This window comes from Notechis scutatus, chromosome 1 (assembly GCF_049901735.1).
Source record: "Notechis scutatus isolate UNSWTSFEM ecotype Mainland chromosome 1, rNotScu1.2, whole genome shotgun sequence".
NCBI classification, from domain to species: Eukaryota; Metazoa; Chordata; class Lepidosauria; order Squamata; family Elapidae; genus Notechis; species Notechis scutatus.
Window position 1 is genome coordinate 307,853,410 of NC_142009.1, and position 143,784 is coordinate 307,997,193.

Here is a 143,784-nt window from a genome sequence, read left to right on the forward strand (position 1 = left end):
TTGTTCAAGAGCTTTTGTTCAGCTGTGCTGCTTTTAAATGATTCAGCAGTCTGAAATTGTAAATTTTACACATTATATAATGTGATGGTTTAATGGATGCTTACTATAAGCTTCTTTGAGTAAAAGAAATAGCAAGGAACAAAAGGGAATAATTCAGAGGTGCACAAATTGAGGCCACATCTGGCTCCTGAAATGTTTTGGTGTTGCTAAGGATAAGGAAAGTATTAGAGTAGAAAGTATTCATTACAATCCAGATGTTGGAGAAGACTCCTTGGACAGGCAAGAAAACATACAAATCAACCCAGAGCTCTGAGTCAAGGCACAAATGTCCAGATTCAAATTATTCTACTTCAGACAATTGTGCGAATACGCAGCTCTCTGAAGAAAGCTCTGATGCTAGGAAGAGTAGTAAAAAGAGAGGACGAGAATGACTAGCAGCAAGGTGGATAGATTCAGGCCCGGTCTTCACCACTGGAAGACCTGAAAGACTTGCTTATTTTTTATTTATTTATTTGATTTGTCAATCGCTTACAAGGTAATAGGTATAAGTATAAACATAGTTATGAATACATGAAATGGATACATATAAGAAAAATAAAACAAAACAATAGGATAGGACGGTTAGGTACATTGGTGCGCTTATGCACACCCCCTACAGACCTCTTAGGAAAGGGGTGAGGTCAATAGTAGACAGTCTAAGGTTAAAGTTTTTGGGGTTTGGGGAAGAAACCATAGAGTCAGGTAGAGTATTCCAGACATTGACCACTCTGTTGCTGAAGTCGTATTTTCTACAGTCAAGTTTGGTGCGGTTTACCTTGAGTTTGTCTCTATTGTGTGCTCTTGTATTGTTATGGTTGAAACTGAAGTATTAATTGACAGGTAGGACATTGCAATGTATAATTTTATATACTATACTTAGATCGGACTGAAGACGGCATTGTTCTAGGTTAGAAATAGATCATCATGGGGAAAATATTTCTATGTGTTTACTAGAAGTCAAAAATGATTTGATGGTACTTAATCACTCATTTAATCATTACAAGAACTAATTCAATTCTGCCCAGTTTTTGCTTCAATCTATGTATTTAAAACAAATACCATGCTTACATTTATTAGTGAATGTACAATAGTTCATAATTTGCCATATTTATATGCCATTTTAACCAAGAACTATCATAAAGTTGAATAAGAAGACAAAGGATAACTTTGATTGGATCTGCTTGATTTCAGTGTGTGTGTGCTTGTATATGTGCATTATTATATATGGTAGATAGTACAAATAAAAAAGCAAAAAATAATTAAAGAAACAACTTCCAATCTTCTTTACCCCAGCTACAGACCAATTCATTATTCCTTCACTTTCTTTAAGATTCCATCACACAGTTCCTCTGTATCCCATTTTCAAGCTTTTTAATCAGCAAATCCAAAAATTACCATTTCATTTCCCCCCCATTTTCAGTAAAAAGTCCATAAAAGATTTCTAGTCTTTGAGAAAAGTACTTGTGGTTCTGATATAATAAAGTTAAATTACTTTGCCTAAAGTGTGGGTTCTGTTGAATTCTGCTCCATTTGTGTTATGAGATATCATATTATATTTTATGTACTGTAGATGGATATCAACATCTCTTTGGTAAGATAACAGCAGCCCTGTGGCAATTTAACCCATTTATTAGTGGAAGTAGTATTTTTTATTTTAAACAGTACTGGAGAGGGAGCACAGGTGAAAACTATATGAAAAGACTATGTTAAAGAAGAAACACAATATTTAATGTAAAACAGGAAATGTGTCACCCCAAAAAGAAGTAAAAGGAAGATAGGGAAATAATTTGTATATTTTAACCAGAAAACAATAAAGCAGAGGTTTTGACCTGCTGACATATGTGCCCTAAGATTTATTTTTCAGTCAAGGTGTTAATTATTCATGTGCTAATTTAAAGCCCCTGCTTTCCCCCCAATGGTCTTTTTAATCATTACGTTTGATTTGGATTGGGACCTCTTCCAAATCGGAATATTTTAAACAGAGAACTACCCTATGGTAAATACAGCATGTGACCAGCCTATGGCAAACACGGTCTTTTCAAATATTTTTGCATCATATTTTGCATCACACTTGCAAGAGACATGTTCAATCTCTGGATGGATATAAGGACATACAAACACAAAAAATATTTTCCCTCCCTTTTTGTGAATAAATGTAATAGGCATGGAGAAATAGGCACAGTGAGCCCAAGACAAGATAACTCTAAAATTGCTGCATTGAATAAGACTCGTGGCTGATTCCAGATAGTTGGAATGGAGAGAGCATTTGGCAGAGGTACAACTTCCAAAACTTATCCCCATAAGATTGAGCTTGTGAGTCTCACTCTTCCTATTGCATCCCAGTCTTCCATTCTTTTAGTCCTCTGCCCATTAGTGGGTTTACTTCTGCATTGGGAGCCTTCTCTTCTAATATAGTCTTGTGGCATGATTTTCTGTGGATTCTGGAGTCCAACAATACCCCTGAGGCTGAAAAGCTTGTCGTATTGGTGAAGAGAAATGTAGTTTCCAAGGCAACAACAGAACTATAGACCTCTAAGATGACTGAATTACAGTATTACCAGGCTTGTCATTACTGAGCCTGAATCCAAATGGAGACCAGTGTCTGCAGTTCCAGGCCTGAGCTCAATAATAACCACCAAGGGCTATAGAGCTGGTACCCCAACACAGACAGCCTGCCCAGGATAAGCTCAAGAAGCAATCATTATTACATACCAAGCCCTTGATTAATTGACAAATTTTATATATTCTCCACATTTCCATTAACAATTGTATGTCTGACAGTTTTCATTTCTCAGGAAACAGGTGGAGGCTGGGAAGGATGATCAAACTCAAGGAGCATAGAAGAGCTCAGTTCCAAAAGAGGCTGGGATTGGAATTGCTGTTGCCTTGGCTCTGTCCAGGGTCCTGAAAAAATTGCAAATGCCCAGTTGTCTACTGTTACCATCTTCATTTGTGCCTAGCTATATACTGGATTTGTACCATTCTGCCATTTGGTTCTTCATTGCAGATTGGGAAATGATCGATTGAAGAGCTGAGCCTTGACTGAGCAAATTCAAATTCAAGTCAGCCTCTAAAAATGAAAGCTCATTTGGTGATTTTGAGCCAATCAGTTTCTCTCAGCAGGACCTGTAACATAAGTTTATTACTCTGGGGAAAATGAGAAACTATAGATCTAATAAATAATTAAATGCACAGTATCTAACTATGAGTGGAATATGTGGAAGACACTGATTTGGGGTGATAAAGAGACCATAGAGTGAAAAATTTCAATTGAGAATCTTTTTACATGTATGCTCAACTATGCATGCATATATTAATGTTCAGGTTTGTGTGTGTGTGTGGGGGGGGTATATTATGCAGTATCACTGGATATTATTCTTGAGCTGAAAAGTTTGCCCATTCCTGAACTAGATTTTTAAAAAAATGTCAGGTCAGTATCAGTGGTGGTGTGTAGATCCACTTCAAAAGAAGTGAGCCCTAGATCATGTCTCCCTATTTATACACAACAACCAGAGAATTGCTGAATAGCTATGAAGACTCAGCAAATATCTATATACTTATTTACATGCAATATTAGCTTTCTTCAACATGGCTTACCACAATAAGATCACAATCTAGCCACAATATAATACAATTTATCATAAAATAAAGCATTAATGAAATCCATAAATAGCACAGTGAAATCATTTGCTTCATTCTTAAAATCAAACCTATAACGGTTTAAAAACTTAGAACAGAGTAATAAATCTATTCAGGAAAGTGTCAATATTTCCCCAGGATCAACCAATTCATACACCCAAACCTATCAGGAGGGCTGCCTAGACATAAAACATATGTTCACAGTAGTGGTGGTATTCAAATCTTTTTACGACCGGTTCTGTGGGCATGGTTTGGTGGGCATGGCAGGAGAAGGATACTGTAAAATCCCCATTCCCTCCCCACCCCACTAACCTTTTCCAGCTCCTTTCTCCTGTGCAGGGCAACAAAAGAAGATCCAGCCAATCAGCTGGGACTCCAATCAGCCGGGACTCAGGAGGCAGTGAATAGATGGAGGCGGGACCAACCTGAGATGATATTTACCGGTTCTCCGAACTACTCAAAATTTCCGCTACGGGTTCTCCAGAACCTGTCAGAACTGGCTTAATATCACCTCGGGTTCACAGGTTGATTCATCAGACAAACAGTAGCTGTGAGTTAGACCAGGGCTGTCAAAATCCTGGCCCATGAGTCGGAAACGTCAAATGTTGGCCACGCCCATGCCCAGTTTAGTGAAAAAGGAAAAGTCCCATTACATATGATGCTGTTGTAACAACACAACTTTGACACCTCTGAGTTAGACCTTCTTGGAAGAAGCAGCCCAACTATAGATCTCCCACCTCAGGGGAAAAGCTATGTTCTCTTAGATAACATTTGTGTCCATTCAGACATTTGTAGAATAACCATTTATTCCAAGATCAAACTATCTTTTAGATGAAGAAGAAGAAGAAGAAGAAGAAGAAGAAGAAGAAGAAGAAGAAGAAGAAGAAGAAGAAGAAGAAGAAGAAGAAGAAGAAGAAGAAGAAGAAGATGATGACGATAATGAAAATGATGATTCCTGTCTTTTTGCACTTATTGATAATTTTGCTTTTTATTTTATTCAACAAATTTATTTTAGTTAAATTATGTTGTTGTTTTATAAATTCATTTGGACTTCACCAGAAGGTATAGGAGTGATGTAGAAAATAATTGAACAAACAAACAGATAGATAGATGATAGGTAGGTAGATGATATACAGACAGATAGATGGATGGATGGATTTAAGTAATTTTAATAAAAAACAGAGAAAATGAGGCATTATGAAATTAAGTATAACTTTTTTTAGAAAATGAAACAAAGAAGGAAAATTTTAAAATGATAGAAACATGATGCTCTTGTAAAATTGTAGTTATCTGAACCATGTGCAGAATTAATGTGCAGTGCGAATACCTAAATCTGACTAGTTGTTAGGCTAAGGAGAAGCAGCTTTGACTAAAAGCAGACTTCATTTTCTATGCATTAAAGTGTTTTCTCTCTGTCAGTTGTGTGCAGACATAACCATAACTCAGTTGTCCAGTCCCACCTACTAAATACTTCAGGAAAAAAAGAAGGGATATAGATGGACTATATGAAGTTTAACTTTCAGAAAACAGCACTGAGATATGGCTGAACTATTTATGGAGTCCACACAAGAACACCATGACCTTTTCTCTATTACCCACAATGCAGGATTTGAAATAATGAATTTAAATTACAGGAAGGGATGATAGTGGAAAACTGCTCACATCAAGGTCAAGACATGGAGGGCGGAGCTGGCATCGCGACGATACGGCATGCGATATTGGAGGTCTGAGATCGCTGCCGATATCTTTGTTCCTGGACGATCCAATTGGACCTAAACCATCCCGAAGAGATGGTGAAAGTGAAGAGTGCATCCTGCCGATCCCAGGGATACCACAAAGTCCCTGGTAGATCCAGGAGAAGCTCTTCTTGCCAGCGGCAAAGAGGCAACCATTAAAGCTGCTGAAGTTGGGACAGCTCCGAAATGGAAGAGAGCAGAAAGAGAAAGTGTGCCGGTTTGGTGAGAACGTTTTTTTTACTCTAAGATTTGAAAGGACACCCTAAGGGAAACAAAGAATCTGTAAAAGTTTTGACAGAGGTGATTAAGCGGCGATTTTAAACAGGACTGTCAAAGTAATGTTTTGGGTTTTTTTCTCATTGTGGATTTTTTATATACGATCTTGTATTTTGAAAATGGACTGGCTTTTCCGTTCATATCTATTTATTTTTTCTTCTCCTTTTTGACTTTGTAATATTTTAGGATAGAGGCTCCCTTTAGTTAATTCATTTTTAAAAAAATATCTTTTTTTTTTCTTTCTATCAACTTTCACTATATCCTGCTTGGAAAAGGAGGGGGAAAGTGAGAGCAAAGAAACTTTGTAACATTGCCAACTAGAGGCTTGAAAATATATTTTTCCCTGTGACCAGACAAAGCTGAGAAAGAAAGAACTGTGACTCTCTTTCAAGGACATTGCTATTTGATAAGATAGAGGGAAGAGCATGAGAGAATATTATTGCAGGTGCTCTACTGGGTTTCTATCAACAGCTGGAGTCTGGTGTTGAAATGTAGGGGGGAAAAGGTGATAAGTCTTTGAAGAAGAGAGCTATAATAAGAGCCTTGGATAATTAAATAAAGTGCAGTGTGCCTTTTTTATTTTTCCTAAGTTGTGCTATCCCTCCTCACAAGCTTTATTACATTTTTTTAAAAAATCTCCCTCTTTGTAATAATTGTTTGGGTTTCTGGCTTTGTTGGAGCTTGCCTTTGTTTTTCTCTTTTGTTTTGGAAGTCCAACCTCTACGTTTGCTTTTTATTTTAAAGGGAAAGCCTTAAAAGCCTTTTTTTCCCCTTTCCTGGTATTTTTGTTTTTTCATCTACTTTCTGGTTTATTTCTATGCATTTTTTTTCTATTTGAGACCTTTCAATTGGATTAAGGTGTTGAAGAACCTGAAGAATTTTTCCTTTTTCTTTTCTCTCTCTCTCTCTCTCTTTTTTTTTTTTTTTTGAGCTCTTTTACTTTATCTTATTTTTGATTGGATTAAGGTATACAAGAACTTGAAGAAATTTTGCCCTCCCTTTTTTTCTCTTCTTTTTCCTTTTTTATTATTATTACTGGCCTTCTTTTTTTTACTATTTTTACTTTGAACTACAATTGATTATTTCACAATTGGATTAATGTTTAGAAGAACCTGAAGATTTTGAATTGCTTAAAATGAGTAGGAAATTTACAGCTCCTAGCTCTTCAACCTCTACTTCTTCCTCTCCACCATCTGGAGGACAACGTTCAATACAGACAATGGCAAAGCAAGAAAAAGAACAAAAAAAATGACTCTGCAGATGATTATGCAAGGAATTCAAAATATTCAAGCAAGGTCAGAGAATATTGAAAAGAGAATTGAAAACATCGAACAAAGAACAGAGAACATTGAACAAAGAACTGAGAGCATTGAACAAAGAATAGGGAAAACTGATGAAAAAGTGGAGAACATCCAACGAATGATGTTGAAGCATGATGAGAGATTCCAAAAAATCGAAGAAGAAGATAAACAAAGAGACAAGAAGATTGGAGATATTGATAATAGGTTAATGGTGGTCGAACAAGACAAAAATGGCATGTTGAGATGGGAGATGGATAGATCAGAATTCTATCTTAGATTTCAAAATGTAGAGGAAGAAAAAGGACAAAAGTTAGCTGAGATAATGATAGAAATACTGGCTGAAGCCTTGGAAATAACTCAAGAGAAGATGATGTATGGAATAGATGAGTTTTATCGAGTCTTCACAAGATATGTGATGAGAAATAGCTTACCAAGAGAAGTTCACATTAGATTTACAAAGAAAGCCATTAAGATGCAAATATTGCAAGTGGCAAAAGAGAAAACATTGAAATACAAAGACAAGGAGATTGTGGTCTTGAAACAAATACCCAGAAGAGTGAGAGAGATGAGAAGAGAATATTGATTCCTGACTAAAATGCTACTCAAAAAAGAGGTGAATTATAGATGGCTGATTCCAGAAGGTTTAATGTTCACATAGCAAGAACAGAGACACAGAATTGACTCAATTGAGAAAGCAGAATTATTTTATGCAGAATTTTTTGGAAGGAAAGAGGAAGAGGCAGAAAAAGAGATCTCATTAATTGAATTCCAAGAGGACTGTCAAATGGCGACTGAAAAAGAAGAAGGCGCAGTAGGTGGAAAGGTGGAAGCCAAAGAACAACGTGAATTAAGATCTACGAGAGCTGCCAAACCTAATTATAAAATATAACCATGGAAGAGAAAAAAATGATTACAATTAATATAAATGGACTCAATTCAGCTATTAAAAGAAGGAAAACCTTTCATAAATTGGAGAAATTAAAATTTGATATAATTTGTCTACAAGAAGTACATATTAAAAAACAATATGAACAATTGTTGGTACAGCCAAAATTAGGGAAAATATTTACTTCCTTGACTCAATGTAAGAAAAGAGGAGTGGTTTTATATATCAAAGAGACTACCCCAGCAAAATTGATTTATACTGATGATGATGGAAGAATACTAATGGTGGAAATAATGGACAATAATATGAAAACACTCCTGATTGCAATATATGCTCCGAATGATAAACAAGAAGAATTCTACAAAAAACTACATATGAAAATAATTGAATTGGACTATGCTAATATAGTTATGATGGGAGATTTTAATGGAATTGTAGACAACAAATTGGATCATACAGCACAGAAAACAACAAAGCAAAACAGAAAGACTCTCCCTAAATCTTTCTTCAAAATGGTAGATGAAATAAACCTAAAAGATACATGGAGAGAAAGAAATGCTAAAACTAAACAATATACTTTCTATTCAAACAGACACTTATCATGGTCCAGAATAGATATGATATGGATGTCAACAGAATTAATACCTAATATCCAAGAAATAAATATTGAAACAAGTACTTGGGCAGATCACAATCCAATGACAATTAAATGGAAAGGACAAAAAAGAAGATCTAGATGGATGTTAAATAATACTATTTTAAAGGAAAAAGACTTCACACAGCGGATGGAGAAAGAATTGGCCTTTTTCTTTAGAGAAAATAAAAAAGAAGATACATCAATTCAGAATGTATGGGACACAATGAAGGCATATGCTAGACGCTTGATAATAGACTATACAAGGAAAAGGAATACTATGAAAAGACTAGCCTCTAAGGCCCTAGAGGATGAGCATAAAAGACTTGAAAAAAAAGGTCAAGACACAAGGAAAACCAAACAACCTCCAGCCCTGCAACAGGCCTTTTACTGAAAAAAAGCAGGCAAAACATTCATAGGGAAAGGCCTGAAGGCCTGAAATTTTAAAAGTGCATCTCTTCCATGTCTTGCAAACTGCAGGAGGAAACTACCAGCCAATTGCTGGAAACAACTAACAGAGCTTCAAAGGACAAACCAAGGGAGACATATAACAGTGACTTTGGAAAACATTGCAAGAGACCTGTAACATTTATTGTGTTTCCCCCCAAATAAGACCCGGTCTTATATATATATATTTTTGCCACCAAAAAAGACACCAGGTCTTATTTTGGGAGGGGGAGGTCTTCCACTGATTCACCTTGTGGAGGCAACACTGACAGCCCTGCCCAGCAGAAGCCCACTGCTGGCCCACTTCTTCTGCAGTCGCTTGTTGTTGCTTATGCAGGTTGCCCCAGGCCTCCGTTTCACTGTCAGAAGCCTTCAGGAAAGGCCTCTGAAGCTGAAAAGGGGCTCTGGATTGATGCATGTGGCACCCCCTGGCCTTGTTTTGCCATCAGAGGTCTTCTGGAAAGGGCTCTGCAGCCGAGAAACAAGGTCCGGATTGACGCACATGTCGCCTCTTGGCTCTGTTTTGCTATCAGAGGCCCTTCAGGAAAGGACTCTGCAGCTGATAACAGAGTTCTGGATCGAGACGGGTGTGTGTCAATCTGGAGCCTGTTTCTTGGCTGCAGAGGCCTTTCCTGAAGGCCTGTGACAACAAAACGGACACTGGAGGTGTCGTGCACAAGCAGTGACAAGCGGCCGCAGAAGAAGTGGGCCAACAAGGCAAGGCAGGTGTTGGAGTGTGTGAAGCTTGGTAAGTAGGGCAGCTCCACCCCTCATCCCCAGCCTAGCTTAATTTTTACCTGTGTGCTTTGCCCAACCCCGTGCACCTCAGAAAGGGCAGGGTCTTAACTTGGCCTTCTTTTGAGGGTAGGGCTTATATTGGGTGCACATGTAAAAATCAAGCTAGGGCTTACTTTCAGGGTAGGTCATATTTTTGGGGAAACACGGTTATTAGTAACAGCACTTTGAGTGGTGAACCTACCTAAATAGATATGAAAATCAAAATAATTTAAATAAGAAGGCACATTCTGACTTTCAAAAAATTAAAAAAGTATTTTTTTAAATCTCAACAGTAAGCATAATACAAACATTGAACAATTGTCTCAGAATTAATGCCTTTTTCTTACAGAAGGTGCTCAAGCTGTCTGGGTTGTTGCATTGAGATAGGAACTACACCAGTGATAAGGCCACAACTGTGAGTGGCAAAATTTGAAAGACCACTAGAGGGCAGCACTTAAGAGTTGCCTGTATTTCTGCAGTTATCTATTGCAGTCTGTGTCTGTCAGCCCTATTCCATGGCCTAATTCTCTTACCACTAACTTTAGATTCTATTACTATTGTTAGAATGTAGGTGATTAAATAATCTTTCACATTTTTCTTTTGGGAAGGCTATCTATGATGCATCTGCTCAAGATATTTCTGGTTTATTGTTTTTCTTGTTTGATATCTCTCCAGATACAGTCCTATTTTGGAGGCTAAATCTTATTTTTTGTTATCCTTATTACAGGGTGGTGTTCTAAGCTTGTTAAAATTCAACCATTACATATCTTGTTGACATACATACTAAAAAGCAAATACCAAATTAAAGTGACTTATTATGCCTGCTGTGAATACCAGTCCAAACGCAACAGTTTACAACTCTCATGTGAAGTGGATAGTCTCAAATTCTGTTAGTAGATTTATTTGGGAAGGTGCTTTGATGACTGCAGGGGCAGCTGCTGAGCACCTTCAGGCAGTTTTCATTATTGATCTCTTGTAAGAGATTCTTTAAAATAGTGTTAAGAGAGCAGGGAAAGTAGAGATAGGAGTAAAATAGGAGAACTTCTGGACATATTGATAGTGTTTTTCATGGTTGGGCTTCTATTGTTTTATGATGCAAAACCCTGATCATTATAGAATAGAACAGAACAGAACAGAATAGAATTCTTTATTAGCCAAGTGTGATTGGACACACAAGGAATTTGTCTCGGTGCATATGCTCTCAATGTACATAAAGGAAAAGATACATTTGTCAAGAGTCAAGAATCATAGGTACTTTGTAAATAATTGGACAGTGTAGAGGGAATTATTTGTTTAGCAGAGTGATGGCGTTCAGGAAAAAACTATCCTTGTGTCTAGTTGTTCTGGTGTGCAGTGCTCTATAGCATCGTTTTGAGGGTAGGAGTTGAAACAGTTTATGTCTGGGATGTGAGGGGTTTGTAAATATTTTCACAGCCCTTTTTTTGACTCATGCAGTGTACAGGTCCTTAATGGAAGGCAGGTTGGTAGTAATTGTTTGTTCTGCAGTCCTAATTACTCTCTGAAGTCTGTGTCTGTCTTGTTGGGTTGCAGAACCTAACCAGACAATTATAGAGGTGCAGATGATAGTCTCACATCAACTAAGTATTCAAAATGTAAGTAAACAGAGTGTAAACATTTATACTTTAGTTCATTTTCAGTGTGATTGGATTGGCACTGAGACAAAAACAGGGTTGGTTCAGGTTTCCCTCACCTGTACATTTCAAATATTTTTTTTGTTTACATTGTTTAGTGCCATTCATGTTTACAATAAGATCAATTTACAGAATCTTTCCCCTCCTTGTAATTTACTCTTGCAGTCTATAGCTTGTCTTTATTAAGTGAGCATTATAGCCCAGAATGTGGCGTCATTGACTCCCATGATTGCCATGAATGGCTTGAACTTTTTTTAAAAAGCCAATGTGATGGATGATCCAGGATAGGATACAAAATAAACACAGTCACAAAAACAGGTGAAGCCCCTTTTATTCCTTCTCTTTGCTTCAAAGCTCCAAATATCCTCCACAAGCAGTTACGAAAATGAGGAAATGCTGTTTAAACTAAAAATGCCTATAAATTATAAAGAGTAAAACAACACAAACCACACTGAAGCAATTAGGTGAACCAGGCAAGATAAGGGCTTGAAGACATCCACAGATATCAAACACACACTGGGAAGGAAGCCAAACTCAGAGAGGAATGACAGACTAGAGATATTTTCACGCTTTGTTTCCAGCACTGGCCCATACGCATGTCCGTCCTTTTAACCAGTTCTCACAGCTGCAGCCCATGAAGAGGATCAAGGCCCTTTCCTCCCCCATAGACCACACCATTCACATCTCTCCCTTATCCTCTCCTCCCTGTGTACCCTAGGATGGAGAGGGGATGGGCCTGGGTCTTCCTCTGACTGCCCAGTTGGCCTCTGCCCTTCCCCAGCCTCTTCCACAACTTCCGGAGCCATACTTCCACTCCCTGTCAGCTGTTCCTCCTCTCCCTCAGAGTCAGTCTACAACAGGGGCATGACAGCCAACTTGATAGCTAACACCTCATCTTGAGGCAGCAAAATGGATACTTTTGGGGGGGGTTAAAGAAAGGACCTGGATCTCTATATATTAATGCTGTATTAGCCTTTTTCCAGCTGTCAGAAATCCGAATATTCATTATTGGTTTTTTAAATACAAGTTGTAAAGGTTCATTCTCAAACATTTACAGTAAGAGGTCAACAGATCATCTGGACCAGGGATCTTCCTGTTTTACTCTTTTTTAAAGCCTCTCTTAATGTTATAGGTACTTTCAAAATTTGTCTCTGATTCTCTGTAATATTCAGTAAATTCTGCTTATGTAAATCTTGACCACTTTGGAAAATTTCCGGACCCTTATGTAAAGTAGGATAACATTGGTAAAACATTTTTTGCTTATTTACATTTTTTGTTATTACAATTATTACAGTTATTACTGTTCTTTCTTAACTTTAGCATCACTTTCTTTCCTTTTCACAATTTATACGCCAACCATTTCCCTGGTTTATTTGCCAATTCAAAACTTCTTGGTTTTGCATAATTCATCTTTATTTCCATCTCTCTCACTGTTAACATAGATAATTGGTTTTATAGAAGCTTAATTTGGTGGGTAATGGTTGTCCTCTATTTAAACTCTTCTTCCTTTTCAAATCTCATCAAAATAACTTGTGTTTTTTCTTGCCTTTTCTTTTAAAATTCACTGTGATGTGTTGTATAAGATATCCTCTTATAAAAGCTTTGCTTGTATCCAAACCATTCTTACTTCTGTGACTTTATTAAGATTATTCTCAAAAAATTATTCTGACTTCTTTTTGCAGTCCTCCACTAATGTTTCCTTTTGCAACAACATTTTCATTCAATTCCATTTGAAAAAAGCAATTTTTCCTTTTAGAAGTTAAAGTAGTGTAAGAAAATATTTAATAATAACCTGTTTTCCTGAAAATAAGCTCTATCCTGAAAATAAGCCCTAGCATGTTTTTATGTGTGTGCATAATATAAGCCCTATCCCTCAAAATAAGCCCAACTTAAGAGTCTGCACAGCTGGCCGGCTGGCCACTCTATAGTATATCTATGTATTATTAGTAGCCAAATTCTTAGAGATCAAAATCATATCTATTCTTAAAAAGGATACATATCTTTTAGAAAAATCACTATATTATTTTGAATTACCATTTGTTTATATCTATACATTAATAAGCTCCAAATTCTCCATTAAATCAAAGAAAACCTTTGGTAATTTACCTTGGGTATTTTTAACATTATTCTCAGAAGTTCTATCTGTTTGTGGGAAATCCCACCATTACAATCTTCCAGGAGACACCAATTTTCACACAGAAAGCCCAATTGTTTATCCATACATTTTAATAAAATGCTGTTTTAACTTTGTTCGGGGCATACATTCCCAATACATTCCCACCTGTAGATTAACTTGCATCCTAATATATCTGCCATAATGATCAGCCAATATAGGCTTAGTGTGTAGTTGAAAATGTATATACAAAACAGTTTCATTTTTTTCATTCAATTTCATTCCTAAAGTCTTTACCTTTCAGCCAAATTTTTGTGACTCAAATATTTTATATCCTTTTTCCTAATATGTTTTCATGTAAGTAAATCACATTTTAACTTTTTCAAATATCATTTTTTCCTATTTTGAAGAACATTTGCACCATTTACATTCCATGTTAATTTTTTATAATCCATAGTTTTGCCAAGATTAGAGAAAATTCAATATCTATAGCACCCATAGTGGTAGCTTCTTCAGTGACCTGCTATATCTATTGTGGCATTTGTTTAGTTACATCTTTGTTGTGACTTCTCTTTGCATTTCCTCTAATTTGTTTAAAAAAATTCCCAACAAATATCTTACTTTCTTTAGTTTGAATCTCTACTGTTGAAAAGTAAAAATTACCAATAGGTCCTCAACTGAAAAGTCCTGAATGGAAGAAACTTAAGATGCCTGTGCAACTACATTGGGCAACACTTGCTTGATAAGAGGAATGTGTGCTCCAAGGTGAGGAAGACTGGAACTCCACCCCAATATACACTACATATAAGTACATACCTGCTGTCTTGGGGTCCCACTAATTTCTCATCTATGCATTATACTATTATGTTATGCAAAGACTAGCAGTTTGGTTTTTTTTTCTACAAGTTGTTATTTTATGCAATAGGAAGCCAATGCCCTCGGTGCCTTTCTCTGACAAAATTTACTACATCAACTACATACAGCAAAGCTGGAATTGCATAATCTTGTAACATTGGAGAGTGATAATTAGAAGATGAAAGAGACTGAATCATTGAATTAATCGACAAATGAAAAAGGGGCTAGAATCCACCCTTGCCTCACCCTACTTGAAAAAAATGCCCTCAGCGAAGCATCTGACTCTCAATGAAGTGTTAGAATAAACAGTCTGGATAGGTACAAAGGAGCAAATTTGTCCATTGAGGATTCCTGCAGTTTCTCCCATGGTTCTTTTTTGGAATTGGACCAAAAGATGATTTGAAATCCAAAAATGTTGCAAAAAGGTGCCTTTGGTCAGTAAGGTGTATTTTTCAGCTAAATGCTACAGGACTGGGCAATGGTCTAGAGCAGGGGTCTCCAACCTTGGCTACTTTAAGACCTGTGGCTTCAACTCCCAGAATTCCTCAGGCAGCTTTGCTTTGCTGGCTGAGGAATTCTGGAAATTGAAGTCCACAAGTCTTAACGTAGCCAAGGTTGGAGACTCCTGGTCTAGAGTTCCTGCTTGTTTTTTTAACAAGACTATTTTCATTTTAGACTCAATTCTATAGTTTTAAGTAAAGATATTTTACATATAGCTTATTGTACCAAGCAAGATAATAGGTCTGTAATCAGCAAGGTGAAGTCTATTTCCTGGATTCTTACAGAGAGGGATAACTAAGGCCTCCTTCCTTCAAATGGAAAATATGTTGTGCTGTTAATATAGGTAAAGGGAGCAGCCAGCATGAAGGCCCACCAATCTTTATTTTTGAAATGATAAAATAAAATAATTTCCAGAAGCTTTCCCAGATTTCAGTTGTCAGCTATAGAAGCAAGAGGGCATGTAGGAGGAGTCATCACTGAGTAGATGACCACTTGATTATTTGACCATTCTATGTTGAAAGTAATTCTCCCAAATATCTGCAGGTATATGGCAGATGGAACCTAAGCAACTACCCATAGGAGACCAGTTAAGTGGGTGCCAGAACCCAGAAGGGTCCTTAAAATTAGGCTGCTGCAAATAATTGACACTTAGAAAGTAAGGCAGAGAAAAACAGGGATGAGGTGTAGAGAAACAACAGCTGAGGTTTTTTTTAGTAGTGAACACTAGAGAGAAATAGCAATAGCAATAGCACTTAGACTTATTGTTAGATCGGGTACAAAAAGAGCGAGACCAGTGTACTTCAAGCTCTTTATTTTATGTTAAGATCTGTACAAGATCTTGGAGCCGCGGCAGCCCTTCATATAGGGATTGCTCACGGCTCGCCGCCAATGACAGGTCTTTGAATCTCCTGCGATCGGCTCGGCCAATCGCGGTTGATTCTTAATGGACCAATCACGGCCGTCTAGTAGACCAATCGAAATGCAGTTTGTGTGGACCAATCAGAAGTTAGCTTTTGGAGTATGTTAATACAGAACACTTATGGTATATAAGTGCTTTACAGCTCTCTCTAAGTCAGGGGTGTCAAACTCATGTCGACACGGTGGCATCACGTGATGTATCAGGACTTTCCCCCCTTCACTAAACCGGGTGGGTACGGGGCCAGCACGTGATGCATCCGGCCCATGGGCTGCAAGTTTGACACCCCTGCTCTAAGCAGTTTACAGAATCAGCATATTGCGCCTGACAATCTGGGTCCTCATTTTACCGACCCCGGAAGGATGGGAGGCTGAGCTGCCGAATTGCTGGCAGCTGGAAATCAGAAGTAGTTTGCAGTACTGCACTCTAATCACTGCGCCACCATGGATCATGAAATAACATTAATATTCTAGCTTCTCACATTAATATTATTTGATATCATTTGTTAATGTCTGGTGATGTCGCAGATTTGCTATTAACTCAAATATGTGTTAAAATAATAGCTTCAATCAGCCATTGAGTTAAAACAGTATCTGTGCAGGAAAAGGGGAAAAAAAATCTGAACAACTTTTATGACTGATGAATGTAACTTTACTCTGTGCTGATATGAAATATATATATACTATATACATCTGTTTTTAATACACACACACACACAGATATATATATATATATATATGGATCTTTGGTTATTCGGGTTTTCTCCGCGTAAGATTCAAAGTATCTAGGCAACGCGTTTGGCGAGGTCCCACTCGCCATCTTCAGGCTGGTGCTTTGGCTTAGTGCCAGTGCAAGCAGTGTGTGACCGGAGCTGCCATCTCTCTATATATACAAGTGGTGGGGATGGTGTGCTGGGCTGGTTGGCTGTGCTGCAGCCTCTTGATTGGTTGATGGAGTTGATGTTGGTATAATGGGCTGTGTAATGGCCTTTTGTTGTAGAGATATCCTGGATCTTGTGCTGTCATCTCCTGGGTCGTTAGCCTCTTGTGTTTTAACGGCTTGGGTAATGGGTTGTGTGATGGGCTTGTGAGTTCTTTTGTTGTGGTATCCTGGGTCTTGCGTTGTAATCTCCTGGGTCGTTTGTGTTTTGATCTCTTTTCGATTAGCCTCCTGTGTAGTAACAGCTTGGGTAATGGGTTGTGTGATGACCTTGTGAGATTTATTGCTGTGGTATCCTTGGTCTTGTGCTGTGATATCCTGGGTCATTTGCTGTGTTGTGACTTCTTGAGTTCTTGAGGTGTAATTTCTTGAGTTTTCTGATGTGATGTCCTGAGCGGGTGGCTGTGATGTAGCATTTTGGGTTTTTAATATGGCTTTGAGTTTGGGGTCTGGGTCTGTGTTCGTTTGGCTTTGAGTTCGTGGTCGTGCCACATCTTCATGGTGGGGGTCAGTTCGCTTCATGTATGGTTCAGAGGAGTTTGAAGTGGGTAGTGATGCAGCTGCAGTGCGGCTTCTGGTCTGTGGTCGTGTCTCATCTTCTGTGTGGGTGTGAGTCTGATTTGTACGTGGAAGTGTGGTGGTGGCATCTTGTGTGGCCCTCATGGGTGTGGGTCTGGTGTCATTTGTCATGTTGGGTACTGTCTGTTCATGAGGGCGGGTTTCCAAATGGCTGGTAAGCGGGAGGTGTCATCTCTTTTATTCATGCTGTGTGGGCGTTTTTCTATCTCTATGGCTTCTCTGATTATTCTGCTGCTGTGGTGTTCAGTTTTGCTGATAGTTCTGGTATTTTTAAAGTCAATCTCATGTCCTGTGGCTTTGAGGTGTTGGACCAGGGAAGAGGTTGGTTCTTCTTTTTGATTGAGTTCTTATGTTCTTCAACACGTGCACTTATTCTTCTGTTAGTTTGTCCAATGTATGTGGTGAGGCAGGCAGTGCAGGGATTTCATATACTCCTTGGTTTTCTAACTCGATTTTGTCTTTAGGGTTTCTTAGGATGGTGGATATTTTTCTGTTTGTGCAGAATGCTGTTTTAATGTTGTGTTTTTGGAGGATCTTGCTGATTTTGTCTGTAGTGCCTTTTATATATGGGAGGAGGGCTTTGCCGTTCTCTTGTTCTCTGTCTTGGATTTTGGTTGGGGTTTCTTTTTGGATTAGGTGGGTGATCTTCTTTCTTTGAAATCCATTGGCTGTTAGTACGTTGGTGAGAGTGTTTAGTTCGGTTTTTAGGTGTTGTTCATCAGCTAAGCATTTTGTTCTGGAGATGAGTGTCTCAGCTACGGAATTGATCTGTGCTGGGTGGTGGTGTGAGAAGTGCGTGTAGATAGCGGTTTGTATGTGTTTTCTTTTGGTAGATGGTGTGTCCTAGGGAGCCATTGGGTTTTTGTATACCAAGACATCTAGGAAGGGAAGTTGATTGTTAGCTTCTGTTTCCATGGTGAATTGTATTTTGGGGTGTAGGCTGTTGAGGTGAGTGAGGAAGTTGTTCAGTTTTTCTTTCCCGTGTGGCCAGATTATGAAGGTGTCATCTACGTATCTGAGCCAGAGTTTGGGTTTGTGATCATATTTTCTAGAGCTTGTGTTTCAAAGTGTTCCATGTAGAGGTTTGCGATGACAGGTGAGAGGGGGTGATCCCATGGGTGCTCCTTCTATTTGTTTGTATTTTTGTCCATTGTAGGTGAAGTATGTATTGGATAGACAGTGGTTGGTCAGATCTAGGATGTGCTTGGGGGTTGTATTTGTTTTGGATGGCTGTCAAGGCTTCTTTTATTGGCACTTGGGTGAAGAGGGATATGACATCGAAGCTAACTAGTAGGTCGCTGGGTTGTAAGTTTGTTTCTTTATGATCTCGATGAACTGGAATGAGTTTTTTACATGTGAGTTGATGGATTCTGCATAGGGCTGTAGTTGTTTGGCGAGAAATTTGGCTAGGTTTTGTAGAGGTGAGCCTATGGAGCTGACTATTGGTCTAAGTGGAGTTCCTTCTTTGTGTATCTTGGGGAGACCATAAAGCTTAGGGCATCTGGATGATTTCTCTCTGGGTATGATTCTTTTGCTGGATTTCTTCACTGATAGGGGAGGCTTTTATTTTGGATCTGGTGGTTTTTTTTCTAGGTAGGTGGTGGGGTCTGTCTTTAGGGGTTTGTATGTGGGGTCTAGGAGTAGGTTGGTTAACTTGGTTTGGTAGTCAGATGTGTTCATAACCACTGTCGCGTTGCCCTTGTCTGCTGGTAGGATTATTATGCTGGTGTCTTCTTTCAGGTTACGTAGTGCAGTTTGTTCTTCTTTGGATAAGTTGCTTTTGGGTGGTTTGCTAGTGCAGAGGATGTTGGTGATTTCGAGTCTGATTCTATTAGCCTCATCAGGGTTGGTTTTGGTCAGGCTGGTTTCAACTCCGCATATGATGGTTTCTGTGGGGATGTGTTTGGGAGCAACAGCAAAGTTGAATCCTTTTGAAAGGACCTTGGTTTCAGCTTCGGTGAGGATCTTGTCTGAGATGTTGTGCACTGTTTGTTTCATGTGTGGCTGTGAGGGGGGGGGAGTTGGTTTCACACAAGATGCCACCACCACACTTCCACGTAAAAATCAGACTCACACCCACACAGAAGATGAGACACGACCACAGACCAGAAGCCGCACTGCAGCTGCATCACTACCCACTTCAAACTCCTCTGAACCATACATGAAGCGAACTGACCCCACCATGAAGATGTGGCACACCACGAACTCAAGCCAAACGAACACAGACCCAGACCCCAAACTCAAAGCCATATTAAAACCCAAAATGCTACATCACAGCCACCCGCTCAGGACATCACATCAGAAAACTCAAGAAATTACACCTCAAGAACTCAAGAAGTCACAACACAGCAAATGACCCAGGATATCACAGCACAAGACCAAGGATACCACAGCAATAAATCTCACAAGGTCATCACACAACCCATTACCCAAGCTGTTACTACACAGGAGGCTAATCGAAAAGAGATCAAAACACAAACGACCCAGGAGATTACAACGCAAGACCCAGGATACCACAACAAAAGAACTCACAAGCCCATCACACAACCCATTACCCAAGCCGTTAAAACACAAGAGGCTAACGACCCAGGAGATGACAGCACAAGATCCAGGATATCTCTACAACAAAAGGCCATTACACAGCCCATTATACCAACATCAACTCCATCAACCAATCAAGAGGCTGCAGCACAGCCAACCAGCCCAGCACACCATCCCCACCACTTGTATATATAGAGAGATGGCAGCTCCGGTCACACACTGCTTGCACTGGCACTAAGCCGAAAGCACCAGCCTGAAGATGGCGAGTGGGACCTCGAAACGTTGCCTAGATACTTTGAATCTTACGCGCGAGAGAAACCCGAATAACCAAAGATCCACATACAAATACCCTGAGAACCTCAGAAAACAAATATATATATATATATATATATATATATATATATATATATATATATATATATATATATATATATATATATATATATATAATCTATATCTATATCTATATCTATATCTATATCTATATCTATCTATATCTATCTGAAAGCATGAATAGAAGAGATGATTCCACCAGACTGTCAATTATTTGGAAGCCTGCACTCACAAACAAAAAAAATCTCCACACCACTAGCCAGGCAAACACCTGGCCACAAACAGATCCCCTCTGATACCTTCAGCTCAAACACACCTCCAGGCACCCAGATGAAACCTAGCTTCCTAATAAATGATAGCCGTCCATTTACTCGGAGCCAAGCCGCACTAAAAGACTCCAATACAGGAAACACAATGTTGCCAGCCAATCAAGACAAAAAAAGCGACAAAACAGACAGAAGATATTAGAAACACCAACCAAGCAGAACCCAGCAAACTCCAAGACCAATAAACACAGACCAAGACTCCCAACCAATCAGGATGAAGAAAAAACCATTCTGGCACAGCAGTAGGCTAGCCCCAAATTTAAAACAGAAACGGCTGTGAAAGCCTGACTCACAGACGAACACAATACAGAAGCCTGATGATGGCAGATGAGATTCTGTCGAAACGTTGCTACAACTTTAAAAGCACAACTATAATGATGTGGGAAAATACCCGAACAAAGCTTCATTTTTTTCCCTTCCTGGGCCCCAGGGAAGCCTTCTGAGAGCAAAAACACCCCCCAGGAGGCTTCCCTAAGGCCCAGAAGGCCCAAAAATGGAGCTTGGGAGGGTGCTGTGTGCGCCCCTTCCAGGCTCCATTTTTTTCCTTCCTTGGCCCCAGGGAAGCTTCCTGGGAGCAAAAACGCAATCCCAGGAGGCTTCCCTGAGGCCCAGAAGACCCCCCAAATGGGGAGGGGTGGCTGCAAAAAAGCCACGCCCATCCAGTCACATGGCCATGCCCACCAAGCCACGCCCACCTTGCCACACCCATGGAACTGGTAGTAAAAAAATTTGAATCCCACCACCGCCTGAGGCTTCAGGTGGGGAAAGCATGCATATGCAGCTGGTTAGGGATGATGATGAGGAACCTCCTTCTGAACCTAATCCAAAAACAAGCAGAGCAGAGAAAAGGTAGGAACAGTGAAGGTTATCCTGATTACTAGAAAGGAAGCAGCCTCGCCCCTCTTGATGGGCTGCACCAGAAGCTGGCTATTTAGCACAGCAGACAGATGAAGACAATGCTAAGAACAATGCAAACAATGCAAACAAACAGGATGTCACATTTTACTGAATAATTAGTTTCAGGTGAATCAAAAACAAGAGCCAATCTCTGGGCTGCTAAAAGTCACCTCCCTGCAATTTCACTTGTTGGATATATATCTTATTGGCCATAAATCAAGTGATCAGGCAGAATTTCTAAGAAACCCAAGCTTGCTTATTTGGTAATCTCAAAATAAACAAATAAATTAACCAGGCAAAATTTCCTAAAAGGAATGCCTCTTAACACAGAAAAGTAGAACTAATGACCCTTTTGGGTATTGCACAATAAAATCCTGTAGTTTTTAGATAAACTGTGCACTGGGCCCATTTAAACAGAAATTAACTTCCAAAAAATCTTCCACTTTCTTCCCTTGGTCTCTACCTTCCCTTGTATTAAGGACATTGCCCAAGATAGTTGCCCAAGATTACTGTCAGATCTCTTCTTTATTTCTGGGCAGCCTGAGCTGTCCATCCCTTCTTTCTATCCTTTATTACAAGGGTTACGTTCAATTTGTTTATGCTTTTATTTGTCAAATTTATTTGGTCATCCATTTCACATGAAGTGACTCTGGGTGGTGTATAATAAAACCAACAATTAAATTCTCCAAAACCAATTAAAAATGATAAACATGGATACAACAAGACCATGAGAGGGAAAGTATTATATATAATGCAGCCAATGTGCATGCAGGCTCTCTATTACAAAGGGATCTCTAGGCTTGTTAACCCCCTCCCCCCTTTTTTTGGTGAGTCTTCCAGAAAGTTAAAAGAATTTGGGCTAACCTCACCTCAGGAGGGATAATGTTTCAGAATGTGGATGTCACAGCAGAAAATCTTACCCCCTAATTCTCATCAGATGAAACTCCTTAGCAGACAGGACCTACGACATACAGTACCTTTCTTGCTGGACCTGATGGGATGGGTATGTATTAATCAGAAAGGGACAGTTCCTCAAATAACCTGGCCACTGTAAGGCTTTAAAAGTCAAAAACAGCACCTTGAATTGCACTCAGAAGGAAACTGGCAATCAGCACAACTTATGTAGCAGGGCTGTAATGTATGTCCTTATGTAGCAGGGCTGTAATGTGTGTCCGTCACATTAAGTGACCAGAACATGAATAACTGTGAGCAGAGGTTCTCAATAGAGGAACAGGGGGAACTAGTGCACAACATGTTATGCAAAGGTTCCTAACTGGCCACAACTGCCACCTGCTTTTTAGACAGAAGTTGTGAGTCCAGAAAGACTCCGAGATTATGGATCAGGTCTATTTGGGACAGTGCCATCTCATCTAGTACCAAATAAGGTAAAAACCCTAGATCTGGAAGACCCTAAAACTCAAAGCTACTCAATCTGGTTAAGGTACAATTGAAGCCTATTATTCCCCATCAGGGCCCCTACAGTTTCCAGGCATCCATAGCACCGCTTAATTTGCCATGGTCAAAGTTTATATAATTGAGTATCATTAGTATACTGGTAATACCTCACTCCGTAGCAACAGATCATCTCCCCAAGCAGTCTCATGTAGAGGTTAAACCGGAGTGCGGAGAGCACTGAAGCATACATATGTACAAAATACACATCTCACTAAAGCATCTGAGGGTGGATTCTCACTCTTGACCAACACTGACTAGTTTCAATCTCTTAGGAAGGAAGCATACTGTGTTATCCCCTCTAATTCCTGGAGTCAGTTCAGAAGACTACCATGATTGATGGTTGTGAAAGTCACTGAGAGGTCAAGGAGAGCCAGGATTTATGTTACTGATTACGTTGTGAATTGTAATTGTTGCTTTCTTTGGTCTTTGACTTTTCTCTGCTTCAATGTGTGATTTGAGGCAACTCTGCATTGAACAGTTCCTTACTTTTCCTCTTAGCTGGAAAAATTATTTAACCCAGCACACTAATTTATATTTCCCAGGCATTCTCTGAATTCGTTCTTTTTATTTAAAATCACTTTAACAGCTGAGATCATCAATATAATGTTTTATTATTCTGGGTAGAATACACTGTAGGTTTTAGCTTTGAATTCATTGTACACTACCATCTGAAATAGAAGAGGGAGGAACCTTGATATAGACTGTACATATAATTTTTGATATACAAGTTACTCTGAGCTGAAATCAGATTGTCTCAGATGGAATGAAGCTTTCATTTAGATAATATCTTAGATTATTCTAAGCCAATTTAAAACAATTCAGCCATTGTGATATTTCATGGCAGTTTTTAATACATCTGGAACCTAGAGTGGTGATTAAATTCCCAGAATAATTATAACTTTCAAAATTCTGAACTAGCCTCCAAGATCTGGTGTCTTTCAAACATGCATACTTTTAGCTAAATGTCTGTGGAGATTGTCAGTCTTCCAGGTCATGGTTGTCCCAAAGGTGCTTTTTCAAAAGGCAACTGGATTTTCTGGTTTTTCTTTGAAGACATTTCGCTTCTCATCCAAGAAGTTTCTTCATTTCTGACAGTCCAATTACCTTTTGAAAAAGCAACTTTTCATTTCTATGCAAACTTTTAGTTTCTATCATACTCTTAACAGTGCAGATTATGACAATTTGGTTGGGATTATGGCAATATTTTTTTAAATTGGTGGACAGTATTGCTGACATTGCACAAAAAAATAATAATACAAAGTAGAATGAAAATTTTTTCAGAATCCTGTAAGGTATTACACATGAGCAATAAAGCAGATAACAGATAATCAGAGTTGGAAGGGACCTTGTAGGTCATCTAATCCAACCCTCTGCCCAAGCGGGAGACCCTACACCATTTCTGACAAATGGCAGTCCAATCTCTTATTGAAGATCTCAAGGGATGGCGCTCCCACAACTTCCAAGGGCAAGCTGTTCCATTGGTTGATTGTTCTCACTGTCAGAAAGTTTCTCCTTATTTCCAGGTTAAATCTCTCCTTGTTCAGTTTCCATCCATTATTCCTTGCAGGCGCTTTAGAAAATAGCTTGACCCCTTCCTCTCTAGAGCAGTCCCTCAAATATTGGAAGACTGCTATCATGTCTCCCCTGGTCCTTCTCTTCACTAGACTAGCCAAGCCCAGATCCTGTAACCGTTCTTCATATGCCTTAGTCTACAGTTTCCTACTTAGTTTTCAGCCACATAAGATTTCAGGGTTCCCATCCTAACTTTAAATTATGGGAATTACAAATTTGGGGATATTTTGTTTAATAACTGTTGTTTAATCTGAGGGTTTCATGAACTTTATAAGCCGACTAAATGTGTCACATTGCTCACTTCTTGATTATAGAAATCTTACACCTTAGAAACATGGCATATTGTAGGAAAGAGTGATCTAACTATAAACTCAACAGTCACTTCTATTAGCTATTATTCATTTCACAAGACTCCCTGAATTCAATTAATACCTCTTTCTTGACCTCCTGAATTGGGAAGTCCCTTCTTGATCATGCTGTAATTATCTTTTTCTTGTCTCAAGTCCTTGAATCATAGATTCCTAGTTGTAGGATCACATTTTTCCTAATTTCTAACTAATATGATTACCAGTTCTGCAATTGTCCTACTCCTCTACCAATAAAAGCTAAATTGCAAAACAGTGACTAATCGTTCCATTTTACAATACCAATTCAGTCAATCTTCATTGGGAGCCATGAGCACAACACTATCTGATTTTTCTCTTCCATAGATTATCAATTTAAAATAAGCAATTTCAACTGACAATATCCATAGTTTACTTACCTAGAACTTGTTTATATTTGATGGCACTTTCCATTGGGAAAATCAATAGATTTAGTAAACAAGGTTTAGAGTTACATTTTACAAGAAATATTAGCATAGTTCAGTAATATACAATATTATTAATATAATTTAGTATTATTAGTATTAGCAATTCACTTGGCTAACATAGGCTAGTATTGTATTTTCTAGCTTTTTGCTGACCTAGTCTGCCCTTTATCTGAACCAAGTTCAGCACAGCTCTGTTATATTTCTCTCAAATAATTTTAAAATAACCCAGCAGTCCATTTTCCCCTCTAGGAAATTATTTTTCCCCCATAAAAATTGTAATGTAGCTTTGCCCTTCCCATCCCCACACCACTTCTTTCCTTCAATTTTCATCAAAGGGATGAATTCTATATTTTGTAATCTTGCCATAACTGTGTTTTATACCACTTGAACAAATACGGTCTTCAGCATGATCTATATTGTATATTAAATGATAAGTTAATAATTTACAGAATCAAATTTATAATAATGCATAATAGGCATATTATATCCTTTTCCTGCTGAATTCTTTAGTCTGGGCTATTGCTATGTAAAGATTCTAGAAACTTTTGTGAATTGTGAAATTTACAATGACAATAACAAATTTAGGCAAAATAGTTGTGACTGGTTCTTTTTTAGTAATGAGAAGGACAATGGATAGATTCAGATTGTTTCTTGGCCATTCAATGCCACTGACAATAAGAGATAAGAAGCTGAAATGGCACATGGGTATCAAGCTTAATTTTCATTCATTGTAGGAAACAACTGGACTTCACATATCAGAAAAACAGCACCCGGTAGCATCACTTAAACCATATTAAAGGTGCTTCATAAAGATAGCTTGTCATGCTACGGCAATTGCAAGAAGCAGAATTTAGGCATTTAAAATAAAATATAGGCTTTGGCAGCTCTCCAAGGAATGGGAATTTGTAACCTGAAATCCTGACAACCAATTTGGTGTAGTTAAAAGTTGCCAGGCTAAAAATTGTGAAACTGTGAGTTCTAGTACTGCCTTAGATATGAAATCAGCTGGGTGGATTTGGGCCAGTCAGTTCCTAAAATGTTGTCAGAAAACTCCTGAGAATTGTACAGGCAATGACTAGGATTTAAGATTGACTAGAAGGCACCATAAATAAATAACCTATCACCCTCCCCCCAAGAAAACCTCTGAAAACACTCACTCCACGTTTGAGCCCTAAAGCATTTTCAAATAAGCATTTGCAATCATTTTAGGATCAGCAGCATCAGCTCCAAACCAGATTGATTTCATGCTATCATTTATTTTCAGATGCAAAATTGTTCTGTTCTGAGTCTAATCCAATTTTTTTGGAATCATTACAAAACTAATATTTTACTTAGAATTGCTTAACACTGTAAATCTTGTGAGTGGTTAATTTTCTCGTTGGCTGGAATCCTTACCTTACCCGCTTCCTAGCACTTAAGTTAAACTGAGTTATGTTAAACTAGACCTCCAAGGTCCCTTCTAGCCCTATGATTCTATGATTCCCCCCCTCCCCTGCACATACACTTTTAAGCTCAGCATCCTGTTCTCTGAACTTGACTTTTCCTGTATGTATCATTCAAAATTTCTGCTTTTCCCCAGTCCAGCAAAGGTAACCATGGTCACAGTTGTAAGGAAAAATATCCACTTGAACAATTGCCAAGACAATGAGTTTTTTTCAGTGCTCTGAGGCTGGTAGAAGTAATAACATTTATTGGCTGGACTTGGAATCACACTGCTTTATGAGTGATTAAAGGGGTGGAAACACTGGTGATGTGGAAGTGGCTCTAATTCGCATGAGAGGTTCAATCTTCCTGACAGGCTTTGCCATGGCTGCCAGTCTCTAAAAACATGCTCAATTGTATGATAACATGGATTGTTTTGGATAAGCATCTCACTTGCTTCAGATTATCCAGATGTGGTGAAGATCTGGTAAGAGACAACTTCTCAAAGGGATAAACTAGGATCCAGTTATTTGCTTGCTTTTTCAGCTGGAGAAGGCGTTTATCATAGCCTAAATATGAGCACTTCTTCAAAATGATTTAAGTGTTATTCTTTTTTATAGACATTTCAGAATAAAGAGCTACAACCATAAAGCAGCTTTAATGTGGGTCCGATAACTTTCAAATTTACCAGTTTAATGCTATTTCTCTGATCTCTAATATCGCCCAAAATATGCAAATGACATTTTCTAAATATGTGCTGCTAGAATAACCTTAAGATAAAAATAGTTTTTCTATGAATTAGGTTATGATGGCAAATAGATAATATTTTCTGAGAGTGAATATGAAAACATGTATGTTGCCTCTGTTGGCTAGGTTTTGCTAGCTCCCATAAATCTTGGGCTCTGAATGTTTTCTTGCCATCTGAAGTTGCGTTTACATGTTGTTTATTCTTATTCTTCGCATTGTTTTGACCCTTGACTTTGGAGTGAAATGAGCTTACTTTCTTGAATTGGTTATTTGGCCTTGTGATGACTCTTGATTTCCCTTCATTTTCACTTGTCATGTTGTTTCTTTTCCTTCTTCATTCTCTGCTTCTCTAGTGATTTCACACAAGGCTGACTGAAAACCTCTTTACACCAGAAGTGTGTTTTTTGGTAGCAGAGATGATTGCTGGGCTATGTCCAAACCAGCTTCCCCCAATTTGATGCCCTCACTGAATTCTAGGCCAGTGTGCCAGTGCCTTCCCAACACATCTGGAAGGCACCATATTAAGAAAATATTTATAGGGAGCCAGGTTTTTATCCTCCCCATTTCATTTTAGAAATACTACACCTCATAATTACAAACGCCAAATGAGGTGAGGTGGCCATCTTGTTTCACACTTTTATTCCAACTTTACATATACATTTTTAATACTGTGAACTGCCCTGTACATAAAAAGATCTGAGTTGTGCAAGCCATGATGTTCCCTGTGTCATGAAACTGAAAGTTGGACTTTGAAGAAGCAAAATAGGGATAGCATTGATGCTTTTGAAGTTTGGTGTTGGGGAATGCCTTTAATAAAAAAAAATATTTGTGGAAACTCTTAATTTGTAACTTGCATTAAAATGCTTTTAGTGAATTGTTGTTTTAGCAGAAGTGAAATGTAATCTTCTCCATAAATGTTTTAAAACTTACTTTTACGAAATAATTAGGAATGCTGTCATGCCCTAATGGGAAAATCATAAAGGTCCTTTATACAAAGGAAAAGAGCGTGGAAAAAAACGATTAAAGCAAACGCCTGCTCAAGGATTGCTCTTTCCCTCCACTCCAACTGTGGAAAACCTAAGTTTTAATTCCCTATGAACTTCATGATGGAAGTCAGCGCTCGCAACAGATACGGGACTTAGATGTGGACGGCTGGGACAGCGCTCAGCCCATGCTGAGAAAGAGACTTCATGTAATCATTTCACCACACAAACAAGCGCTAGAATTCCAGCGGGACTCCCCATATGAACGAAAGCCCAATTACGCACGAACGAAAGAGCGCCAGGTCTGTCACTGCTTCCTCGGAACTACGGCTAGAGGTCGATCATTCCTTTTTCCTCCTGAATGAAAAGTGTGCGGAAATAGCGCCCCCCCCCCCCACCCACCCGCTTTTTCCTCTTTTCCGTTTGGCCAGGCAGGAGAGCCAACCAGCCCGCGGCTGGCGAATGAGCGGGGCGGGGACTGAGCTCCGGCGGAGGCCCGTCCCTCGTTCAACCCGCCTCGCCAGAGCCGAGGAGCCAGTCTGGAGACGCGCTTGGTGCTGGTGGTGGTGGAGGCGGCGGTGTGCTGGTTGTAGAAAGAGCCCGGCAGCGCGCGAGCGAGGGAGCGAGCGCGAGCAAAGAAAGGAACGCGGCGGGGATTTCCAGACTGGGCTCGAGGGCGGGAGAGGAAGTGCCGGGCGGGCGGGGGGAGAAAAGAACCAGCCGGGGCAGCGCACCAGGGACTTTCCAGCCGGGGCAAAGCAAAGACTACGTTTGGCTGAACTGCTGCAAAGAACAGCAGTGGTCGGTAGTGCTGGCGGCCGCGGTTCTTTTGCCCCCCTCCCCTTCTTTTCCTCAGGCGCAGAGTAAGTAGTAGGGGAAGAACCGGAGAAGGTTGGCCGGCCGTTGCTCGCCTCCAGGCAGAGGCTGAATCGGGAGCTGGTGGGGAGCAGGGAGCGTTTCCCAAAGCCGAGGCAGAGCGGGTCGGCCTCCCCAGTTCCTGCTGCCTTGCTAAGTCAGGGGCGGTGTAGCTGGCTGGAAGGGAAAGCCGTCGTGTGCGTGAGGAAGTGGGGGACGCAACGGCCGGAGGTCCCCCCCTTTGGAAGTGCCCACTTCCAAAGGGGGGCAGCTGCCCGAACACCGTGGACCTGCTGTGGGGAAGGGGCTGGCGCCGCGGCCGAGAAGGTCCCCGCTGCTTGTCGGAGGGAAAGGCGGGAGAGGTCCGCCGCTGCTCAGTTAAAGCGCGTGTCTCGAGTGGTGGGGAGCTCGCTTAGAACTGGGTAGGGGCTGCATCTTCCCGCTTCCTCGAGCTGTTGCTTCTCTCTCATGCCTCTTTTCCCCCTCTCAATTAAAGCAGCCGCCCGGAAAGAAGGCTGCTGTTTGGGGACTATGCGGGGATTCTGTTGGTGCTGCTGCTGCCGCCCGGAGGCATTCGCATTCAGCCTCCATGCGCCTCAAAACTGCCTCTCCGAGGTAGATTCGTTCTGCTGCTCTTGCTGCTGCCGCTGCCAAGAATCACTACTGGCTGCTTTGCTCGTACATTCATCACCCTTCAAGCTGTTGCTGCTATTGTTGCTCCTCTCCCTCCTCCCTCCTGCACCTCCTCCCTCCACTATATCGCTTTGGAAGAAGAGAGAGGTGGTATGTCTGGCTGCTTTAAGAGACGCGGTGTGCCTTTTTTTTCACCCCCCTTTCTTGAAGCTTGTTGCGAGGCCGAAACCTCTTGTAACGTTTCAGGATCGGATCGGCAGGACGCGGGGTCTGAGAGTTGCCGGCGAGGAAGAAAAGCATGCCGGTTTTTTTCCCCTTCGCCCGCTGCTGCTGCACTATAAAGGTGTCTGCCTGCATGCATTTGATGTGTGTGAATGCAGAACGCTCTCTTAATTCCTGGCTCCCTCCATATGCAGTCGATGTGGGCGGACCGAAGGGTTTTTCAAAGGGGGGAAGCGTCTGCCTTGATAAAAAACGGGTAGGGGGGAATGCTGCTTTTAATTCACTTGTGGCAAACTCACGTTGTACCTACCAACTTTGTATCTTCCCCGAACACTTGTTTTGCTTGATCACTTTGCAGTCACGAAGGATGCTCAGGCAGCTGCATTTTGAATTTGTATCTAGTAGTCATGCAGGATTAAGGACTGTTGCAGGTGCAGCTGAAGAAGAGGGAAGACACTTGTAAAAGATGTGGGATGAATGAAATGCAATGGAGATTTCTTTATTGTGTGCTTTTTTGTTTTTGTTTTATAGGGATAGCTTTATAGCAAGTGCAGAAGAAGGAGCAGTTAAAGGATATGCAACATGAAGGTATTATGGGCGTTGGGTTACAAATTGTTTTGCTGTTGTCACCACAGTAGTACTTTAAACGTGCCTCTATTTTAAGAAGTAGAAAAGCTTGAATTATACACGATTACGTCATTTTATAGTGTGAAGAATTTTCTTAAAAGTTTATACTGAGTCATGCCTCTGCAGAATAAACCTTACTGATTCTTAAATATGATTGCAATGCTTTTTATTGGTTTGTCTGTTTTAAATGAGGAAGGGAAGTTGGCAACAGATCAGTTTGTAAAAATGTATATTAGAAAAAGGTAGCATTTAATTTAAGAAAATCATAGTTGCATTTGTCAGTCTAGTCATGTCTACATAGTGTTTTACTAAGATGTTGCTGAAATATTCAGATGTTATTGTCAATAGCCTGGGTTTCTGTCCTTTCAGTCATCTAAATGTATTTTGGAAAGCTTTGTTCTTTATATTATGTTGTGCAAGAAAATTTAAAACAGATACTGATTGTAGGACCTTGTGGGTTTATGTGATGACAATGGGAGGAGTAACCCTCAATCTAGTAAGGATGAATGTTTTGCATTTTGATCAAAGATTGTAATAAAGGATGTATGTTACAGATTTTATGGGTAAATGTAATATTTTTAGAGCTCAATTTTCCCAGTTATTGAACTCAATGACTAATCATGTCTCTGAGATCAGGACTGCACCAGTAGTACTGTGTGCTTCAGGCATGTCTGTGGAGAGAAGCAGTCTCTGCTCTAGCCTGTGCTATTGAATACTATAATATGAATGACTTTGACTTTTTAATTGATCTCTATACAGGCTATTTAGAAAAATGCATTATTACAATCGTCACCAGCTGCGTGTACGGTAGTAGATAAATTATAACATTCTGACATTTTTAGTCCATATACCACCTTGTTTTTCTTTCTTAATCTTTTCATTCTAATTTGCTGAAGGCTTAAGGGTTGATTTTGAAACTGCATGTATTTGGCTATCTAAAATAATAGAAGATAGATTTATGAAACCATATTCAGGCTTCAATATATGGGAAGCAAAAGCTGGATTTTAGAGTTTATAGCAAAGATGTTCCATGTACGAAAGAATTGTTTTTAGTAAGATGGTACTGAGATTGTCAGGTCATTTTGGAAAACTGCTTTTATCAGAGAGGAATGGGAAGAGTGTCAGGTTAAACAAATGAAATAATATTTGCATGTGTCCTTAAAAGTAAGTTGTGCTGATGTTATATATATTCCTTATGTGCAGTTACAAGGATCTAATCCCAAGTCAATGAAGGTGTTAAAGAAAATTGAAAACCATGCTTTTTCTAGAATCTATAAGTAAGAAATAAATATTTATGACTGTTTGTCACTTAGATTTAGAGGTGAAAAGCAGACAATTTTGACATTCTAAAGAAAACATTAGACTAACTTATTGCATATGTACATTATTTTTGTCTGCAGTGGACATATGCAGCATGCCATGAAGCTAAAATCAGGAATTATGACATTTCTCGAAATGTAAAGTGTATACTTAAGAACATGACTGACCTGCTGGATCATACCAAAGTCCTCCCTAATGTGGCATCCTGTTTCCTGTAGTAGCCAAGCAGCTGTCCCTGGGAAGCCTGCAAGTAGGATGTAAGAATCATAACCCGATATTGCTGCTCTCCGGCAACTGGAATTCAGGTTCATGCTGCTTTTCATATTAGAGATGATACATAGTTATCACAATTGCTGCCCATTGATGGCTATATTCTGCCTATGGTCATTAATAAGGAATAGCTTCAGTGAATTTCCAGTGTTTCAGAGGGTTCAGAGAATAAGGGTTCCACGCTGACAAGAATTCTTAATTCTTGGATTCATATCACTCTGCACAAAGATCTCTGCTTTTAAATAACATTTACACCAGTATATTTCAAGATGGAAAGAAACTACATATAATTTGGAAACGATAAAATAATTGAAGTATGTATATGATACTGGCTAGCATAATATGCTGTTCGGTTGCTTTTTTTCCTTCCTATTCTGAACTTGGATTCCATCTATAAATCAATGGAAGTCTACGTAAGAAATGAACAGTTCATTTTATAACTCTCTTTTGAAACTTTTGATACAGTCTTTTCTTAAAATCACTCAGTGGGGCAATACAGCAGGATAGCCATCTAGTTCTCTTTTGACAAATTTGCTCAGTTTTTCAGAAAATGAAAAATCAATTTATATTGTAAATATTCATTTCAAATGAATGGATCAGAAATATATATATAGGATATAAGCAAGATGACGCTTTTCCTCCAGTGGCCATTGAGATCTGGGCACACTGTTTGCATAGGCGTATATAAAGAACAATGCATGCAGTTCTGTTTTGTGCAGCCATGAGGAATTTCACAAACATCACATTGTCAATATTTAGTGGACACAAAAATATGACTGAACCTCCCCAACTTTAGATTTAGTTTTGTATGCTGAAATAAATTTGGAGATCCTAGAACAACGTACAGCAAAACTTACTTTTGTAGTGGTGGAGGCTACATTTTTTGATGTTTGTATTTGCTGCCAGCTTTTAATGGCATGGGATTGTGTGTTTGTGTGTGTACATTCAGAAAGTATTCAGATCCTCTTTTGTCACCTTTGTTATGCTGCAGCCTCGTTCTACAATCGTTGAATTTATATACCCCATAATGACAAAGTGAAAAATATCTGTAAATTTATTAAAAAGAAAAGAAAAAACTGAAATATCACATTGGCATAATAAGTATTCAGACCCTTGCAACAACACTTGAAAGTTAGCTCAGATGCCTCCCATTTCTATTGATTGTTTCTAACCCTTGATTGGAGTCTACATTTGGTAAATTAAATTGATGGGACATTGATGGGACATGATGGCACACACCTTTCTATAGAAGTGATAATGCATACTGTAGCAGAGCAAAACCCATGAGGTCAAAGGAACTGCCTGCAGAGCTCACAGATAGGATTATTACAAGGCACAGATCCGGGGATGGCTACAATAAAATTTCTGCTGCACTGAAGTTTCCTAAGAGCACAATGGCCTCCATAATTCTCAAATGGAAGAAGTTTGGCATAACCCGGACTCTTCCGAGAACTGGTTGCCCGGTCAAACTAAGCAATTGCAGAACAGCCTTAGGAAGAGAAGTGACCAAGAACCCAATGGTCACTTTGACTGAGTTCTAGAGATCCTGTGTGGAGATGGGACAGAATTCCAAGAGGACAACTATCACAGCAGTTCTCCACAGATCTGGGCTTTATGGCTAGACATGTGCAAAACACATGAAAGCCTACTTGGAGTTTGCAAAACAGCACCTAAAAGAACTCTCAAGACTGTGAGGAACAAGATTCTCTGACCTGATGAAACCAAGATTGAACTGTTTGGCTTCAATTCTAAATGTTAGGTATGGAGGAAACCAGATACCACTCATCACCTTCCCAATATCATCCCAACAGTGAAGCATGGTGATGGCAGCATCATGCGGTGGGTGTGTTTTTCAGCAGCAGGAACTGGGAGACTGGTCAGGTTGTGGGAAAGCTGAATGGAGTTAACTACAGGGATATCCTCAATGAAAACCTGTTCCACAGCACCCAGAACCTTGGACTGGGTTGAAGGTTCATTTTCCAACATGACTAATGACCTGAAGCACAGCCAAGACAATACAGGATTGGCTTAGGGACAACACTCTGAATGTCCTAGAGTGGCCCAGCCAGAGCCCTGACTTGAACCCTATTGAATATCTCTGGAGGGATCTGAAAATGGCTGCCCACCAATGGTCGCCATCCAACCTGACTGAGCTTCAAAGGATTTGCAAGGAAGAATGGCAGAAAATCTCCCAATCCAGTCATACCCAAAGAGACTCGAGGCTGTAAATGCTGCCAAAAGTGTTTCAACAAAGTAGTGAATGAAGGGTATGAACAGTTATGCCTATTTGATATTTCAGTTTTTTTTCTTTTTAATAAATTTACAGATATTTCTAAACTTCTGTTTTCATTTTGTCATTATGGGGTAATGGGTGTAGATTAGTGAAGGAAAAAAAGAATTTCAACAACTGTAGAATCGGACTGCTGCATAACAAAATCGACAAAAGTGAAGGTCTTTCTGAGTGCTATACACACATGCACATTGTTCAATCAAAAAAGTAACAAGCGGGGGGGGGGGCTGCTGCAGGTTCGCACGGGTTCAGGCGATCCTGTTAAGATGTTGCGTGGTTCGGCAAACCCGTAAATGGAGACCCCTCGCTGGCCCCTCCCAGGGGTCTCCATGCAGCATGTTTTGGATGCCAGGTAAGTGTGTGGAGGCTCAGGGAGGGTGAAAAATGGGCCTCCCAGGAGTTCCAGAGGGCCTCCGGAGCCCAGGGGAGGCTGTTTTCGCCCTCCTGGAGGCTTGAGGAAAGCCTCCGGAGCCCGGGGAGGGCAAACCCCCCCCCCATGGTGCAGGAGGCCGACTAGGCCACCCAGCAACTGGGCAGAGAACCGATTGCTCACATTTTTGAAGCCCACCTCTGGTAATAAGCCCATAATCTCTTTCAATGGGTAATATTACATACCAGCAGAAACATCTGTTATCACTGTAGATCCAGTTAACACTTTGAATGAATGAGATGGATTTTTATCATTTGAACTAAATTTAATTTTCTGTGGCCCAAAATCTTTATTAAGATATAAAGAAGCAACTTTTAGAAGAATTTGTATAATAACTTACTAAATATTTAGTGAAGCAAAAATAATCACACTAAATTTCTTTCCCTCATCTTCGTATCCTTCTCTAGCTACCAAACCAGATCAAATAAAATGCTTTATCATACTTAAAAGTTGTAGGGTCTTCAAATAAGAAATATCCCAGAATTCTGGATATGTCTGGACTACAGTAATGTGTTCTACATGGGGTTGCCCTTGAAGATATCTAGAAGCTTTAGTTGGTTCAGAACGCAGCAGCCTGAACAATTTTGTGCAAGCCTAGATTTGTACACCTCTTTTGCTGGAGCTATACTGGCTGCCCATCTATTTCCAGGTACAGTTCAAGGTGCATGGTTATCACCTTCAAAGCCCACATGGCCTTCCCCTGTTTCATCCTCCTGGTCCAACACGACAGGAAGCCAGGGTATGTTGTGGATGCCATCTATTAAAGAATGTACATCTGGTTAAACTACAAAGAGTCTTCTCAATGGTTGCCTCTTTGGAACATTTCCCTTGAAGTATGATTGGCTCTCCTACCTTATTGCCTTTCCAAAGGGCCTGACAACAGGGTTTTCTCAGAGGGTCTGAGGACCACAAATGGAGATGGAGATGATCAACTGGTTGATTTGTTGCTGCTGCCATGGGGGAGGGTAGGGTGGTAGTGACTGTGGTTATGGATTTTTAATATAATCTGCCCAGAGTCGTCATAAATTGGATGGCCATATAAATTTGCTGAATAAATAAACAAATAAAAAAAATTGAAAGAAGTGAAATGAAATGTATTGTTGCTGGTGCAAATATCCTCTCCTGCAGCCCGCAAGTAGAGATAGTAATCCAGAATTGGTATGGGCAGAAAATTGCAATATGAGCAATAGCAATGTTGCTAAATAGATTTTTACAAAAGCTAAATACTGTATAAAGCAGATGAAAAAGCTTCTTCTCTGTCTAGAACTGATTCAGAAACATACTAGCTATTCCTCAATATGAAAATGGAATCTGGAAGTGCATTGTTGTCCTCCTACTCAGAGAATCTGACAGAAAAGATGTGCAATAGCAGTATGGAATACATAATAATTAGCCTCTTAAGAGTTGCATAGGCTTTAAGGTGAGCCATCCCTGCAACAGAATGGAAAATGCATTTGGGTGCTTTCTGCATACCAATGGCGCTCTTTCATTTATATAAGCAATATTCATATCTTCCTTCCAAGCATACCTATAACTTTTCCAAAAGTATTTGCAAAGCATTAAGCTTTAAATTGTTTCTTAAATCCATAACTGGGTGGCTGTTTCTTACAAAGGAAGAGCCTAAGAACCAAAATTGAAAAGGGTCTTCTTTTATTAATAATTTTATAGTTCTGCTACACTCTCTGTTTACATTTCTGACTCAGTGCCTTTTCATACATTTCAAATCGCAAAGGAAGGAGAAGGTGAAAATCTGCAGAATCCATGCGTTCAAAGGAATATCTTCCAAAGATGGCTATTGCTCTCTATAGATAATTGTTTAGAATTAATAGAAGTCTTAGAAGTCTTAATAAAGATAGTCCTTTGACTGAAGACCAGTAACTTAGCAACCAGTTGATGTTCCAGTGGATCTACTTATGGCCAGCTTTGAAATTCCAACAGTGAGGCCCCCCATGGTCATGGGTGACTGTACTTGGGCGCTCGGTAACTGGCCCATGATTGTAGTGTCCTGCAATCACGTGATCATGTTTTATGACAGCTTTGCCAAAAATTGGCATTTACTTCTGAATTTTGACAAAACTACACCCATAGCCATTGGTTTGCTTAATGAGTTTGGCATTTGCTTAGTGATAGTGGTGATTCACTTAATGATTGCCACAATAAAGAGTCATAATAAATTGCCACAATAAAGAGTCATAAATAAATTTTATGACTGTCATGAGTTACAACCGTGATGGGCAGGCTCCATTATGTTTGGAACACAAGAGCGATCTGTAAATGTGCTCAGTAAAGGGGAATTGCAACAAATGAACTATTGTCCAACTTACATTTTTAATGTAAGAATTTTTAACGAGGTTACCAGATACAAAGATAAAAAACAATTACAAACTAAGAAAATACAAAAAGTAAATGTGAAAAAACATGAGTAAAGGAAAATATGTATGTATGTATGTATGTATGGTATTCAGCTTTGTTCGGGTATTTTCCCACGTCATTATAGTTGTGCTTTTAAAGTTGTAGGAACGTTTTGGCAGAATCTCATCTGCCATCATCAGGCTTATGTATTGTGTTCGTCTGTGAGTCAGACTTTTACAGTTGTTTCAGTTTTAAATTTGGGGCTAGCCTACTGCTGTGCCAGAAAGGTTTTTTCTTCATCCTGATTGGTTGGGAGTCTTGGTCTGTGTTTATTGGAGTTTGCTGTGTTCTGCTTGATTGGTGTTTCTAATATCTTCTGTCTTGTTTTGTGGCTTTTTTTTGTCTTGATTGGCTGGCAACATTGTGTTCCTGTATTGGAGGCTTTTAGTGCAGCTTGGCTCCGAGTAAATGGACAGCTATCATTTATTAGGAAGCTAGGTTTCATCAGAACACAGCAAACTCCAAGACAAATAACACAGACCAAGACTCCCAACCAATCAGGATGAAGAAAAAACCATTCTGGCACAGCAGTAGGCTAGCCCCAAATTTAAAACTGAAACGGCTGTTGTATTTATACACAAAATTATTTTGATTTTTTTTTACCAGTCCACCAAACATGATAGAAGTCGTTTCATGTTGCTCATATCCAGCAAAGATTTGAAATACCTTTATACATTCTAGACAATTTCTCTGATGATAAGCACTAACAATAAATTTTATAAAAATTCTCTTTATAACATAATGTAAATTTCAGTCTTTTCAACCACATATTTTCCCATTAGTCCATATGTATGTTATAACCAAAAGTTTAGCTCATTTTATCATACACTTTCATTTATTCTCTTGTCTCATATTTCAACGAATGTTTATACATTTTAGCAATAACATACTTATCATTAGTGTATCATTCTATTTCACATTCTTACTTTGTTCAAAATCATAACTTTTATCCACTTTTGAACTTTTCTGTTAACGTTTCATAAGGAAACTATTGACAGGAATAATCCTTCTGTTACAGAATGTCTTGTTTTTATTTTACAGTACCCATGAAAAAATTCTAGTATATCTTGGTAGGCTAGCCATTTATTTTTACTCATAATTTCTTGTCCATAAAATGCTTTTGTTGGTGAAAGTCATAAAGGTGTTTTCAGCATCTGTTGCTAATGAATCTCAGTTCTCCTTGTTTTCCTTAAGCCTGAAGGGTTCAGACATCCTTTTGTATTTCTGGACATTGCAGTTCCTGGAATGAAATATGTTGTCAAGTACATTTGATGGGAAAGTTATGAATACGTCCTTCAAATCAGTTGTGACCTAACTCGTCATGACTTTCGAGTAGATGATTTAAAAGTTATTTTGGGACAAAATCCTCCCTCTGGAGATTAGAATGGCTCCAACTCTGTTAGCCTTTCCGTAGTGCCTTAAACACTAATTATGCACCCCGCCCACCAGGGCCTGGGGTGCTAAATGTGTTAAATACCCTGCTTCCTGGATGTGTTGCCAACTGGCCAAGTATCTTCCTATAGGATGTATGTTTAATTAATCTGGGTGTTTTTAGGTTTTTTTTTTATTGTTTTTAAATGTTTTTAACATTTTTAATTGTAATACAATACACACATCATGTGATGGCAACGTGACACCCATGCTTTTAAGGCATGAAATTAAATTGATATCCACAACTTTTCTCAGTATGTCAGGTGTTCATACTTAAAAGCCATCCTGAAAAAATTGAGCCCAAACTTGAGTACCAAGATGGAAATACATTAAATCAGAAAGAAAAAACTGAATGAGAAAAAAAGTGAATTAAGCAAAAAACTTTTTTTAGGAGTAGCCAACTGCCTAAATGTATTTATCCTACTGGTTAAATAAAATGGAGAGATAATATCTGGATTCTGGAGCCAATAACTGGAGAATAGTATTGCATGCCATTTTGCAAAAAGAGATTTTCACACTAATGGCTCTTCTTTAATAAACATTACTGTCATCATACTTGAGATGTGGCTCTTCGTTGTTTTGTAGCTGGTAAGTATCCTTAAAAATAACAACTTTATTTTGCAATGGGAAAGTAATTGGTGTTTTCAGCCTGAAGGTGGTTTAAAAACCACAGCAAATAAGTGGGAGAAATGGAAGCCAAGACATTAGTTAAAAATAACAGAATGGCAATTTGGTCTCGGCCTTTCCAAAAATGGGTTTTAATCAATACTGTAGTATACATATAGAAGGCTGCTCAGTTTTTTTAAAATTGTAAATCTAGCATGTGGTGATTTTTTATGTTTTTATGTTACTTTTTACTAAACTAATAACTCAAGACTAAAAATTAATTTACAATAACGGAACCTTCTGATTCTTCCCCATCCCATCAGGCCAAGTGAGAAAAATAAAGCCATTTGTTTATAGATTTTGTGTATTACTAGAAGTTCAAAATCAGGGTCAACTTTCTGCAGATTATCCATGTAGAAAAGAGGGACTGTAGATACCTTGAAATCTAATGGTAGGCCCCCAACTTATTTCTTCACAAATAGATCTACTGCTGTTTTATTGTACACTTCATAATTATAAAGCTTGTACAGTAGCCCTCAATTTAGGACTGTAATTAAGGCCATAAATTGTAACAGTCATTAAGAAGGTCAACCACATGACCGTACCTGATTTTAGCTTTTTGTGATGGATAAGTGAATTACTGGCCGTTAAATAAACCCATTTTCCTCAGTGGATGGTTTTTTTGTCATAAAGTGGAAGTAAACACCAGGTTGCAGCACAAAACATAAACCACAGTTGCCTGACCACAGGACAGTGTAAACGGCCATTAATGCAGGCACGTTGCCAAGCACTGAAATGAGATCACTTGATCTCAACAAGAGGTATTTGGACCATCGGAACTTTGAATCTGGGTCATAAGTAGCCCTTGGGAGATCTCGGATAAATTTGACTAGTTGTTAAGTAGTAACTGGTTGCAAGTTGAGAACTACCTGTATGCTTAGATCTATTTTTTATAATGGTGCTCTGCAGTTTATAATGGTGCTCTGCTCCAACTAGAATTATTAGTGGAAGAAACCCAGGTTGGGGAGACTGACTTATTTGTCAAAGTACCAGTACCATTGTTTCCATTATCATGAAAGCTTAATGTTATGAACCTGTTTTATTAGAGTCTAATTTTTAACAACTTAGTAATTGCATGTGTTTAATCCATTTGGACTGTAAGTGATTAGTCTTCTATTATTTTTCAACCAAACGGTATCCTCATAGGATAAATTGGCAAAGGATAAGAATGGCCTGGAAAGATCTGATTGAATATAATTCAGATAGAATTGATAGAACTCAAGCAGTTTTATGAAAATAGGTCTAAAAATGCATTCAGTTAAGTACAGGTTTTTCTGAAATCAGTTTTGGTAAAAAGTTGGTAGAAAATATGTTAAAGGCTCAAATCTAATAGGAGCCAGGGCAAAGTTCTAACAGCCTTTTTCAAAGTCATAGCTGAATAGTTGTTATTTGCTGAGTCATAGGTTTTGCAGATTAGGATGGCAGCTTAGGTATAAAACAGCAAGAATTTCTAAAATGTATAGGATGAGGCAAAATTATCACATCTAACCTATATAATGCCAGAATGTGAGCAGTTTAGTTTTCTCTGTTTTATAATGTGTCAAACAAAGCAGCATTTTAGTACTTTGCATCCCTTCTTATATTAAAAATCTAGTTCTGTCTTCCTCAGCCTGATGCCCTCCAATCCAATTCCCAGAATTTTCAGCAATGGCTATTCTGACTGGGAAATTATAGGAATTGAAGGCTATATATACCAACTGGATGCCCTCGTTGGGTAAGGCTGATCTAGTTCTTCGTGAAAATTTTAAGATGGTGAGGCTACAGATACCGTTTTTATAGCACAGAAAGCAGAAACCTGCATCCTTGTATGAAGATACGTTAAGAGATGAGAAGGATATCATTGCTAAGACACACAAGTGCCAAATTATGACTTTATCTCCAGTATAAATTTGACCATGAAAAAAATATAAAGATCTAACAATAAAAGTAAATGCATAAGGTCGAAAACAGTATTAACTAGCGTAGCCTATTGGGGTAGAAAATATATTATTTGATGATTTTATAAAATCTTAGTTCATCATTCCATTTTTCAAAAGCAAAATTAACTCTGGACTGGTTATTACAAAATATTTTATGTTCCAATACAGAGACCTTTGTATCAGTGTTTTGACCTGGAATTCTTGTGCTCAGTATTAAAGCCAGATTCTTGATACACACAATGCAAATAATACATAACTGGCCAATATTTTTCAGGAGAGTTGCTAGTGAGTATGGCTCAGGGTCACCCTTTCTTAAATTATTAGAATAACGAGTTGGAAGGGACCTTGCAGGTCATCTAGTCCAACCCTCTGATCAAGCAGGAGATCCTATACCATTTCTGACAAGTGGCTCTCCAGTCTCTTCTTGAAAACCTTCGGTGATGAAGCACCCACAACTTCTGAAGGCAAGCTATTCCATTGATTATTCTCACTGTCAGAAAAGTTCTTTTTATTTCTAGGTTACATGTGTCCTTGATCAGTTTCCATCCATTGTTCCTTGTCTGGCCTTTGGATGCTTTGGAAAATAGATTGTCCCCTTCTCTCTGTGGCAGCCCCTCAAATATTGGAAGACTGCTATCATGTCTCCCCTGGTCCTTCTCTTCACTAGACTAGCCATGCCCAGTTCCTGCAACCATTCATTGTATGTTTTAGCCTGCAGTCCCCTAATCATCTTGGCTGCTCTTCTCTGCACTCAAAAGTCTCAACATCTTTTTTATAGTGTGGTGAGCAAACTGGATGCAGTATTCTAGGTGTAACCATATTGTAGAATAGTATAGTAAATAATATAGTAAGTAATATAGAATAGAAATTAAGTTACAAAATATAGTGTTTTTGTTATTTTTCAGCTACCTTGAATTTTTGGTGACAATTTAAAATATAAATTTAAAGAAAAAACGTGAAAAAGTCATGTTATTAAAAATTAAATTAAATTAAATTAAAAATTAGGGAAGCACATTAACAAGGGAGAAGAACCAAAAATATTAAAAATATTTAAGAGCTAATGAGGCTGTATATATATGAGAACAAGATAATTTGGAACAAACCTGAAAGGAAGTGACATAGTTTGTAGAGGTAAGATTCCTGTTTGAGAAATTATCTGCTATGTTTCAGATGACAGAAGCTTTCATAAGACACTGAATGTTCCATGAAATATTGGATATTTATATTGTATTAGTAATCTGAATAGATATGTGAATTCACACTCATGGCAACTCATTAGGATAAGGGTCCATTCTTATACTTTGAACATCCTGACTCCATGGCGTAGGATAAGTTCATAAATGTAGAACATTAGAAACTTACTCCAAGCCAAAGCTTTTGTTCAACTAACACAGTTCTGTTCACTCCAGAGGTCTCTAAACTTGGCAACTTTAAGACTTGTGGACTTGAACTCCAACATAGCTGGCTGAGGAATTCTGGAAGTTGAAGTCCACAAGTCTTAAAGTTGCCAAGTTTGGGGACCCCCTGGTTTACTCTGATGAAAAGCAGCTGTTTTAAGATTCCTGTCAAAGAAATTCTTTCTCATTAGCTGTTGCTTGGCCTTTTTTATTGGAAATGCCAGAGATTAATTCTAAGGCCTTTTGCAAGCATAGCAAATGTTCTACCTTCATTTGACCTGAATTTTGTGTTTGAAGATGATAATTGTTTCATTGAAAGCTAAACGGTATTCTGAGAAGACAGATTTTAGAGGCATTGCCTGGAAACAATTTATTTCTTTTGTTCTTTCAGTATAATATTTGTCTCATCTTTCAAAACAAAAGTTTACACTGTATCAAAAAGTATTTTCAATTAATATCATTCAGTTCAATGGATTCAACTAATACTCAGACTGGAATCCCAGTGGATGGAAAAGAATAGAGTAGATTGCAATAAAATAAAATCCTACTTAAAATAAGTGGGAGTTAAATACTACTTCTATAAATGGTGCCACCACTGAAAATGCATGTTCCAACTTCCGGTGGCATTTCCGTCAGGGACGGATCAAAATCCACGCTCGTGTGCGGACTTGATTTATGCTCTCCCCGTCGGAGGGCTCCGAACAGAGCTGGAACCACCCTGTAGGAGTGGTGAAGAAGGGGGAGACCGTCAGTCAGGTTGAGGGGAGCTGCATCTCTCTTCCTTGGCTAGGTATATTCCCCCTGAAGTAGGGCTGCAGCGGTGGTCAGAAATGGCCACCCCGAAGACTGAAGGCTCTCCGGGACACAAGATCATGCTGGAGCATTGAAGAAGCAGGCAATGTGGAGACCAGGCAAATCAGATGTAACATATGGACATTAAGATACCCTGGAATTAAACTATAAAGGAATTTTAAGAAAGACTGCAATAGTGGCATCAGATAAAGTGAAAAGAAAATTGGATATAAAGAAAAGTGGCTTTGAACTTTGAAAGAGCTAAATTGAAGGAGGAACTCTGAAAATAGAAGAAAAACTTGTTTAAATTGGATAAATATATGTTTTTGGCACTAGATAGGCACAATTAAGGGCTGAACTTGATGGTGTCAAAAAGGGGAAAAAATTGTCAACCCATAAAACATTTTGTATACACGTTTTAGAGCTGACAACAGAAAGAAGGGGAGTTTCAAAGGAGGCAGCAGTGTGGAATCGAAAGTACATTCCATTCATATTTTCTTCAAAGACTGATTAGATGACTGAAGCTTCTGCCGTGCAAAAATCTAATTGGAGAGCATGATTGATGACTCTTGGCTATGGATGTTTTTCGTTGGATGATGCAGCCAGAGGGGTGGGGTGGGGAAAAGCAGGATCAAGGGTGACAGTGAATTACGTATCTCAGAGTTGGCTATGCCCAGGTAAATGCTAACTTCAAATAAATCTTTTTTAGTGTTGGGAGTATGGCTCGAGGCTCATGATTTAATTGGAGTAACTGCTGGAATCCTGACAAAATTGATAATTGGGTCTGTTGGATTACTGAAATTTAAAAGCTTCAAATTGGAAAAGAAAATGAAAAGAAAGGGTGGAACTTGGACATAACGGAGAGTGCCACCTAATGGTAAAGGGAAAATTTCAGTGACTCTTTAAAAAGTGTCTGATTCTCTTAAACTTAGAAATTGATACAGAATAAGAGAAACTTTGTTATATTAACATTGAAACCCTAAAAAGTGAAAATATAGAATATTAAGATAAAAGAAAGAAGTATGAAGAAATTACTTTGGGATTGTTTGGTGATTTTGGAATAAACTCAAACTTATGGATGTTGGATTATTTGATGATTTTAAAGAGGAATTAATAGAAGCTGATTGTTGGAAATAAACATTAAAGACGCTGGTTGAATTAAATTACTGGACAATTGGTTTGGACTTAAATATTAAAGAAAGGGATAAAGAAAACCTAAAAGAAGTGTATAAAAATGGCAGAACTTTTTTTGGAACTAAAAATGAAGGAAAGGAATAAAGGAAATATTACATGAAAGAAATAAATTGTGCTGTATTGCCTTACAACTAATAGAAATGGTGATTTTGGCGAACAAAGAACAACAAGGAGTGCCAGAAGGGGAGGAACTGATTAAAGAAGAAGCCAGCTTTAATGAACAAATGGAACAATGAACATTAAAATGAAGGGAAAAAAGAATGGAAATTAAAACTTGGAGGCTTGAGGGGATAACTAAAAAGAAAATGTTTGGAAAGCCAAAGAAAAAGGAAACAGCAGAAAAGGGATTTACAGAAGAAAGTTTTAAAGAGGGAGGGGGATAAAAATTGGAATAAGAAATGGAAGGAAAAAGGGAAAAAATGTGATAGGAGAAAGAACCAGAAAATAAGGAGATATGGAAACTGAACAAAAATGAAAAGAAACTGTTTAGTTAGGAGATATAGAGATAATGGGTAGATAACGATTAAAGAGAAGGGATTCTGCAAGGTAATGTGTTGTAATATATAAGAATGTAGTTTTTAAAAGCTAATGGAACTGATTTTTTTTATTTGGCTTCTTTTTTAAGGATTCTTGTTAAATTATATATGGATATAATTGAAATAAATATGAAAATTGGAAGCTATGATAAGAAAATGATACAAAACAAAGAACACATTTAAAATGAATTATGTTGATTCTAATGGAAAGACTAATGTCAGTTCCTATAATTAATTGAATAGATCGATATACTTGAAATAATAAATGATTTAGAAAGTAATTGAGGAAAGAATACCAGGCGGAATCGTGTGTGTGTGTGTGCTTTACATAGTAGTTAGGAGATTATTGTTATTAAACCAGAATGTGATAATTATAAAGTGATTGATTATATTACGATAAATTTTGATTATGTTAAAGGGAACAAATTGAGGGATGTATAAGACAAAGGAGTGGCACGCTAATTGCTAATTAAAGGGGGAAACTTTTGGAATTATTAGATTTAAGATGAAATTTACTGAATAATGAAATAAAAGTACGTGATAAAATTGCAAATGTGACAGACAAAAGCATAAAGGTATAATGAAATTTAGAATAAAAAAATGTTAGATGATAAAATGACATGAGAATATTTAAAGAAAAAGGAATTAGTTAAGATATAAATTAAAAATAATAAGTGTAAAGGAGTAAGATGGGAAAATGGAAGCAATGATATGATGTGGAATTGAATGTGAAAGATAAATATATACTAGGGTCATGTTTGTATTGAAGTGTGGAAGCCTGGAACTACATTGTTCACTTAAAGAGATGCTTTTGAAATGTAAAAATAAAAAAAAATACTGATAAAAAAAGAAAATGCATGTTCCTTGAAATTCTAATTTATCTTAAATAAGAACAGAGTTTCTGTGATTAATGGTAAGGTCTAGAGGATTCTTATGAAATAAAGTGATCCTTTGTCCAATCTGGTCTTAAAGCTTGGTAAACTGAAAGCAAATATGTATAGTACTGAAGTTTTGGTATCAGTCATCACTGAAAAGAATTGGAAAATAAATAAGGAAGGAGTAACACTTTAGCAAGATATTCAAATGGAATTTTATTTGGAACTTTTAGAGTGTGTGTGTTCTGCTTAATGCCATTAATCAAAGCTTGCCTTGATACAGGAGAATATATTTATAAAAATTATTTGAAATGAAAAATATATTTTAAAGTAAAATTGGACCAAATTTATTCTAGATATTTTTGCATTATTTTTTCAAACTAGGTTTTCATAAGAGTGTCAATTTAATGAGTGGTTAAGATACCAGGCTGCAGAGAGACTATGAATTCTAGTTCTACATTAGGAATTAGGGGAATGGAAGGATTTATCAATTATGTGAAAAAGCACCTTTGGGATAACCATGACCTGGATGACTGAGAATTTCTACAGACTTAGCTATACAATTTGAATGATGTAGGAGTAGGAATGGATTTCCAGAGGAAAAAATTGAAGACTACAGGAACCAGGAGCACTACTCAGGTGACCCTGAGGACACAGATAAACAAACCTCCATGTGCTTTCATGACCCTCTAAAAGGATGCAAATTATCAGTTGTCTGTAAGGAATATAAATTCTTCCATTCCCTACTATCCTGTCATAGCTGAAGAAGCTTCTTGGATGAGCAGAGAAATGTCTTCAAAAAACCCCAACAAAGTCCAGTTGCCTCCTGAAAAAGCACCTTTGCACATTAATTTATTTAATTAATTTCCATTATAAGTCAAGGGCTACTTGAACAATCACAAGCTTTCATTTCCAGAAGGTATCGTTCAAATTGCAGGACATGCATAACACACAATTTCATAACACCTTGAAAGTTCCTTGATTCTATCTGCTGTTTAAGAGTTCTCAGTCATATTTCTGCTGGATTCCCACATGAAACTTCCTTACTTGCTCCCCCCATTTGCTTGCTCAGTGAGTTTGCTGTCTCAGGAAGTGGATTCCATATATGGGCCCTGACACTCATCTAGGTTAACAGTAAGCAGTCCTCCAAACATACACTGCACAATCAGCGACCTTCAGAAAATAGCCAGTTAGTAGCAATTAGTCAGCAATTTCCCTCCTCTCTCTTCTCAGCTCATTCCCCTTGTGGAACCCTTCTATCTTCTCTCTGTTTCTTCATTCAGGAGCATAATAATCTGCACTTGATAAAGAATATTCACTCAACCACATAAAGCAAAAACAGTAGAAGCAAAAAAAAAAAAAAGACATTGTCATGTACACTATACCTCAAGAAAACTCACAAGATCAGATTGTGGATAGATCATTTTGGAGAAAATTAACACCAATTTAATAGCACATAATTGATCAATATTGGTATAAGCTTTTGTGGGTAACATCAAGGAGTGAATATATTTCAGGCTGAAAGCTGAATGGCTGTAATGCGATTTTCTGATATCCTGATGCTTGGCTGGTAGTTGTAGTTGGCATCATAAGCTACTCTAATCTAGCAGCTGAGAGGCACAGGCAGCTGAACTGACTAGCTTCTTGTATTTGTACCTAGATTTGTCCAAGTTCTGGGAATCTAAGAAAGCTGGTTCCTCATTGGTCCTCAACTTGCTAGACTAGGTAGCTATTTATCCGCTGCATATGTTTAAGATATAGGAGATAACATTAAGTCTATGAAACCTAGAAAAGTTGCCTGTTTTGAAGCCCATCCTTTTTAATGTTTAAAACACATTGGTTTGTTGACTTGAATATTGTTGGATACTCAGGGGTGTCAAACTTAATCACGTCATGGGCCGGATCAGGACTGATGATTTTTGCCTTTGCAGAGCCGGGATGGGTGTGAATATGGCCTGCGGGCCACTGGTTTGACAGGCCTGCTCTGTATCATCATGTTTAATGATACTTTTTTGAATTAAAAACAAACTTCTTGCCTATGTGATCTTGAATATTCAGCTGATTATGCAAACAGACATATACATACACACATACATACATATTTGTATATGATAGATATACATGTATGTATGAGTGCATGCATGCATGCATGTATGCAAGTAGTTAGATGAAAATCTATCCAACTAGAACTAAGGAGAAATTTTTTGACAGAACAACAATCAGTGGAATGGTTTTCCTCCAGAAGTTGTGAGTGCTTCACCACTGGAGATTTTAAAGAAGAGATTGGACAGCAATTTGTCTGTCATAGGGCATAGGGCCTCCTGCTTGGAGAAAGGGTTGGACTAGAAGAACTCCAAGGTCCATTCCAACTCTATTATTCTGTAATATTTAATTTCCTTGTTAAATTTGGATTTCAGAGTTTTAACAGTGAGCCAAACTTGTGTACAAAATTGTCTTAGGAATCAGAAACAGCCTCAGAACAACAGTCTGGATCTGTGGATCTCTCTCTCTCTCTGGCTAAAATCAGTGTTTATGACTACTATCAGAAAAACACTAGATTAAAAACAGGTTCATAGGAGACTAGTTAGATAGAACCATTCCTTATTAAGAACATCGATGCTCAACTCAAATTTTTTGGTACCTAGACTTCCAAGTGAAAATTCTATGGACAAATGAGTCAAAAGGGGAAATTTTTGACGAATCTCAAAATTATTTTGTCTGGTGGAATCTAAACATTGCACTTCACAATAAGAACTTCATATCCGCTATTAATTACTGTCATGCCTTGGAAATGCTGTGCTGCTTCAGGAACTGGAGCATTCACCATATTTGAAAGAAGCAAATACACCAGATTTCTGGTTTAACAGAAATCTGGTGTAAAAGAAATCTAGGAAACTTGCAGCTGATATGCTTATTTCATGTAGCAGGACAGTAATTCCAAATAGTGGCTGGTCAAAGAACAAATTTGGTGCTTTGGAATGGCCAATCTCTGGATCCAAGCCAGACTTGGATACTTTTTGCCAAGTCTTGAAATAAAAAGTTCATGGTAGAATACCCTCAAAATTTACTGAGTTGAAACAGATTGCCATGGATAAATTAATCAAACTTCCTACATAGCAGTGCAAGAGACAGCTCCTACTACCAGTTAGTCTTTCTTCAAATTTTGTCCACCTGCATTAGGGTAAATTGTCCTGTGAAGTAAAATAATTCACTCCTGAATATGTGCTCTTTAAAGATATATTGTCTTCTAAGATATGTACATTTATTTAACTGTTCCAGTTGTTTTTTAGCACATCATTCATGAATCATAAATCAACAGCAACCTATGGCCTGCTGCTCTTAAATCCTAAGATCTTATTCCTTTTTGATAAACTGTCTATAATGTGGAAAATTGGTGAGGACAGTGAGAATGTTGTCATTTTCAAGAGCATTTTTCTTTTTAAATTTACATTTATATAAAGTAATAAAAGACAAAGAAAAAGCAAAAAAAGAGGGGCAAGAAAAAAGGAAAATAAGTATGAAATATTATGACTTCTGACCTTTTCCTCAACAGTTACTAAGAAACGTATTGTTTTCTCTCCTTATCTCTGACAGATATTCTTCAATCCCTTATTTATTTCTCAACTGTTTCAATCATTAAATCCATAAATCATTCCATTTTTTTTTTCTTTTAGTAAAAAAAATCCATAAAACAGATTAATTTTTCGATGGGCAGCATAGGTTCTAGAACTGAAATCTTCATTCATTCTGAATAATCCCCTGATAATTCACTCAGGGTGTACCTGAGGAGAAACTTGAACTTGAGAGCATGATCTGAAAAACTTCACACATTGACATTTTCACCTCCTTGAATATATACCAGTGCCTAATGAGAAATTCATACCTTAATGACAAATTAGTATTTCTGTTCAAAATTAAATTTACATATATATTTAAATATATTATTTACATATATGATTAGCATTTACAATCCGTCAGTTGACCCAGAAGTAGCATAAGAAAAAAAGGGAAGCATCAAAGTTATGAAATTTATAAGCAAGAAATACCAGTATCCCAATAGTAACTTAACACTTCTGCAAGCAAGGTTTAAAAAGCTAAGCAACTGTAGATTTTGACCCTGATATATATCTAAGGAGTGGTCATTTTCAAGTATTTCTAAAATTCTATCACTATATCTGTTTTTTTTTTTTTTTTGGGCCTTGGGAGCTTGATTTAATTGTTTATGCTTAGTAATAGTAGGAACTTAAAATAAGCTTCACCAGTCTTTCTCCCAGCAGGATGTACCTGCCTATTGAGACTTCTAACCCCAATAATGGGACCAACTCTTCAATCAGCTCTAATCTATTCAAAATGCAGAATGAGGTTTTGCATCTTATTTTGCCATTTCTTTTAATTCTTACCTTTATCCCATACATGTTGGAAAATCCTACTAGAATTATTTCACTTTTAGGTATTGCAGAAGACTGATCTTTGTGTATATGGCTTTTTGTATTCTTTGGCTACTCAGTAAAGTAATTAATCTGGCACTATCATGTCTGTAAATTTCTGCTATAATCAAATTATTTTAAAGAGCCAAGATTAATTGCTATACTTGGAGTAAAGCTTGACTCTCACTCTGTCAGGTTGAATATGTTTTGGCCTTCCAATTACATTTTAAACAATACGATCTCACAGTCTTTTGCCTAAAATTTATATTCCATCTTAGCTTTTGCTCTTCCCCTTTCTGGGAGAGGGGAACCAACTGATAAAATATTTTATAAAGAGATTATGGACATACCTCTATCCATTAGCATCTCCACAACCTCTAGTTTGAAGTCTGTTTTTTTTCATCTCCATGTTAATGATAAAGCACCATTTGTCCACGATACCTTTTAACTCATTGAATAGGAGTATACATTGTACAGTACCTTGCAAAATAACCTCTTTATTTTTCATAAAGTTATTTTTTTTCACTCAGTTGTCTTCTTCCAAATTCCTTCTCTGTGTTTCACTTGAGTCAGATAGATACAGTTCCAAGATGTAAAGTGTGTGCCTCTTAACATATTGTCTAACTGAATAACAGCAACTACCAGGTATTATTATGCATTGACAAAGACAGTGTGCCCCTTTTACTGGGATGACGGCAGCATCTGAAGCTTTCAAAGATTCTTTGAAGAAACCTTCCACAACCTTTACTGATGCTGTGGAAGGAAACAATATGGACAATCCTCCACCTTCACCTAGTGCTACAAACAGGTTCTCCGTAGAACTGCTGCGAGCATCCAGAGAGTGGGAGGTGCTCCAGTCTCATGTCGTACAGGCTGAGCTATAATTGAGGAATGCCCTCCTCCTCCACGTGACTCCTCCTTGCGTTCCCCCAGTTTTAGCTCAGCCTTCGACAAGACAGGCAGCTATTTTCTTCCTTGGCCGTTTCAGGTTCCTAATCTTTGATTCCTATCAGGTTTGCCTTTTTTTCTTAAATCCTTGTTCCTTGTGTTGACTGTGTGGTCCCAAATTGTTACCTTAGCGAGATTTCTCGCCCTTAGGAGGGAGATAGGGGGAGTTGGAACCTTTGCCCCCCCCCCACCCCTCCTCCTTCTTTCTCTGCCTGTTCCCAAACCGCGCTCCTTGGAGCCAGCCGCCTTTTTCCGTTTTTATCTTTCTGATCGTTGCGTCTTCCCCCCACTAACGCAATCAGAGGAAGCTCCGCTTCTTCTCCCAGCCCTTCTAATTTTCCTTGCTTTTTTGAGTTTAAGGGCTGGTGTGTCTCTGGGATATTAGCTCCATTGCGGGCGGCCATTTTAGGCGCGCCTCGTCGGCGCCATTTTGGTTAAGCTTTAAAGTTGCGTGGTTGATTGTTGGTCTTCAGCGTGATTAATAGGCCGCGTGGACCCTGATTTTGATGAGAATACCGTGGCTCCGTGCCCAGTTATTCTCCCTTGCCTTTCCTTTGCCTCAGTTGGTTTTGCTCTGTGATTACCCGCAACTCGCTCAGAGACCCAGGCACGTACCTTCCAAGTTCGCTGGGAGGCTGCCTTCGGAGGCCTTCTTACCCCTTTTTGTCTCTGGAAAGTGATATTTATACTTGTATATAGAGGGGTTGTTTTTTTTCTCACTGGCCTCAGCGTTGCATTTGGCTTATCTTTACAGCTTAATATTTAGTTAATTTTTTTTTTTACTAAGTTTCATTTCATATTTAGCTACCTTTGGGCTCCGCCCCTTTTATATATATAAAAATAAAAATAAAAATAAAAAAAATAAAAAATAAGAAATAATTTTTTTTTCTTTGCTTAGTTCAGCCTTTTGGCAAAACCCTTTCCTTTAAGTTTTTTTTGAGCTGTTACTAGCAGATAGATAGATAGGGGAAATTCCTTTTTCCTTCCAAAAGGGGGACGTGGCCCAACCTTAGGAAAACCAGCTTGAGCGATAAGCCGAACTCCTAGGCGCACCAACCGCCTCTTCTGTATTCTTGGTATCATGGCAGAGGGAAATCCTAGTGGGCCTTCCTTAAAGGCCAAATCCAAAACCCACTATTTATGCACAAGGGACAAGGATTCCTCCAGTGCCTCCCAAAGGGATGCCTTGCGGCGTCATAAGGCTCTGGAGAAGGAATTTAGTAAACGTTCTAAGGACTCGCCTTCTGTAGCTCTTGCCCCTCCCTCTCTGTCCAGCCCCCCCCTCGCCAGGGCAGTCCTCCCCCTCCAGGTGTAGTTCACACGGAGTCTTCAGACCCCTCGCGCTCCTGAGGCAACCTTTACGCCAACTGCAGCGGGCCTACGCCATGAAGACCCGGCTTCTTCTATTATCCCAGACAGCATCAAGGAGTGGATGCAACTCGCCATCCGTCAAGGGATCGCTGAAGGCATGCAGCAATTGTCAAGGTCGGAGCCTCAAGGAATGGCGCCTGGATTTGAATCCGTGTCTACTAGGCCTATCGCCGGGCCGGCATCACAGCAGGGACAGGTACCTCTCCAATTGGAAGTTCCATGCCCGGAGGGTGAGGAGGCCCTGGTGGAGGAGGAAGGGGACTTTCAGTCTTTCGGGGAAGAGGAAGGTTCCGATAGAGGGTCACTGCACTATTCTGAACCCCTATTTGAGGTGGACCCCATGGAGGGGGAAATGTCAGAAGACGAGGGCATTTCCCCTGAGCAACCGGCTATGGTGGGTCTGTTCAAGCCTCAGTTATTTAAATCCTTATTATTTAAGGCTAAAAACATTTCAGGTCTTCTTCCTCAGTCCGCCTCTGAGCCGTCTCCTGCTACCCCGGGGGGCCAAGAAGACTCCATATTCAATCATCTGATCATTGAGACTGAGGTAATCCCTACCCCCCCCAATATTCTCCGATCTCGTAGCAAGACAATTGGCATCGACAGGCCCCTCTCCTGCCCCTTCTAACCAAGACAAGAGGTTGTTCAATCTCTACCCGGAATTCTCAGCTATGCTGGCTACTCCGGAGGTAGACGACCCTATCGTTAGATTGGCTTCTTCTTCTTCCAATCCCACTGACGCTCTGGAGGCGCTTAAACCTGAAGATAAACGTGTGGAATTGGCACTCCGGCGAGCGCATCAGTCAGATGCTTGGGCCATAAGATCGGCCACAGCGGCCTCCTTTTTTACCCGCTCTTCCATAAGGTGGCTTAAACAACTAAAGCAGCATGTCCCTGCTTCAAACACAAGAGCCCAGCAGGACATCGCCAAGCTCACGGCCGCGGCGGAATTTGTGGCCGACGCCACTTTTCACTCCGTGAAGTTCTCGGCCCGGGCCATATCCTCACACGTGGCTGCCCGTCGGCTACTCTGGCTCCGGCAATGGCACGCCGATGTCAAAAACAAGTCTAAACTAGCCTCAGCTCCCATTTTGGGGGGGAAGCTGTTCGGTCCTGCCTTAGATCCGTTGCTAATGGAGACACGCAATAAGAAGAAATTTCTCCCGTCCATTTTTCGTAAACCAGATGCCAGAGGGTCCCAGCCCTTTCGAAGGGGCTCCTTTCGTCCCTCCTTCCAGCATTCCTTCACCTCTAGGTATCAGGCCTCACAGTCCTTTCGACCGACCTATCAGGACAGGGGCGACTCAGGTGACAGAGGCAGGAGGGGAGGAAGCTACAGGAGGCCCTTCAGAGGTTCAGGGAACAGGGCGTCCCGGAGGCCCAGGTAGTCCTTCCGCCTCCTATCCCATTGGCGGTCGCCTTAGACATTTTGCTGACCAATGGGTAACATCCACTTCGGATACTTGGGTCAGAGACACTGTCAGATTCGGTCTCTCCCTCCAATTTCATTCTCAACCACCACAACACTTCATGGTTTCTCCCCTCTCCAGAGACCCGGCCAAGCGGGCGCTTATGTCATCAGCTATCCAACATCTTGCAGATATTAGGGCTATTCAGCCCGTACCTGCCTCAGAGCGGGGAGAGGGGTTCTACTCCCTCCTCTTTTTAGTCCCTAAGCATTCTGGAGGCTGGAGGCCCATTTTGGATTTGAAGAGACTCAATCGGTTTATTGTCCGGCATAGATTTAAAATGCATACCCTTCAATCCATTTTACAGAGCATCAGAAAGGGAGACTGGATGACCTCAGTGGATTTGTCCGAGGCTTATCTCCATATCCCTATTTTCCCCTCGCACTCCAAATACTTGAGGTTTTGTTATAATCATCAGCATTTTCAGTATGTGGCCCTTCCCTTTGGCCTTGTTTCGGCCCCTAGGACCTTTACTAAGGTGTTAGCAGCTCTAGTGGCCCACCTCAGGCACTTCCCAATCCGAGTTCATTGTTATCTTGATGATATTTTAATTGTTTCACCCAACCGAACTCAGGCTACACGTGACACTGCCACCACCCTTTCGGTGCTGCAGGCCCACGGTTTCCTTGTGAACTGGGAGAAGAGTCAGCTCACTTCTTCCACCCGTATAGCCCATTTGGGAGCGGTCATTGATTCGGTTAGGGAGAAGGTTTTCCTTTCCCACGATAGGTTCGTCAGTATACAGACCTCCATCAGGATCATTAGGCAGTCTGGTAAGGCCTCTTTGCTTGATTTATCCAAGCTGCTGGGGAAGCTTGTTTCCTGTATTTCTATTATTCCATGGGCACGTTTGCATTCTAGATCATTGCAGTGGTTCCTTCTGCTGTACCAACGTTCCGGACGGAGCAACTCCAACATCAGGGTGAAGGTCCCTCCAAGAGTCCTCGCCTCCCTTCTATGGTGGACAAGACCTTCCATCAACAAGGGCCATCTATTCAAGGATCCTCCAAGAGTCACGCTCACTACAGATGCAAGTCTTTCCGGATGGGGAGCCCACCTGCACTCCCTTTCGGCCCAGGGCGTTTGGTCGGCCACCGAACAGCGTTGCAGCATCAATTGGCTGGAGCTTCACGCAGTGTACAGCCCTGAGGGCCTTCCTACCACAGGTACAAAAAAACTACATACTAGTCCTCACCGACAACACCACAACCAAGGCGCATATCAACTGTCAAGGGGAACTCACTCTCTTCGCCTCATGAGGGAGGCCGGCGGCTGTGTCGATGGTCAGAAACACACCTTCTGTCCATCAGAGCGGAGCACATTTCGGGAGCCTCGAGCGTTCACGCAGATTGGCTCAGCAGGGCCGTGTTGGACCAAGCGGAATGGCGCCTTCATCCTCTTCTGTTCATGGAGGCAGTGAACATCTTCGGCCGGCCTCTGGTAGACCTATTCACATCTCCGCACAACGCTCAGACACCAAGGTTTTTCTCCCAATACCCCACCAACGGAGCAGAGAATTACGATGCCCTGCGTTGCCCCTGGCCTCCCGGTCTTCTGTATGCCTTTCCTCCTCTCCCTTTAATCCCCAGGGTGATTCAGAAGCTGGTTCTAGAGAAGGCAGAGATTCTCCTGGTGGCACTGTATTGGCCCAGGAGACCTTGGTTTGCAGACCTTCACAACCTGTCGGTGGCCCCTCCATGGAGGATTCCACGGGACAGAATCTCCCTGTCCCAAGGCCCTCTCCTCCACCGGATCCACAGTGGCTTCAGTTAGCCGTTTGGAGGTTGAGCAGGAAAAACTAAGGGCAGAGGGTCTGTCGGCCCAGGTCATCACTACCATTATGGCAGCGAGCGCCCTTGACCACCCGCATTTATAATGCGACCTGGAACAGTTTTTCCAAGTGGTGCCGTCAATCGTCTATCAACCCGCTCTCCCCTTCTGTTGCGCAGATTTTGGCTTTCCTGCAAGACGGCCTAGACAGGGGTCTTTCCCCTAACACTTTGAGAAGGCAGGTCTTGGCTCTTTCAACGGTGGTTCCTAGCGACTTGTCTGCACCACTCTCCCATCATCCTCATATCAGGGCTTTTCTCAGGGAGCTTCCAACCTCGCCCCCAATGGTCCATAGATACCCGACTTGGGACCTTGACGGCGTTGACCAAGTCTCCCTTCGAGCCTCTCAGGAAACTTCGCTTCAGTATCTCACCCTTAAAGTGGTGTTTCTCGTGGCAATTACTTCAGCAAGAAGGATATCTGAAATTGCAGCTCTATCCGTCAGAAAGGACCTGTGCATTTTCCATCCTGACCGGGCGATTTTAAGGCCTGACCCTGTCTTTATGCCGAAAATCAATTCGGCCTTTCACAGAGCACAGGAATTGGTCCTGCCTAACTTTTGTCCAAAGCCTGTACGGGAGAAGGAGCGACAGTGGCACACCCTCGATGTGCGCAGAGCTCTCCGTATATACATCCATCGAACTCAGCCTATCAGAAAGTCTGAGTCACTTTTCCTTTCTTTTCAGCCGAAGACGCTGGGTTGCAAAGTCTCCCTGTCTACTGTAGGTCGCTGGATCAGGGCTACCATTTCTAAGGCCTATTTGGCCCAAGCTCTGCCGGTTCCTAGTGGGATAACTGCTCACTCTACCAGGAGTGCGGCTACCTCGGTAGCCTGGGCTACTCAGGCTTCCATCCATGACATCTGTAGGGCGGCCACCTGGGCTTCCCCATCTCCCTTTATACGACACTACAGAATTGACACTTATGCCTCCGCTGAGGCATCCTTTGGTAGGCGAGTCCTTCAACAGGTGGCGAGAGAGCCAGAGGAGATTCGATTCAGACGGAGTCCCGCCCGTAGGACAACATGCTTTGGTATGTCCCACTCGCTGGATGCTCGCAGCAGTTCTACGGAGAATGGGCGTTGGTTCTTACCTGATACGCCTCTTCTCGTGGAACTGCGTAGAGCATCCAGCCCCACCCTCTTCTTCTTCCGTCTGGTAGGGAATCCTGTTTCGGCCAATGATCTTGTTTATGGTTGTTGAGAGTTGTTTTTTTCTAGTTAAGTTAGAGGATTGTTCTTGTCCTCTCGTCTTCGTAAAACTGGGGAACGCAAGGAGGAGTCACGTGGAGGAGGAGGGTGTTCCTCAATTATAGCTCAGCCTGTACGACATGAGACTGGAGCACCTCCCACTCTCTGGATGCTCTACGCAGTTCCACGAGAAGAGGCGTATCAGGTAAGAACCAACGCCCAATTTCCATGTTTGGAGATACTGTTTTTTGGAACAGAAATTTCCAATTTCCTTTCTTTTGTTATTTTATGTCAATCAGATTTTCTTCTAAGTTACCAGTATGTGTGAATCACAAAGGCTATAGTTAGAATTTACACTTGGGTGTTAATTTGTGAATTCTCCCAACCCACTCTTCTATACTATTTTGTATTAGGTGATTTCACTATTCCTCCTGATATCTACTCTGTCAGTCTCAGAAAATGAAGTGGTTCTGCAAAAACTTTGCCTTGTTGCATACTGTGTTCAAAGAGAAGGATTCCCACCAAAGAATTCTCTCATGTCTAAAATGTTTCAGACAGGCCTTTCCACAGGTGCATAATCCATAGGTGTGAATTCATAAATGCCTAATTGGAGAACTTCATGATAAATAGTACTTTCATACATATGTGTATGATCACCAACAGGTTTAGCATATAAATACTCAACTTGATATTCTAGAGCTCACAGGATTTTCTGTGTAATAAAAATACAAATAATTTTCAGAACCCAGTTTAGCGTTAAATAGTATTTGCCAAAAACTGGCAAAAAAGTCATGAGTTGTGGTTATATGACAGGACCACACAATCAGTTGTAAAGACAACCTGTTGTCAAGCACTTGACATAAAGTCACATGAACGTGGAATATAACCATTTCGGTGGTGGGATTGAAACTTTTTTACTACCGGTTCTATGGGCATGCTTGGTGGGCTTGTGGCTTGGTGGGTGTGGCAGAGAAAAGTTAATGCAAAATCCCATTCCCTTCCCACCCCACTAACCTGCTTTCCGGTTCCGTTCTGTGCAGGGCAGCAAAAGAAGATCTAGCCGATCAGCTGGGACTTGGGAGGCAGAGAATAGATGGGGCAGGGGCCAGTCAGAGGTGGTATTTGCCGGTCCTCCAAACTATACAAAATTTCTGCTACTGGTTCTCCAGAACTGATCAGAACCTGCTGAATACCACCTCTGAACCATTTACAATAGCTGGAGAAAGCTTTGTGGCTTGTAAACATCCATTCTATGGCAGTCGTTTCTCCAAAGTGGCTGGTCATAAGTTGAGAACTGCCTGTATTATGTTTGAGAATGCTTGTTTAGTCCTTGCTAAATAATTCAGCATCTTCATATATGAAAGCTCAGAAAAATGTTTCTCTTCATAAGTGCGCTCTCTTTCTCCCTGCCTTCAGCCACCCATTCATAGAATATTCTCTTTTGTTAGATATAATGTTCTTTTTGGAGAACAGATAAGATAAATGCAGTAACATGTATTTTTTGGAGCAGTTTAATCCACCTTTTTGAGGCTGCCCATCTGAACTGGAATGCACAGGATAATGTCTTTTGTGGATAGATTTTTCCCCTGTTTAATTTAACTAATCAAGATTGAATATCTGTCAAGTGTTAGTTTTTAATCCCAGTTAATGTTTTATGGTGTCAGGGAGCCGCTCCACATTCTTTTTTAGAAAAGCAAATTCACAGTGATGCTTATTGTTCAACAGCATGATAGAGAAAAGAAAATCCATGAATTACAACATTTGCTTAAATTGTTTTTTCATTCTTCTCACAATGCATACGAACCATTTAAGTTCCAATTAAGTTTCTCAAAGCAGTTTTACTTGTGTGATTTCAAATCTCCTTTATGTGCACTCATCCAGAACTAAATGGCATGTTCAAGTGTGAAACTTCAATGTTCTTGTTATTTTCCTAATTTAAATGTTATTTGAAAAATATTAGAAATAATATGTAAAAGTAAGCAACAGGGAAAGAGCAAAATTGCAATTGTGTTTAATTGGTTGGTGGCATAGCTCTGATGGAAATTCTTACAAATATAAAAAAATGCTGGACTGCTAGATTGTATATTTAAAGTTGGCTGTTAAAATCTCAACTGGGCAAGCTGATCCTTTCCCATTACTGCAACTGGTGGTGGAATAATTCTCTTTACTGATTATACATGCTTAAGTTATATATGGTCATAATTTTGTCATACTGTAAGCAGCTATGTCCATTCACCTTAAATTCTGGAGTACCTGAAATACTGAAATACTTTTAAAATGCTTCTCATGCCATAAGATATATCTTAACAAGTCTCAGTATTTCATCACTTGGTGGACAAAGACCAAATGTATGTATACATTAGTTGTAGTGACTGGAGATTCTCAATCACCCACATCAAGGTGCTTTTCTTGTTTTTTTCCTTGAAAGTGTTACGCTTCTCATCCAAGAATGAACTGAAGAAGCTTCATGGATAAGAAGTGAAACATTTTCAGAGAAAACCAAGAAAGTCTAGTTGCCTTTGGAAAAGTACCATTGGTCTAGCTGTAGTGAGTACTGATAGTAATGAATGTAATATGATGCTGCTATTGTTCAGTGTTGATCAACCTGACATCCTTTAGCCATGGAAGTTTTCAACTCTCATAATTCCCAGTTAACATAGACAAAGAAGGGGACTTTCAGCAATGGCAGATTGAACAGAACTCTACTTTTTGCAGAACCGGTAACCCTGGTGATAATAGGAGCCGATGAATATATTTGCTCCTTGGAATGGGCAAGGATCCTCAAGTTTGCTCCATTCAGAATCTTCCTGTGAGCAGCGATTTCCAGCAGGAAGCAGAGCGAAAGGAAGCAGAGCGAAAATCATCCTGCTTAAGCCACCATTCGGCACTTTTCAAAGAGATACTGGGTTCATCTATTTCCTCTAACTACTTTAGGCTATTGCTTATAACAGAATAATAGAGTTGGAAGGAACCTTGTAGGTCATCTACTCCAACCCCCTGGTCAAGCAGGAGACCCTGTACTGTTTCTGACAAGCGGCTGTCCAGTCTCTACTTGAAATCCTCCAGTAATGAAGCACCCACAACTTCTGAACTTCTGAAAGTGAGCTGTTCCATTGATTGATTGTTCTGTCAGAAAAAAATTCCTTATTTCTAAGTTTAATTTCTCCTTGATCAGTTTTCCATTCATTGTTTCTTGTCTGGCCTTTGGGTGCTTTGGAAAATAGGTTGTCCTCCTCTCTGTGGCAGCCCCTCAAATATTGGAAGACTGCTATCATGTCTCCCCTGGTCCATCTCTTCACTAGACTAGCCATGCTTATTATTAACTTCCTAGAAGTTAAGAATCTTCTGAAGGACCAGGAGAATCCACTTCTACTGTTGATGAGAGAACTTTTATGTAAGTTTAAAAATTAAAAAAAAAACTTTACTTTTTGGAAACAGTAAAATGGGGACTAAAATGTGGATTTTGAAAAGTTAAGTGACTGTGGACTTGAAAGAAAATTTCCTGTGTGATGTTTAAACAATTAAAATAATTTATGGATTTTGGAATTAATTGTAAAAAAATCCTCATGTGCGAAAAATTTTGTTGATTGGAAAACAAAACAGATGATAGGGGACTTGAAAGCTGACTAAAGGGAACCAGAAAAAAAAGATGATTACAATTAAGGGAGGAGAGACTCATTCATACAAGGGGAAATACTGTTTAACTATAGAAAAAAATTAATGCTGTTTAAGAACAATGTAAGATTGTTTTGGAGTGAATAACAACAGATTTTATTAGATAAAACAGTGAAATGTGGATTTGGGGTTTTAGAAAATGCTGGATTATAAAAGTGATATGGCAAAAAGATGCTGTGGATCTAAAAATGGACTTAAAATGCCAAAAAATAAGAATGATGTGGAAAAAGATGCCAACATGGATGAAGATTCCAAATGAAACTAGTTGGAGTCTTAACAATTAAAGGGGCCATACAAATATTAAATCAGAAGTGTGACTTGGAAAGCTAGAAAAGAAATGTGTGAAACCAAGAAAACTTTCTCTGAGGAGAGAAAGAGAAACTACTGAAGCTGTTTCTGAAAGGAGACAAAGAGAATGACAAGAAATTAACTTGTGGGACATTGTTGGATGGGATTAAAGATCAAGCTTCAAGCTTTTCAAAATAAACAGCTCCACACAGTGAGTTTATTCAATTAGGTTAAAATAAATATATTCTGTTTCTAATAGCTATTAATGGGATTTATTTTTGACCAGGATTGAATGATGAGGCTTTAAAGATCTTATTACAAATGGGGAGTGATTTCTTTTGCTTTATTTCTTAGAGACAGTTTGGGAATATAAAATGGATTTACTTGATGAAGGTTAATAATTGCTTAACAATTGGTATGAGATGTTTGTGCTGATCTGTTGTGTTTGGTTTTTGCCAAACATGGCACTGTGCATTATAGCTAAACATCTTCACTTTGCTCTCTATCCAAAGGACAGTGTTCCAGAAGGCGTGTGCACAGGCGCATGCTTCTGCGCAGATGCAAGTGTCTCCTGCGCGCCACTGCACCCCCACGCATGCACGGCAGATACCTGACAATCAGCTGTCGGGTGGGAGGCGTACGCGCATGCGCAGTAGACCTTTTCTGGGCGAAAAGGGCGAATGCTCACGTGCCAGTAGTAATGGCTCTGTGTGCCACTTCTGGCATGCGTGCCATAGGTTCGCCACCATGGCTATAGAATAATGGAGTTCAAATTGTTTGGAAATGGCCTTATAACTCTTCCCAGATTGATGGGCAGCAACAATTGCTTCTTGAAGACCTATTTACTCTTTGGCATTGTGTTAACATACACCTGAATGCTGGAAACCAGCAAAGTCCTTCTATTCATGCATTCAGGTCTAGCCACTATAGAAAACCCCAGCTACATAATTATCAGAGAAGCCATACAGATTGAAAAAAAACCCTGAAAGCATGAATAGAAGAGATGACTCCACCAGACTGTCAATTATCTGGAAGCCTGCACTCTCAAACAAAAAAATCTCCACACCACAAGCCAGCCAAACACCTGGGCACAAACAGACTCCCCTTGATACCTCCAGCTCAAACACACCCCATCCAGGCACCCAGATGAAACCTAGCTTCCTAACTAATGATAGCCGTCCATTTACCCGAAGCCAAGCTGCACTAAAGGCCTCCAATAAAGTAACACAATGCTGCCAGCCAATCAAGATACAAAAAGAGCCACAAAACAGACAGAAGATATTAGAAACACCAATCAAGCAGAACACAGCAAACTCCAAGACCAATAAACACAGACCAAGACTCCCAATCAATCAGGATGAAGAAAAAACCATTCTGGCACAGCATAGGCTAGCCCCAAATTTAAAACTGAAACAGCTGTGAAAGTCTGACTCACAGACGAACCCAATAGAGAAGCCTGATGATGGCAGATGAGATTCTGCTGAAACGTTGCTACAACTTTAAAAGCACAACTATAATGAAGTGGGAAAATACCCGAACAAAGCTGAATACCATATATATATATATATATACACACACACATATACATATACATACACACACACACACACACACTCTATCTATCTATCTATCTATCTATCTATCTATCTATCTATCTATCTATCTATCTATCTGTGGTGGTCTTTAATCAGTGTACATATAATATCTCTGAGTGAAGTTTGACTCCTGATGACCTTTTAGAGAAGTCCAAGAGCACCTTGGTACCTGAAAATAGAAACCCAGTTCTTCATTCTGATATCTATTTTGTTGATACAAGTTCTAAACATCTAGATTATTTGAAGAACCTGAACATCTTGATAACCACTTACTAAATTAGATGTTGTGGGAAACTCTGTGTTTAATATATTTTTATGGCCTCTTCTCTGCTGGAATTATTTGCAAAATACAAAGTGGTACGATCGCTTTTGCTCTAGTAGTTTCACAATTAGAAATTGCTACTTAGGACTATCCTGAACAAATTTAACACATTTGCTTCTGTCATCAAAAAAAGCGTTTTAAGTGATTTCTATTATATTGTTCATGCATCTTAGGGGGAGGTTGTATGTTTGCTTTAAATTAATAGTAAAATTAAACTATGTACCCAAAATTATTTTAATATATTTCATTCTCATCTTTTTCTGGCTTCAAAAAATCAATTGGCAATTAGTATTATTATGCTTTTTGACTTTGAGGATGGTATAGAAATTTTATGAATAAAATAAGTTGGCTTCATGATACATTTAGTTATTTCTGGAGAAATCTTTATTTATAAAGCAGGACAGGCACCTCCCACTTGCTTATGTTGATGCAAAGGCCTCTTCTTAGTCTAATGTATTTCATTTTGTTTCTTTTACCTGTCATTTCCATTTGTTCAGTATTAACAATGAATAACTGTTTTTTTTAAAAAAAATAATTGATTATGTATCAAGAGAGACGTGGGGGAAAATGCAGGCCTTCCTGAATTTATGAAACCTGTCTTTGGATCCTAGTTCAATTATGGGCTATTTCCTTTTATTTGTTTATGTTAAACATGCTTTAGAATATCTTATTTATTGGAATATCAAATTATGAATCTCCTCAGAACTGGACACTATTTGAGAAGGATTCAGTTGAATGCAAAGTAAATTGGAAATATTATTTCCCATGACTTGAAAATTATATTTCTCTTAGTAGAGTCCCAAATTGCAATTGCCTTTTTTTTTTTGCAATCATGTTACATTGATGACTAATACCAAGTTTGTAATTGGATTTTCACAAGTACTTTTGATGGAACATGATGAAACAGGCTGGTCCAGAATGGCAAAGAAGTGAGACAAAACTATATAGTCTGTCCTTATGTATTCAGCCTACATGCTGAATACATATTGAGGAAAGTCTAGATTGGAGGATGCACATGGTTTTTAAATTGGAGGAAAATGTAACCTGTGATATTCTGATGACATTCTTTGAGCTAACATGCAAGTGATCTACAAACTCTAGTAAGAAAATTCAAGGAGAGCAATGAGTGTAAGATTAAGACCAAAATAATGACAAGTTTAACAACCAGCTTTAGGACTGTCAATGAAGATACTGAAGTGGTAGATAGCTTCTGCTTTTTTTAGGGTTGACTATTAACAGTAAAGGATCCAAGAATCAATAAATATGCCTCAGATTAGGACTTGGTAGAATAGTATTGAAGGCCTTAGAAAATATGACTCTGGAATGCATATACCCATATGCATCAAAATTGTGCATGATTTTCCCTTTGACAATAGTTGGACTTTAAAGAATAGAATAGAAAGAATGTTGACATTTTTCAATGTTGGTGTGGAGAAGGTTTTTTGAGAATATAAATAGCCAAGAACAAAACAAAACAAATGGAATACAGAACAAATCAATCTAAAGTTCTCACTTGAACTACAAATCATCAGACTCAAATGATCATATTTAAGACATATGAAAATCCAGTTTCTTTGAGAAATCTATAAAGCTAGGGAGGGTAATAGGAAGGAAAAGAAAAGGACAGCTAGCAACAGGATGGATGGTCTCAATATAGTGGTGATGGGTGTATTGTTGGGAGACTTGAGTGTGAGACTGAGGACAGAAGTTCCTGGAGAAGGTCCATCTCTGCTAAGAGATCACACTGATTTGATGGCACGTAATCAAATTATCAGCAACATATTCAAAGGAATACAATTCACAAGGGAAGAAGAAAACAAGGGCTTCCGGTTTGCAAGGCTTCGGCGGCGGCAGGGATTCGCGATACTGCGCGATCCCTGCTGCGCTCGCTGCCAAGGTTCCCCGATCCGCTTGGATTTGGGGATATAGCTGCCCGTGAGGCAGCTGAAGACAGGGGATCCGGATAGGGGTTTGGGGTGTCGCAGACCCCCTCCCCAGCCGGCAAAACCCCCTTTTCCCAAGGCGGAGAAGCGGCAGTCAGCAATGGCCGCCACGAGAAGAAACCTGCAGCCGGACAAGATTGTGCAGGAGGAAGAAAGTCGGAAGAGCTGTGAAAGTGGTTTTGACCGGGACAAAGCAAGTGAAAGTACCCTGGAATTTTGAAAGTTGCTAAAAACACATTGTTTCAGAGAGTTACAAGCGGCGAATGGAACTCTAAAAGGAAAGGTTTTTTTCCTTTTCACTCTCCTTCCTAACGTGACAGTGGATGGAACCATAAGAGAAATCGGAAAACCTGCATTGGAGGTAATTAAATGCTGAAGGGATAAGGATTTCTGAACATTTTTAAAAAAGAATCTTTTTTGCTGTGAGTGGGAAGGGAGAGGAAAAAAAATTGGAGCAGAACTTGAAAATAAGGAGAAGACTGTCTAGAACTCTAAAGAGTTATTAAACATTAATAAGACTTCTAAAAGATATATTTTAAATGGAACTTTGTGGCTAAACTTTAACCCCAGAAAGAGAAAGTGAAGAAGGAGAATTTAAAAGTATTTAAAAGAAACAGCTTGTTTGGATTGTTTGGTGATTTTGGAACTTCTGAGAATTATCTCTGATTAAAAGCACTTGGGTGGTTGTTTGGAAAAACTTTTCTCTCTACAATGGCATCACTTGTGGATGGATTGAAACTTGTATACCAAAAATATGAAAAAGAAAAGCAAGAAGGGAAGGATTCTCTTGGCACTCTTTTTCAATTTTTAGAAATGGCGGTTTGTACTTATGTAAAGCTGAATGCGCAACAGGATGACTGGGACAAAGAAGAAGCCATTTTTGATGAACAAGTGTCTTTGGTTGGGGAAGGAAAGGAAAAAGAGAAAAAGGAAAAGAAGACTTTAAGACTTGGAAAAATAACCAAAAAGAGAAGAATAAGGTGAAAAGGGGATACTATGCTAGAAAACAACAGAAAGGAGGAAAGCAGAATAAAAGGGAGGTGGAGAGACAAGGGGTAAAGAGGACAAGGAGAAGAATAAGCAAGGGAGAAAGGAAGGGACTAGAAGCCTCAATGGTGGGGAGCAAGATGCAAAGAAACAAAAGTCTTTTAGAGATAATGGGTAAAATTTATTGAAAAAGGGATTCTGGAAAGGTACACAAGATTGTATTTTTACATTTGTACTTAGAAATAATCATAGAAAATTGGAAACAATATGCAATTGAAAATGTGATAAAATATTTAGTATAATTTAGTGAAATTTTTGTCAAGAAAAGGGGAACACTTTAATGAAACAATGATTTAAGATATGTGATGTGGGGGAATAATTAGGGAAAGCATAAGTGTTCCCATAAAGGCATGATATTTAACTGAAATGGGTAAAATGTTTAAGATATAAATGATTGTTAATATTAATAATTAGACTATGTTACCCTAGTGAATTTTTTTGTGAAATGAGAGATTTGGAGAAGGGGAACATTCTAATGAAATAATGATTTAAAATATGTGATGTGGGGGGGGGAATAACTATGGAAAGTAGGTGCTCCCATAAAAGTATGCGATTTAATTGAAAAGTAATGTGCTAAGTGTTTTAAGATATAAATGAATATTAATATTAATGAATAGATTTGTATTGGTATTGATAATATTGTATAATTTTAGAATGTACCAAACAGAATCCCAATGTAAGCTATGTATTCTATATTAAGTATTATAAATGTAGGGGGAAAGAGATAAAGGCATCATACTCCAATTAGTGTACAGGAGAAGTTTTTTTCAAAGAAGAAAGATAAATGGATAGCTGGAAATAGAACAGACAAAGAATAATAAATATTATGATTTGAATTGAGATGAGATAAATAAAATAAAATTAAGAAAATTTAAAAGAGAGGAGAAGCTATATAGAAAATTGAAAATGCTAATAAGATATGGAATGGTATATAAAATGAATATGAATTTGAATTTGTGTCTGTATGAAGAGTTTTAACCGGGACTAAGCAACTTTCAGAAAAGAGTTTTTTTTAATGTTTCTATGTTTTGTGTTTTTGTGTGTTTATGTTTGATTGAGCTAATAAAACCTTGGAGGAATGTTAGAAAAGGACAACGGAGAATAAAAGATAGAAGAGAATAAAGCAAGCCAGAAAGGGAAAATAAGTATAGTGAATAAAAACATATAAAATAGATAAATATAGAAAAGAAATATAATTGAATAAAAGTATAGGGACAAATAATGAGGAATTTGAAAGGATATTTATGTGTTTATAAGGAGATATGTTAATGATGTATAAAATGTTTTATTTGTTTAAAATTTACAAATAACTTTCAGAAAAGAGGTTTTATGTTCTTATGTTTTATGTTTTGTATGTCTTTAAAAATTAATAAAATCTGTTAAAAAAAAAAAAAAGAAAACAGTATGCTGCCCTACTCACAAGAGAATCTGTAAGAAATTTAGATGAGCACAAACAAATTGCAGTAATCCCTGTACATCACAAAAAGGAATCAGATATTTATACAACATCTTCCAACAAAATGGATACCCACACAACTTTATCAAAAAGTGCTTGATCACTCAACCTACTATAGTACAACCAACACAAGTTGAGATAAGGATAATACTGCCATGCATTCAAACCACCTCAGAAACCACCAACAGTTACAACAACATGGCATCACTGTAGCAGCCAAGCTAACTAAAGCTCTTGAAAACATCCTAAGTAAACCAGGGATATAGCAACCCCAGAAGAAAAAACCAGAATCATCTACAGCAGTGGTAGTCAACCTGGTCCCTACCACCGACTAGTGGGCGTTCCAGCTTTCATGGTGGGTGGTAGGGGTTTTGTCCCCTGATTTATAAATCGCCATTACTGTGGAACCGGTGGGCGGTTAGAGGAAATTTTACTACTAACAGATAAAAAGTAGGCGGTAGGTATAAAAAGGCTGACCACCCCTGATCTACAACATACAATGTAAAGATTGTAATATCCACTATGTAGGACAAACAGATAGAAGACTAGTAGAACACATCCATGAATACCAATTAGCAGTTAGGAGACATGGTGAAAATTTATTACTTTTGCAACACATGGACATATTTAACCATAGCTTCAACTAAGAACTATGAGCATCCTAGATCAAGCCAAATTCAAAAACACTAGATAATTTCTGGAAGTCTGGCATTCAGACAAATCAGCAATCAACAGGCACAGGAGATAAACAACAACTACATACAATCAAAAAGGAAAGAGACAATCAAAAAGGAAAAAAGAGACAATCAAAAAGGAAAATCAAAAAGAGACAATCAAAAAGGAAACAAAAAGATCAAAACATCACCTTACCAGCTATCATTAATCGGAGCAGAGATTAACACCAAGATGAAGACCAATGATCAAGAAGTGAGTACCCCAATTAAGGAACTAGTAACTCAGACTTACAATTAAAAGTAAACAACAGCCTAATCGAGAAACCATTCTGATAGGGCAAGTAATTAATATATAAATAGATAGCAAACCCCATTCTCTTCTAGCCCTGATGTACCTAGTTTGCTAATGAAACATCTGCAAGAAAACAACCAAACACAGAGAGTACCAAGTACCTTACACAATTAATTTCACAAATACTGTTGCCAAGCTAGATATTCCTCTTACATCTGAGGACTTCCTATGATTTTACTTTCTATTTTTTAAGTAAAGAAGTTTGCATTTATTTTTGATCAATTTCATTCTGTTATTTTTAGCCCTTTTCTCTAATGTACCAAGTAATTGTAGAAAAAATCTATGTGCTTTGTAGGAGATTACACTGACATAATAACTGACAATAAATGTAAAAATAAATATGAATCTTATACCATCTAAAGGTTGATAAATGTTTTTATTCTTAACCTACTGGGCTAGATTTATAATTGGCTTGTTGACCAATGAAGCCTCAGAATGGGCAGTCCATCTTTTGGAGATCAACTACCTTTTATAGATAATTATACTAAAATTTATGGCCTGACTGAGAGCTGCTTTTGGTGAACAGGCTAGACAAGGAATAACTTAACACAAGATTGAACAAGGTAAGCATAAAGTATAATGAGTTCAACTGGATTGAGGAAGTGTATACATCAATCAATCAATCAATCAAATAAATAAATAAATGTGATACATAAATGTGAGATGGAATGAGATGACATAGATTGACCAGTTTAAAGGAGCCTATCTAATAAACTATAGGATGATTTGATTGGACAGGACACTGCAGAATCTTCCTTCAATGCTTCAAGAATGGGACACACTGGATGAGAAAGATAAATAGTCTCTGATTTCCACCTCCATTTCCCCCCATCTGCTTATGAGACCTCAGTACATGTCTAATACATCAGCAAAGCGCCAGCAGAATCTCGTTAGTGGTAGAAAAGCAGTGCCAACACATGCATGACCTTTTATTATTATTTTTTATTATTTATTTTCTCAAGCGATTATAAGGTAACAGGTATAAGTATAAGCATAGTTATGAATACATGCAATGGATACATATAAGAAAAATAAAAAGAAACAAAAGGACAGGGATGGTAGGCACGTTGGTGCGCTTATGCACGCCCCCTACAGACCTCTTAGGAAAGGGATGAGATCAATAGTAGACAGTCTAAGGTTAAAGTTTTTGGGGTTTGGGGAAGAAGCCACAGAGTCAAGTAAGGTAGAGTATTCCAGACATTGACCACTCTGTTGCTGAAGTCGTATTTCCTGCAATCAAGTTTGGTGCAGTTAACCTTGAGTTTGTATCTATTATGTGCTCTTGTATTGTTATGGTTGAAGCTGAAGTATTCATTGACAAGTAGGACATTGCAATATATAATTTTATGTACTATACTTAGATCAGACCGAAGGCGGCGTAGTTCAAGGTTTTCTAGGTCTAGAATTTCAAGTCTGGTGGCATAAGGTATTCTGCAATGAGTAGAGGAGTGGAGAACTCTTCTTGTGAAATATTTCTGGACTTTCTCAACTGTGCTAATATTAGATACGTAATGTGGGTTCCAGACTGATGAGCTGTATTCGAGTATTGGTCTAGCAAATGTTTTGTATGCTCTAGTTAGTAGTGTGATATTACCAGAGAAAAAGCTATGTAGGATTAGGTTAACAATTCTTAATGCCTTCCTAATGTATTGTGGGACTTTGGGACATTTTGTACTCTTGGTAACTTTTCTTGCTCTGAATCAGCTGTGAAATCCTGCACATAGGCATTGTGAAGGCATTTGGCCATCACCTGGCCTAGATGTCATAATGGTGCTCTATGGTGAAGGAACATGGCCTCTACTCCAGGAGTTCGGAGGGAAGAATATCTGGCAGTTAAATAATACTGAAACCATGTACAAAATCAACACATGCATAGAAAGGTAAAGAGATTCAATATAAAAAGACTGTTTGGATTGGCTATATGAGGGGTAGGGGTGGATGGAAATACCAGGCTTCTGCAGGAATGAGGGAAGGAGTGTTTTGAAAAGGAAGTGGCATGAGAACACATTCTCATAAGATTACCAGCAAATACCAGATGTACTGTACATAGCAGTCATTGGAATCTTTTTGTAATAATTTAACTTTGCTATTTATCAAAGCTTTTCTATTCTTGGAAGTTTTGTTTCTGCAATTTCTTATCTAGCTGCCCCTGAGAAGTCTGATACCTCTTTTGTTTTTTTTTAAACAAGTTCTTATCCTTCTCGAGTTTTTTTTTTCTGATTAGCTTCTCTTGCCATAGGAGCCTTTTTATGATTGTTATTTATAATTAAGGTTTCTATCTTTCTGATTACTTTTTATGAAATAATCAGAAAGAATATGGCTCATACAATTCATGGCCTTTGTTATCTAAACATGAATGCTTAGAATATGGGGAATAAACAAGGTAAAATTGACTTTTTAAGAAAGAAAATATTAATTCTCTATTTAATAATGGTGATCATAAATGTATAATCTCAAAAAATTATAAGCAGTACAAGGCAGTCTTAGTGTGTTTATATTTTTATTTCCTGATAGATACATACATTATATCGGCTTACAAGTTTAAAAAAATGAACCTGGAAATACTGTAGAGTGTCTGGATTAAAATAAATACAGGAACAAATAAAAACACAAGTGGTCCACAGTTAATGGCCACTCACTGACTTGCAATGATACAGAACAAGTAATACTTCTGGCCATCTGACCACCCCACTGTCATGTGATTACTGGTGGTTCCCTTGGCAACCAGGAGTGCCAGAATTGTCTTTGTTAAATGACACTGTTAAAATGTCACACTTTACAACTGCCTCACTTATCAATGACAATTTGTATTGTTATTGCCTTTGTTATTTTAATTGTGAGCTTCCCAGAATCACATTTGTGAAATAGGTAATTACACAACGTGATAAATGAATAAAAATAAGTAAGACTTAGTAGAAAAGTACCAGATGTTTTAGGGAAAAGTGATCATGTACAACTGGCTTTCTTGATTTTAAAAGAAAAAGTATAATTAAAAAATGTACCTTGGATTTAAAAACAAATAATAATAAGGCAGAAGACCAAATGAGCCTCAGCTTTCAGGTTCTTGAACTTCCTTCCTAGATTTTTAAATAGATGATTTTGCAAAAGTAAATGTGCTAGAGCAAGAAGGGATATTAACTGATAGATAAGATAAATCTTGGAAATTCCATTGCACTCCTGATCCTTGCATATGGGAAATTACCTTGAGATGATAAGTTCTGTTCTGCACACATTTATTTCATTTTCCCATGGTAGTGAATTATCATCTATCAGAACTCCTTGTGTCCTTGTGCTTACAATGCAGCCCTAGGCACTGAAACAGACTTTGTCTTCAAGGAAAGTTGCAAAAGCTTTTTATTGCATAATATACGGGTGGAAATAGAGAATTAAAATGAATAGTTGAGCATAGTAGTAAGCTGCTACCAACACAGCAACTCCTTGTGGAGAAATATGAAGTGCAGATTTCAAGACAAGTTTCTTAAGTAATAAGAAACAACAAAATGGATGTTTTATGAAATTACGATGTAGCAAAAGCTATATTAGAGATTGCTGTCCTATAGCTTTATTTTCTAAGAGCACTTCCATATTTTTTCACTGCTAATAGCTAAGGACTTTGTTTTCAGAAGCTGTAGTTGCAGATTTCATAAAATCAGTTGGATGAGCTCTTTCATGGAAATTATTTCTGTAACCAATAGATTTCTTATCCAGTTCCTGAATATGATAAATCATTTCACATAAGATATGCTGACTTCAAACAGTATTTTCTTGTTTAATCAAAGTTATTCTCTTTCCTTTTTTTGAAATGTAACTTTGTTTGACATTTAAGATTTGCTCTTTTTATGTTTGCCCAAAATTAGAGAATAATCATGTAACTAACAACAATTCTATTTTATTATGGAAAAACTGAAAGTATTCATTTATTTATAAAATTTATTGGCCACCCATCTTATCATAGAGTAAGTGTGTCCTAGCAAAATGTACCCTTGACCTACAAAAATTAATTTCTTATTGTAAATAACCAGTACAGTTACTAAGATTAGGGTGTAGCTGCTTATTTTGCAGGCTGCCTTATTTTTCAACTTATTTTTTTTTCAAGTTAAAGGGTCTTTAACCCTATGCTGACCTGTGACTGTAGGCAGATTTAAGTCTGAGATTAAAGACTAATTAAAAAGTCTTATGATAAAATATATCTGCAGTTGAGAGCAAATATAATCAATTACATATAATGAAATGTCATTGTTTAAAAGCATATTTGATCCTACCTATTTCTGTATTTTTTCCTATGCTTGCATTCAAATCAATTCAGATAATTATAATTATAAATTTGCATGGTAGTACATTCATCTTATAAATATTTCTGGGATTTTTTTTGTTTTCTGTGGTTGCATGGGGAAAAATACTACTAGTTTGGAAGAGTAGTAACTGATATATGCATGTAACATCACAAACACCGAAAACCAAATAAAAATGAAAACAGGATAAGATGGGAAAATAAGTTTTAAAAGATCTCTGCTGGATAAGCAATATGGAAAAGAAATATTAGAGGAGTAAAAGAGACAGTTAAAATTTGTGGCAAAGACGATATGAGGACAATCTGTTTATGTATTCACAAAATATTTTTTTAATTCTGTACGATTCTGATCAATATTTTGGATGTGGGCTTAAAGATGTTTGTTTGTATCTAGGTTAAAAGAGTCCACATTTGATGACATCAACTTGGAGTCGCCCGAGTGTTCATTTTTCTTTGACATTTTCCTCTGATCAAATTTAGATGTTCTTATCCTTTTCATCTTTCATACAGGTAAGTTATTTTATTCTGGGAAAGAAATACTATTAACATTTAAGAACAGAAGTGATGTTATGAGGACTAGCATATTGTATGGTTAAGACTTTGACTCTTAAGGAGGGACACCTATTTTTTAGTCCTCCATAGATGTCAGCTATGTCACCTTGGGCAGTCTGAAAGATAGGGCCAAGGAATGATAGAACAGATTAAAAAAACAAGATTAACTGGTGATGAATTTGGTTCAGCCTCTGCAAAGAGTTGCAATGGAAAAGCCATCTTCCCCTCAGATAGCAATGGAGGTATGGCAGAGGTGAACTGTGCTGGCAGTATGTCCAGCTTAAAAGGTCAGGGGAGGACTGCAGCATGTCTTAATTAATCTCTGATTTAGAAGAGCAAATTGGGAGATTGGAGTCCAGCTCTAAAACTTATAGCTTCAGGAGAGGCATGTGAGACAGATAGCAGCAGAGTCAAGAGATTTGGACTTTGATAAGGAGATTAACTTGCAGAAACCAATGAAAGGAGAAGAGAGGATAAATACCAGTCTTATCAGGTATTTTGTAGCTAGAGTGGGGTTTTACATAGGAAGTAAGACAATAGCACATGTCCAACGCACACATTGGAAGGTACTGAGCAAGTCTCCTCCACAGTGAAAAAATTGTGGCAGGGAGGCACTTCTGTCTAGTTAGATACTGAAAATGTACAAATAATAGGGGGAGTTCCCAAGACTTATTAAAGGCTAAAGGCTAAAGGGACTAGTTACAAGTTAGGCAGAAGGTGAAATGAGTTTGGGTTGATATGTAAGTTAATGTATTACATCCCAATCTAAACCAATAGAAATGTCCTGTAATGATGTTGATGAGAGATAGATGGCCGATGCAGGTAAGATAAGAAAGGGAAGTGTACATTTTGATGTTTAGAGGTGATTTGATTGGGGTTCAATTGGACAGATGTAGATACAGCAGGAGGTGCTAGGGATTGTTATGTTTTTTAGAGAGATAATGCTATCCATAGAGAAAAGGTGATCTTCTTTCCTCCTGTTAGCGCAGTAGAGAATTTAATACTCTGTTAAATATTCTGTTAAAAATAAAGGTATGCTTTACAAATAGAATTGTGGGCTTTTTAAAAACTAATTCTTTAGACTTATCTGTTATTTCTGGGCTTCTTATTTTTAAGATTTTTTATATCCATATTATTTCTAAAAATGTATTTTTCTATCTAATTATATTGTAATCTATAATTCTATATTTTATTTTCACTTATCCAACTTTTATGATTATTTTTCTCCAAAATTTTACAATTTTTTTATGTACTTACTATATTTTTGGTAATAATTTAATTATTATTAAATAATTGAATTGAATTGAACCTTCTTCACATCGAGCATAATTTAATTTACTGTACACTCAAGTTACAAATTTAAAAAAACCTTCTCCCCATAGTTTAACCTTTATTTCTACGCAGTCTAGAAATTATCTTTTTAATTCTAGCTCAGCAAAAAGTACATTAGGAATTACCAGAAATATAAAATAAATAATTTCCCCATGGTCAAATAGTCCAACTTTATATTCCTTCTTTTTGCTCTGCACAATCTTGATCTTTAAATCATTCCTATGGCATGACAAGAGTTGATCGTTTATCACTGTTTGTATAGAAGCATAGGCAGAGCTGAGGGGGATGGAGTTAAGCATGTCATCAGTTTAGAGTTCTTATGTTGCCAAAAATGATCTAAGTCCAACCATTCCTGAATTCCGTTGATATTTTTCTGGTGCCAATTTAGTGTTAGAATTTTAGTTGACTAGATTTGAAAAAAATCTATGCTGCAGTCTAAGGTTATATAACAGATAGTCTTCATTCTCTTCTGTCACTTTGGCATTTAAAAGGAGTCTTCAAAGCTTTCACCAACCTTTGTTAATCTATAAAAAGGCATCACCTAGAATTTCTTGTTGCAGCTGTTCTATGTGCGTATCTTTTTCTTGATTTGTCTTTTGTATTTCCATTTTGGGAATCTTAATTTTGTTGTCTTCTGTGCCTTCAAACTCTAGTCTGTGTCAGGTAAAAGTTTTTTCATCATCTTTTCAAAGTCTATCCATTGAAATCTGTATCCTTTCTGAGATATTAATATTTCAATCAATATTTCAAAATACCTTTGTTAGATAAGAAAAAGTTATAAGTAGCTTAGGCATTTTAACATTTTTTTTTCTGCCTGGTCCGTTAGTTCCCTCTAGTGTCCATTTGCAATCATCAACAAATCTCAGTTCATGGTTCCTTTCAGTCATTTCCCATGAGGTTATATTATTTAATTATAATATAACCTCATGGGAAATGACTGAAAGGAAATAGTTAACTATTTAAATAATAATTATTTAATTATAAATATATATTTAAAATAAACATATTTATAATTAAATAATAAACAATGTCCCATATCTCTCTAGTCTTTCAATCCATTTAGTTTTTTCAAAAAATCAAACTCCTTTTATGAAAAGCTTTTTGCCAATTCTTTAAAAAAAAAATTAAGTCTGAAGAATGTAAAACTCACCAGATGTCAAATTAAGCTCACTGATTTGAAGGTCTCTAATATTCATAAAGTGGTGGAATTGAATATTTTTAAATGTGATTAGAAAGTGAATCCTTAAAGGCTCTGCTGCTATTAAGAGCAAAGATATTGTCTTCCTCCATTCCTGGGGCTTGAACCTGCATGCAACCACTGGAGGAAATGCCATTCATAGCACTCATTGACAGTTTTCTTCCCCAGCGAGATTCAGAGGACTGGTCTACTTGCCAGTCTTTCTTTACAGCTCGTTTGCCAGCCCCTACTCACATTGCCAGCTACCCACTACAGTATTTTTATTATAATATCTTCTATTAAATTTTCATTCTTTCTAAAGGTCTGTCAATTCCAGACCTTTACTGACCTTTCTCCTGGCTTTTTGCCATCTCTGTTGTGCAAGTGTGGCTGGTCATCATTATAGATCTTGATTGCCTCTAGTTCTGCTGTAGACTTAACTTAAAGTTATTTTCTATCTGCACTGGCCTTCTCTAACATAAGCTGCTATTACGCCAGGACTGCTTATCTCTAGTGCTGGCTCTCATCACCTTGTCCCTGGCTTTCTGGTACTAATAGTCTGGCACTAGCTCTTTTTGGTTGATACTGTCTGGCATTTGATACTTCTAGCCTACTCTGGTATGAATCTCTCTGACCACTGTTATCCTGTTACTCCGATTCAGTCCTCTCTGGCGTGCATTCTCTGGCTTCTCTGGCAATTTGTGTGTCTAATATGCTCCAATTTAACTATCTCTGTCATCTGGTGCTGTTGCTATCGTTGCTCTGTGCTGCTTCCAGCCTCATCTACAGCATCTGCCTGGCTTGGAATAAGTGAAAATGCTGCAGGCTGAAAAGCTAACTGTTTCTGGCCTCAGCCCTCTCAGAGTTCATCCTAGTACTCCAGTGCTTTCCAGTTCCTTGTGACTGGAAAAAACCCTTTCCAAGGGACTTGCCCTCTCGGACTTTCCCTTGTACCACTTCCTTTTTTTTAGTTGTCTTTAACACTTGAACTCCTTTCTCTCTCTCCTTTGTGGTGCTGAACTGCACAGCCAAGTTTTCCTGTGCCTACATCATTGTTTAAATGACTGGCTCCTCAAAATGGTAATGGTGCAGTCCTTTTAAACTATTGGAGCAATGTACAGAAATCCTTACTACTGCTGGTGTCCTCTCAAACTACTTCAAAGCCAGCTGTTCATCCCTGGATATTGGGACCTGGATTCTTAGGTACCCAGGGTTCCAGCTGCTGCCAGCAAACACCAGATCTTTATGAAATAAGACCATATCCATATATGATGGAAATATGCACAGATGTGGTGTAACTGAGATCTTGTTGGGCAGCTATGGGAAAATTTGCTCTCCTAGGTTTCAGGTCTTGCTCAGTTATGATGCAAGATCAAGGAGGTGGTCCAACCATGGTTGTGCCTATACCTTTTGCAGTGATTGGAGTTCAATTTCTCCAATGCATCTATACAGGGAAAGCATTTGCACTTTGACATGGAATGTTGGCAACTATTCCTTTCCACCTCCACAGTTGGCCTAAAGCAGAGCTGTTAGGTTGGAGAGAGTTCCCCTGCTAGGCTATGCTTGCTTTTTCTGCTGTGCTTTTTATACATTTAGATCATAATCAGAAAATGAACGTGCTTCCTAAACACCTTAGTTTTCCAACTGAGTTTCAGGTTGTTTTTTTCTGTATCATTAGGCTACCAACACTTCCTGAAAATAAGTAGTCAGTATCTTGTTTTATAAAATAAAATTCAGAAAAATTATATATAAGTTGAAATATGGTAGCAGTCCAACTTCCAGACTGTCCAGGCAGACTGTTTTGTTTCTGAATGTGACTCTTTGCCTTTTGTAAATACACACTTAAAAAAACAAACAAACAAACAATGAAGTAAAATATTAATATTCTATCATTTCCTCCATAATATCTAGTGTTTTAATTCCAGTTTCCAAATGTGCTAATAAAAGGATCCTTTTGAGACTCTGCCACAATTCTATTTTTATGTTTATTATGTCCTGCCCCAAAGAATCTGGAATACTTCACATCTGCTAATGAATGTGCCTTCTCTCTGCGTTACTGTGGTTTCCTATGCTAATGCACCTTAAATGGTAAATCATTCCCCACTAGTCTTTTGAATTTGGTGTATATACAGTTAGTAACTTTGTAAAGCTTACTACTTCTGCTGATCTCATCCATGAAAATGAATTTTTAGGAACATCCTGTGATTCCTCAACATCTCTTAGGATTCAGCAAAGATTGGATACAAAATTCTGTATCTTTTCCACCTCATTATTTAAAATGTAAAGCAAGTTTGAAAGACTGCTATTGGGATTGGAAAAATGAAAGGGGTTGATTAAGCTGCTCTTTCTGCTGTTCAGTGCTTTCTAAAATATAAATTATGCAAAGGAGAAAAATGCTGACATTGACTCTTCCTGATCATAGAGTTATTCAAAAGACTTATTTTCACTATAAGAGTTTTCTGTGACTGTCAATCAAAAATATTAGTTCATTAGTCCTGCAAGTCCTAATTGATAACAACATAGCAGGAAGCTATTAATCATAAAATTACACATGGAAAAACTCAGTGACTCATCTTATTTCTCTTCTAGACTTCATATATTCATAACTTTTGGAACATTGGGACTCATCAGGCACTACCTTTCCAGAATTGGTTTCTTTTCTATTTCTTTTCCCAGAATAGGTTTCTTTTTCTAAAATCTAGAGAGTCATATTTAAGAATCCTCCTATCTCATGAGGTTCTGGAATTGGGGGTAAAACAACAGGCATTTTCCTACACCCATTCTCCATATCCTGGAGACATGCTGGGCCCCTTCCTTCCTCAAATTCTTAAATCTATTTTATTTCACTGTGCGTTTTATTCTGATTGAATCTAGTTCATCATTATACTTACATTTTTTTAATGTTGTATTTTACTTTTGCTTTCCTTTTTTTCCTTTTTCTTTTTTCATTTCTGCTTTTTATAACATGGCCCAGGTCTGCATGGATTGGAATAGTCAACAAATACTAAATCTATGACCAAACATACAGACTTGTTTTAATGTCATGTCCTAGATCATAGTGAATGATTAAAAAGTCAGTGAATCTTAGAATGTTTTTTTTTTCCACGTGCAGGAAAAAATAAAATGGAAGAACTTGAAAGCTTAAGAATATATTTTGGTTCTGATTTACTGATCAATAGTAAACCAATTAATGTCATAATGAGCAATGTTAAGGATGTGATTACCATATCATTGTTCCTTTAACTGTTTCCATGTTGTAACCATGTTTTAACCTTTTGCTACTCCTATTATGTATTACCAGTTAAATCCAAGGCTTTTGATAATAATGATAACTTTTAATCTGGTTCATTTCAAATACATATAAATTATAAATATTTCCTGTTAGAATATGAAATTGTGCCAGTATGTGCCATTGTACAACTGGTTTTAGTAAATGGTACACCATTTACTGCTCATAAAAGCATCTTCAAAAACAAGGAAGAGAAAGGACGTTCTCCTCCATGCTGCATCGAGAGCCCAGGATGGGTTGACTCCTTCCTATGACGTCATTTAGCTGAGTCTGTACTAAGCTATAAAAGCCAGCCCCGGGGAGAGACCCCAGCTTTTGACTCAGCTCTTTTCAGTCAATAGCTGTCTCTCTGAAAGTGTTCTGTTAGATAGCATTCACCAGCGATCTTCAGTACTTTTTCCTCGCTTCAAGCAGTTCCCAGGGATCTGGGCAGCTGCTCTTTCAGGAGAGCAGTGCTCTCTCTCCTGCAACGTTGGGAGCAGCATTACCAGAGCTCTGCACAGGCAAGCTGGGCAGCGTCTGTAGACCTCCCCCATGCCTGCGGTTTTGAGCAATGGTAAAAAATGATCGGCAAACTGATAAAGAGCGCAAGCCAGCTGATCGTGTGGCCGGCGGCTGCGTTTTCCTTTGCTGACTTCGCTCGGGGCTCTTTATAGCCTAAGGAGCAATTCTTTGATTTTGGAGCCTGTTTCCCCTAGTCAGTGGCCACCTTCTACCACGAGGTGAGTGGCCATTTTGTAAGCCCGGGGGTCATTTTATACCCTAAAGGGCTTCATAAAAAATTCTAAACAGTTTCTTTCTAACGCAAGAGCCTTTATTCTACAAATGGAGCAAGATAAGGCTCAGTCAGAGCTTTCCCCCCCAGTGGAACAGTCTCTTAAGCCCAATAAGAGAAAAAGACGTAGGCAACACACCCAATCAGTCCAGAGGGAGGTGGCTGCTAAAATCAGAGCTAAGGCTCTAGCCCCTAAGAAGGCAACTCAGGCTGAGTTGAAGGTAGAGAAGCGCAGGCATGCAGCCCTAGAGAGGCAGTTCAACAGAACTATTCAACAGAAGGGAGTGCAACTACAGCTTGTTTCAGGTGATACCTAGCCAAGCCCTCCCAGGGAGGAGAAGTTATCTATGAGCCTTTCCATCCTCCATCCTGGTCTCCTGAGGCTCTTGCAGTACAATCAGATCCTCAGGATCTCAGCAGATCTGGGCCTTATTTTCAACAGGCTTCTGGGCCCTATGCTGCTCCCTCTCCCTTCTGGCCTCAAACCTCTCCTCAATCTAGGCCTGAAGCCACCTTCACTCCCACAGCAGCAGGCCTTCGGCCTTCTGCCTCTACCTTTGAGCACAGAACAGGGGATACCCAAGATGTTGTCTCATTGGCCATTAGGCAGGGGTTGGCTGAAGGCTTCAAGCACATTCTTCGACCTCTGGAAAGGGTTCAGGCCATTCTCCCTTCTCAATCTATAAGTTCCTTGCCTCATCACCCTGATTTACACAGGCCCCAGGACCTCAGGGTCCATTCTTCTCTACCAGAATGGGAGGAGGTTGATGAGGAAGGAAGGGCTTCACCATCTGAACACAGTTACTCCTCTCATTCAGAGTGTGAAGAGGGCGAGATTTATGACCAAAAGGATTCTTGCCCAGAGCAGACATCCTCTGCATTGGTCTTCAAACCTACTCTCTTCAGGCCATTACTCAGCAAGGCCTTGGTCACTGCCAAGCTGTCACTGGTTGAAGTGGCTCCTGAGCCACAAGGAAATCCGTCTAGCCGAGGGGACTCGCTCTTCTCCAAGCCTGTAGTGCATGCAGAGGTTTGCCTTCTCCCATTTTGTTCCTGGACATGGTCAAGGAACAGTGCGCTTCCCCTTCGGCAGGTCCTCGCCCATCTTCTTTGGATAAGCATTTCTACAATGACAGCACAGCTCTGGACGATGCCCTGGCAGTGCCTTCTGTTGACATTCCGGTTCTGGCCTCGTTCTCATCTTCTGGCACTCCCACGGAGCCAAAAGATATCCTGAAACTGGATGATAAACATTCTGAACAGACCCTCAAGCGCAATCACCAGGCCGCTGCAAGGGCTGTTCGGGCTTCAATGGCAGCATCCTTTTTCACAAAGGCATCCATATGGTGGCTGCGCCAACTCCAGAATAGATTGCCTGCTTCTGACCTTCAGTTTCACCAAGACCTTAATAAGATTATCGCAGCAGTGGAATTCACTGCAGATGCAACTCTCAATTCCGCCAAATTTGCATCCAAGGCCATGGCATCATCAGTAGCAGCAAGAAAATCTTTATGGCTCCGAAATTGGCAGGTGGAGTCACACTGAAAATGGAAGCTGGCTTCAGTTCCATTCGCAGGCGATAAGCTTTTTGGTGATGCTCTGGAACCTTATCGAAATCAGAGATAAACGTAAAATTCTCTCTTCTTCTGGGAAGAAAGCCGACTATCGCCCTGCTCCTTATCGCCCTCCTGCCTTTCGAGCTGAGATCTCATCTCGCTTCCCCCGCTCTCAGAGGCCGTACTCCCAACGCCAAGACCAACGTGCGGAAGCATCTGGCAGGCAACAACCTTCTACTGGTAAACGGCCCTTTTTGGGGGGAGGTGGTCGTTCCTTCCATCGCTCTAAGTAATCCCTCATTCTCCCTACCCATCGGAGGTTGCCTAGCCTTCTTTGCCTCCAAATGGGAAGAGTCAATGACGGATGCCTGGGTGCTCAGCACTATTAGGTCAGGTTTACAATTGGACTTCCTAACGCTACCCCCAGAAAATTTTTTGATCTGTCCTGTCTCTCAGGACATTTCCAGGCAAGCCCTCATGAATCAGGCCATTCAGCACCTTCTTGAAATCAGGGCTATTCAACCTGTTCCCCCCTCTCAACGGGGACGTGGGCTTTACTCTTGCCTTTTCATTGTTCCCAAAGCCTCGGGGGTGGGGGGTAGCGAGCCATCCTTGATCTAAAATTTCTCAACCAATTTGTCAAATACAGGCGATTTAAAATGCAGACTCTGTATTCTATTTTAGAGAGCATTCGGGAGGGCGACCTCCTCTCTTCCATTGATTTCACGGAGGCTTACCTCCACATCCCAATTTGGCCTCATCATTGCCAGTTTCTCCGTTTCTGTTATCAGAATACCCATTACCAGTATCGAGCACTTCCCTTCAGCCTCTCATCGGCTCCAAGGGTCTTCACAAAGGTTCTGGCAGCATTGATGGCATCTCTGCATTCTGTTCCAGTGAGGATCCAATGCTACTTGGACGACATTTTGATTCTGTCCTCTTCCATCCATGCAGCTCATCGGGATCTGCAAATTACCCTGTCATATCTCCAAAGCCACAGATTTTCCATCAACACCAAAAAGAGCCAACTCTCTTCCACAACCAAATTGCAACACTTGGGAGCAGTCATCGATACCACGTCGTGCCAGGTTTCCCTGTCCCCAGCTCGTGGAAAGAGCCTTGCAGAGATCATCAACCAGACCCAGCAACATCAAACTGTCCCCCTGTCGCTGCTGTCCAAACTTCTGGGGAAGATGGTCTCCTGTATTGGCATTGTCCTATGAGCTCGGCTCCACTCCCGACACCTCCAATGGTTCCTGTTTCCCTGCCAATGAGCAGGAACCAGCCACTCATCCATCAGGGTCCCGCCCCCGCCACAGATTTGGAGATCTCTCAATTGATGGCATTCCCCGTCAATCTGGAGGGGACTCCTGTTCAGGGACCCAGACAGGCTCGTGATAACCACCGATGCCAGCCTCCTGGGTTGGGGTTCTCATATGCAGGGCCAGATAGTTCAGGGCGTTTGGTCCAGGTCAGAGCAGACCCTTCCCATAAATTGGCTAGAACTCAGAGCCATTTTTCTGGCTCTCAAGCATTTCAGGCAATCAGTGACCGGCTCTCATGTTCTAGTCCTTAAGGACAACATGGCTGCAAAGGCTCATGTCAACCAGCAAGGGGGGACGAGGTCCAAAGCCCTCATGAGAGGGGCTCTACGGTTGGGGTTATGGGCAGAGAAACACCTGTTGTCGATCTCGGCGGACCACATCTCCGGGGTCGACAACTCCCAGGCCGACTGGCTCAGCAGGAGCCTAGTCGACCAGGCAGAATGGTCCATTTCTCCGTCTCTATTCAGGGACCTTTCCCTCAGATTCGGAACACCGGAGGTGGATCTCTCCTCCACTCCTCAAAATGCCCAAGTCACCAGATTCTTCACCAGGTTTCCTTGCCAGGGAGTGGAGGGGACCAATGCTCTTCAGTGCAGATGGCCCAAAGGTCTCCTCTACTCCTTTCCCCCGCTTCCCATCATTCCGGCAGTAATTTGGAAGATGTTGGAGGAACGAGCGGAGCTCCTCCTCCTGTCACCCTATTGGCCAAGGAGGCCCTGGTTTGCGGACCTGGTCAACCTATCTGTGGCTTCTCCTTGGAGGATCTCAGCCCATCTAATCTCCCTTCACCAGGGGCCCTGCTCACCCAGAGCCCCAGTGGTTCAAGATGACCATGTAGCACTTGGTGGCAGCGGTTAGAGGAGGCTGATCTTCCAGAAAGGGTCATCCTCACTATCCTGGCGTCTGCAAACCTTCTACAAGGTGCATCTATGTTGCCACCTGGAAGGCTTTTCCTGATGGTGCCTCAGGGAGGAGGTCTTTCTCCTGCTTCAGCCCAGTTGGCAAAGTTCTTAGCTTCCTTCAGCATGGGCTGGAGAAAAGGTTTGCCCCAACACCTTACGCGGGCAGGTTGTGGCCCTCTCCTCGGTTCTTTCATGGGGTTCGTTTCCTTCCTTATCCCATCAACCTTCAGTCAGGAGGCTTTTGAAAGGGGCTTCCAACCTCCACCCACCAGTGGTTCACAGGTATCCTTCCAGGGACCTTCATATGGTCCTTAATGCCCTTACAAAGCCCCCCTTTGAACTCCTTAGAACAGTGTCTCTCCGTTTCCTGACTCTGAAGGTAGTGTTCCTTGTTTCTATCACTTCTGCCAGGAGGGTTTCCGACTTTGCTACTCTTTCTATCAGACAGGATCTTTGTTCCTTTCATTATGATAGGGTTGTTCTCCGTCTGGACCCCTCATTCCGAAGGTTAACACCTGGTTTCACAGGTCCCAGGACATTGTGTTGCCTGACTTCTGTTCTCTCCCTCACCATGACTTAGAGTGGCAGTGGCACACGCTAGACATAAGAAGGGCTCTTAGAATATACATTAAGTGCATTTCCTCCTTCAGGAAGTCGGAAGCCATGTTTGTTTTCTTTTTCCCTTCTCACTTGGGGCACAAGGCCTCTTCTCCTACTATTAGCAGGTGGGTCAGATCTTGCATTGAGCAGGCCTACAAAGCTGTGGCCCTTCCGGTTCCCTGAGGTCTGATGGCGCACTCTACCAGAAGCGCGGCCACTTCTGCTGCCTGGGCAACCCAGGCATCCTTGGAGGAGATCTGTCGTGCGGCCACGTGGACATCCCCGTCTCCTTTCATCAGACACTACTGTCTGGATGCCTTTGCCTCGGCGACTGCAGCCTTCGGCAGACGGGTGCTTCAACAAGTGGTTCCACAGTCGGTGTGATGAGCCGGATGAGGACCCGCCCATGGACATGCAAGCTTTGGTATGTCCCATCCTGGGCTCTCGATGCAGCATGGAGGAGAATGGGCGTTGGTAGAAGTTACCATGAACACCCTTTCTATCTATGCTGCAAGAGAGCCCAGCCCTTCCCTTGATTCATCCGGAGAGGGTAAGACGTATTTCTATATTCATTTTGTGCTTTCAGAGACACCTTTCAGTTTACTCTTCGCTAAAGCTGGGGTTTCTGCCAGGGTCTGGCTTTTATATCTTAGCACAGACTCAGCTAAATGATGTCATAGGAAGGAGTCAACCCATCCTGGGCTCTCTTGCAGCATAGATAGAAAGGGCATTCATGGTAACTTCTACCAATGCCCAGTCTCACCTTGGTGTCAAGAATAGATGATGAGAATATAGAGCTTTATGCCTGCAACAAAGAGACTCAACCTCCCAAGGATGATGAAGAAAGGGAAGCAGAAATAGGACCAACCATCCTTTAGGAAGAAGTCATGTGGGCAATGAACCAGTTGCCAAACAAGAAGGCCCAAGGTATTGAACCATCCCTTCAGAATTGCTGAGGCCTGCACTATCCATATCCATCATAGCTTTGTGCCAGGAAATTTGGGAAATGAACACATGGCCACAGTTTTGGAAATGATCAGACCATCAAAAGGGAATTAGCTGAAGCTAATTCAGGTTTCAGTATCAATATTGCAAATCTGTGCTGGAACATGAAAAAAATCTAAATATCAAAAGAATATCTACACCTGCTTTATTGACTAAAAGAAAGCCTTTGATTGTGTTGATCATGACAAGCTGTGGAGAGCCCTAGAAGATCTGGGGTGCCATCACATCTGATAAAGTTGGTGCAGTTGCTGAATACAAATCAGGAAGTCATTGTGTGACTATCATATGGTCACACTGACTGGTTCAAGAAAGAGGAAGGGGTGCTGCAAGATTGCATTTTTTTCCACCTTTTTTATTCAACCTATATGCCAAAGTGATCACGATGAAGCTGGAACTTGAATAATCAGAAATTGGAGTAAAGATTGGAGGAAGGAGCATAAACAATCTTAATATGCTAAACATAATAATATCCTCAGAAACCAAAGAAGGCCTGGAATATTTGGCCAAAAAGATTAAAGAAGAAAGCAAGACATTTGCTGATGCTCTTATGCTCTTCCTGAACATAAAAAAGACTAAACTCATGACCACTATAAAAACTAGAAATGTGTAAATAACAATTGACAGTGAAGAGATTGAATGTATGCAAGAATTCACATTCCTAGGATCACAGATTGATCAAAGTAGAGAATGAAGTCCAGAAATAAAGTATATAATTGCATTGTGTCACCCAACATTGATGAATATAAATTGAGTATGGAAAAGCAAGGACATCAGGCTGGCAAATAAATGCAGATTAATATGCACTATTGTGTGCTCCATAATTACTTATTGTTGCGAAAGTTGGACCATGAAAAATTAGACAGGAAATTCGACTCAGTCAAGCTATAATGTTGGAGATGTTCCTGTACATTCCTCGGACAGAAAGGTGACAAACAAGCAAGTACAGGAGCAACAGGAGTATAAAATCAGACATCTCACTAGAAAGCAAAATCACAAAATCCCATCTTACTTATTTTTACCATGACACAATTCATTGGAAAATACAGTTATGCTCAGAATAGTTGGTGGTAAAAGAAAAGAAGCTGCCAAAAGCATGGCTAGACACCATCAAAGCTAATACCAGAGCATAAAACAATTGAAAGCAGCCATACGAGATTGGAAAATGTGGAGAGAGTTGGTCCATAGATTTGCCAGAAATCAGAAAACAATTTAACAGAAAGCATATTTACAGCTGGTTTTACAGAACTGAGAACTGTTGTGTACATATTCGATGTAGCAAATATTGTTTTGAATGTACTTGTGGTTGTACTACAAAATAAGACATCTGACATGTCTGAAGAAAAGTTGTGGATACATTAGTTTCCCCTTTTGTTTTTACTAAGATGACAGAAGGATTAAATTCCACTGATGTTAACTCTGATTTTGTGGAACATGTGCTCATTGTCACTGCAACTTTATTCAAAATGTTGGAACTAGTTAGAAAGAGAGAGTAGATGAATCATTCTAAACTTGGTGGCAGAAATAATTCATGTGAATTTCAAGAAAGACAATAAAAATCAAGAAACTTGAAGTCATAGGGATATAAGGGATATATTTGTTGTGTCTATCCCCTCACCCTGAAATGTGATTTAAAGTACAGTTGGGAAAGATAACCTAATGCTGTTGAGAAGGATGAGATGACAGCAGATGCAATATATGTTCTTTATCTGCCAGTTATAAGAAAATACCACTATGTTGCCTTTGAGGAGCTGGCTAGTTTGATCCAAGACTAAGATATTTTGAGTTGATGAAGTGCAGAAATAGGACAAAAGGAAAGGATTAAACTTTTGCACAAATATAAACAAGAGGTAACCAGGTTACACATATAGTTCACTGAGAGCTAAAATGTTCCAGTTCCTTAATTTCATTGATTTATTCTTTGTGCAGATATACAAGATTAGTGAGAGCATTGCTTCTCTCTGTGACTATTAATGACCCTAATACTTAGGAGCTGTAAGGATGAAGAAGCTGAAAAAAATATTGGTATTCACTATGCCTACTAGAAATTATATTTCAACAGGTTGGTATGAATGAACTCAATTGAAAAATACTAAGTTTAAGGTGATAGGTGGTTACTTGAGATGAATCATTGAGGATTAAGCCTTATCCATGGATTGGTCCATGGGAGGGAGTAATATGATCCGTGCATTCATTTTCATAAGAATTGTATGCATAAAAGATTATGCTTTATTTTACTCTTAATATGTTTAATTATTGAACATACATATGTTTTCTTTATAGTATTTATTAATTCCAACATGGATGCAAGCAAGAAAGCAGACCCACCAGTCTTAGTGGAAACAATACAGCAGAAGGGAAATCCTGATCGCCACCCTATCCCATCCATTTATGTACCAGAACAAGGTGGTTACAAGGAAAAATTTGTGAATGCAGTGGAAGACAAATACAAATGTGAAAAATGTCATCTCATTTTGTGTAATCCAAGACAGACAGAATGTGGGCATCGCTATTGTGAGACCTGCATGAGTTCTCTGTTGAGGTTAGTCATTCTTTATATATATGAACTGGACTAAAAAAAATGAAACTTAGGATTTTTAAACCTCCCCCCCCATTTCTGGAGTATATGTTAGCATTCAGCGATGAAGCTGTGAAGCTTTAGTACTTCTTTGGGTCATTTGAGGATACAAATACAAGAACTACCGATGATTTCTCAGTGACGATTACTGCTCAGTAATCTCTACGACATAGCAGTTCAAGAGAACAAACAAGCTGCTCGAATAGATTCAGCACGGACTAGAAGACGATGAGACCTTTCTGCTATTTAGTCTGCTGCAGAATGTGGTTTGTAGCATTGTGCTTGTACCAGAGGAACAAACAAAGAAAAAAAAATACATCCAGTGCAGAACTGTTGCTTTTAAAATATAAGGTTTCAAATTGACTAAAAATGGTAAAGAGTTGTAAAATTGGTAGCTGTCATTCAAATGCTGGACAAACAATTCAGTGTAGCATTGTAACAATTATTGCTCTATTTTAAACAAACACCATGGCAAAACCTTGGTTGTCCACACACTATGCAAGAATTTAAAAATGGACATGACAATCATAAAAAAATCTTTGTAGCGGAAGGCAAACTAGTAAAATTGTTTCCTTCTCACTTCTTCTAATCTCTTCTGTTGATAACTACCATCTCAGCTTAATTCTCTTTCTTTCTGGACCAATGGCATGTTTTTCAGCTAAAGCACTACTCTACTTTTTAATTTTCCAAGAATAAAATAGACCTCTTTGGGACTCAAACATATTGCTGCAAATACAGATTGTATTTGAGGTTGATGTTTTGCTTCCTATTTATTTACTTTTAAATAAAGAATGTAGAAATTGGTGGAACAGATACCCTGGCAGATGCCAAGAAAGATATACCTAGGCCTATGGGCTCCCATAACTTTCACAAACAGAACCTGTGACTTATGTGTTGGCACACAAGAACAATGAAGCAGTTGTGTTTATAAAAATGTATCCTGAATTGCATAAATCAATTACATTAACAGTAATATTCCTCCAATCTAATCTCTTGCTTTGTGTCTGTCTCCTTGGTCTGTCTGTCAACATACATTTGAATGTCTTTAATATTAATGCACTCATCTCTACATCCCATTTTCTGATTTCTCTCTCTATCGGTAATTATATCTCTATAAAAATTTATAATCTAAAATCAAGGGTTTTTTTTCTCTTCTAGTTCCACAAGTCCAAAATGTACAGCATGTCAAGAAACAATAGTGAAGGATAAGGTATAGTTTACCCCCATAATTTTGCAATTTTGCATTGCTGCTGTTACCATTACTAGTGTAACAATACTTTGGTTTGGTTATATTGTGAAAATCCATTTAACTGTATAGATCAAATTAGAAAAGGGTTTTGTGCTATCTAAATGAATCTCTGCGTTTCTTAATGGCAGAGTTTGTATGAATGCAGTTCTTGAATGAGCAACCTTCTTTGAATTTTTCTGGGTTTCCCCCCTATGGTTTTCCCTAAAGCTTCACCCATTCAGTGAGCTGGAAATAGTACTTGCCATTTTATTTCTATAATGGTTTACACAAATATAACAACAAGGTTGGCTACAGACTTCTTTTTGAATAAATCCATAAGTCTTGATTTATTATCAAAATTGATCCCACAATTTTGGTTGTTAAGTCATGATGGACATAAAATGGGTCCCCTTGTGATCGCATCCAACCATTTCTGTAGTAGGCATTAAGCAAACCTATTGTTCATTATGTGGCTTTTTTGGGGGGAGGGGGAGGAGGCAGAAACTGGAAGTGCTGGTTTCCAGGGGAAAAAAACTTAGTAAATCATGGTCATGTGACAATAAAATGCAGCAAATAGCCATAAAGGCAGGCTCGTTGCTGGGTGCCAAAAATGCAGTCACATGACTGGGGGGGGGGGGGGATTGGAATTTCAATTCCAGGTCATAAGTACCTTTTTTTGAGATCTTTTATAACATTGAATGGTACTCAGTTGTCTACATCTACATATACAAACATTTCCTCTCACAATGCCCATTAAGAGAAGCTGTTCTTCATAAATACACAGGCATGCAGGTAGCCAAAGATAAATGTCCAATCCCCAGAGGTAGCAGGTGGAAAACATTTAACACTAAGGCCTCCAAAAATAGATATATGCTTGCTCTTCCACAAGGAAACTGCTTTTCATTATAAAAATATATATGGCATGTACACATGATTAGGAAAATATCGAAACATTAAAAATGAGGAAGCATACAGTCCAGTATCCTTGCCCATTTGGTACCTTATTTGTACTGTGTATATGCTCCACAGAAACTGAAGTCTTGGGAATCTTGGCATTTGCACCCTTAACACATTTGGAAGAGAATAGATTGGGGTGGCTGCAGTTCAGTTTTCTCTTTGCAATATTGGCCAACCAAATACTATCAGAAAACTAACTGGCAGACACAAAGAAAGGTATTATGTATTTCCTGTGATATCCTCCAGCTGATATTCAGAAGGTGATTGGGAGTTCCATTGAGTAGATGTGACCAACTGCATTTTGCACTAGTAGAAAATGTGTACTCTTTTTCATTTTAAAGAAGAGTTAAAATTAAGAGTCTGGCAATTGAAAGTTAATTACATTTAGCTCATGTTTCTTTGCTGAAGAAACAAGTCCAAATGTTAATGTTCTACTACTGTATAACAAAATAATAGGGTGCTTTAGAGATTGTAGTATTACTTTAGTACCTGAACTGCTTTTCTATGATATTAATTCTGATTTTACCTGCTAGATCTCTTCCTTTATATACTTTTTTACTTGGACTTCAAATTGAGTTGGTTGTGTAGCATTTATCATATAGAACATTGCTTAGTGCACAGTCTTGTTATCTTACTCATTTCTCTGCTCCTTAGTCACTTGTGACAGATCCTTATTACTCTATAGATGTTTTTATTGCCTCATAAAATCTACTTTAAAACCAGTAAGCATTGACGTAAGGTCTGCTTTTTTATAGCTAGTCTAAACTTACCTTATAAATTTTGTGTCCATATGTGTTCCTATAAGAAGAGGCTAGACAGTCCTGGGAAATATACTTTACCTCAGCTGTATATATGGCAGTTATGAACCTAGAGAATTGTTTGAACAATTCAAAATCGGTCTACAACTATATAAATAATTTATGGCTGGGGTCCCCAATCCCCGGGACATGACCCACTATCAGGCAGTGGCCTGTTCAGAAGTGAGCCACATGAGTGGTTGGCCAGCACACATACGCGTGTACACACAGTTCTGCTTGCACGATCAGTGGACTGGCACGCATGCATACAGCTCGACTTGCAAAAGTGGCAGCTGGTTCCCTTGTCCCCCCCCTGCCAGCCCACCAGGTCATAAAGGTTGGGGACCATTGGTGTATGGTCCGGCAGTTAATCCTTGCATGAACGCAAAAAGAATAGAGTTGAAAAATGTGTTACTTTTGTCACCCAGTTCCTTGATGGGTCATAAGCAGGTAGGAGAGAAGTAGTACTTCCAATTTCTATTGAATTATGGTTCTTAATTATAGTTGATATTAATAAAACTTGGAAGTATACAGATAGTCCAAAAGGTTACTGAATGTTTCTTTGGACCTGTAAATCTTTTTTTGTTCAAAGACAAATCTGTACCAACCAATCTTAAATGTAATATGGAAAAAAATGTAATTGCAATTTTCTATGGCTAAAATGAGATACTTGTTCATTTTCTCTCCTTTTGGAATGAAGTCAAAAATTATAGCTCAACATTTTTTGTTTAACTTATTTATTTATCATATTTAGGAACTGCCCATCTTCCTCCTTTTACTACAAAATGAAGTATTATGTATAATTTTCTAGATACTGCCAATAAAACAATGATCAGGTCAAATACTGTGTACTTTATAATGCAATGTGAACTATACGAGTCTTTTTCCAAACTAATTCAGACTTTACACAATACATCTTGCTGTGTAAAGAAAAGTGAAGAAGTTCTTGTATTGTCAGTTTGTAGCAGTATAGCAATTGCCTTAAAAATTTCTTACTCTTAAAAAATGTTCTAAAATACTTTCTCAGATTTCATGTGAATTTATGTTTATATATTTTAATTCTCTAAGAGAAGTTTATTGAGCCATTTATCAGAAAGTGGTTATTTGCATCAAGCAGGTTAGTGTCAAAGTAATAAACTTTTAGATCATCACTAAAATTATAACTATTAAATGTCTGTTAATTCTAGATATTTAAAGATAATTGCTGTCGAAGGGAGCTTCTAGCTCTTCAGATATTCTGCAGAAATGAAAATAAAGGTTGTCGAGATCAATTGACCTTGGGACAGTTGCTGGTAAGTAGCTGAAAACCTTCCAGTATGTTTTTGTCTCTCCCTCGCCTTTCATCACTGAAGGATGGATTGTATGATTTGTGGTATTAATTGAACCTAAGTTACACATTGTTTTAACAAGAACCCCTCATCAAAGGTGTAATTTATGAAGTAAGTTAAGCCTCTAGACCAGGAGTGTCAAACTCATGTTGTCACAGCAGTGTCATGTGACGTTTCGAGACTTTTTTCCCCTTCACTAAACCAGGCATGGGCATCCAGCCCATGGGCCGGGAGTTTGACAGCCCTGTTCAGTATTTGTTTAAAGGATTATTGTTGTTGTTATAATATGCATGTGCAAAATGGTAGATCATTTATACATTAGATCAGGGGTGTCCAACTGGTAGTCCCTAGGCTGGATGCATCACGCGCATGTCACGGCCACTCCAGTTCCACAAAGGGAAAAACGTCACAACGCATCACATGACAACGTGATGCTGTGAGTTTGACACCCGTGCATTAGATAAAGTAAGATTTTTTAAAAAAACTTTGGATTATTCAATAGTCGATACTCTGATTGAAGTCTTCAGAAGAAAACTTTATTCTTCCCCTATGGCTAAAATGCTGGTGAGATTGTGACCAACATGATTTGGATAGAAGGAAAAGAGAATGACTTGTATATTTCCTCAGGACCAATGCTAGTTTTTTTAACAATGCTGGTAGCAAGCCTACTACTCCAAACTATAATAAATTCAAAGATGCAGTAATAAAGAATAGACACCATTCAAACATTCCACATAAACTCTGAAAAAATTGCTCAAATATCATCCGTGTACAGGATATCTATTCTATAACAATACTAGAGAAAACCTTCTCATATACATGCATACAGTACACATTGGCTTCCAAATGAACACAGATACTTAATCTGCACTTGAAGTGTACTATGAAAATGAGAAATACAGAGTCAGATTTTGCATTTCTCAATGTTGTTCCAATAAAAAAACATTTAGATATTCATGTTTTCAAATAAAGTGTATTTTGAAGTACATGAATATAATGCACAAGCTTTTGTTGAGAGTTTTTGTGTGCAGATAAACAACAATAGATAGAGTAGACTTATGAGTATGCACAAATTCTGAGATCCCTATTTAAATCCACCATTGTATCTGGAATACAGTGACAGATAGTATTTATAAAATGTTATCTGATTTAACTACATGATTACATATTAAAAATAATAGACTGGCAACTAAAAATATAAAAACACAGTGAAAATCACTGCTGTTGGATACTAAATTCTCAAGTACTCCACCCCCAATAAACTTTGGTAGTGTACTTCTGTCAGTGTTTTGAAGTGAGTACAGTAGTTCTCAACTTACGACCGCAACTGAGCCCAACATTTCTGTTGCTAAGTGAGACAGTTGTTAAGAGAATTTTACCCCATTTTTACAATCTTTTTTGCCACATTTAAGTGAGTCACTGCAGTTGTTAAGTTAGTAATATGGTTGTGAAGTGAATCTGGCTTCCCCGTTGACTTTACTTGTCAGAAGGTTGCAAAAGATGATCACATGACCATGGAACATTGCAACCATTATAAATATGAGTCAGTTGTCAAGCATCTGAATTCTTATTGTGGGGATGCTGCAGTGGTTGTAAGTGTGAAAAACGGTCATAGGTTACTTTTTTTAGTGCTGTTGTAATTTGGGTCATTAAATGAACTGTTGTTAAGTCAAGGGCTACCTGTGTCATAATTTTGCACTGCTGCTGCAAGAAGATTCAGATGTTTCAAACTTCTGGGTGACAATCTCAAATTTATTGACAATCTCAAATTTATTGGCAACCGGGCTTTTGTGTCTTTTTTCTCAGCTCTTAATACAATATTAACATATATTTTATACCCAAGAAAAAACAAGGGGGAAGAATATTTTGAATTTCTTGCAATCACTAAATAAAGTTTACAAGATTCATTATCTTTACATTGATAAATAAACTAAATGTATTGCCTTTACATTGATAAATAAACTAAATGTATTGCCTTTCGTGTATTGATGACCTGGTGCTTGTTGGTTTCAGACACATCTAAGAAATGACTGTCTCTTTGAAGAACTTCCATGTCCTCGTACCGATTGTAAAGAAAAAATATTGAGAAAAGATTTACCAGATCATATAGAAAAAAACTGCAACTATCGGGAAACAACATGTAAATACTGTAAAAGCCAAGTGCCAATCATTATGATACAAGTAAGTATGTCTTCTTAGAAAGCAAAACAACTTTTCAGGAAACTATCTATGGTGAACAAGGTCTTTTGAAGAATCTGGGAGCCTTTAAGACAGACAGTTCATTCGATGCCATACGCACTCTCTTTAATATAATAACAATACACTTTTTCTCCATTGTTTCTGATTCATTACAATTAGCAGCCTTGTAAATGGGATTGAATGGAGAAAGTCCAAAAGGCTGAAGTCTCCTAAGGTCACTTTTATTTCCTTGATTGAAAAATGGAGGAATATTTTTGATACAATTATTTCAAATAGATAACCACGATTTGGATAGCAATCTCTCTAAGTCCAGAGTAACTGCCTCTCCAGAGGCTGTAATTTGAAAGTTTTCTAAACAGTTTACAAAATGGGAAGCATATACCCTAAAAAATGATGCTGCATCATATGAACATCATTTAGAACATTTTGAGAATTTGGATTTCTTAAATCTTTCATTCTGTTGAATCTAATAAGGAGTGCTTAATGGCTATATTTGTAAGAGAAACTTATACCATTTTTTCCAAATCATTTTACATGCGTGAGAGTGAGTTCTCAAATAATAGAGGAAACCAATTGATTTTTTCCTTATGGTCATAAATTCCAGGACTTCAAAATAAAGAGGCAGGAAAGAAGGATGCTGTACAGGACCGGGGGATGGAATGAAAATTATACAAATAAGCTTTTATATTTTTCTGCTTTTGATAATTCAGACTTTTTTTTTTAAATAAAGTTTTATTTGGGTTTTCACACACAAAATGCAAGTAAAACATCTTTTTTGAAAATAGCATGGTCCCGGGTTGAACTTCTTTATACAGACACAAAACTCAATTTCATGCTCCTTTTTGTATTCTATTCCATATCTTATACTATTTTACATTTTCTATATAGTTTTTCCCCTCTTTTAATTTTCTCACTTTTCTTTTGATTATCTCATCTCAATTCAAATCATTATATTTATACTTTTGACTGTTCTGTTTCAATTTCATATCTTTTCTCATTAAACAAATTTTCTCCTGTAGTTACTAATTGGAGTATGATACCTTTATATCTTTTAATTACATCCATTCAACTCTTATTTAAACTTCAATATATACCTTAAGTTTATGACCTTCAATATAATACATAATACATAACTTCCAATCGAATTCTGCTTGGTACATTCTTATAATACACACTATTTTCTTTTTAAAAAAAGAAAGATTGTAAATATATGTAATTATAAACCCTCATTCCATTCCAGTTCAGTTCTATCATTAAAACCATAACATCTTTAACACTTCTTTTCAATTAAATATCATACTTCCTTAAAAACACATATAATCTCCATAATTAATTTTTCCCTTATTTCTCTTCACATATGTTTTATAAATCATTAAATATACCTTTTGTTACATTTATTTATTGACAAGCATTCCACTGAATTACGATAGCTATTTTATCAGACATTTTAATCATACATTGTTTCATTCTAATATAACCATACTATCTTATGTACCTTTGCAGAATCCCTTTTTCCGTTAAGTTTTCACCCATTATCTCTAAATAGACCCTGTTTTACTATATTTTGCTTCTGTCCTTTATAACTTCTTTTCCTTTCTTTCTTCCCTCTCATCTTCTCCCTCCCCTTTTTACCCCCTTGTTTCTCTAGTTCTAATTCTCTCTTCTGCATTTCCCTCTTCTGTTGCTTTCTGATTTTATACTTACTTTTCCCTCTATTTTTTTTTTTTTTTGGAGTTGTTTTTCCCAATCTTAAACTTTCCATTCTCTTTCTCCCCTTTCCTTTCTTTCCCCCATCTAAGATTACTTGTTCATTAAAGATGGCTTCTTCTTTGTCGCAATCTTCTTGTTCTGCAGGCATTTCTTGTTGTTTCTCATAATTCCAAATCTCCATTTCTAAAAACTGAAATACGAAGCCAAAGAACCTCTCCTTCTTGTGCATCTTCTTTGTACTTTTTAAGTTCCATTTTCAGTCCTTCTAAAAGTGGAGCCATTTTAAAAAGTTTTAAACAACCACCGATTGATTTTAGTCATTCAAAACAATAACCAAGAATCCAGAAATCATCAAGTAATCCAGATAGTCCCAAGTTATATCTTCTTATTTCTTTTCGACTTTCTCTTCCTGGGGTTTTTGTTGCGATATTTCAGTTAGAATGTATCTTTTGGAAGTCTTGTTGAGATTTTGCTGTAAGTTCTTTTTAATTCCAGGCAGTCTCCTCCCTTCCAGATCCTGCCCTTTTATTCTTCCTCTCTCCTTTCCTGTTTTCAAAAGTTTTAATTATCCAGAAATCTTTATTATCCCTTTGACTTTTTATTTTCAGCATTAAATGCGTATTGATGTCAAAGTGGATTTTTTTCAAATTTCTTGCTTAAGTCTCTTAGCTGTCAGTATAGGAAAAGGAGAAAACCAAATCTTTTCCCTTTTCTCTCTCCTTCACAGCTTAAAAATCTTCTTAGGGAACAATGTTATTGTTTTTTAACAGTTTAAATTCAGGGTACCTTATTTGTTGCTTTTGCTGTTTGACCGGTCAACCAAAACTTTCTCTTCTTATCTTCCTCCTGCACATTCTTTTCGGTCGAGTTCTTCTTTGTGGTGGCCATTTCTGACCACCGCTGCAACCGCCGGAAAGGGAATAATGGCCAGCTGGGGAGGAGAGATGCAGCTCTCCTCAACCTTGCTGGCAGTCTCCCTCCTCTTCACCACCTCTACGGGGTGGCTTAGCCCTGAAACCAGCCGGCTCAGGGCGCTCCAGCAGCGAGCACAGATCGAAGCCTCGCAGAGACAAGGTTTCGGTCTGTCGCTGAAGAAGCTCAAACCGGAAGTCCGATAATTCAGACTTTTGTAACCTCTACAAGTTCTGCAAAGTAAGAAATCCCAGTTACATTGAGGATTTTCAATTCAATGAATAATAACTTTTCTAGAGACTAGTATCTTCGGCACGGATTACTGATGGTTTTTTAAAAAATAATTTAAAAACAATATCACATAATTTTATGTTGGGAAGGGCAACTTTTATCAATCTGATGCCTGATTGTATCTGCTAGTTGTGACCCTGATTACCATAGTAGCAGTATTAAAACCTTGTTTCTTAGAGATTTCTTTGCAGATTTTGGAGTTTAGTGGAAGAAAATGCGTGTCTGTAGCCTTCTAAAGTCTATATTTTGTACTTAAACTCTGAGATATGAAAAATAAGCTCAGTTGTGTTTTGCTTCAACTTTGAAACAAAACCTTGTTTGAAACATTTTGTGCTGTCTACATCTTATTGAAAAAGAACTTGAAACAGCTGAAACAGCTGGTCCATGTATTTGTTGGAGCCAAATATGGAATATTGCAAGCTCTGAATGAAGTAGTTGGAAATGGTTGTGACTGTCTTGCTATCTTCTTTTTAATCACATTGCTGCAGAAATAGGTAGGATAGCAAAGTGGCAGAAAAATCAGCCAATGTTTTAAAACTATCTGCTGTAGGATGAATCGAAACATTTCTAGGGAGAGAGAGAAAAAAACACCCTAAATTTTCAGTGATCCATCATCAGCATAAAGAGATCAATCTTCTGCATTCATTTCATTATGAAGTTAATGGGCATATAAACAGTAGCAGTGACCAAGACCCTGTAAAACCTAGCTAGTCAGATAGTTTTTAGTAGAGTAATTTAATGAATTATTATTGAGTATTCACTTTATTTTTCTTCTATAAAAATTTAACATTACTGTGTTGCAGTCAAGTGTTGTGCTTACAACATACATACATGCATACACATATACATTAAAAAGTGATATGTATATATATCATTATCACATGTGCATACACGCACACACCTTGCTGCACAACTAACAAGCAAAATGCACCCTTAAAAAAGTATGTCAGCATAAGGTCATTTGTGCACATTTACTTCCAGATAATAGAACTTAAGATAATGTACGTTTTGTTCAAACTTGGAACACTTGAAATGGGGGGTTGGAGGAAGAAACATTTTGTGCATCTCTAAAAGGCAGAAATTTCACTCCTAAAAATAAATTATATTGACAGGTTATATTGACAGGTCATGTTATTTGTCTAAAGAAATAGCTTCTTCACCATTTTATTTTTTGTTCAGTACAAGTGATTATGAATCTACAAGTACATGGCATGACTTCTCCTATTGTTTTCTTAGAAACATGAAGATGCAGACTGTCCTTGTGTTATGGTTACATGTCCTCATCAGTGCAGTGTTTCAGCACTCCTCAGAAAAGAGGTAAAAATCATATTGCAGAGCTGTTTATAAAATCAGATAACATGCTGTATTATATTAGTTGCTGCAGAATGTTTTGTTGTTGAAGCTCCAATACATTTGAAAAACAAGGGAATCAATCTTTCTGTTGCTGAAATTAACTTTAAAAGTATTTCTAAGCTCCCAGAATACAATGCTGCAATTTTCTTAAATAAATAAGTAAACAAACATCTGCAGTGATTGCAACATTTTTCCCCCTTTACCCTTATTATATGTTGCATTAAAACTACATTAAATTATCGCAGGTATCAGAAAAACTTGTTTGTTCTTCATAATGAATAGGTAGTATTGGAGATTTTAAGAATTGTGTAATTGCTTGGTAAGTTTAGAGTCATTAGACTGTTAGGCTGCCATAAAAAACTGAGTTCATCATCTGTAGTCTTTGCCTTATAACTTACATTAATTAATCATGAGGGCACAATATTTCTAAGAAAGCAACATACAAACTTTTATTTATTTCCTCCAATGTTCTCTTTGATTTGAGAATGTACTGGGAGCTAAAGTAATACACATATAATGTAATATCTAGTCCAAATACCTACATGGTGCATTAAAGATGACTCAGTCATAAAGGATGAAAATTCTACCTGAAATGAATTTTAAAAATTACCTTTACAGATAGAGGAGTTTCTTGTTTTGTTTGTTTGTTTTGGTCTGTCTGAGCAAAAATCAGTGCAGGAGATACATTAATCATTCCTTGGCAATACTTCCCCGGTCCTTTTTAGTCATTTTATTCCCAAATTTCTTTCCCAAATGAACTTGTCCTGGGTTTCCCAAAATTGTCCTGGGTTTAAAAAAAGCTTTGATGGAGAAATTTGGGTAGATGATTTAGCATTCCATATCCTGCCAAGCAATTTTTCTTTGCAAGTTCAAATGAATAATAATGTCTTGCATTACTATGCAACTGATTGAAGTAATGTGATGCTTCACCTTCAGTGTGTATAACTATAATCATATTCATTGACCTTAATTAGGAAAAAAATGGTATGATGGGTGTATTTATTGATCTGAGATTAATATGGATGTCTTCTTTTGATAGAACATTTATTAGAGGTCTTAGTATTTACATTGAAGTTAATAAGGTTTGGTGGTTTCAGTACTGACTGGGAAATAGATTTGGGTAAGAAATAGACTTGTGGGCTTGTGAAATAGACTTATGGACTTCAACTCCCAAAATTCCTCAGCCAGACCCCTATAAATGATTGATCAGGTTTTGTAATTAGCAAGTAATGTCTAGATTATTTAATAAATTCACAAAAATCATTGCAGTTGAATAAAGCTTATAAACCAATAACATAGTTGGGGTTTTATGGGAAAATTTTATTGAGTTTAAATTATAAAGAAAGTTTATCAAAAAATTTCTGAAATAGTAGAAATAGCTAATTTATATGGTACTATCATTGCTCAATTCATCTGATTTGCCAGCAATGAAATAATAATCTCTTCCACTGCCTTGAAAATCTCCCACTAATATGAAAACTCCAACCAAAAAATAAGTGTAGTACAGGGGGCATGAGTGAATAAAAAATGGAGGGAGCTTTCTTTTTATGAAGCTAACCAAATAAAATTGTGAGATCTGGAAGGAAAAATAATTCCTAGATATTTGTTCAGGAAAATGAAATTGTGCCATTCTCTTTACACTTAACAGATTTTTCTCTAGGATGATATTATTCAATTTTAAAGAATTACTTCTTGAGAAGCATGGATTGGCTGTTCTTCATTTAAAAATTACTGTAGGAAGTTGCATTTCTTAGATTTTTTTTCTCCCTCGAATTCTATAGCATCTTAAAAAAAAAATCTTAATCTTTACCAAAATGGAAGCATATCCTATGTTACCTGCAGTTACTCTTACTCTGTTGTAAAGTGAAGCTAAAACTGTTTTTTCTCATGCATCTATCATATGCCATAAACAAGAAGTTGAGCTGGGGAGATTTTACAAACTCCATGATTCTGAGTCAGATCTCCATTAGTTGCAAGCACAGGGCTGAAGAACAAGGCATGTTAGAGACCACTGACATTGTGTCAGGCAGCCGAGATTTCACTGTAGTCATATTCAGTGTTGCTTTAGAGCAGGGGTGTCAAACTCGCAACATCACATAGTTGTCATGTGACATATCACAACTTTCCCCCCCTTCACTAAAATAAGAGTGGGTGTGGCCAGCGCATGAAGCATCCTGTGAGTTTGAGAGAATCCAAAAGATTTTTGTGGAATAATAAAGACCGTTCCTTTATTTACTATTTGACTCTTTCATGCCTTATATCTATTTTATTCTCCATTGCTCTTAGCTATTAGGATAGTTTTATTTCTATGTGCTGTTTTAGTAAAAATAAAATTTAATTTACAAATGTACATGTTTGTTTCATGCAATATTTGTCTCTGTCAAAATGTTCTATTTTCTTATCACTGGAATTTTGCATGAAAATCTGTTTTGAATTAAAAATTTGGGAAGCAGCCTGAGGGCATGAAGGATGTGCATTAATACAGTGAAACCTCTATCCAGAATGATTGGTCCACAAGGTTACTTAATGTGCCTTTTGAAAAATTGGCTTTTTGATAAAAACATACTGAAATCCTTTTGAAATTAACTGAAATGATTATTTGATTAGGTTTCACTGTAAATGTGTCAATTTGTATATTCTACTGGAATGTTCCTGTGATTACATGTGTATGTGTATACTCTCAAGTACAACTGGAGGTAATAAGAAAACATGGTTTTAAAATAAACTAAAACCAACCAACCACAATACAAACTTGTATTGCATCCCCTATATATTTTTAATCTTATTATGCATACATTTTCCATCCCCCCAAAAAACTCACACATTTTTTTCCTATTACAGTTGAATGCACATTTGTCAGAATGTATTAATGCCCCAAGTACCTGTAGTTTTAAGCGTTATGGCTGCACTTTTCAGGTCAGTATATAATGATTTATATACTTGATGAAAGTCTGCAATAAGAAAATATTATTAATAACTCTCTGGACTGGACTTGATGTCTCTTGTTATCCATGAAAAGAGAATGCATCCAGTTGCTTGAGTGATTAAAAGCTTCATATTGGATTTACAGTAATGTCCTTTTTCTTTTCTTTTTTTCATACTTTAGAAATTTAAATGGTTTCAACAGTTTTGAATATCAAATTTAGAATATGCAAGACACATTTTTGAATTCAAGAAAGCAGACTAATTATTTCAGCTGTTTCAGCGATACATTTTTTACTTTTAGAAAAGAAACATTTCAATTCTTCCTGTTTGAGTGGAATCAAATCCATAGCAGTCTAAAAACTTGTATAAATTCCGCTGTTACGGATTTCACTTGGATATGTATTCCACATAGATTCAAAATTTAGTGGATTGTGTTCAAGAAAACTAAACATAATAGCCCAGTACAAATCTGTTAGAAATATTATTGTAAGTGCGAACAGACTTGTCTAACTCTTTTGACAATAAGAATTAAATATGCAAAAACAAATTAGTGTAAGTAGATATGGGCTCTTCTTTTTTTAGCAAGGCTATGTTATTTATATATTTTAAGTTGTGCAGTACATGTTTTTCTGTAAATTGCTTATTTGACATCAGTGTTAAATTCCAGCAAGAGAGTTACATTAAAAAGGATAAGAGTAAAGAGTAGCTCACTGAAATAAAATCCCTGCATATCTTTTTTTCTCTCTAATCTATCTTGTGTATGACATGTGGCTTAATTTTATTTATTTGAATGTTAACTGCCCCTTTTAAAATCTAATGTTAAATCCACAAAATCCTTTGTCCCCCATAGTTTAACATTTTTCAATATTTGGAAAGGAAGGGTAGTGTAATCCAAGTTCCATATAGAGCTATTATTCTCACTGTTTAACCTGAGGCTGTATTTCCATGTAGCGATGCTATAAGATCAGTAAGTAGTAACAAGACAAATAAACTGTTTTCTTCTAAAAGGCTCTAGACACCAAATGGCACTGAGTGATAAAATCAAAACATTAAGTGGTTTGCATATAACACAATTGCTCTAAGAAGAAATAGCTCTGTTCCTTCTTTATTTTTATGTTGTGTGTTTGAATATATATGTGTTTACATATAGTTTGAATATATTAAACACAATGTACATATTGACATTTAAAAGGATACTACATTTGCAACTTATTCTATATAATAATACTTTAACAAAATGGCATGTGTACTAAAAGTATGACAGAAAGGAATGGCAAATACACTCTTTTCCTTAAGTACTCTATATTCCAATTTCTTCTTTAATTATATAAGATGCAAAACTATTGGTGTCTTACAGCACTGAAGTGTTCTGTACGTTCTTTAGAGTAGGGAATTTTATTTTGTTAAAGCAGGAGTCGCTGCTATTTCTTGGGGGTAGGCGAATTGGGTCTGACTGTTTTCATTTCAGTCTATTCAGCTGAAACTGCATGTCTCTGTACAAAATCATTTTGATAACCTAGAAATTTTGATCCAGTCCACCAAGTTTTGTTCCTGTGGAATTTTAATATCACTAAGAAAATGATTGCTACAACTGTTGCCCTTAAAACCACACTGTTAATAATGTCCAATTACCTGTCCTTCCTTTATTCTGTCATGGAGAGAAAGTAATTGAGTTGAAACTCAATTTTTATAATTTCATGGGCATATCCATGTAGTATTTTTTAACAACAGTAGTGATATAATATGCCATTGCCTTCTCCCTCCAAGCTTATAGGTGTCAGATCTACTGGTGATCTGTGGCAGCACAGCTGACCTTCACCAATCTCAACTGATTAATATTTAGTTTTTGAGATTGGTGAAAGTCAGCCGTGTGCCACAGAAGTTTAAAATCATACAAACATCCCAGAGCCAATAATCTTGTCATCTCATCACTACATAACCAACTAGATACATATTTCCCTTTTCTTCCCCAGAAGGTGGTACATAATTATCATTGATGACTTTATAAACTGTGAATTTGTCTAGACTCCCTTTATGTTGATGTCTGTCATACCATATAACATTGGCTCTGTGAAACATTTTTGGTTTGTCTGACTGAAGCTCTTGTAAATTATCTTAATTGGATAACTCCAGTTTTACTAGGATGAAAAAGAGAAAAATGAAATTCCCCTACTCATTTCTATATAACTATGTACAAAGATGGCAGCACCAGCACCCATTATTTGGCTTTAATATAGAATAGCTTCCCCGGGGAATTTGCTATAAGGATATGGGAACTTAACAGTTGCATGGTAAAACAGTGAAAGGAAGAGGTGTTTTAATTGAGAATGAATGGATGGTAAAGAAATTAAAGAAATATTGGCAACACTATAGCAAGGCAGGGATTTTGCCACTTTTTGAGGCAATTATGTGCTAGAGCAGCATTTGTAGAATGTTTTACTGTTTAAAAAATACTGTTTTACTGTTAAAAAAATATGCTATGTAACTTTCAGTTAGCTAAATGATTCTAAAATGTGATTTGAAATAATGATAACATAGTTATGTTTTTAAATTTTCGTTGTGTCACTAATTATTGGAAAGTTGAATCTCTGTTACTTGTACTGTTTTTCTATTAAAATAGGTCTCTGTTAATATGTTTGAAAATGCATCAGTGGGTTAATATATAATATTGTTCAATTGTAGATGGACCAGTGCTATACTTTAGTGTAGGTTTGCTTTAAAAAATGAAGCTTGCTAAAATATATTCTTTGTCACAGGGAACAAACCAGCAAGTTAAAGCACATGAAGCCACCTCAGCAGTGCAGCATGTAGACTTATTGAAAGAGTGGAGTAATTGTCTGGAAAATAAGGTACATCTCCTGCTCACATTATCTTTCATATTTAATATATTTTATTAATGGAGCACAGGTAAAGTTCTGGAATTTAGAGTATTATCTAAGTATTCTTCAGTTTCAAAGGCAATGAAATGACTTAAATTTAAGAGCAAATCCAAACCAAACTGCCTCATACTTAAAAATAAACATTGAAGTAATTTTTTCAAGAATTTGTGGTATATTCATATTATGCTTTTAGCTGGATGCTTCTCATAAAATATTTCCCATTGGCTTCATCTCATAAAGAAAGGAGTTGAAGTTTTTAAATAATAGAACAGAAGACTTTTATCATTTACAACTGATTAACTATCTTTGACAAAGGCTGTGCCAGAAAATGTAACAGCATTTCTGGGTTGTTTTTTTTAATTGCTCATAGAACCATATTGCATCACCACAGAATTAATTTCTCCTATATTTTATTGCAAAGTAAGGTTTATTCTACTTGTTGGATCATGAAATTGTATATTTAAACTTATCTATAATAGTTCCAACTCCAGTCCTTTTCCTTCTTGTTCTTTCTTCTTTACTCCCCCCAGACAGACTAACAAATATTATAATAAAATATAGTATACTCCAACATATAATAATTTTTAACATTAGACTTCCTGAAATATGCATTATCAGTATTCCTATGTTATATAACAATGAAATAAACGCACAGTCATGATGTTAGCTTTCTTGCATCCTAATAACAGAAGTCAGTATTTGCTATTTACATTGTTGTATTCAAGATGTTAGCTAAATCAATTTAATATTTATGCACTTCTCAAAATCATTAAAGCCCATGCAGATGTCTAAAACATTTGTGTGTGTTCTCACAATACCTTAAATATTTCAGAGAAGGAATGAGTATCACTGCTGATATTGGAATTAATTCTCTTTTCTATCCCATCTCTACCCCCACAGAGGGAAATGCCAGAGAACATCCATGTTTTAGAGCAGTGGTTCCCAACCTTTTTTTCGCCCCGCACCCCTAAAGAAATTTCACTCGAACCTCGCACCCCCTGAAAATAAAAACGCCAACATATAGCCAATATCCTATTATTTACCTGGACTTTTCTCGCACCCCCTGGAATATCATCTCGCACCCCCAGGGGGTGCGAGCACCCCAGGTTGGGAGCCCCTGTTTTAGAGTGTTGTGCTTCTATTCTGTTATTTCTGATTAAATGGTTTGTCTGTGTTCCAAGAAAACAGGCAAAATGGAGAGATGGCATAAGAGAACTTCTTCATTTGTAATATTAACAATTCTTCTGGAAGTAGCCAAAGTTCTCAACTACCTCACCAAAGTACAGTTTCTGTTCTATATTCTGTAAGCCTAGAATATCTCAGTAACATAATAGCAAATATATAAAAACCCTGTTTTCTGTTCAAGGTGGCTCAAAGGTAGAAGTGATATCTAACACAGCTGTTCAGATGAAAGGCAAGTACATGGTTTAGAGTGCATGAGGATACCCCTGCCATATCCATCTGCGGTAGCTTAAAGCAGATTTATCTTTCCCCAGTAGTGCCTAGTTATTCTTTCACAAACCTGAGAAAAGATGTGCTTAGTTTAAGGAGTTGCAGATACATACTCTGAAACTTTTTTTGTTTTTGAATCTCAAAAGAACAGCCCTAGGATTTGACATACTTAAATTGCAATTAAACAATAGTTTCTTCAGAAATGTGGGCTTTTCCATTTTTGTTGGAAAACAGTTTTGTATGGGTAGAAACAAATTACAAATTCAAGCCTTATTTTTTTCAGAAGTGCGATGCTAGTGCCTTGTTAAAAGAAAGACTGGCTTTCAAATGTCAATATTGATAATCTAAAGTGAAATTTGAACCTGATTCTCATCTTTTAAAAAAGCTTTATGTAATATTTCTTTTGAAATACTTTTCTTTTGATTTAATTATGTTGGGTTTCAACTCCAAAATGATTCCCAGGTAACATGGTCTTTGATGAGAATTGGTAAAAACACCTGGAAAGCACCAGTTTGGGAAAACAGTTATTATGTGAAAAGTTTGAAACATTCGGTTAGATGGGTTGCCTTAATAAATAGACAGAATATGAAAAATGTGCCAGGTTATTATGTTACGATATTGCATATTTAGGGAATTTGTTAGATTCCAAGGGCCAGCTGCCCAAGGCAATAGAGTCCAGTAATTAATAAAAAACATCCAAAGGGCTACAGATTCCAGCACCATATTTCATGCAATAAGTACCAATGCAGAATCTGAATATCTTTATATGTATCCTTTCTAAAATAGTCAGGAATCATCGCATCTCTTAATTGTATTGCCTTTGATGTTGTGTTGTAAGTTTGTCCTCTTAAACTAGAATATGTGAACAGGTATACTGGGTGTTCCCTGAAAGAATTCTAAGATAAACACTTATTCATAGAGTGGAGATAAGCAGGGGAATTTAGGAATATAAAGCAGTATTTCTGGGATGGTGAATGCTATTTGCGTGATACCACCTTGAGACTGGCTCTGAAACTAGGAAGCAAGCTAAATAAAGTTTCTAGAGTTTTGCTGTGCCTAAGCATACATCTTCATTGTGTTTCTGTGTTTTTAAAAGTTCAACATTCTGCAACTGTTCGGGTTCCAGAGCAAGGTGTTGGGAGAGTACCCTCTTTTTTAAAAAAACAAAACAAAAAAGGGTTAGTTGATCTTGCACAGTTTAATTACTGATGGTAGAAAAATGGATGTTTGTTTATCTTGGTATGATTTTACTGTTACTGATAGTCAAGGACAAGTTGGATGGATCATAGATGTTTATCCTTAACAGTTTTCGATAAAGTTTGCTTTACATGGACATTTTTTTCTAGTTGCTCTCAGTTTCAAATATATAGAATGTGCCTTTGGCAAGACAAGAGGGTTGAATTCCAGGTGCAAGATATTTTTAGGGAGGAAATACAGTGATGAACCATGTGCAAGTTCTTGTGGGTGACACATGCTGTGAATAAAATGTACTAGTTAGCAATCTTTTATGAAACTGTTCAAAAGTCTAGAAAGTTGGCTGAGAATTTTAAGGAAACAAAAGCATGGATTGATTACTTTCAGGAATATCAACAAAGCTTTTCCCTCTTTCATTTTTTCCTTTGTGTGATTTCATTCATAAAATTACTACAGGCTGATTTTGGCTTTCATCACTTGTAGTTTCACTTAATTACTACACATATAATAGCTTCAGTCCTGGCCACAGAACACATCCCCAGTAGGTTTATTTTGTTTAAGAGACAAAGCAGGAGGACACAATTATCTCCATCTTACTTCTTTTGTAATTCATTGACCATGAGAGATAGCTGAAGCTTTTCCACATTTGGAGGAATAATTGTAGCATTTTTTTCAGGTGGCCATGCTCCAGAATGAAAGCTTGGAAAAGAACAAGAGCATACAAACTTTACATAATCAAATTTGTAGCTTTGAAATAGAAATTGAGAGACAGAAGGAAATGCTGCGAAGTAATGAAACTAAAATACATCACTTGCAGGTAAGATTTTGGCTTTTCTTCCATTAAAAAAAACCCATAGAAACCATCTCATTTGGTTTTGGTTTCCATGTTGAAGACTAGTCAAGTTTACAAACCTAAACACTTCCCCAGGAATTAGCTATCTCTGAATAGATACATGTTCAGGAAAAATGGCTGTGCAGTATGCATCTTGATAGTTCCTCCTTGGTTATCTTCATGAAGTTATATGAAAACACACAGGTACAGCTTTTATGGTGAGAATGTATATCATCATTTGTAAATCCACATGTGTTTAAATGTCACTTTTCTACCTCAAATAGTAGCATTCATTTATTAATGTAAATTGCACAGATATTGTATGTATGTTAGGCTGATTATTATTGTTTATGACTTTCTTTTTCCAAAGACAATAATAAAGGTAATAAAGGTACAGCTCTCTACATATTTTAGTACTGCAGAACTAATTGATTCTTTTTGTTAAAGAAAATAAATTCTGGGTGACTTTTTAAAAATGATTTTGGGGGAGGGAGAAAAGCAGGGCATAGACTAATTTAGGTGTGGCTATGTGATTGAACCATCTATTGAGGTCATATTCTAGAGCATAAAGTCTTGTTCAGCAATTTTGTATCTTAAAAAAATATATGAGAAAATGTGATATTTTCACTGAATTTTCAGACATGATAATTATGGAAAGAAAGTCATTCTGAAATGCCACTGGGTTCCAGTAGATCCTTTTCAATATGGTTCTTCTGTGATACAATGAACTGAAAGAGTTTGAGAGGATCTTTTCTTTTTTATATATATAAATAGGTGAATAATTGAGAAAAGCACACTTCTTTGTCTATATCAGGGGTCAGCAACCTGCTACTCTGGAGCCGCATGTGACTCTTTTCCCTCTGCTGCAGCTCCCTGTCGCCAGTCAGCTCCACAATTGATAGGGCTTTCAGTTAGGACAGGTAGAGGAAAAAGGATGCCATGGTAGGAGGAGATTCTCCAGATGAGCTGTTCACAGCATCCATTGTTTGGGGGTGATGCTTCTGTCGCTTGTTTGATAGGCTGGGCTTTAATTGAGAGGACCTCCCCCTCCACGGGACTCCTCCCTAGCGTCCCCAGTTTTTTGCTCAGCCCTCGTGGATATAGGCAGCTTAATTTCCTTTCCCTTGGCCGGAATAGCAAAGGCTTCAAAAGGAGACAAGAAAAAGGTTTGCTTTTAAACTTTAAACAACTCCTTTAAGGCTTTTAGTTTCAATGATATATAACTCGAGCCAAGGGAGCTTCAGATAATGATCTCTCGCCCCCAAGATGATCAGAGGTGATAACGCCTCAGCTGCATGGCTAACAACTCACTACGATCTTTTCAAGCCGAGCCGCTACGATCGCTGCCACCCGCACCCGACGGGAGAGGCTCCATTTTAAAAGGGTCTGAGGCTTTTTTCTCTCCCCTGGGAACATCGTCTGGGGTGGGGGCATCAGTGCCCATCTGCCCCACCGTGCCTTTTTATTCAAGGGGAAACTCTGCAGTATCGACTCCGCACAAGGCGTGGAAGTGCTGCTGAGCCGATTTAACTCATTACACGCCTAAAGAGATAACGGCTGGTGCCATTGCAGACTCACTAACCATGCGGTAGTGATCTGCATTTTATTTCTGGAACTGTGAGAGGCTTTTCTTTCCCCAAGCAGGGGTCTCCTTCCTGGAACCTGAGGGAAATCACCCTAATACATATGTGTGTGTGTGTATATAGATAGATAGATAGATAGATAGATAGACAGACAGACAGACAGACAGACAGACAGACAGATAGATAGATAGATAGATAGATATTCAGATATAATTATTCTATTTTGGACTCTTATTCATTAAGGAGGAAACTGTTGACTTATGCCCTCACAGAATTAAACAGCAGCACCACAGCGAACACCAAGGCCCGTGTCCGCCTGTGCAGGAAGCTGTCACAGGCCTACATCTTATTCCAACAATTCCTCCTTTCTAGGCCTATGAGGTGTTCCAAATTTGGCTAATTCAGAAACAATAATATTAATAACAAAATAATAATAATGATAATAATAATAGGAACAAGAATAAGAATTCAGTATTCTTACATAACATTATACAAAACTGGGGAGCATTGTTTTAGGGTTCCCTGGCCATTGCTGGTTCAGGCTCCTGGGCGTGCCAACCACCCAACATTTCAGCCACATTAACAGTAAAATTTAATAAGCGGTCACAATGGCAAGTGGCAGTAGTTCAAGAGCCATGTCAAATTCTCAAAACAAATTGAAGCATTCTAAGTGTATCTCCTAAGCAGCAGAAAAAGACACTAACAAGTGCCATAAGGTACTAGAAAAACACATGAAGAAGTTCATGTGGGAGGATGAAGAAAATTCTCAAACCTCATCTCCTCCAGGCCTACTTCGGCTCCAATCCCCCTCTGCAACCACCCCTGGATCTGTCTGTGTAATCCAGATGCAGCGCAGCTGCACAAGATCATCTAGATCAGTACAAGTGTCTCAAAGTGCCTCTGTGGCCACATTGCTCCAACAGCGGCCAGATTCTGTCAAGATGATGACTTACCGGAAAAGATCCCCACAAAGATGAGACTGTAGATGGAATTAGCAATACGCCAATGTATCTCTGCGGGGGTACAGCATACTGCTCTGGCCAACAAGAGAGCTCTCCTTCTGATTGGAATTCCCTATAACTCCGGTCACTAAGCAGGACAGAGCATCCTTACCCTCAGGTATCTCTCCACAGGAGATTCTGTAGTTTCAGATATACTCCCGCAAGGTATATAGAAGAAGCAAGGGCTATTGATCGGGTGGAGCCAGAGGACTCAGTTCTCCTGCTAAAATTCTCAAATTCTAGTTAGATTCGCATCGGCTCACAATAAGAGGTGATGGTTGATGCTACATCTTGACGACTAAAACAACGCTGGCATCATTTTGTTTATAAGAATTCCATGGCATTATCTGTTGAGAGACCACTTCCCCTCACAAGGATCTCCATGAGGGTCCAGGAGACATTTATGCTGATTATGGACCTCTTTCTGAGGTTGACTATTGGGCTTCCTTTTTAAGTTGGCAGCCCTCACAGAATTCTAGCAGCACAGTAACAGCGAGTGCCAAGGCCTGTGTCCATCTGGGCAGGAAGCTGTTGAGTGTCAGTGACTGCAGGATCACCCAATTGCAATACAGGTCCTGAAAGGTGTTCTCTATTTGGCCTCACAATTTGATTCCATATTCAGTCATCTAATTATGAGTTTGGTAACAGCACAACAATTTATGTTAGTAGCTGTGCACAGATATAACAAAAATATTATCACTAATAACAATATTAATGATATCAATATTATTATGAATAATAACATAACAATTGAATTTACCAAAAAAAGGGGGGGAGCAAATATCAAGAGGATTCCCTGCCTCTGTTTACATCAGTCCTCTGAACCAGTCAACAGTCCATTAATATCTCATACACATATACATATCTCACCTTGTGGGCTTTAGGTCAAAATCTTCAAGGGCAACCAAAAATACCCCCAGAGGACAATAAACCAACTCAAAGTAGGTCAAAACGTCCTAGAGAGACCTCTAAAGGCAACAAAGGATGCCAAGAGACACCAAAATGAGTTAGATAAGCATATCTTTTTTTAAAAAATGCATGAGGGAGGTTGAACAGAAGTCTCAGTCCTCTTCCCCAGCCAGGCTGGTCCCAGTTCCAGAGTGCTCACTTCAGCACATATACTAAAATTGGAATGATACAGAGAAGATTAGCATGGCCCCTGTGCAAGGATGACACGCAAATTTGTGAAGTGTTCCATATTTCACCTTGCCTCCATCCTTGGATCTCTCAACGCCATCCAGGAGAGCCTCAGAGGGACCAGTTCAACCCAGGCCTTCAGCAGTGCTACTTGCCTGACAGACAGTTGTGGGACCACGCCAGAATTCCTCCTTTCAGAGGATATCCCTGACAAATTGAAGGCCTGGAGGGACATGGCAACCTGAAGAGGCATCGCAGCCGGGGTACAGTAGATGGCTAGGCAGCCTCCACAATCTGACCTCGATTCTCACTCGATTTAGTGACTATGCAGAACGGACCTTCATTACCAGCAGGTACCTCCTTCAGGGAAGTATTATATAATCCAGTTACACATTCACATGATGCACAGGATGAGGGAGAACTAGAGACCAGATAAAGAGGTTGAGGAAGGGTCTACTCATGACAGTGACCAAAATCTGTCAAAGGCGGATCCCCTTAAAAAGGGGGGGCATGTCAGACATTGAAGGCATTAAGCCAGACCACCCGAAGGTCTGTTTCGCCCTCAGAGTTTTTTTTTCAAGTCTCTGTTGTTTCAAAAAAAAAAACTACTGCCTGCCTTGATATTCCATTCCCCTCGCCCCAACAATCGTTACTGTAAGGGGGGGGTCAGACGATTTAATCTTCTCCCAACCAATAATGTAAGAGGAAGTCATAACTGTCCCACAGAGGTTTTTGGACTTCGTCCAGAAACAAGAGGTCTCTTCAGTGGCGGATACCCCTCTTACAGGATATGATAGAAAATGTTTAGTTTGGTTTTCTGATTCTGCTAAATTTCTCATCACCACGATAGTAGATAAAACAATAATGGCAATTATCATCCTCTGCAATTCCAACGGAAGCAGAAGAGGCTCTCAAGTTAAAAGATATACAGGGTCGAGTTGTCTCCATGTAGGGCATTTTGATCTGATGTGGGGGCCATAAAGGCGGAGTCGGCCGCATCCCCCCCCTTTTTTTTTACTAGATCGTCTCTCAGGTAGCTCTGCCATCTGAGGGAGGTTATCTCAAATTCCAGTATCAGGGCACACAGGGACGCTGCAAAACTCTATTAAATTATCTGCTCAAGCCAGGGCATCTCAGGTTACTCCTCGCCTACTGCTATGGCTCAAGACATTGGCAATGGAAGCTTGCTTCCTCCCCAATATAGGGAGATAATTTGGTTGGTGGTGCCCCTGACCTATCTCTGATAGAGACTAGAAGCAGAAAATAAGTTCCTCTCTTTTCATGGACCCCCAAATAATCCTTCCCAGCCTTTTGAAGGGTTCCTTCGTTCCCTCTACCAGGGACTTTTTCCCTCCAGACTCCAGGGACCGTCTGGACGCATGAATCACCAACAGTCAGATAGTTTCCGATCTGGAGATAGAAACTGAAGGGGAGGGCAGAGCAAAAGAATCTCTTGAGGAACATGAAATAGAGGACTCCGAGGCACAACATAGGCCTCACGACTGTGCCCCTATTGGTGGAAGGCTCAAGCCTTTCATGGACAGACGGGATGTCTCTACCTCTGTTTCCTGGGTTAGAGATATCAGAAGATTAGGCCTGGCTATAGAATTTCCATCCTCTCCCCGGAACCTTTGCATCATTTGCCCTCTCTCTGGGGATCCTGTTAAAAGGAGCATGATGGAGACAGCTATTGTTCATTTATTGGAGATCCAGGCAACCGGCCTGTGGCACCAGATCAGCAGGGGCAATTTTAGTTTTAAAATGACTTAATCGATCCATAGTTCATAGGAGGCTTAAGATGAGTATACTGAACTCCATACTTCTGAGCTTCAGAAGGGGCGATTTTCTACCCTCCATTGACTTAATGGAGGCCCATCCCCACATTCCAATTAGATCCTCAAATAGCAAACCTCTTAGTTTTTGTTGTAATACTCAACGTTTTGAATATATTGCACTGTCCTTTGGATTGTCATCTGCCCAAGGTTCTTACGAAGGTTCTGATGGCTCTGGCTGTCCATCTCGGGCACACCTGTTAGACAGCAGTGTTATTTATATGACGTTTCATTATTATCTTGTTCATATAAGCAGGCAAAGGGGTGGCCTCACCATCGGTCATCACTAGGAGAGACTTGCAGTCCATCTCTCATCACCCACGCATATGCAAGTTTCTTGCGTGGGGCTACAATCTTACGGCCTCCTGTAGTGCATTGATATCACACGTGGGACCTCAACAAGGTCCTTACTGCACTCAAGAAAACTCCCTTTGAGCCCATGTAGACCATGAGTCTCCATTCCTAACGTACAAGGTGGTTCTCTTGGTTGCCATTACATCGGCCAGTTACATCTTGGATCTAGTAGCCTTGTCAGTTAGACAGGAGCTCTGTATTTTTCACACAGACAAAGTGCTCCTTAGTCCAGATCCATCTTTCACCCATAGATAAATTTGGGTTTCCACAGACCATAGGAACTGATACTCCCGTACATTTGTCTGAAACTGACATAAAATCTGGCACGACAATGCCACAATCTAGATGTAAGGCGAGCTTTCTGCATATATTTCAACTGCACGATGTGTCTAAGGAAACAAAGGTTCTCTTCGTTTCTTTTCAACCACTCACCATTGGGTGCAAGACCCCTTCCTCAATGATCAGTAAGTGGCTGAGAGCACAATTCCCAAGTCCTAAGAGACACAATCTCTTCCTGTACCCAGGGGCATCACTGCTCATTCGACCTGGAGCGCTGCGATGTTGACAACATGGGCCACAAGCGCCAGTAGAGAAAATTTACAAGGTGACAACATGGGCCTCACCATCGCCTTTTATTTAGAAACGATTAGAATGATGTCTTCACCTCTATGGAGGCTGCCTTTGACAGGAGAGTGTTACAAAGGGTCCATAGGGACCAAGAAAAAGGGGAATCCGAACCAGACAGAAGCCCTCCCGTAGGACACGTCAAGCTTTGGTATGTCCCAAACAATGGATGCTCTGAACAGCTCATCTGGAGAAGGGGCGTTGGTACTTACCTGACACGCCCTTTCTCTGTGAGCTGTGAAGAGCATCCATCCCCATCCTTATTCGTCTGGTGGGATGCTATTCCGGCCAAGTATTAGAAAGGGTGAAGGAGAAGAAATATTTCATCACTTTGACTTCGCCAAAACTGGGGACGCTTGGGAGGAGTCCCATGGAGGAGGAGGAGCGTCCTCTCAATTAAAGCCCGGCCTACCAGATGAGCAACAGAAGCATCATCCCAAACAAACAATGGGTGCTCTTCACAGCTCACAGAGAAAGGGCGTGTCAACGCCCGTTCTATGGTGGGGGAACTGGACTACCGGTCAACAGAGGAAAAAGCATGCTGCACTAGAAGGAGAGGTTATAGTGGGGGAACCGGACTTCCGGTCAGCTCCAGAATTGAACAGGGGGCTTCCAGTTAGGATCTTTGTGGCTCTCTGAGTGTTTAAGGTTGTTGACCCCGGTCTATATCATTAACCATAAATGTCACTGTTTTAACTCTAAATTTCACTGTTTTCGTCTGAGCTTTGAGTTTTTTTTTGTTTTGTTTTTTTGTATATTAAAATTCCCTCTCACTGGCTTCTTGAACTTCCACATAAGGCATAAGCAAGCCACATAGAAGGCAAAATGTGTCCTCTTGTTCTCCTAGATCAAGATGAAATTATCTGTCCTGGCCAGTTATTTTGCAACTCATGGATACAATTGATTAAATGAAATAAAATGAATTGTTTGCTTAAAAATCTTAACCATGGCTGGGAAATACTATAATTTGAAACTGATTAGGAGTTGTCATCAGTGGTGGGAACTGATACAGAATGATTCAGAAATCACTTTCTTTTGCCTGCTATAACAACGTAGATACAGTAGAAAACATTATAGTTGGGAGTAAATATTCTATCTATGTTGGGTTTGAATAGTATACTTGTCACTTCAAATCCTGTGGTTTCAATTGCTTCCAGTTAAAATTTCTGCTTTTTCAAATTGTATGGGGCAAAGTATTGTATTATTGCTCTGGTGGTGCAGTGGTTAAAATGAAATATTGCAAGCTAACTCTACGCATAGCCTGGAGTTTGATCCTGATGAAGGTTGACTCAGCCTTCCATCCTTCCAAAATTGGTAAAATGAGGACCTGGATTGTTGTGAGCAATATGCTGACACTGTAAATCACGTAGAGACCGCTGTATAGCACTATGGAGTGGTATATAAGTAAGGGGCAAAAGTCCTATTGATATGTCTTGGCCCACTAAAGACTAGGAATCAGACCTCCTTTCCAGTTCCATGATACATTTATATTTTGCAGTGATGGAGCTGGTACAGTTAGAGAGGAACAGAGAACAAGTTTTGTTGTGATTTTTCAGCCCAAGATTCTTCTCAATCACATACTTGCTGTTTCACACATCTCTGTTGATTTTGCCTGGCCAAAAAGAATATAGCAATATATCTCTTTTTTTCACATTGCAACTGTAATAGTAACACATACATTTCTTTAAATTTTATTTTCTCTTAATTGTTTTTGCATTAATAAGGTTTATTAGATGGGTGAGTAATACCAGAGTATGGCACTAGGCAGTCTTGTCTGGTTTATTTGAAATTCTTACATAATTACTATGTAACTTTATTGTACAGTATTAAGTGTTCCTGTATATTATTTTCCTTGAGGTTCTTCTATATTTATGCAATCTACTTTTTTTCTAAAAGCGGGTAATAGATAGTCAAGCTGAGAAGCTGAAAGAACTAGACAAGGAGATTCGACCTTTCCGACAGAACTGGGAAGAAGCAGACAGCATGAAAAGTAGTGTTGAGTCCCTCCAGAACAGGGTGACTGAACTGGAAAGCATTGATAAAAATACTGGGCAAGGAGCTAGAAACACAGGTAAGTTTGAACATGAGATGGTGAAGTAATGGCAGATTCTGACAAATTTAGACATTCTGAAATGCGGCTGCCCTCTAACCTCTTGCTGGATATCTATTTATTTAACCTGACTCTTTGATTAATGTACATAATGTTTATGTTAGAGTGTTTATGCTGCTAAACCAACTGAGGTATTCTCTTGTCAAGTCCCATTAGAGCAAAGTGGCATATATAGTTTGCTAAGAGCCACACGGTTGATAATGCTATGAGTTAACTTTTCAGAATTCCAAAGAAATTTCATTTTTTTTGAAATACAGTATATAAAGTATGTATTCATAAAATGAATAGCAATTGTCTTCTAGAGGAAGACATCATACATGTTTAGTTCAGAGGAATTTTTCTTCTGAGCAACACAATGGGATCTGATAAAGTAAAAAGGTCATTGCCTCATTTGAATGAAGCAATAGAGCCACCAATTAGCAATATGATATGTACCTTTCTAAGAGGCTCACACAATACTGTTTAGTCAATTGAAAGACAAATTAGCATATAAAAAGGATTGCCGTCTGTTAAAGCATCGTGAATTACTCTTCATTCATTACAGAGCAGTACTATAGTCATTCAGAGCTTAAAGTTCAGGTAGGATTCTCCTTGATTCTTCTTGTGATTGACATTTCATAAGCTTCCATCCCAAAGAGAGGAAAGTGACTCTTGTACAGTAAGCATGGAGAATTGATTTACTGAGGAGAATTCTAAGAGAGATTAAAGCCTCCAATAATATTAAAAAAAAACATTCAACTAGAATAATAGAATATTTAAACCCCAGAAAATATGATTTTACTTTCTGCATATGTGTGGAAATATACCTGCACACATATCTTCCCCACATATACAGACTTGCATTTTACCCATTGGTACATCTTTCCTCCAGAGATTAGATTTGCCTGTACCCTGCTGGCCTGCAACAAGACCTTAAAGACATGGTTGTGTCACTGAGCTTGGAGATCCAGATGGGGTATATGACAATTCAACATGGCCGACTCGCTACAGCTAACTTTCCACCGCCAACTCACCACAGCATACTCGCACATTATAACTCACCATGGCCAACTCACTGCAGGACTAATATCAAAGAAATGGTGGAATAGAATCATTAAAGAAAGAATGCAAAACAAAGGACAGAATAAAATGTGAATGACAAAAATTAGAATATTTTCTAATTATTTTAAATAATTTGAATTGTTAAATTGTCCCACATGAGTTGTCCTGTGGCAAGTTGGCCACAGTGAGTGGGCTGTGGCTAGTAAACCGCAGCAAGTTGGCTGCAGCAAGTTGTCCCATCCAGATGTGGCATTGATTTGTTTGCTGGTTCTTTTGGTGTTTTACTTCAGTTGCTGATTACTTATTTAATTCAACTTCTATGGCCATCTCAGTCAATGACTCTGGGCAGCTTACTATTCAATATATATAATTGTTATCTTGTTCGATGATGTGTTTAAATGCTGTTAGCTGCCTAGAATCATTCATTTGGGATGGGTGGCCAAATAAATTGAAATAAAAAGTATAAGTACATAAATATTCACTACTTAGCCACATTGCAGGAAGGAAGGCTTTTATTTGTATAATTTTACAGATGTGTAACTGATTCACAAAATTATTTCTGAAGTCTGGTTTTTATGTGACCCAAGTATTAATTTGAAGATGTTTTCACTAATTTCACCCTAATCTTTTTGCATGTTTTATACTATGGAAACACCTTTTGCTAAGATCCATCAAGTTTGGGTATTCTTCCCACTGAATTCTCGAGTACTATATAGCCACTCATTGTTAAGCAACTACCTTGGTCAGCTACCAGTCCCAAATATGATGGTAATAAAATAATAATTTTGCAACCAATACATGCACTGATGACCAAATTTCGTCCATCTGATTATGCCCGCTGGAATGAGAATAACACTGGTATAGCTGTACAAGAGATCTTTATCTGAATGATATGGAGCCAACCAGTGATCTTTGCAGCAAGGCTCACATGTTCACTTAATGATCATATTTCTGAAAGACCTAGTTGTTGGAACAAACTCAGTTACTAAATAAAGAGTGGGTGTAAATCAGGGGTGTCAAACTCACGTCGTCACAGCTGTGTCATTTGACGTATCGGGACATTTTTCCCTTCACTAAACTGGGGGTGAGGTGGCCAACATGTGATGCATCAAACCCCACGGGCTGAGAATTTGACAGCCCTGGTGTAAATGAACAAAGAAGTGCAGCCTAATGGAAAAATCTCCTTTTATTATTTTTAAAAATTTAAAGAAGCCCCTTGTTTTCTTTCTAGGTCTTCTAGAATCACAGTTATCTAGGCATGATCAAATGTTAAGTGTTCATGACATCCGTCTGGCTGACATGGATCTCCGATTTCAAGTCCTGGAAACAGCAAGTTACAATGGAGTATTAATCTGGAAAATTCGAGATTATAAACGTCGAAAGCAAGAGGCTGTTATGGGGAAGACTTTGTCCTTATATAGCCAACCATTTTATACAGGATACTTTGGCTATAAGATGTGTGCCAGGGTTTACCTCAATGGAGATGGGATGGGCAAAGGGACACATTTGTCTTTGTTCTTTGTTATAATGCGGGGAGAATATGATGCATTGCTTCCTTGGCCATTCAAGCAAAAGGTCACCCTTATGTTGATGGATCAAGGACCTTCTCGGCGCCATTTAGGAGATGCGTTCAAGCCAGACCCCAACAGCAGTAGTTTCAAGAAACCCACTGGGGAAATGAATATTGCATCTGGTTGCCCAGTCTTTGTTGCACAAACTGTTCTAGAAAATGGAACATATATTAAAGATGATACTATTTTTATTAAAGTCATAGTGGATACTTCGGATCTACCAGACCCCTGACATATAGCAGAAAGGCAGATTCAACAGAAGACAACTCCATTTGGGGCTCTTTTTTATATCTGTCTTCAATGAGAGGTCCTTAAAGCTCAGAGAGGACCACTTTATGTTAACAGAGGAAGAGTTTGGAGGTATAACTTGCATAGGGTCCAATGGCAAACATAGCAACCCATTAAGAAACCATAACTGTGGTGTATTTTTTAAACTAATAGGAACACTTCAAGTTCTGACAAGTTACTTAATCCTCACGAAGACAAAGATCACTGTCAGAAAAGCTTTTTGTAATTTATTGACAATAATTTGGGAGAGAAAAAAAGTATCTTATGCTGAATATGACATCAGACTTTACTTTCATTTTAACTAGAAAATAAAAGTTCACGTGGGTTAGCTAGAAACTGTCAGCATGTTAAGTAAAAAAAGAAATTATGAAGTATTGTTGCAGTTAAAGATATTATTACTTTGAACATCTAAGTGCAATGTTGTCTGAAATATAGTATATTGTCTATTTTTAAGGCCTCATCTGGTCTCTGTTTTAAAAATTACTTTGTCAGAAGACCTTGACAAAAATGTCTAGATCTTCTTGAAAGTGTCTAAATCAGAGTCATATTTTTGTTTAGAGTTCTATTAATTGCTACAGAAAACATTTTATTTTAAAACTGTTGATAGACTGATATTTCTTGGAAGAAAAAAAAGATCAAATGCAGGTTATCACTTGTGATATGAAAAGAAACTATTCAATACTGCTGTTATTTCTCTTTAGAAATGTAAACCTACAATATGTCGTAGTTAATGACACTATTTCAAAATTAAGAAAAAAAAATCACTCATGGATGCTGTGCATCATTATCAGATTTATAATTTTCACCCTAAAATAGGGCATTTGTTGAACTTTGGAGTTCTAAATGGAATCCTGTATGTTTTTAAAGTTCTGCCTCATGCGCTCAGACCAAGCTCTATGAAATAGATGTGTGTATATAAACATATTATATTTTTTGCTAAAGCATAAATGTGCAACATATTTTTTGGGTTTGACAGGAGGCGTAGTGCTGAGTAATACCTATATGGGAAACTGCTAATTAATCCTCTAGGTAGAAATTTTTCTATCTTACAAAGGATATCCGTTAGGAGAAAGCAGTGTCTTAATGGAGATATGGTGGCGTGCATGCATTCATGTGCCTTAGCTGTGACGTGCTGCTTTATAGCTCATAGTTTTGTATTCAGACTTTAATTTCAGATTGTTAGAATACTTGTTTTAACTGGACTTTAGGCATAATGTGCTGACTGATCTGTAAAACCCACCAATATTTTGCAGCATACAAAAATGGAAACCCAGATGACTGTCTGGCTCGCCAGTGTTTCCATCAATGAAATATTACTTATTCAGGTGCTATATTTTTGTTCACAGTGCTCCTATGGAGCTAGGACTTCTGACCGTGCCCCTTCCCTTCAGTTTCCAAGGCAGTAGTGAAACTGCTGCAAGATAAAATGCCTCGAAGTAGCAGAGCTAATCATTTCAATTTGGCTCAATTCAGAATTGTGAGAGAATAGATTTGCTAGACAATTCACAGTGATAGTTTTCTGGCAAACTGACACCTGTCCCTGCAGGGAAACCCACAGGAGCCTCCTACTTTAAACAACTACCTGAGCTTTACTAGAAAGCATTCTCCAGCCTTTAAATCATGCTGATTGCAACCCACAGAATTTACTGACTTCTGTTTTAATAGTCCTTTGTGAGACTAGTAAGTCTAATGGCATAGCTTGAGCGTACACCAACCATGTGGGTGCTGCTTAATTTCATGGGTGCTGTGTAACCTGAATGCTCCCCTAGAATGAACTGAGGTGGACATGGAAAAAGGAATTGTGTGGCCTGTTGTCTAGCCAGTGATGTTACATCCATTGAGCTTTCTCTTATGTTGGGCATTATAGGCTAAGTTCATGTCTAGGACTCAGTTTAATTGTCATGTTTCATTGTTGTGTTTCTTGCCCTTGCCATTGATCTTTATGGCTGTGCCTTCCTACCCAGTGCCTGCAAGAGGTATTTTTCTGTTAATAAATATACAGTGCATGCTGAGTGGTTTTCATGGGTTTTCAAGCCACCTGCTTGAATACAGCCTACTATTTGGCAGCCAGAGCATTTTGTAGCAATATGTCTTCCTATTCTTGCCTTCCATTATTCAGGTACTGTATTCTGCCTTTCTTATGGTTCTTAGGTGTCAACTGGTACAAATCAATGTAAGAAGGCAAGCGTTACCACTCTAGTTCTGATACAAAAGGAAGACTTCCTACTCAAGATCTATATGCCACAGTTTTACACAGGCTGATGTAAACCCATCACTTTTTTCTTAGGGGAAAGAATTAACCTGGCTTCTCATACTATTCTAATAGTCATGAGTATAGGTAGCTGAGCTTTTGTATATGCATTACAGAATTTTACTGAAAACAGGATTCCCTAGTGAAGATGTCCAAAGGGCTCAGTACCCATAGCTTCTGCATCATGCAGTTAATGTCAAATTGAAATATGTTAATTGTGTTCTAAAAATCTAATCTGGCATTGTTCCTTCAAAAATAACCTATTCCAAAACTTATATATTCCAATTGTTCTGATGTGCAACAGATTGAAATCATACACACACACACACATACACACACACACACACACACAAAAACCCCAACCCAAATTACTTAACTTGTCTTGTTGGGCTATAAAATTAGAACTTGCGCACTTTATTAAAACTTTCTTGTTAATAAATAAGGCCAGATATCAGCATATTTATGGCAGCTGTTACAGCTCCATTGCTATAGCTATTTTTTCCACCATTATGTGAAGTTTTTCTTCTCGCCACACTCCTGTAATGCAATGCAGGTGCTGGAATTTCTGCTGTAGAGTCCGATAGCTGATAAAATAACCTGTTTCTCCAAAGCACAAAAGAATAAGCTCATGGGTTTTTTTTAAACCCGCACCCAGAAAGGAGGAGCAGTAGGGATGAGAATACTCCCACTCAAAACAAAATATACTGTTCAAAAGATTAACTTGAAGTTATCTTCTGAATATATTTTGGTGTTGTCTTTTAGAAACAAATGCTTTCTTCTTCAAAATGATCCAATTTTAATGCTGTGAACATACTCTTGTCATCCACATTGGCTCACTAATGCTTTCAATATAGCACAGCAAGCTAGCTAGCCAATTATTGACAAAATTATTTAATTCAGACAACCTTAACAGGTTCTGAAGTAAGTTTTGTAAGATGGTTGTAAAGTTACATGTTCTTGATGATAACATTCTTTGATAGAAATGCTTATCCAAAAAGACTGAAAGAACGATAGCTTATGTGGTATAAAGGATGTTTGTTTAGTCCATCATGAATAGCCCCAGTTTATTGAAGAAATTGTATCCTGAAATATAGATACAGTAAATTGAATATGATGTATGAATAGGATTAGAATTTTACATTTATACGACTTACTTTATTTTAGGTATTTTACCTCCCTTAAGATTCTAAAAGTATTTGTCCACCCAATCCATACAGAAGATATATAACTTAAATTATAATAAAACATAATAAATATTGCTGCAGAATATCACCAGGTTGTTTTGATTGCCAAAAGTTACCCCATTTTTTAAATTAAAATATTTTCAAAAACCATTTTTTAATTTTGTAAAGTTTTTATTATGGAAAATCATTCTATAGTGGGAAGGAGAAAAGTCCAATCACTGCCCCCAAATAATAGCTTTCATGATTGATTTGATCATATAAGCTTATATCTTTGCTTGGCCCTGATTTATGTTGAGATAGGGCAGAAGAGAAGATGCCTGCCTATAAAACCAGCTGTCTTGGTATCTTCTCTGAACCAAGAGAAAAGTATGTTAAAAAGTCCAAAGCTATTGCTCTTTTTCTGAAAAAAAAAATGTGAATATGTTATTTTATATATATATATATCTTTGGATTCCTTTCCCAAAGGCTATTCATTAGTACTGCCCTTCAAAACTTCTACTCCAAAGTTGCACTTGATATTACAAAACATCTCTCATTTTTGTGTACTACTAAAATTGTCATGTCTGGATTATTTTTAACTTTCATTAAGATAAGGCAACTATTTTTGAATCAACATACCTCAAATGGGCTAACATAAAGGATACATCCAAAATCCGGGATTCATGTTCCCGTGGGATTTAAATTTGGCAAAGTTGTGGCCTCTTCAGTGCTGCCAAACTGCCGCAGGCACATGATCATCGTTTCCAACTCCTTGCAGCTTCCTACAAGAAAAGTCAATGGGGAAGCCAGCAGGAAGATGGAATGCCACTCATGATCCCATAGCTTTTTAAACAGCCCTTGATCTTTCTGTTTCTTTGTTTAGGTAAGGAAATATCTCTGAAATGATGACCTCAAGGGGCTCGTAGAAGGTTTCTTTCAATGGAAATGCATAGAATTCAGTATTGTCAGTTTTGGGTTATTGGTGTTTTAAGGACTTCTTGATTAACTACAATATTAATGCTATTACTTTCAATTCACCTTAGATCTCAAAGCAGCTTTGCTCCCTCATATTTTAACAAAGCACTTTAGTCCGCCATATCATATTGTATCATGCTAACCTATCTATTTTTAATCTCACAGAATCCAACCAAGATTATTTCAGTGCCTAAAGATCAATATGCATGACTGTGTTTGCATTGTTTTACTGTTTATTTTGTTTCAACTATTTAAGAATTTGAGTGGCTTATATGCAGCATTCATTTTCAGCCTTATATTGTAACTTTCACTGCTTTTGAGAATGTAGAATAGAAAAAAAAGTAGTGGCATTACAGAAAATGGAATGTAATTGATCTCTTAACCTATAAAGGTGAGGTGCACTCCAATCTACTTTCCAAGCTACCCTCCTTCTACCATGAGAAAGAGCATAAGGAATATTTGAGTATATGAAACAGTGATGTTAACAGCTGGCCAATCTGTTTGAATTCTAGAATTTTAATAATCCAGTACGTCAATGGTTGAGATTGCATTATTTTAAAATGTTACAATTTGCCCCAAGAAACTTTAAAAGAGAAATTACTTGTTTGTATTGCTTTCCTATCTTCTTAAAAAATGGTACACAACATGGCTGCTAGACAGTAATTACTATGGGAGATATTTTTCTACACCTTGAAGATTTAACAAAAATTCCAATATCTCCTGTCATTTTGATGCCTTCATACATGCAACTATGCAAATGTATAAATAAGTGGACAGATTTTTTTAAAAAGTTAATTTTATCTTTGAGCCTAATTTTACATATCACATGTCAAGTTTTCTCGGCTGTTCTTCTGAAATTGCCCTTTAAAATTGCTTAGCAGGTGATGGACAGTAGCATTCAAAAGATGCCCCCCATACACACATTCAGCTCTTGGCACTGTTAGTCTAAAATTAACAGATAGCAGATGCTGCTGCCCAGTCCTTGAAATGATAAAGTCAGCCAGAGTAGCCAGTATGGGGTAGATAAGATAATTAAAGTGACACGTATAAAGCAACTTCCCATTTTCCTATCACAAAAGTGAGAGGGGGCTTATGTCACAGAGAATAAGTTCTCTTGAAAAACTTGTGTGCCAAATGTAATATAATTAGTCTTTATCTGATGGGACAATTTTTCATTTCCTACCTGCTCGATGTGAAAGTGAGGGCTTAGGGATGCTACTAAGTTATTATTCAACAGTGAATGCTCAGGATATGTACAATTCAACTTTGCTTAATATAAAGAAGTAGTTTATGGCTGCTTTTAAAAAAAACACTTGTGTTGGATGGATTGCCACAAATGTTAAACGTGTTCTTTTTCAGACCAAAAGTGAGGATAAAAATAGGTAGATCAAAATTAGAGCTTACTATACAGACAAATGAATTGAAAACATGGAAATGTCTGCCAGCTTTCACAGTTAATTGTGTCTAATATTTTTTCCTGTTTATCAATCAAAAATAATACTTAAAACCAATGAATATGGGGTTTCAGTCAACTCCAAATAGTAACTTGGTGCTTGGTACAGTTTCCCTCTGTGCAGTGCTTTACTTATATCAATCAAGCCTCAAAATTGCTTATTTGTGTAGAAACTGAAATTGAATGTTCTATGGAGAGAAAGTCTGTGTAGGTGCTATATAGAATACTCAGGCTGTGACCTCCGTGTGCTACTTTTAGGCTACTAAACAATGTTATTTATTGCTGTGCCATAGAAATGGGCAAGGAACCTGCTTTTATCCTGTATAACTGACTGATCAGTCATCATGCTTTGGGAACATATTTGTCTGATGTACACGTGATGATGTCCCTTTAATTTGCAATTGATGAGATTGAGAAATTCAGTATGTATATTCCAGTGTGTGCCCAACAGTAATGATAACCTGTGTCTTGATTTCATAAAAACTGGTAGAGCTTTTTTTTTTTAAAGATTTCAGTTTTAAGGGCTTTATTGGACAAGGTGAACTTAAAAATATTTTAAGCGCATGACTTAATTCTGTTCTATCAATTTCTGCACTGTGAATATTATAATTAAGTATTTTAAAGAAAATACATTGAGGGCTTAACTACTACTTCCTGCTTTTTAATATAAGGATCACTTCCAGCATAAATGTCTTGCATCCATGCATGGCTCCTAAAGAATGTGAATATGAGACTCATTACTTATTGTGTGGATTGAAAAAATAAAAATAAATAGCTCATATTTCTCCATATAGAATAGGGCTGCGCAAATTTCAAAGTAGGTCCTTTTTTTCAACACTTGAAAAAAAGCTTCATAAAAGGATGAACCTTCCTCATTTCTAATGACAAATTGAATCACTTACATTACTTCACTTTTCCTCCCTTGTGGGACCTCCAGTGATTATTGTGCAAGTGCCAGTTAAAGCTGAGAAACAACACAACTCACCTTATTGGTGTAGATTGTGTGGCCTCTCCTCAATGGAGGGAATTGTATCATTTCCCCATTAGAAGTCCTTCATAGAGGTGAATCAATAATCTCATATAAGCAAAATTTACAGTGAGATAATCATTCATTAAGAGCCATCCTTTGAATGTAAAAAAATATGCTGAAATTGATCTCTAACGTTGTTGAGACTAATGCAAAATGGAGGAAAGTTGAAGCATTGTTAATGGCTGCAGAATACGGTTATCCCGTGTGGTTTTGAAGAAGCATTAGGCCACAAAAAGGATTGATTAAATCTTTAATTATCTTCTAGCAAATTGGCAAGACCATGTAGCTTTTCGTCTTCCATTTCATGAAAGTTTTAAGCCTAATCCTAAACATTTGCTTGTGGTTCTAGTATGATGCTAAGTGTATTGTGATATGGGTATACCTCATTTCAAGCACCAGTGTTTCAGATGCATTAAAGTTTAGGATTAGGCAGTGTGTATCTATAATACTTTTACAATAAGTGATTCCTTATTGGAAGCATGCAAGCACTCCAGATTTTATAAGCATTACATTAGAATCCCAGATCTAGAATCCCATATTAACATTTGAAATTACACTTTGATCCTGTTCGCTTACCCTTGCCATTTTTATCAGATGTTGGATGGAAAGATTGCTTCTTTTCTTACAATTTGCTGTTGCTACTTCTAGAAAGACTAGTTTCTGACTAAAGGGAGTTCTGATCGTGAACAGTTTGGTAAACGGGTTTGAAATAAACCACTGTTTTAAAATAACTCATTCCATGCTCAGACGATTCTGAACTTTAGCAGAGCTATTGCATGTGAACATAATATTTTCCAATCCAGACTTCTTCTTCTGGCAGAGAGTTAGTCCTTGTGCACTTGGAAAATGGGGAAAATAATTGAATTGCCAAGGCACTGAATCAGCTTGTATTGTATTATTTTCTCTCTAGCTCTCTAAAATGTATATCTTCTACAGTTTGTATGAGAAAATAGTTTTTTTCACTGTGATCCAAAACCTCCAGAGGTACAAGATAAATGAGGATGTAGTGGGACACCCCATCTTGAAATGGTGGACTATAAATCTGTTATTTAAGACAAGTGGGATAACCTTTTAACATCCATAAAATGCCATTAATTCAATGTGATGGAAAAAATGGTCATCCTTTTCCAAGAAGAAATACCTGTTAAATGCATCAGTACTATGAACTCTGTACAAAATCAGTCTGTGTAAACTTGTGTGGTGTTTTATTTAATATTTTATTCTTTGGTAAAAGGTACATTGGTTGTGTTCAGTTTTCTGATCCAGAAACAAAGACCAAAGAAGGCCAACCTCATTTGATTGTGTATATTCTGCCTGTTTTAATTATAGATAGCTATAAAGGATACAGTGCAAGTAAGTGAATCTGGTAATCAACGATTTTTGTATTTTCTTTTTAAAGGAAAGGAAATTTCGAAGTGTATAATTTATTGCTCAGCAATACAATGTTGTTAATAATTATTAGCAACATATCCTAATTTCCCAATAGCATTATTCTATGTTGTCCTTCAGTTTGTTGTATTGTTATTTGGTATTTATTTGTATTTGAAGGTCTTGCTCTGTCTTGTATTTTGATGCTAATAATTGAGAACAGTGTGTAGAATGCAAAACTTTGAAATGCTGATCTGTATTAAAGGAAAAAAATAAACCTAAGTAGGAAGTCATATTTTTTAAAGAACAGAATTGTGTTTTATTTTTTTCATGTTATGTTGATGCACAAAATTAAAACATCCTTTTATCTATTTTCATTTCACTTGCTTCCTGCCAATCCCTCTTTTGCTTTGTATTTCACTGCAAAGTATGCTGCAGTTCATCTAAATAATATGTTCAAACTCAAGGCCCGGGGGCCAGATCTGGCCTGCGGGTTGCTTAGATCTGGCCTGCGGGGCTGTCCTGGAAAAAGCAAAGGACAGGCCCGCAGTGCCTCTGCCATCAAAAACAGAGCTCGGGAGGGCAGCCCACGGTCTTCCCAAGCTCCATTTTTGCTGGCAGAGGGTTGCAGGAGGCAGTCACAGCCAAAAACAGCTCGGGAGCCTGTTTTCGCTGGCAGAGCACTCAGGCCATTTACAGTCGCCCCCAACACAAGTGATGTCAAACTGGCCACTCCCCCTGGCCCCCAAGGTCAAACGCAACCCTGATACATCCCTCAACGAAATTAAGTTCGATATCCTTGCTCGAAACTTACAATTACATCCAAACGGAAGAGTAGACCTCTTAAGGAATTTCTGTTAATCTGTAAGAATCATACCTTTGCCTTAGCTGAGTAATCTGGTACACAGACTGTTTCCTAGGTTGGGGGGAGGGGACTCCCAGTTTCAATTTCCAATTTATTTATTTTTAAAAATACATGTCAAAAATGAGTTGCTTTCTAAAAGAAATAAATATAAAATATAAATCTTTTAAGATTAATTTACCAGTTCAATTTACAGTGGTTCCCTGGACTTTATAGCATGGTCAATTTTTTTCTTGTCATCAGACTCTCAAGCAGAAGAAAACCAGGAATTTCTAGGTTTCCAAGGAGATTGCAGATATTGAAAATTGTTGCTGCCACTTGTGGACTCTTGTGGACCAGATCTGCAATCTATATTTTGGGATTATTTTCCAGGTGACATAAGACTAGGTCACAAAGGAAATTAACTCACATGTAGAGTTTGGTCTCCAGCTGTATGGGAATATCTATTCTGTGTAAATTTTATAGGATTAGACATACTCAGTTGTTCTATCCAAATGACATCAAATGTTGAAGTATTCTAAGGGAAAAGGGGAGAGTTTTAGGATAGATTGGAGTCTAAGTGACCTAAACATTTGTCAGGTTGCACAATCTCGACATTACTTAGATGTGCTTCAAACCTTGCACAAGTACATCAATGCTGCTAATTGTCAGAGAGACTTCATTTTCAGAGTTCCACAAGAGCCTGAAAAATACCTCGGCTTCAAGAAGTCAATCAAAATTAATGTAGTTTTAATTAAAAGCAGATGTGCTAAGTGAGCTCTAGCTCTCATAAATAAATGTCAACGCATACTAAGCCCTGTTATGTATTTGTTATTAAAAGAATTGTGTTTTAACTTTGTAATTTCTTAGTATAAGCATACATTTGTAAAGCATCCTTACCAATAATATACTTTTAAATACAAAAATTGGAAACCCCAAGTTAACTGGCTGATAACCCTGTTGCCTGCCTTCAATAGTTGTCATTGTCTAAATATTGCCTCCTGCTTCCCCAACTGCTTGCTATGTTCTTATCTCCTGTTCACCTACAGCCCCCACACACTATCTTAGTGTTTGCGTTTGCAAGCCTGGTAAGATATGGCTGTCTCTGGACAGTAGTATGTCCTTTGAAACATAGGGAGATGGCTCAATTAGCCAGGCAGTTGGAAGTCTAGCCTAAAGGCTTGTAATTTATGAAAGACATATGAATTTATGAAATTAATCCATCTCTCAGGTTTCTGGAGCCCTTTTGAAAAAGCATGAGTTGTGCTGAGCCTTGGAGAAGTGGAATGGGAGGTATTTTTGCCTGGCTGCAGCTACTTTTCCCAAGTGCAGACAGCAATCCCAGATTCGATTCCACACAAATAACTGAATTTTTTTAAATTAGTTTCAACGTAAGTATAAAATATAGCTTTGTCTAATGATTAATCTTTGAAAGTCTTCCATGGATATCTGACATGCTAAAAATAATAAAAGCATGGAAAATTGGGTTTATTATTAAGGGTTAACAGTCTACACATGCAGTGACTTATAGAAAAATAATTCCTCTATTTTGAGAATGGAGAATCAAACTAAGAGCTAAGTCATAGTGGAAAAAGGGGAAGGTGTCTAAGTCAAGATTGATCTTCAGCATAAATTATGTTCCTGGAGGGAAAACCTTAGTGTTCAACAAGAGAAAATAAGAAGGAGAAGGGACAGGGTAGGAGAAGAGGGACAGGAAAAAGATAATTCCTCAAAAAAAAAAACCTTGACTAATGATGCTTTGAACACATCTCAGACCCAAAGGGAATAAATGTTTATCCCACAACTGGCTGAATTCAAGTTCCAGTCCTTGCTGAGCAAACAGAAAAAATCTCGACATTCAACATTCCATTCTGAAGTAAATGGGAGGATAGGGAAGATGGGAAAAAATAACAGATCAACAGATGTAGGTCTTCTAGTCCAATCCCTTGTTCAAGCAGGAGACTCACTTCCAGAAATACCGGAAGTGCCCATTTTCAGCCTCTGGAGGGCCTCTGGAGCCCAGGGGAGGCCGTTTTCACCCTACCAGAGGCTCGAGAGAAACCTCTGAAGCCCCGGGAGACTGAAAACAAGCCCGTTTCGGCACTTCCAATATTTTCTGGAAGGCCCATTTTTCAGTATCCTGAGGCTGCAGAGGCTTTCCTTGAGCCTCCGGGAGGGTGAAAATGGCCTCAAATGGGCCAAAAAATAGCTGGGAGGCGCACGCATGTGCAGTGCAGGCGAGTTTGGCAGGGGCGTGCGTGCCCACACAAATGGCTCTGCATGCCACCTGTGGCACGTGTGCCATAGGTACGCCATCATGGCTCTATACCATTTCAGACAAATGTCTACCCAGACTCCTTTAAAAGCCATCAGAGATGGACTGTCCACAAGTTCTGAAGGCAAGCCATTCTATTGTTCTCGTTGTCAGGAAAATTCTCTTTAGACCTAGGTTACTGCTTTCCTTTGTTAGTTTCTAACCATTTCTTCTTGCCTTGCCTTCTGGTACTTTGGTAAACTGGTTGATGCCCTCTTTTTTGTGTGGCAGCCCCTCAAAAAAAGATGGGGGTTTATGTGAGGATGCTTCAAGAAACCAGAAGTAAAATGAGGAATCCCTTGAAGAACACTCATCAATTGCGAGCGCGGAGGTTGAGATTAAAGAATGGTCCTGCATTTATGGTTTTGACAGCAGAGAAAGTATTCCCGTTGTCAAATTTGTTGTGATGCTTTATGAACAGGAAGATCTGCTTCTCTCTTGTAAGTTAGGGCAATTCATTATCAGACTCAGCGATTCTCAACCTTGTCCACTTTAAGATATGTGGACTATATATTCCCAGAATTCTGAGAAGAATCCCCATATCTTAAAAGTTGCTGAGGTTGAGAAACTCTGATTTAATTCACTTGGTGTTCGTGAACCTCGGGACCTTGCTTTGCACTCCTCTGATACAAGATACGAACTGCCTGCTTTCTCTAGTATATATCTTGGCTCTGTTCAATATGATACTTCATCTTACTGGGAAGTTAATGCTTGAAGTAGGAGGCAGGTAATGCTAAAGTTGGAGGGGCTTGGGGAAACCATAACATTAAAAAACAAATGTTCTTTGTTTTCTCAGAATGATTTTTGGACTTTTCTAAATAATTGCATGTTGCAGGAGTAAAAAGTAAATTATAAAATATCTTCTGTTAGAAGTAACACAAGAGAAATAAAACATAATATTAATATAGTGAAACTTTATTTTCCCAATGTAATATCTGGAAACTATCCATGAGGAAGGGTTATTTTTTACCCAGTATCATTACAATGTTCATGCTATAGATCAGGGGTATCAAACTCAATTTTGTTACGTTTGACCTGAGGGGGCGGGCAGGAGGGCATGGCCAGCTTGAAGTCACTCATGTCAGGGATGCCTGTGGTGGCCCTCAGTGCCTCCGCCAGTGAAAATGGGCTCCCAATCTTCTTTTTCAGCTGGGATGGCCTCCTGCAACCCTCCGCCAGCAAAAACGGAGCTCAGGCACCCCTCCCAAGCTCCGTTTTTGCTGGCAGAGGGTTGCAGGAGGCCATCCCAGCCGAAAACAGAGGCCGGGAGCCCATTTTCACTGGCGGAGGCACTGCAGGCTGTTCCTTCGCTGTTTCCAGGGCAGCCCCAGGGGTCAGATCTAAGCACCACATGGGCCGGATCTGGCCCATGGGCCCTGAGTTTGACACCCCTGCTGTAGGTGCATTATAGTTGCAAGAGCAGATCCATGTCTAGCAGCTGAGAGTTTCAGAAGAGAAGGTGGAATAATTTAACACTTTCTTTCTTGATGGATTTTCATGCTCACTTTTATAAGCGGTTTTGTGGATCATTTCCAATTCTTTTGCCTTATCAGCTGACAAGCAGGAGTGCAGTGGAGATAATTCATATAACTCCTAGATAAGAAACAAGGAACAGATTGCAGTGCTTCCCTCCACCCTCCCCCCAAGACAAAGAGAGAAAAAATTGCTTTCAGGTGGGTGGAACTCCTTCCCCAGAACTTTGCCCTGGAGATAAACGGACCAGTCCAGTACAAAGTGCTGAAACAAAGTACTGCACATTCTTTAGTGAACAATCAAAGTTGCATATCTAGTAGATTAAATTCTGTTAAAAGTTCCATGGATATCTTTTCATAATTGATGTAATGTATATTTGAATGTTGTGAATAAAACCAGCCATCTATTTATCTAATTGTATTAAGAGAAAACTCTGAATCAAAGAGCAATTAAGGAACCTTTCAAATATCAAAGACTGGAGGTGCAGGGGGCATTGCCTGGATGGAATGTAAGCCTACCTAGACTATTTGGTCCTGCTTTTTTAAGAAGAGAAATTAATCCGTTCTTGTGCTTCAGTGCTCTTCTGATTAAGAAGAAAACCAAAGGGGTATATGTGAGTGAATGATTTCAGATGAGTCCATTACTGATTTCATGAGATTCTTCCAAATTAATATGGTAGCCCTGGAGCCTCTTAGTTCCAGTTATAAAGCGGCACTTTTAATTTTGGAGCGTGTGGATTTCAGAAGCTGCTAAAATCTCATTTTGCCTGCTTAGTGCTCTACCATAAAATTGCAATTTCCTGGTAATTGCTTAATCATTAAATATCCAACGCAAAGAGTTAAAATATATATGATGAGCCTTAGATTACACCTGCTGAGTCTCTGTGGGCCAAAACTAGATAGGTGTGTGTAGATAGTTCAAGTGCACATTTCCAGTTATGTAAACAGCCAATTCAGGGAAAGCACTTTCTTTCATTTTTTTTTTCTTTTTTAACCCACCGCATAGAAGTATTATTTGCATTGCGAGGAAGGTTTCCATCTGCAGCAGGGAAGACTGTTCTCTTGAAACTCAAGGGAAGTGGGTTCTGAGAGAATGCATAGAGACTCTTGGAGTAGGGGTGGGGGAATGAGATTTCAATCTTTCTTCACCAATTGGCACACACAGTACTTAAACTATGGAAGGAAGAATGGAGATACATTGGAAGTGTTGATTTAACAGCACTGAGCCTTCAGCACCTCTCAACCTCCCCACTTTTAGGGCTAGTGTGTTGTAGGTACAGTAGCTAAGTTATGAGGGTTCCTTGATGCTCTCTGAGCTTGCTTGTTTTCTAGCAAACATTTCATTATCCTAACTAGGTAACATCATGAGTGCTAGCATTGATGATGTTACCTAGTTAGGGCAAGCTAGGTAGCTAGGTAACAAGCAAACTGAGAGAGCACCAAGAACCCATCATTTTAACCCTGAGCTACAAATATTCTCCTTTATTGATTTACTCTGTTTCCTCCTCTTTGACTCAGTATGTATGTATGTATGTATGTATGTATGTATGTATGTATGTATGTATGTATGTCTTCAAGTCAATTTTTCACTGCCTGAATTAAATCTTGCAGAATTCTTGGCAAGATTTTTTTGGAAGTGGTTTGCCTGCTTCTTCCTAGGGTCAAGTGAAAATAATTGGCTGAAGTCACCCCAGCTGGCTTTGTGCCTAAGGTGGGACTTGAACCGATAGTCCCTTGGCATCTAACCTGATGCTGTAAGCACTACAACAAACTGGCTCTTTATCTAGGAGTTTGCTAATCTCAGGATCTTCTTCCTCTCCTTTATCCCAAAATATGCCTGCACAGAGCCTGTGACTGCTGATTCTCCTCCTGATAGGATTCAGTCAGCTAGGTGCTGGTCTGGTTTTCTTCATGCATTTTTTAAACACTCATTTCTACTGAAGTTATAAACATGCTTCACTAATCCTTGCTCAGTCCAGAGTCTCAATCAAAGGAATTCTTTCTCTCCCTCCCTCCCTTCCTCTCTCTAGCTCTCCCTCCCTCCCTCCCTCCCCGCTTTCTCTCTCTCACACACACCAACGGGGCTATGTGCCCTGTGAATTAAATGTATAAAGATGTTTTGAAAGAGTGAGCATCCTGAGTAGTTGAAAGGAAGCAGAAATGAAAACTGCAGATTTTCAACTCACAGAGAAAACCAACATTTTCCCTTTGCTTTTTGAAAAAGAAAATAATTCTAAGGTTCCAAGGGTGTAGCTTTTGTGCTGGACAAAGAAAGTCCCCCAGAAAGAGAGGGCAGGATCAAAGAACCTTGGCAGCTACAAATGAGAAAGTAGCTGGAATGAAGTGCCTGGGGAGGAGGAATACAATTCTTTTTTTTTCCTTTGGTAATATCACACTACTAACTAGAGCGTACAAAACATTTGCTAGACCAATACTCGAATACAGCTCATCAGTCTGGAACCCACATTACGTATCTGATATTAGCACAGTTGAGAAAGTCCAGAAATATTTCACAAGAAGAGTTCTCCACTCCTCTACTCATTGCAGAATACCTTATGCCACCAGACTTGAAATTCTAGACCTAGAAAACCTTGAATTACGCCGTCTTCGGTCTGATCTAAGTATAGCATATAAAACCATACATTGCAATGTCCTACCTGTCCATGAATACTTCAGCGTCAACCATAACAATACAAGAGCACACAATAGATACAAACTCAAGGTTAGCCGCACCAAACCTGATTGCAGGAAATACGACTTCAGCAACAGAGTGGTCAATGTCTGGAATACTCTACCAGACTGTGGTTTTTTCCCCAAACCCCAAAAACTTTAACCTTAGACTGTCTACTATTGACCTCACCACTTTCCTAAGAGGTCTGTAGGGGGCGTGCATAAGCGCACCAACATGCCTACCGTCCCTGTCCTATTGTTTATTTTTCTTATATGTATCCATGTATTCATAACTATGTATATACTTATACCTATTACCTTGTAAGCGATTGACAAATCAAATCAAATAAATAAATAAAATTCTTGTGCGGGGTTTAGATCAAAGCAAAGATATTTGGAAACTTGTCTCAGGTCTTTCTGATAAAAGATCCACCATTTTCAAAGTGCACCTTTCCAGAGAGCTGTGTAATAAGTGCCTTAGAAGTAGTGGAAGATCTGGCACGTACATCAAATGTGGAGTTAGGAAAGACTACCTGAAGAGTAAAAGATGCCTATTGTGCTAAAATGCGGATTACTCTATTTCAAAGCATCCGACATTAAGCCAGAAGACTATAGTAAATGTGCTAGAAATAAAGCAGAAAGCAGGCATTAATTTTGTAATTAACTGCTTGCAAGACTTGGATCTCTGTAATTGTGAGCCAATAAAATGGACTTGCATTCAAAACTTGCAAAACCAGTGCAGGAGGAGAAAATACCTCTATTAGTTGGCTCAGCCGTTTGCATGGTAATTGTCAAATATAGGGAAACTGCTCAGAATAGCAGCAATAAAGATGGATCAAATTGATGTAAGGACTGAATTCCTGCATGGGGAAATAAAGCAGTTAAGAAGGAATTAATGAGGGAAAAACAGGGTAATGGTATATGGTTGTACCTTGTAAGATTTCCGAGATCCAAAGCAAGTCTGTTCCTAACCCTGTGCAGCTACCACGCAAGCCTAAGAAAGGATGCATTTCCTTTAACAATTTGCCTACGTATTGGTGAGGGTCCAGGGCTAGATCTGATTCACTTAACCATGTCAAAAAAGGCTGTACAATCAGGCTCAACTTACTTAACGACCACCTCACATAACAATGGAAATTCTGGTCCCAATTTTGCTTTGCATCTAAATGCTGCTCAGGTCATCCTCAAACATTGTGATGCCTTAAACAAGAAATGAATTTGTGTAGAGCCCTTTATGAATAAACCGATCGCTGTTGATTGGGGTATTTTTGACAGAGAGCTAGATTTACAGATGGAATCGTTTTCCAAAGTGTCTTCTTTTACTCACCATTATGCCTGTGATGGACTTATCAGGTTTTTTTTTAAAGCAACCTCCCTTAAATCTCTCCCTCACCCCCGCCCCCAAACCTGATCCCTTCTGTCAGCATTGAACTCACAGGAATGATGAGGACTGATTGAGTCCTGATCATCCCTAATATTTAATTTCAGAACAAATAAGATCAGTGCTACAGTCAGTAGTGTTACATTATTCCTTTAGCAACTATTCAAGATTGTAATGATACTGAAAAAAGTGATTTATAACTGGTCCTCACATTTATAATCCTGTGTTTCCCCGAAAATATGACTTATCCCAAAAATAAGTCCTAGCTTGATTTTTCCGTGTGCACCCAATATAATCCCTACCCCAAAATAAGCCCTAATTAAGACCTTGCCCACTCCAGGGTACACAGGTAAAAATTAAGCTGGATTGATCCAGAGCTCTGTGATCAGCTGCTGAGACCTTCAGGAAAGCCTTGCCAACCTTGCTGGCCACAAAAGAAGTTCCTGAAGGTCTCTGACAGTGAAAAGAGGTCCGGGGGCAACATGAGAAGTGAGATGAGTCAGTGGACGACATCCCCCACCAAAAATAAGACCCGGTGCCTTTTTTGGTGGCAAAAAAAATAAAATAAGACAGGGTCTTATTTTCTGGAAAGCACAGACATTTCAGTATACCCATAGTTACTTGATTGAAATTTGGCAATTTGGCAACTGGCATAAATTTACAACAGGGTAATGTTATTACTGTTGTGCCCTGGTGGTTAGAATGCAGTATTGCAGGCTGACTCTGCTCAATGCTAGGAGTTCAATCCTGACCAGCTCAAGGTTGCTCAGCCCTCTATCATTCCGAGGTCATTAAAATAAAGACCCAGATTGTTGGGGCACTATGCTGACATTTGTAAAATGCTCAGAGAGTGCTGTAAAACAGGGGTCCCCAACCACCGGTCCGCGGACCGGTACCGGTCCGTGGAACAAGTCCTACCGGGCCGCTGGTTTGCTGGGCGCTGCCATCTTTTTTTGATGAAAAAGTGCTTCTGGTGAGCTTTTCCAGGTAGAAAGCTCACCGGAAGCACTTTTTCATCAAAAAAAGATGGCGGCGCCCAGCTGATGCCGGTACCGGGCCGCGGCGCCCAGCTGATTCCGGTACCGGGCCGCGGCATAAAAAAGGTTGGGGATCACTGCTGTAAAACACCAAGGTATGGTATATAAGTCTCAGTGCTATTGCTATTGCTATTTGCAACCTTCCCAGCTGGCTTCGGACAAGTAGTCAACAGGGAAAGTTGGATTCATATAATAACTGCCTAATTCACTCAATCATGACAAAAAAGGTTGTTAATTCAGGTGCGACTCATTTAACAACCACCTTCTTAATTAACAGTGGAAATTCTGGTTTCAATTGTGGTCATAAGTTGAGAACTATTTGTCAATAGGAGATATAAACAAAATTAAGGGGTGGAAAGAAATGGAGATCTAATTGCAAATAAGGATAAGAAGAGGAAGAAGTCCTTTAACAACGTTATCTACTAACATGATTACAACAGTTACAGAAGACTATTTCTTCCTCCTTGAATTTTTATTGGTTTTTGATGAAATTGCACAATACTGTTGTATCCTCACACTCCTTATAATAGTGCCTATGGTAAAAATGGGGGGGGGGGGAGGTAATTGAGAAATCATGGAGGAGGTGATTATGGTTAAGCTATACAGAGCTGTGTTGAAATCTCAGAATCCATAGATCAGCCAAAGAAGCTGAAAGGAAAAAAACAAATAAATGAAGCATACCTCTTCTAATTTTATTATTTAACATTGCTAGCTTTGATGTTACTAGTCACAACAGCTTAATGAACAAATCTTCAGGATATGAACTCAATTTTTGCACCATGCTGAAGGAGTGCAGTTCCCCTCAGCAGGCACCTCACTTAGTCAGGCCCCAGAGATGAGAGGTAGTCCTCTCAGCAGGTGGAAACAGTTTACAATCTTTCCTGCTGGCTTTCCCATTTCTCCTTTCTGGGGAAGCCAGCAGAGAAGATTACAAATAGCAATCTATGACTGTGGGGCATTTGGCAACCAGTCATATGTGCAAACAGATTGCCAAAAACCTGGATCATAGTCACAGGAGAGCAGAAGTGGGGTTGCAACATTTTGCAATGACTAAATGCATCTGTCCCTTTCTGAGTCCATCATAATACCGGACTGTTGTTAAATGGATTGTCATAAATCGAGGATTACCTGTAGTGCAGCACATTTTCAAACTGTGCTCTAAACTGTTTTCATAACAACACTGAAACATTATTTGCCTTTTTCACCCTCATTCCTTCATACATGTAGAGTCAAGTTTTCCAGAGGCTATATGACGTATGATGATGTCACCACTCTGATGGCTAATGGAATGTTTCTTTCATAAATATTTAACAACAGCTGTGCTGGCGCAATTGCTGCTAGCTATCAAAGAGCAGCTGAACTCTGCTCTCAACTACTTGCAAAATTCCAGACAATTTAACAATTGCTCTAATCCAACAACTGAATATGAAACAGCACCCTGTTCAAAGCTATGGCATAGCTTTTTCCAATCTGGTATTCAAGCTGGATGTTTTTTACCACACAACTTGGTCAATAAGCCAAGAAGGCCAAGGTGTTGGGAAATTGCTTTTTATAAAGTGTTTGAATGTAGGTGGGGCAAGGATGGTGCCACTATTACAACCCACCCACTCCATTTCATGCAATACATTGATGAAATAATAGGAAACTATGTGGTTGGAAGGACTGAAATTTACATTACTTAAAACAGAATTGTTATAAAATGAATGCAATGTTGGTTTCTGACTCCAGAAAAATTATCTAAAATGTATAAAGCTTTTTCAAATTTAAAATGGAAATATAAACAACATGAAAATTCATTTTATCATGCTTGGTGGATTTGTAAAAAAAGCCAGGAAATGTTGGGTTCACAGTGGTACAACATTTTTTTTAACAAATCAACATTATGGATTCAACTGAAACCAGATTTTGTTTCTCTGAGACTATGAAAGAGACAATTAGAAGAGATATGGGAGATTGTATCTGTATATGATCATTTTTGTATATGATAAAAAATGGAAAGACCCTGAAATGGAGGGATGGCTGTTAAAAATTATAGAATTAACAGAGGGGGCAAAATTGACTTGTTTGGTTAGAAAAAGAACAACTCCTTAGTTTAAAGTACAAACTCAGGAACTGTGATGTGAAATATGAATGTTCAAATGTGTTTGTTAACACTGCATGTTATATGTGTATGTGAGGGTATATGTTTGCACTTTTTCAAATCACATATTGCATCTAAAAACATACCAAGGAGGTAATTTAAAATGAAGCGTATATACAAAGAGCAGAATGGAAGAAAAGAAGATACAATACTCAGTTAACTTAATGGAACCCCTTAAAATATATGACCCAGATAACAGGGTTAACAGTTAATGAAATGTTAAATTTGGGTGCAAACAGATTCATTGCTAAAAGTAGGAAATAGGAAGGAACTGTGATACTGTGATAATGTAATCAATGCTTAAGAGGATTTCCAATAAATTGTCATTTTGGTATTTACTGGCCTCCATTGAGAGAGAGAGAAGGAGGAAGCTGTTTGGTGTTCTACACACACAATGAGATTGGGCCAGCAGACCAGGGTTGGGAGCCTCAGCCATGCAACACAATGTGTACAAGATAGTAAACCCTTCACCTGAGAGAAGGCAATTTACCTGAGACTTTGATCATAAACAGAATCAAGTATTAAAGATGAAAATGAACACTTTTAACTGCGTCAGAACATAAATGAGAGAAGGTGAGAGGAAGGGTGGGAAGGAGGGAGGGAGAGAGAGAGAGAGAGAGAGGGAGAGGGAGAGGGAGAGAGAGAGGCCAGCCAATAAAGTCACATAATTAATGGATAAAACTACAAGAGTCTCTCTCTCTCTCTCTCTCTCTCTCTCTCTCCCTCCTCCCCCCACTCTCATTTGTAAATAAAAACTTGTGGAAAAGGTTTCCACCTACATTCCTGAACACATCACCTTATGCCCAGACTTAAGTAAATTTAAAGAAAGCTGTGAAATACTTATTTTATATATTGTGTCGTTCCACCCTCAAGTAATCAACCAAACTGACATTGAGCTGCCTATAGGGTAGTTTTCCACCTGCTCAAAATATTGTGTTCAGCTCATAATAAAAACATAATGATGAAATTAATTATCAGGAGCATTTTATCATATTACAGAAACCCTACAGTACTTCCCATTTATGTTCTGATGCAGTTAAAAGTGTTCATTTTCATCTTTAATACTTGATTCTGTTTATGATCAAAGTCTCCGGCAAATTGCCTTCTCTCAGGTGAAGGGTTTACTATCTTGTACACATTGTATTGCATGCATGAGGCTGCCAACCCTGGTCTGCTGCCACAATCTCATTGTGTGTGTAGAACACCAAACAGCTTAGTTTCTTGCAATCTCTTGCTCTCCAATTTCTCTGCTCTGCAAGGGGGAAACAATGAAAAGCCAGGACAACGCATACCGACTGCAAGGACAAACATATGTCTGAGGGATACTACAAAGGTTGTAGTTATTTTTGGGCCATGGTTATTTTTCAGCACCATTATAATTTCTAACCATTACTAAACAAACAGTAAGTGAGGACTATGTGAATTGTTATAAACATCAGGAGCTGTTAGATTATTTAGATCTAATGTTTGATCCCCACCTTTGTCTATGGATATTCTCAATCACCCAGGTCATAGTTCACATTCTGGGCAGAGAGGACCACTGGTTTGAAAAAGGAGTGAAAGAGGCTACCTATGTTAAAACCGAACCGCCCTACCTCAACATAGGGAGAGGGATATGACACCATCTATCTCCTGCTTATAACATAGTCCTTTCAGCAGTAGAAGAAGGTTCCACACCCACCTGCACTCTGATTCAGGTCACTCTGAGGATTCAAACAAACCCCCAAGTAGCCTCAATGACTCTCAGAGAGCTAACAACCAAATGACTGCAAAAAATTATAAGTCTTTCCATTCCTCACTGCTGTTAGAACTGAAAAAGTTACTTGGATGATGTGAAATGTTTTCAAAGCAAAAAAAAGGAAAGAAATAAATAGAGGGAGGGAGGAAAACAAGAAAGAAAGAAAGAAAGAAAGAAAGAAAGAAAGAAAGAAAGAAAGAAAGAAAGAAAGAAAGAAAGAAAGAAAGAAAGAAAGAAAGAAAGAAAGAAAGAAAGAAAGAAAGAAAGAAAGAAAGAAAGTCCAGTTTACTTTTGGAAAAAGCACTGCCACATTTATTTTTTATCAGTGGTCTTTATTTTTTAGACTGTTTAGCAGCCTCTTTAAGGATAGAATCTCTCCCAGAAGCGTTTCAGGACTAGTGATTTATTATTATTTTAAATTAAATTTCTTAGAAATTTCTTAAATTTCTTCTCCACAAAACTCCAAAAGTATCATTCAGTCATCAGTAATGGAACTATATCACTAATGGAAATAATGCTTTATCTCATCAGAACAACTGCTCATGAGGAAATACACCAAATCACCTTATAGTAAAATTACATTTTAGAACTGATTGTAGATTTGTTTGTTTGTTTGTTTGCTAGTTTGTTTGTTTGCTTGCTTGACAACGTCAGAAGTGTCTTACCTGGGCTAAAGAAAAACAGAACTGGTCTGTTGCTCAGTGGTCCAAGTCCTCTTTTCTGATGAGAGCACTTTTGCATCCCATTTGGAAACCAAGGACCCAGAGTCTGGAAGAAGAATGGAGAGGCACACACTGCAAGATGCTTGAAGTCCAGTGTGAAGTTTCCACAGTCTGTGTTGATTTGGGGAGCCATGTCATCTGCTGGTGTTGGTCCACTGTGATTCATTAAGTCCAGGGTCAACGCAGCCATCTACCAGGAGATTTTGGAGCACTTCATGCTTCCTTCCGCAGATGAGCTTTATGGAGATCCCGACTTCATTTTCCAGCAGGACTTGGCACCTGCCTGCACTGCTAAAAGCACCAAAACCTGGTTCAATGACCGTGGGATTACTGTGCTTGATTGGCCAGCAAACTCGCCTGACCATAGAGAATGTATGGGGCATTGCCAAGAGAAAGATGAGAGACATGAGACCGAACAATGCAGAAGAGCTGAAGGCTGCTATTGAAGCATCCTGGTCTTCCATAACACCTCAGCAGTGCCACAGGCTGATAGCTTCCATGCCACACCACATTGAGGCAGTAATTGCTGTAAAAGGGACCCACACCAAGTACTGAGTACATATGCATGCTTTTACTTTTCAGAGGTCTGATATTGTTCTATGTACAATCCTTGTTTTATTGATTGCATGTAATATTCTAATTTTCTGAGATTATGGATTTGGGGTTTTCATAAGCTGTAAACCATAATCATCACAATTATGACAAATCACAGCTTGACCTATCTTGCTTTGCCTGTAATGAGTCTATCTCATATATTAGTTTCACCTTTTAAGTTGCATTACTGAAATAAATGAACTTTTGCATGATATTCTAATTTTTTTAGTTTCACCTGGAGTAGCTTGCAGTACTGCACTCTAACCACTGCACCACCAAGGCTCCTCCGGGACAATGTACAACTTTCGTCATGGAGACTGCTGAGAGAAAGTGAATCACCCAAAATCTCCCCATGAGTTTTCATGACTGAAATTGTCCTCCAGTGGGTTTCCCCTACTTTCACATTTTAACTTGCAGATATTTTACAAATAGGATCAGCAAGATGATCAACAGGATGAAAGAATATGAAAAATACAAAGAAATGAAGTGCTTTGCCATTTCTCTTTAATTCTTATGATAAATTGGATTTAATACTTTCTTTCTAATAAAGATAATTTGGCTGAAGTATACTTTGCCTGAATAGTTTTGCCTTTGCTCCTGGGGTAAATATTTATCCAAATGATAACATCAAGCTGTTCCACTGACTTAATCAGTCATTTTTGCCTAGCTAAATTCCCTGAAGAACCATGCAATATATTAGACATATTACATTAGTGAAAATGCAGCTTTGCAATATAATATTCCATATACATTAACTCAGCAAATGGCCTAGTTGGGGTGGAGAGTGTAGGAATTTGTTCAGCTACAATCTCTCTTTGCCTTCCGG

General features: G+C 38.5%; 1 protein-coding gene and 1 non-coding gene across 3 annotated transcripts; both read left to right on the top strand.

Annotated features, from left to right (window-relative positions):
- Positions 1-28,857: 28,857 nt before the first annotated feature.
- Positions 28,858-120,552, top strand: TRAF3 (TNF receptor associated factor 3). 2 transcript variants are annotated; one of them, XM_026680203.2, is made up of 13 exons: positions 28,858-29,240; positions 30,619-30,675; positions 73,518-73,633; positions 87,917-88,175; positions 89,370-89,421; positions 92,381-92,485; positions 94,535-94,702; positions 98,870-98,950; positions 101,828-101,902; positions 104,668-104,760; positions 108,113-108,253; positions 116,696-116,870; positions 119,182-120,552. In XM_026680203.2, exons 4-13 carry the CDS (start codon positions 87,934-87,936, stop codon positions 119,751-119,753), a joined length of 1,704 nt encoding a protein of 567 aa, XP_026535988.1. In that variant the 5' UTR covers positions 28,858-29,240; positions 30,619-30,675; positions 73,518-73,633; positions 87,917-87,933; the 3' UTR covers positions 119,754-120,552. The 2 variants fall into 2 exon arrangements, with proteins under 2 accessions (XP_026535988.1, XP_087808329.1); XM_087952203.1 differs by lacking the exons at positions 28,858-29,240; positions 30,619-30,675; positions 101,828-101,902 and having other exon boundaries at positions 73,521-73,633; positions 119,182-120,546.
- Positions 111,953-112,056, top strand: LOC113420367 (U6 spliceosomal RNA). The gene has a single exon (XR_003372034.2). It is a non-coding gene; the product is annotated as a U6 spliceosomal RNA (small nuclear RNA).
- Positions 120,553-143,784: the final 23,232 nt, after the last annotated feature.

Coding starts and splice junctions, on each gene's coding strand:
- TRAF3 (XM_026680203.2), top strand. CDS start 87,934: ATGGATGCAAGCAAGAAAGCAGACCCACCAGTCTTAGTGGAAACAATA. Junction 89,422..92,380: donor AAACAATAGTGAAGGATAAG/GTATAGTTTACC, acceptor TGTTAATTCTAG/ATATTTAAAGATAATTGCTG. Junction 94,703..98,869: donor TGCCAATCATTATGATACAA/GTAAGTATGTCT, acceptor TTGTTTTCTTAG/AAACATGAAGATGCAGACTG.